General features: G+C 50.3%; 7 protein-coding genes and 2 non-coding genes across 19 annotated transcripts in view; 4 read left to right on the top strand and 5 right to left on the bottom strand.

The window, feature by feature from the left end:
* Positions 1–2859, top strand: part of S1PR2 (sphingosine-1-phosphate receptor 2) — a 7613-nt gene extending 4754 nt beyond the window's left edge. For all 4 annotated transcript variants that reach the window (XM_032396187.1, XM_032396185.1, XM_032396188.1 and 1 more), the window contains one exon: positions 300–2859. In XM_032396187.1, coding sequence (XP_032252078.1) covers positions 342–1400 — 1059 coding nt within the window. In that variant the 5' untranslated portion in view covers positions 300–341 and the 3' untranslated portion in view covers positions 1401–2859. The remainder of the gene's footprint in view (positions 1–299) is intronic.
* A 17018-nt stretch (positions 2860–19877) lies between these two features.
* On the top strand, positions 19878–64494 carry DNMT1 (DNA methyltransferase 1). 4 transcript variants are annotated; one of them, XM_032395995.1, is made up of 40 exons: positions 19878–20041; positions 27648–27684; positions 28386–28493; positions 28684–28903; positions 29519–29594; positions 31191–31266; positions 33945–33979; positions 34342–34447; positions 36952–36986; positions 38013–38097; positions 39824–39858; positions 40579–40660; positions 42535–42569; positions 42892–42937; positions 43032–43112; positions 43185–43294; positions 46572–46690; positions 46969–47061; positions 47664–47815; positions 47974–48161; positions 48265–48448; positions 50282–50379; positions 50594–50741; positions 51837–51952; positions 52134–52338; positions 52416–52549; positions 53710–53883; positions 55592–55813; positions 56858–57050; positions 57784–57868; positions 58049–58177; positions 58541–58823; positions 59144–59285; positions 60538–60704; positions 61118–61295; positions 61944–62139; positions 62422–62588; positions 62826–62942; positions 63779–63869; positions 64140–64494. In XM_032395995.1, exons 1-40 carry the CDS (start codon positions 19962–19964, stop codon positions 64172–64174), a joined length of 4863 nt encoding a protein of 1620 aa, XP_032251886.1. In that variant the 5' UTR covers positions 19878–19961; the 3' UTR covers positions 64175–64494. The 4 variants fall into 4 exon arrangements, with proteins under 4 accessions (XP_032251886.1, XP_032251887.1, XP_032251888.1 ...); XM_032395996.1 differs by having other exon boundaries at positions 19879–20041; positions 34342–34426; XM_032395997.1 differs by lacking the exon at positions 19878–20041 and adding an exon at positions 20202–20612.
* A 10372-nt stretch (positions 64495–74866) lies between these two features.
* Positions 74867–75172, bottom strand: LOC116626581 (non-histone chromosomal protein HMG-14-like). The gene has a single exon (XM_032395967.1). The coding sequence runs from the start codon at positions 75170–75172 to the stop codon at positions 74867–74869; it is 306 nt and encodes a 101-aa protein (XP_032251858.1).
* A 2479-nt stretch (positions 75173–77651) lies between these two features.
* EIF3G (eukaryotic translation initiation factor 3 subunit G) lies at positions 77652–81882 on the top strand. Its single transcript, XM_032396082.1, has 11 exons — positions 77652–77726; positions 77867–77913; positions 78406–78489; positions 78595–78683; positions 78821–78880; positions 79761–79865; positions 79959–80148; positions 80926–81033; positions 81132–81268; positions 81355–81461; positions 81752–81882. Exons 1-11 carry the CDS (start codon positions 77707–77709, stop codon positions 81765–81767), a joined length of 963 nt encoding a protein of 320 aa, XP_032251973.1. The 5' UTR covers positions 77652–77706; the 3' UTR covers positions 81768–81882.
* A 149-nt stretch (positions 81883–82031) lies between these two features.
* On the bottom strand, positions 82032–88967 carry LOC116626653 (suppressor of SWI4 1 homolog). Of its 5 annotated transcripts, none has more exons than XM_032396080.1 (13): positions 88891–88967; positions 88626–88796; positions 88018–88119; positions 87774–87824; positions 87505–87675; positions 86557–86633; positions 86272–86379; positions 86046–86169; positions 85869–85947; positions 85637–85766; positions 85394–85560; positions 85231–85311; positions 82032–83241 (listed from the first exon to the last, which is right to left on the bottom strand). In XM_032396080.1, exons 1-13 carry the CDS (start codon positions 88906–88908, stop codon positions 82157–82159), a joined length of 2364 nt encoding a protein of 787 aa, XP_032251971.1. In that variant the 5' UTR covers positions 88909–88967; the 3' UTR covers positions 82032–82156. The 5 variants fall into 5 exon arrangements, 3 of the variants coding, with proteins under 3 accessions (XP_032251971.1, XP_032251970.1, XP_032251972.1); XM_032396081.1 differs by having other exon boundaries at positions 82933–83241; positions 85175–85311; XR_004298303.1 differs by having other exon boundaries at positions 83163–83241; positions 83692–85311.
* On the bottom strand, positions 86452–86531 carry LOC116626729. Its single transcript, XR_004298313.1, has one exon. It is a non-coding gene; the product is annotated as a small nucleolar RNA U105B (small nucleolar RNA).
* On the bottom strand, positions 87889–87975 carry LOC116626727. The gene has a single exon (XR_004298311.1). It is a non-coding gene; the product is annotated as a small nucleolar RNA SNORD105 (small nucleolar RNA).
* Positions 88968–90809: 1842 nt separating the features above from the next.
* ANGPTL6 (angiopoietin like 6) lies at positions 90810–97099 on the top strand. Its single transcript, XM_032396145.1, has 6 exons — positions 90810–90995; positions 93540–94146; positions 94843–95020; positions 95577–95764; positions 95846–96116; positions 96892–97099. Exons 2-6 carry the CDS (start codon positions 93547–93549, stop codon positions 97080–97082), a joined length of 1428 nt encoding a protein of 475 aa, XP_032252036.1. The 5' UTR covers positions 90810–90995; positions 93540–93546; the 3' UTR covers positions 97083–97099.
* Positions 97100–97112: 13 nt separating this feature from the next.
* Positions 97113–101902, bottom strand: SHFL (shiftless antiviral inhibitor of ribosomal frameshifting). Its single transcript, XM_032396146.1, has 8 exons — positions 101577–101902; positions 100992–101115; positions 100746–100795; positions 99274–99312; positions 98956–99105; positions 98430–98533; positions 98151–98305; positions 97113–97580 (listed from the first exon to the last, which is right to left on the bottom strand). Exons 1-8 carry the CDS (start codon positions 101595–101597, stop codon positions 97354–97356), a joined length of 870 nt encoding a protein of 289 aa, XP_032252037.1. The 5' UTR covers positions 101598–101902; the 3' UTR covers positions 97113–97353.
* Positions 101903–114117: the final 12215 nt, after the last annotated feature.

The following is a 114117-nucleotide window of genomic DNA, read 5'->3' as shown; positions in this document are numbered from 1 at the left end:
TGTGTCCGTCATGCCGTTTGGGGGAGCTTCTGTTCTTTGGAAAGACAGTGTAGCCTAGAGGTTATAGAGGCTTTGGAGTGGTTCTCTAGCTTTGAGACTTACAGCAAGTGAGTTGACCTCTTTGGGTTTCCCTTTGGTAAAGCAGGGATGATGATACTTCTGACTTCATGTGGCCACTCAGTGAGAAGTGAGGGAGCTGGGACTCCCCACTGCCATCCAAAGTCAGAGCCCAGGGGGCAGCCACAGCACTGACCTGTCTGTCTGTCTTGTCTGTCTCTGTCTGTCTTCTCTCTCTGCAGCTCTGACAGCCCCATGGCCCTAGCCGGCCACTGAGCCCCACCATGGGCAGCCTGTACTCAGAGTACCTAAGTCCCAGCAAGGTCCGGGAACACTATAATTACACCAAGGAGACGCTGGACACTCAGGAGACGCCCTCCCGCCAGGTGGCCTTGGCCCTCATCATCATCCTCTGTTTCGCCATCGTGGTGGAGAACCTGCTGGTGCTAATCGCAGTCGCTCGCAATAGCAAGTTCCACTCGGCCATGTACCTGTTCCTGGGCAACCTGGCCGCCTCGGACCTGCTGGCAGGAGTGGCCTTCATAGCCAATACCTTGCTCTCGGGCCCGGTCACGCTGGGGCTGACACCGGTGCAGTGGTTTGCCCGAGAGGGCTCCGCCTTCATCACGCTCTCCGCCTCTGTCTTCAGCCTCCTGGCCATCGCCATCGAGCGGCACGTGGCCATTGCCAAGGTCAAGCTCTATGGCAGCGACAAGAGCTGCCGCATGCTGCTGCTGATCGCTGCCTCGTGGCTCATCTCACTTGCTCTCGGCGGCCTGCCCATCCTTGGCTGGAACTGCCTGGGCCATCTCGAGGCCTGTTCCACCGTTCTGCCGCTTTACACCAAGCACTATGTGCTCTGCGTGGTCACCATCTTCTCCGTCATCTTACTGGCCATTGTCGCTCTGTATGTCCGCATCTACTGCGTGGTCCGCTCCAGCCATGCCGACGTGGCCGGCCCCCAGACGCTGGCCCTGCTCAAGACGGTCACCATTGTGCTGGGTGTCTTCATCGTCTGCTGGCTGCCTGCCTTTAGCATCCTGCTCCTGGACTACGCCTGCCCCGTCCGGTCCTGCCCTGTCCTCTACAAGGCCCACTACTTCTTTGCCTTCGCCACCCTGAACTCACTGCTCAACCCGGTCATCTACACGTGGCGCAGCCGGGACCTGCGGCGGGAGGTACTGCGGCCGATGCAGTGCTGCCGGCGGGCGGCGGGGGTTCAAGGACGGCGGGGGGGGACCCCGGGCCATCGGCTCCTGCCTCTCCGCAGCTCCAGCTCTCTGGAGAGGGGCACGCACATGCCCACGTCGCCCACATTTCTGGAGGGCAACACAGTGGTCTGAGGGGCAAGTGGGCCACCAGGCCATGGCAGCGGGCTCTGTGGAGAGGCGCCGGGTGACCTCGGACAGAGATGGGGGTTCTGCCAAGCAAGATGCCCCCCACGCCACAGACCTGGGTGATATTGAAAATATTTCACCCCGGGCACGGCCGGCTGAGACACCGACGCGTCGGATGGCAGAGCTGCAGCAGGGTCAGAGGCTAGTGCAGTAACTGAAGTGACCCCCCCTTCAGACCTGAATCATGGGGAGGCCCCGGGGGACCGGGAAGGGGCCTAGGTGACAGCAGGCAAGCACTTGGGGAGCTCAGGGCAGGAACAATTTACAACCCGGTACAAGGGATTTCAACATTTCACGACTCTCTGACCTTCTGCCCTGTACAGAACTTCCCTCTCTGAATCCAGCCGCCCCCCCCCCCCGGCCTGTCACCTTTTCCTGGCAACCTCAGGCCACTTCCCCAGAACCACTGTCCCAAAGGGCTGGGGGCCTCCTCCCTGACTGTCCTGGGTGGCCCCGGCTGACAGTTGCAAGGCCCAAATCCACAGCTTCCCCAAATTTCACCAGCTGCCCACTTTGGCTGCTTCTTCCCTTTCCTCTGTCTCTCCACGAGATGCTGGGAAACCACGGCGGGGCGGGGGGGGGGGCGGCTGGATGCTATTCTCAGACCTCATTGGCCAATTGCACTATCTGGGACACAAAGGAGTCACCAAGGGCTGGAAAAACTGTCTGGGGGAGCTGAGGAGGGCTCTAGGCCTCCTGGTGGGAAAGGATGGAACTTGAGAAAGTTCTAGGGGAGCTGTTGGCACAGGACCCCCACTCCTAAAAACCACCCCCCCAAGCTACTTCCACGTCCAGCCCAGCCAAGGTAACCAGATCTGAGGCAGGGCAGCCTTGAGCCTGCTGTGCCTCCTTTTGAGTTGTATTGTATGGAGAAGCATGGGGGTGGGGGGGCCAAGAACAACGCTTGTGGGGTGCTCTCCCCTCACCTGCCCCAGAAGGACTTTGCTAATTCCTTGGATAGATGGAAGGGATGTTGCGGTACAAATGTATATTTATGTGTGTCTGTGTGCACGTGTGTGTGATGCGTGTGATCTCCTCTCCCCACCGTGCTTCCCCAGAATGGTTGCTATTGTCGTCTCACGTCTGTGTTGAAGCTGCCAAAGAGGGGTCCGGCCCCTGCACAGACCCCTTTGTAATTGCTGGCTCATCTCCCCGCTTGAGAGCTGGGGTACAGCTCGCCTCGGGGAAGGAAACCTCACGCCTCAAAGCGATTTCTTGTGAATGCAAAGGCGGGGGGAGGGGGCCTTGGGGGGCAAGGAGCCAGTTGGGGGCTTGTCTCCCCCCATACAGCTCCCCAGATGCCCCCCGTGCCTGAGACCCGGGCCCAGGCCAATAAACGGTTCAATCCCTTGTTTCGGTGGTTGTTGTCTTTGGAGGCTTAAGGCGCCCCGGCCGTTGCCCTAACTAGCACCCGGTGGCTGGAGGGTGGACGGGATGGGGAGGGTGGCTTCTGCCCAGGCCACTCATCCTTTGCCAGCCTTCCTATTCTGTGCCCCAACTCCGAGCCCTGCCCAAGCCAGGATTACAGTGGCTTCTGAGAAAACGGTAAATGCGGACCTTTCCCCTAGGGCATCTGTCTGGCCCTTCCCAGTGATTAATTAGACTCCAGGCCTCCCTGCTTCCCTTCAAAGAGAGCTTGGCGGTGTGGGGAGGTCCCCTACTTCATCTCATCTCACGTACGTGTTCCTCCCTGGGAGATGGTCTTGGGGGACATGGGCCCAGATAACCCTCCAGGGCTCAGTCTTCCCCAAAGGAATGGGTAACTTCCATCAAGCACTTCCCAAGACATGAATCCTCAGAAGGTGGGAGTTACTATGAACTATGGTGGAGATGTGGGTTCAGAGAAGGTAAGTGAGCCGCTCAGGGTCACACAGCTAGTTGGGGCAAGCGCCTTCTGCATATGAACTCAGGCAGGAACAATTTACAACCCAGTACAAGGGATTTCACCACTGGGCTGCCTCTGGGTCCCACCGGCTCCACCACTGGGACAGAGAGAGTATCCTCCACCCCCTCTTTGCCATGGAAAGAGTGGGGAATGTGAGCTGCCAGACCCCACCCAGAGCCAGGAGAAACCCAGATGGGACACAGCTTGGGGGGGGGTTCCTAGCTCAGCTCCAGGCTGACACTCCCTTCTGCCCAGAGGTGCAGGGCCCAGTGGCTCCTTTGAAGATAGATTTGGAGCTTTGATGGGGAACCCAGTCCCCTAAGCTAGAGCCCCACCCAGCACACCAACGCAAACACTAGAGCCAGTGTGAGAAGGAGTGGGGCAGATAGCCGCCAGAGGCTGAGAGGTCTGCACTCCCCATCAGAGTCCCCCTCCTTCAGCAGTTCACAGACAGCCTCTGTTTGGAAACCTGAGCCCCAACTGAGTGAAAGGAGCAGAAGAGGTATTATCCGCCAGGCCAGTGTCAATAGATTTGCCCCAGATACACACCTGCTTTCTCTACCGCCTCCTTCTGGGCCTCTGCTCAATGATCACCTCCTCAGAGGGGCCTGCCCTGACCATCTTCTACTAAGGCCCTCTCCTGCTTATCACCTGGGAGGATATTATAGATCCGTTTATCTGTCTCCTCCCCTCCACTAAACTGTGAGCACCTTCAAGATAGGATGGCATCTGTCTTACCACTGTGTCTCTAGCATCTTAAATAGTACTTGGCATGTTCCCACCGCAGGGCCTTTGCACCTGCTCTTCCCTCTGCCTGGACCCATCTTCCCCCACATATGCCTGTGCCTTCTCTCTGCTCCTTCTGGCCTGCAAAAAAATATCACCCTGGGTGAGGCCTCTGGCCATGTGTACATTTCCGGTCCTATCTGCTTACCTTGCTACTCTCTTACAGGCAACACATTTTGCTTTTTTATCCTGATTATTTTCTACCTCTCCCTTTGGAATGTCAGTTCTGTGACAGCATGGGTTTGTGTCTGTCATGTTCACTGCTTGGCCCCAGTGCTCAGAACAGTGGTGAGGACACAGCAGGTGCTCAATAAATGTTTGTCAAATGAATAAAAGCAAAAGCACATGCTGGTCTTTTCAGTGAGAAGTTTATTTCCTATGAAGAGAATAAAATAGAGAAAGCAACAGTTTGGGGTCCTCTGTAGACTCTCTTATTGGCACTCTGACAGGTTAAAAAAACAAAAAACAAAAAACTGAAGCACCAGAGAGGTCAAGTAATCTGACCAAGTTCCCATGGCGTGTGAGGGGAGGGGCAGGGATTTGAACCCCGGCAGTTGTTAGTTGAAAACTGTGGTCACATCTGATCCTCCTCAGCATCCTGGCCTGAGGATCTAATTTGCTGACATCTCTCAAATCTTGGAGCCTAGAACAGAACAGACCAACCCACAGAGATGCAAGATGACTTTCCCTACGGAGGCTGTTGGCCATTAGGGAGCATCAGAATCACCTGGAATAGGGGCGCCTGGGTGGCTCAGTCGTTTAGCGTCTGCCTTTGGCTCAGGTCATGATCCCAGGGTCCTGGGATCAAGCCCCGCATCGGGCTCCCTGCTTGGCGGGGAAGCCTGCTTCTCCCTCTCCCACTTCCCCCGCTTGTGTTCCCTCTCTCGCTGTGTCTCTCTCTCTGTCAAATAAATAAATAAAATCTTAAAAAAAAAAAAAGAATCACCTGGAATAACCTGATAAAATGCAGATCCTTAAGCTTATAGCAAATGAAATGTGGCTAGTGTGATGCAGGAGCTGAATTTTAATCTTAATTAATTAAAAGTACATAGCCGCATGTGGCCGTTGGCTAGAGTACTGACAGCACAATTCTAGATTCCGGGTCTGGTTCCTACAGCCTCTGAGCAACTGAACCCCCTTGGCATTATGCCATCATTTCAACACAAATTTGTAAGTGTTACCACCATTATTATTATTATTATTATGAATGACATTGTAGCTTCCGCTTATTTTTTTTTTTTTAAAGATTTATTTATTTATTTATTTGAGAGAGAGAGAATGAGAGACAGAGAGCATGAGAGGGAGGAGGGTCAGAGGGAGAAGCAGACTCCCTGCCGAGCAGGGAGCCCGATGCGGGACTCGATCCCGGGACTCCAGGATCATGACCTGAGCCGAAGGCAGTCGCTTAACCAACTGAGCCACCTAGGCGCCCCTAGCTTCCGCTTATTATTTCATGATTTTTGGAATATTTCTTTTAATTATGACATCAAGATTAGGCTCAGTTGCAGATGACAGAAAACACAGAATATTAGTAACTTAAATTAAGAGAGAGAAATTGATTTCTCTCATATAAAAGGGTTTCAGAGGAAATTGGTCCTGGATAAGGACAGATGCCCAGTAGCCAGTAGTCCAGGCTCCTATCCTATGTACCTTGATCTTCTCCCTCTCCCTCCCTCTCCCTCCCGCTCCCTCCCTCTTCGTCCCCGTCACTCTCCAACCATCCATCCATCCATCCATCGATCCACCATCCATCCACCTACCTAAATACTTCACTGTGTTTCCTAAGAACAAGGCATTCTCTTCTATAACCTTAGTAAAATTATCAAAATCAGGAATCTATAAACTTTCATCAGATTTCACCAATTGTCCTATTACCGACCTTTAGAACAGAAGAACATCCCGGATCACTTGTGGCAGTCAGTTGGCCTTTTAGTTTCCTTCAATCAGAACAGTTTCTGAACCTTTCTTTGTCTTTTGTGACCTTGACATTTTTGAAAAATATAGGTCAGTAATTTGGCAGAATGTCCTTCAAGTTGGGTTTGTCTCATGTTCAGGTTATGCGTTTTTGGCAGAAATACCACAGAAGTAATGTGTTTTTCTCAGACCCATCACTGGCAATGTTAACTTTTTTTTTTTTTAAGATTTTATTTATTCATTTGACAGAGAGAGACACAGCAAGAGAGGGAACACAAGCAGGGGGAGTGGGAGAGGGAGAAGCAGGCTTCCCGCTGAGCAGGGAGCCTGATGTGGGGCTCGATCCCAGAACCCTGGGATCATGACCTGAGCTGAAGGCAGCCGCGTAACGACTGAGCCACCCAGCGCCCCTGTCAATGTTAACTTTGATCACTTGGTGGCATTTGCCAAATTTCTCCGCTTGAAAGTTACCATTTCCTCCTTCATAATTAGTAAGTATCTTGTGGGGAGGTACTCTGAGACTCTGTAAATATCCTGTTACTTATCAAATTTTCGGTCATTTAGCATCTATTCTTGTCTGAACCAATTATTATTCACCAAATTTTTTTAAGAAAATCAGAGAATATCACATCATTTTCTTCCACTTTTTATTTTCAGAAGAAAGCGACACTTTTTTTAACTTAACCACAATATCATGATCATGCTTATCAAACGTATCAATCAGTGTTAAAAATTTCCCCATCTGTCTCTATTTTCTTTTTTAACATTTGACTTGTTTGACCCAGAATCCAAACAAGGCCCTCTTGTGGTATTTAGTTAATGAATCTCTGAGGTATTTAAATATTTTTTTATTAACTATTTTATTTATGGGCGCCTGGGTGGCTCAGTCCGTTAAGTGTCTGCCTTCGGCTCCGGTCATGATCCCGGGGTCCTGGGATCGAGCCCTGCATCGGGATCCCTGCTCAGTGGGGAGCCTGCTTCTCCCTCTGCCTCTCTCTCTCTCTGTCTCACATGAATAAATACATAAAAGCTTTTTTTTTTAAGATTTTATTTATTTATTTGACACACAGAGAGAGAGATCACAAGTAGGCAGAGCGGCAGGCAGAGGGAGAGGGAGAAGCAGGCTCCCAATTGAGCAGGGAACCTGATGTGGGACTCGATCCCCGGACCCCGGGATCATGACCTGAGCCGAAGGCAGACGCTTAACTGACTGAGCCACCCAGGTGCCCAATACATAAAATCTTTTTAAAAAGATTTTATTTATTTACTTGAGAGATAGAGAGAGAAAGCATGAAGGGAGGTGAGGGGAAGGGCAGAGTGAGAGGGAGAAGCAAACTCCCTGCTGAGCAGGGAGTGGGGCTCAATCCCAGGACCCCAGGATCATGACCTGAGCCAAAGGCAGACGCTTAACCAGCTGAGCCAACCAGGCCCCCTTCTGAAGTACTGTTTAACAAGCTTTCCTTGTGAAACCTATTTAGCCTTGTTTAATGAGGTTTAACAGTTTCCTCTCCCTTCCTCCCTCCCTTCCTTCCTTCCTTCCTTCCTCCCTTCCTTCCTTCCTTCCTTCCTTCCTTCTTTCCCTCCCTTCCTTCTTTCCTTCCTTCCACCCTTTCTTCTTTCCTTCCTCGCTCCCTCCTTCCCTTCTGTCCTAACTCATTTGTTGAAGAAACCAGGTTGTTTGTCCTGAAGCGTTTCCCATAGTTTGATATTGGTTGATGGCAGCTCTAAGGGGTCATTTAACAGGTCCTGTCAGATTCAAGATTGGTATTTTTGGCTTTAATTCTTGATACGTAGTGCTGGAAACTTCCATCAGGAGGACATGAAGTCTGGCTGTCTCTGTCTTGCTGGTAACTAAGACTGATCAGGACATTCAGATGCTGTCAGACTGATCCCACCTTTATAAATTCCCCATCCAACTATTCCTAATGATTTGGTCATCCATGGACAACCATTGACTGGATCCATTGTTTCCAAAGGATTTTTAGTCCACCTCCCCATCTCCACATCCTGGCTGTTTTTTCTCATTTGTCTACAAAGCAAATGTACTCTCCCAAAATTCAGACATCTGATGTTCACCACCTTTCCATGAATGTCTTGTGTGGAAAAGTTAAATCTGTCAAAAAAAAGGAAATGAAGTTGGGTGGATGATTCATTTTTAGTGGTGACTGTGGTGTAAGCGTTAAAGGTGCAAACTAGAAAGTCTGAAAAACCTGACCTGAGTCTCAAATCCAATAGTTGACAACCCAAGCCAACTTTGAGCGTCACCTGACAAACCTCAGCTGGCTTCTTCATCTGTAAAATGGATATATTAATAATTCCAATCTCAAATGTAAAATGGTACTGCCACTTTGGAAAACAGTTTGGTGGTTTCTTACAAAGGCAAATGTAAACTTACCATATGACTCATCAATTTGACTCCAGGTATCTACCCAGGAGAAATGAAAACCTAGTTCCACACAAAGACTTGTATGTGAATATTCACTACAGCATTTTTCTAATAGCCCCAAAGTGGAAACCACTCAAATGTCCATCAGCTGGTGAATGGAGAAACAAAATGTGGTACATCCATAAAATGGAATATGACTCAGCAATAAAAAGAGGTATATATTACATATATAACGATACACAGAATAGCGTGGATGAAACTCAAAATAATTACGCTAAGTGAAAGAAGCCACACACAAAAGATCCCATATTAGGGGCGCCTGGGTGGCTCAGTCGTTAAGCGTCTGCCTTCGGCTCAGGTCATGATCCCAGGGTCTTGGGATCCAGCCCCACATCGGGCTCCCTGCTCTGCGGGAAGCCTGCTTCTCCCTCTCCCACTGCCCCCTGCTTGTGTTCCCTCTCTCGCTGTCTCTCTCTCTGTCAAATAAATAAATAAAATCTTAAAAAAAAAAAAAGATCCCATATTATATGGTTCCATTGTCCATAAGAGGCAAATCTTTATTTTTTTTTAAAGATTTTTATTTATTCATTTGAGACACAGAGGTACAGAGAGAGAGAGAGCATGAGCAGGGGGAGAGGCAGAGGGAGAAGCAGGCTCCCCGCTGAGCCAGGAGCCTGATGTGGGGCTCGATCCCAGGACCCTGGGATCATGACCTGAGCCAAAGGCAGACGCTTAATGACTGAGCGACCCAGGCTCCCCAAGAGGCAAATCTTTAGAGACAGAAAGTAGGTTAGGTTGCCTGGGGCTAGAGGTAGGAAGAGGGATTAATTGTAAACAGGCATGAGGGCTGTTATTGGGGTGATGGAAATATTCTAAAATGTGGATTGTGATGATAGTTGAACAACTTGGTAAATGTACTAAAAACCATTGATATATACTTAATGGGTGAAAATTTTGTGGCAAGTAAATTTTACTTCAATAAGCTTATTAAAAAAGAAACCCAACTTCTCAAAATATATGTGAGTGCTCTATTTGATTCCTACCCTCAGAGATCTTATATTCTAGTAGGGGAGACAGTCCATTAAAATAAATATATAATACAATGTTAGGAAGTTTTCATCATGGAAAACAGTACCTAGGTTCCTTATAAGATAAAAAAAAAATAGAAATACCATATGATCTAACAATACCAGTTTTGGGTATATATCCAAGGGAAATGAAATCAGTATCTTGGGAAAGGCTGGGTGGCTCAGTCAGTTAAGTGTCTGACTCTTGATCTCAGCCTAGGTCTTGATCTCAGGGCTGTGAGTTCAAGCCCCACGTTGGGGTCCATGCTGGGTGTGGAGCCTACTTAAAAGAAAATCAGTATCTTGAAGAGATATCCGTGCTCCCATGTTCATTGTAGCATTATTCACAATAGACAAGATATGGAAACAACCTAAGTGTTCATCAAAGGATGAATGAATAAAGAAAATGTGAGATATATATATACATACGTTTGTATACATATATGTATTACATATATACTTATAAATTACATATATAACATAAAATGTGTAAGAGAGATGCATGCATACATAATCACAATGGAATATTATTCAGCCATAAAGAAGGGAATCCTGCCATTTGCAACAATATGGATGAACCTGGAGGACACAAAGCTAGGTGAAATAAAACAGACACAGACAAATACTGTACGATTTTGCTTATACACGGAATCTAAAAAAATGGAACTCACAGAAGCAGAAAGTGGATTGGCAATTGCCAGGGTCTGGGAAGTGGGGGAAATGGGGAGATGTTGGTCAAAGGGTACATAACTTTCAGTTATAAGATGAAAAAGTTCTGGGGTGCCTGGGTGGTGCTGTTGGTTAAGCGACCAACTCTTGGTTTCAGGTCAGGTTGTGATCTTGGGGTGTTGAGATCAAGCCCCATTTCGGGCTCCGCACCAAGTGCGGAGCCTGCTTAAGACTTTTTCTCTCTCTCCCTCTGCCCCTCCCCACCACTTGCTCTCTCTCTCTCTCTCTCTCTCAGATGAATAAATAAATAAATCTTAAAAAGTAAGATGAAGAAGTTCTGAGGATCTAATGTACAGAATGGTGAATGTAGTTAATACTGTATTGTATAGTTGGAATTCGTTAAGACAGTAGTGTTCTTACTATACACAAAAAATGATAACTGAGGTGCTGGGTGTGTTAATTAGCTGGATTGTGGTAATCATTTCACAACTTATATGTATATCAAATCTTCATGTTGTACACTTTAAATACACGCAGTTTTTAATTGCTGATCATACCTCAATAAAGCTGGGGAAAATGCTTCTGAAACTTTCACAAGTGGGGAGCTTGTGGAAAATACAGCTTCCTGGGCCCTACCAGGGCTGGCAGAATCTGATGCCAGGGCCCAGGACTCTGCATCTTTACTCTGTGCTGCTCCTGATGTGACCCATCCATGACTTACAATGTTCACAATGCTGGTTTGGGGCTGATTTCAATCTGTAAGATAGTGCCCAGAGGAAATATGGCTCAGACAAGGCCATTGCTTTGTCACTTCCATGTGGAAATCGTTCTCATCCAGGGTGATCCACACCCTCAGGGGATGTTTGGCAAAGTCTGGAGACATTTTCGGTTGCCCCACCTGAGAGTGGAGGTGGGATGGTGCTGATCATCCTGCAATGCAGAGGACAGTCTCCCATGACAAAGGATTATTGGGCCCCCAATGTCACCAGTGCCCCATGTTGAGGTATAGCATGTGCCCTTCTGGCTCCTTCCACCTGATCAGCTGGTTCAGGACTCCTAGGCCACAGTTGGGAGTGTGAGGAAACTTCTAGAGGCATCCCCAATGCCCTGATCAGAGACTGTCGGTCACATCTCTTTTCCAGGTAGTTTTAATCACTTAGTGATTGCCTTTAGAGAGGCAGTTGTGGTTAATTAGTGGTCATTTCCGGGAAGGAGGGGCTTCAGGTGAAGTCCCTTTGATTTAATGGCCCAGGGCAGGCCCACTTCTCATTCCTGCTCAGTGTAGTGAGGAAGATTTTCTTTGCAGTTCTGGAGGGGACACTGTGTGTTTTCACTTTGTGCGCCAGGAGGTGGGTGATTCCCCAGGGTCCGTCCACTGTTTTCCTTTAGGGCCTGGTGGCTACAATGGGTGGTGGCCACCAGGACTCAGGCAGGCCGAAGAAGTCTGGGGTGGACTGAGGGAGGCAAGGCAGGACTTAAGTGCCTTGAAAGGAAGGAAGGAAGGAGGCCTGAACTTGAAGTGGTTTAGAGAAGTGGGAAGAAGTACTCTGGTGATTTACATAAACGGAATCATGTGGTTGGTCCTCCTCTATGCCTGGCTTCTTTCTTTCTTTCTTTTTTCTTTTTTTAAAGATTTTATTTTATTTTATTTTGACAGAGAGAGACCCAGCGAGAGAGGGAACACAAGCAGTGGGAGTGGGAGAGGGAGAAGCAGGCTTCCTGCCGAGCAGGGAGCCCGATGCGGGGCTCCATCCCAGGACCCTGGGATCATGACCTGAGCCGAAGGCAGACGCTTAACGACTGAGCCACCCAGGCACCCCTGCCTGGCTTCTTTCACATGGCATAATGTTTTTGAGATTTGTCTGTATTTTTGCATGCAGTTATAGAGTGCTTTTTTTTAAAATTTAAATTCAATTAGCCAACATAGAGTGCTTATTCTCAATACTGAATAGCAGGGTTCTGTAAACTATAGTTTGCAGGCTAAATTCAGCTCACACCCTACTTTTGTAGGAACTATAAGCTAAGAAAGGTTTTTACAATTCTTAATTGTTTTGGGGGGGAGGAACAACATTTTGGGACATGTGAAAATAGTTTGAGATGATTCAAATTTCAGTGTCCACTAATAAAGTTTTATTGGAACATAGCTGTGCCTGCTCAGTTACATAATTATCTATGGCTGTTTTCACTCTACAACTGCACAGAATTGTTGTGACAGAGAATATGTCCCACAGGTCCTGAAATATTTATTACCTGATTCTTCCCAGAAAAAGTTTGGGACCCCTAGGTTAGTATTCCATTGAATGAATACATAATTGTTTGTTTTATTGTTGTTAGACGTTGCATGGTCTTCAGTTTTTGGCTATTGTGAACAAAGCTGCTATGAATATTTTTGTACATGTCGTCTGGTGGATAGAGGCACTCATTCCAGGAGTAGAATTACTGGGTCATAGGGCAGGGATACATTTAGCTTTAGCAGACATTGTCAAATCATTTTTCAAAATGGCCATACCATTTTGGACTTCTCCAGGAGGGTTCTGGTCTTGCTAACGCTTGCAAATTTTTTTCTTCTCTTTTCTTTTTTTTTTTTTTAAACACTTGTAAATTTCTCTTTTTTCATGTTAGCCATCCTGGGTTGTGTGTGTGTGTGTGTGTGTGTGTGTGTGTAAGCTGATATTGCACTGAGGTTTCACTTTGCATTTCCCTGATGACTAATGTTGAGCAGCTTTTCATATGAGTCTTGGCCATTTGGATATCCTCTTTTGTGAAGTACCTGTTCAACTCTTGTCCACTTAAAGAGACAGATAATTCTCTATTAACTTGAAGGCATTCAATGTGTATTGTAGATATGAGTCCTTGGTCAGTGGACTTATATCTATGGCTTGTCTTTTAGTGGTATCTTTTTTTTAAGATTTTATTTATTTATTTGACAGAGAGAGAGACAGCGAGAGAGGGAACACAAGCAGGGGGAGTGGGAGAGGGAGAAGCAGGCTTCCCGCCGAGCAGGGAGCCCGATGCGGGGCTCGATCCCAGGACCCTGGGATCATGACCAGAGCCGAAGGCAGACTCTTAACGACTGAGCCACGCAGGCGCCCCTAGTGGTATCTTTTGATGAACAAAAAACCCTCTTAATATAGCTTAACATTTTCCTTTATGATTAATGTGCTTTAGGTCTTGTTAAAGAAACAATTGCTATCCTAAAGTCACAAAGATGTTGTATATTTTAAAAGCTTTCTTGACTTTGCTTTCACCTTTAAATGTGGAAGACATCTGGAATTGAGTTTTGAATATGGTGTGAGGTAGGGATCAAGGTTTACCTTCTTCCATATAGCCATACAATAGGCCCACATCATTTATTGAAAAAACCAGGCTTTCTTTGCTGCTCTGCCAGTTGTTTTTGTTTGACATAAATAACCACATGCTCCAGCATTCCAAAAAGGCAAAAAAAATCTTCAGAAAAACTCCTCTTCCTGCCTAAAGCTCCTACCCTGCTAGTTAACATTCCTTATCTCCAGGAAGTTAACCATTTCTTGTTTCTTTCCCAAGGCTTTGTGTATAAACAAGTAAATACCCAGAATTCTCCCCCCTCCTTTTTTTCCCCCACATAAGCAGTATCGTACTATGCATTCTGTTCTACGTCTTGCTTTGTTCCCTACTAGCAATTAACAATAAGCCTCTGGGACGCCTGGGTGGCTCAGTTGGTTAAGCATCTGCCTTTGGCTCAGGTCATGATCCCAGAACCCTGGGACTGAGTACCACATGGGGCTCCTTGCTCAGCAGGGAGCCTGCTTCTCTCCCTGCATGCCACTCCCCCTGCTTGTGTGTGCACTCTCTCTCTCTCACAAATAAAATCTTTAAAAAAATAAAATAAAAATAAACCTCTAAGGTATCATTTGGAAAAATATCCTTTTGTTTTTTTTTTACTGTGAGATCTGTCACTATGTGAATAGAATACACTTTAGCTAAATCTCACTGATGGAGAACTAGGTTCTTTCCAGTCTTTTGCTACAGACAAAGCTTAGTGAATAGCTGATCCACTTCTCATTTTGCACATGTGTATGACTGAATCTTATGAGAAATTCCTGGAAGTAGAATAACTGAATAAGTGTGTGTGCATTTGTCATTTTGATGAATGTTTGTAGACTGAACGTTTAATGTTGGGAGGGGGAAGGAACAGGCAACACACCCTCACCTATGCAGGGTTCCATGAGGAGTCGTTGTCGTTGTCATCTTAAGATTTTATTTTTATTATTAGAGAGGGTGAGAGCATGAGTGGGGGGGGGGAGAGGGACAAGCAGACTCCCCTCTGAGTGGGATCCAGACACAGGGCTCAATCCCAGGACCCTGAGACCATGACCTGAGCCGAAGTCAGATACTCAACCGACTGAGCCACCCAGACATGCCCCCCCCCTTTTAAAAAGTAATCTATGCCCAACATGGGGCTTGAACTTACCCCAAGATCGAGTCAAATGCTCTACTGACTGAGCCAGCCAGGTGTCCCTCCATGAGTTTTTATTGTGTGCCAACTATATCCTGGGTACTTTGCTAGGTGTTGGGCATACGGAGGTATGACTGACCTAAACCATCATCCCAAACTATGTGATCACCAGCTGAAGTAATGGCTCTAAAAGAAAGAACTATGGTTCTAAGAGCCTACTAGACACCCGTTGGGCTGGGGGAGGTCAGGAAAGGCTCCTTGAAGGAGGTGATGGTTAAGTCAAAATAGAAAGAATGGATTAAAGATTTTTCCAAGCAGGAGAAATGGGTGTGTGAAGCAGCAGGGCTTTCCAGGCGAAGGCAAGCACAGATGCAGAAACCTTGCAACAACTACCTATGATTCTATAATAAAAAGCCCCAAAGTCTGGTGGCTCAGAACAACTCTCATGTATTACCCCTCATGGTTGCTGTGAGTTGGGAATTGAGGAGCGGCAAAGTGAGCAAGTGAGCAATTCCAGCTTGAGGTTCTCTCCTACGTTACAGTCAGGTACTGGCTAGAGCTACAGTTGTCAGAAAGCTTAGTTGGGGCTGGAAGAGCCATCTCCAAAGTGGCTCCCTCACATGGCTGGCAGCTTAGTTCCTCTTGTCCTGGGCCTCACCACAGGGCTGCTTGAGCATCCCACAACATGGCTGTTGGCTTCCCCCACAAAAACAAGGTGGCGCTGCGATGTCTTATGATCTAGCTTCAGAAGTCCCACACTTTCACTTCTACCATATTCCTTTGGCCCTGGTTCCAAGTGGGAGAGGATCCCACAAGGGGATGAATACCAAAAGGTAAAGAATGTTGGGGGCCCTCTTGGAGGCTGGCTACCACAGGCTTTCGGCAGGAAAGGGCCGGGAATGACCAGGATGTGGCTCAACTGGGGTGAGCAAAGGAGTGATGGCAACAGCTGATGTGGGTGGGGCTAAATGCATAAGGGTTGGGTTTACTCTAAGAGCACTGAGAAGCTATTCTGGCCCATTCAATGGGTTAGGGAGGAGGTGACCTGATTAGATGGATTCTAAGAAAAATCCCTCCCACTGCCATGGGATTCAATAGCTGAATATGTGGGGAGAGGCCTGAATGGCAGCCCAGGAAGGGGGTGGGGCAGGTCATCTGGGAGAGAGGTGAGGATGATCTAGGTTGGGGTGGTGTGCTTGGAGGTGCAGATCCAGGGCTGTTTGAAGGAAAAACCTGCTGGGCTTGGTAGCAAGCCTCCTGTGATCCCAAACAGAAAGCAATTTGTCTGTTCAAGGGCCCTGCAAGAAGCAAGTGGGTCTGCCTAGCGCACTCCAGACTTGTTTTTCCCAGATCCAATTTCTGGCCACTTGAGCCCAGAGAGAGAGAGAGTGCATGCACGCTTGAGAGGCCTACCCTGTTGGTCTTTCTGCCTGGCCCCTGTCTGGGGTGAGTGGCAAAGTATCCCTTTTGAAGCCTGGAGTGTTGCTGCCACCGCCTGGGGCTTTTGCTGGGCCTGGCACCAAGAGAGAGCTCAGTGGCCGTGACTAATTCCTTAGCATGTGGGGTGACTCAACTCTGGCCTTCTGACCGAGTGGCTCAAGGCACGTGGCTATCTCTCCACCAGCCCTGGTGCTTTGGGCTGCCCTGATCTTGGCTGGGCCAACACGCAGCCTCTCCTGGCTTCTGGAGTGTGGCCCTTCAGCTGAAGGCTGGAATGTGGCCTCGAAAGCAGGGAGTTCAGGCCTGATAAGTCTTTCTCTTGAGGTGTTTATGAACAATACTTTGGAGACTGAGAGGTGGAGGCAGGGTTAATGCCAGCAAGAGCTGAACCTGGTTTCTTCTGGAAGTTCCATTCATTTCTCTCAAGGATGAGCCCATTTTTAAGTGCGGGAGGGGTCTCCAGTGGTCTAACCTGTCACTCTGGAAGTGCTCAGGAGCCATCAGTATTCCTTGGGCAAATCTTTATGTCCCTGAGCCCTTGCCCCATTGCAAAACCAGCTGAATCATCCCTCAGTAAAGGGATTACAAAGAGAATCACCTGAGATGGAGCCTCCACTAAATGCAGTTGCTCTCCTGTAAGCTGAGGCCCCTGACAAAGCTGAGTCCCCTGGAAAAAATTATAGTCTATCTCCTCTCTCTCCCCTGTCCTGTGAGTACCCCGAGTCTTAAGGTGTGTTAGGGGCCCAGATACTGGCTTCTGGCCAGTCTACGGGGCCTAAGCCTCCCTTTGGTGACACGGTCTTCTATCTACCACCCCCTTTCTGCTCTTACTCTTTAATCTACTTCCCCCAGCCCTGCCCCTAGGCCTCCAGAGTGCCTGACAACTGACCAACCAGTTGGGGATCACTGTTGTGCATTCAGGCTCTGGAGCTAAAGACCCTTGGATTCGTGGTCCCTGCTGCTTACTTAGTCCATGATCTTGGGTAAGCAGCCTCTGAGCCGGACTCCTTTGTGACTAATATCCCAGGATTAAAAGAAGTCCTCTAAAGAGAATAGTATAGTACGTAAGTGCTGCTAAAAATACCACTAGCTATTAATTTTAGTCTTATTGATATTTCAGTCTTCCTGGATCCTGCCATGTATGGGTAACCTACTGCAAACAGTCTGAGGTCCACTTCTGGCCAGGCTGACCTCTCCCCACCAGCTGTTGGGGGAACCTAGTTTATGTGTGTGTGTTAACAAATTGACTTATAAAATCTGTAATACGAAAATGTAAAAGTGTACCATAATTTGTAACTCTGTTCCGGTTGTTTTTTTGTTGTTGCGGCAGATAAATTTTTTAACTCAGCCCTCTATTAATGGTTTATTTTTTTATTGTAAAAAAACCTAACATTTACCGTTTTAACTATTTTTGCGTATACAGTAGTGTTAACTGCATTCACACTGTTGTGCTGCAGATCTCTGAAACTTTTTCATCTTGTAAAACTGAATTTGTTTCCACTGAACTACTTTCCTTTTCCCCCTCTCACTAGCCCCTGGTCCCCACCATGGTTCTTTTTCTTTTCTGCAGCTCTAGTGTCTATTTTTATCTTATTTATTATTATTATTTTTTAAAGCAATCTCTCCATCCAATGTGGGGCTTGAACTCACCCAAGATCAAGAGCCATCTGCTCTACTGACTGAGCCAGCCAGGCTCTTGTTCTTTTTCTTTGAGACTTTGACTACTTTAGATACCTCAAGTAAGTGGAATTATGCAGTATTTGTCTTTTTGGGACTGGCTTACTTCACTTACTAAAATGACCTCAAGGTTCTTGCAGGTTGACACAAAGGGCAGGATTTCCTTTTTAAAGGCTGAATAATCCATTGTATAGACTACATTTTCTTTTTTTAAGATTTTTTTATTTGACAGAGAGAGACAGAGCAGGAACACAAGCAGGGGGAGTGGGAGAGGGAGAAGCAGGCTCCCCGATGAGCAGGGAGCCCAAGGTGGGGCTCAATCCCAGGACCCTGGGATCATGACCTGAGCCGAAGGCAGACGCCCAACAACTGAGCCACCCAGGCGCCCCTAGACCACATTTTCTTTACCCTTTGTCTTTCCAAGGGCATTTGGGTTGCTTCCACTTCTTGACTACTGTGAATAATGCTGCAATGAAGAAGGGTATGCAAATATCTTTTCGAGATCCTGCTTTTAATTCTTTTGAATATATACCCCGAAGTGGGATTGCTGGATCACATGGTAATTCCATTTTTATTTATTTTTATTTTTTTGTTTTTAACGATTTTATTTATTTGAGAGCGAGCAAGAGAGGAGCATGGCGAAGAGGGAGAAGCAGACTACTTGCTGAGCAGAGAGCCCGATGCAGGGCTTGATCCCAGGACCCTGGGATCATGACCTGAGCCACCCAGTTTCCGTTTTTAAATCTTTTGTTGAACCTCCATTCTTTTCCATGGTGGCTGCACTATTTTACATCCCCCCTGATAGTACACATGGATCCTAATTTCCACATTCCTGCCAGCACTTATTTGTTTTTGATTATTATATATATATAATAATTTTTTGATTATGGCCATTCTAATGGGCATGAGGTGACATATCATTGTAGTGGTTTTTTTTTTTTTTTTAAGATTTTATTTATTTATTTGACAGAGAGATAGCACAAGCAGGCAGAGCGGCAGGCAGAGGGAGAGGGAGAGGGAGAAGCAGGCTCCCTGCTCAGCAGGGAGCCTGATGCCGATGCAGGGCTCGATCCCAGGACCCTGGGATCATGACCCAAGCCGCCTAAAGGACTGAGCCACCCAGGCGCCCCATCGTTGTGGTTTTGATTTGCATTTCCCTGATTAGTGATGCTGGGTGTCTTTTCATATGCCTGTTAGCCATTTGTGTATTTTTAGGGAATGGTTTATTCAAATCTTTTGCCCATCTTTAAAATCAGGTTGTCGTCTTTGTTGAGTTGTAGCACTTTATTCAGGATATTAACATCTTATCAGATAATATGGAAGGCAATTTTTTCCCCCATTCTATAGGTTGTCTTTTCACTTTGTTGACTCCTTTACTGTGCATAAATTAAGTTTGATACAGTCCCATCTGTCTATTTTAGCTTCTATTGCCTGTGCTTTCATGTCCTATTCAATAAATTATTGCTAAATCCAATGTTGTGAAGCTGTTCCTCCCCCCCCCCCCCCCGCTTTTTCTTAGAGTTCTATCGTTTCAAGAGTACGTTTAGGTCTTTAATCTATTTTGAGTTAATTTTTATATGGTGTAAGGTAAGGATCCAACTTTACTTGTTTGCATGTGGATACCCAATTTTCCCAACACCATTTGAAGAGACTATCCTTTCTCTAAGCTCTGGTGCTTTTTTAAACACACAGGCTGTGGAAGTGGCCTGGGCCTCACCACACTGGGAGATCCTTGATGCTAGCTGCATAGTTTGTGTGTCCTCAAGATTTTCTGCGATTTTTCAGTTTTTTAAAGATGAAACGGAGGCTGGGTCCAAATGACCTATCCAAGGTCACTATAATGAGCATATATAGATGGAGTTCAAGTCCTCAGTTACAATCCCAAGAGCCCAGAAGCTGGAGCCCTGTGGGGATGCTCCTTGTTTTATGTCCAGCATGCTCCGAAGAATGAATGAATGAACCTCTCAGGCAAGGCTCCCAGCAAACAGCGGCGCTTGGACGAGCCCACAACTCCACGCGGGGGTGTGCGCCCATCTCGCGCCTGCGCGGCCCCTGTGCTCGACTTGCTCCACTCTATCTGCCTGCACATGGTATGGCCTCTCTCCCCATGGTACGTCCCGCCTTCCCCCACGTCGGGGCCGAGATGGTACAGGCCGCCTCAGCTCGCCGCCCCTCCCCGTCGGTTTCCGCGCGAAAAGCCAGGGCTGCCTCTGCCGCCGGCGCCGCCGTCTCTGCTGCAGTTTCCAAAATGCCTGCCCGCACTGCCCCGGCCCGGGTGCCCACGCTGGCCTCCCGAGCCATCTCCCTGCCCGATGATGTCCGTAGGCGGTAGGTGCTGCGGGAGTCTGTGAACTCGGGCCGGGGGATGGGGTGGGGTGGGGTGGGGAAGTGGCACGGCGTTGGGGGTGGGGGGGGTTGCTTCCCCTCTTGGTAGCCGGTGGCTGCTGCTGACAGACGGACGCGCATGCGCGGGACGGCGCGGCGGCGGTTGGCGCGGGCAGGGTGGCACTTCCGGTCGCGCGCACCCCTGGCCGTTTGGCGCCAAAATGGGCCGAGGCCCCTCACAGTTCCCTGGTGACTAGAAACTTGGGGTCACTTCTGATCTCGAAGTAGAGCGAGCTTTGGGTTCTCCTCGGGGATCCCCTGCCTGGAGGAGCCACAGGCCTGGCTCCTGCCGCCAGTCTGGTCGCGCAGGAAGTGGGCAGCCCGCGGCCTCAGGACACCCCTCGGCCCGGGCACTTCGGCCTCCACTTCCGGTGCCCGGCCTGCTTGGGGGGTCGGGCTGGTCCGGTCCCTGGGGTTATTTTGGGGGCCCCCCTTGGCACCCCCAGCAGCGCATCCCGATGGCGGCCTCCAGAGACAGACGTCGCCGCTCGGGGCCCGGGCGCGGCCGGCTCAGGTTTGCGACCCCCGTCTTCCTTGGGGGGCTTCCTTCATCTCGGACTGCTGGGGAAGTCGCATTCTGGAAGGAACTCTCACCATGCCGCGCAGGACCGGGGATCGGGCAGCATGAAGGCTGAATGGTCCTTTCCAGTAAATCTGTGCCTGTGAGCCACGGGCGTCAAGGAAGCCTTGCTAGGGAGAACTGGCTGCAGTTTCTTGTGTGTGTGTGTGTGTGTGTGTGTGTGTGGGCGCGCGCGCGCGAGTGACACAAGTGGCCGCGGGTTGTGTGTGTGCCACACAAGTGGCCGTGTGTGTGCGCGCGCTTCACACAAGTGGCCGCAGTTGCGTGTGTGCGCGTGTGTTGCACAGCGGATAGTGTCGGGACTGGCTGTAGCAATTCTGTGCAGGTGGGTCGTGGGCAAGAATACGGGGCCCCTATTTGTGAAGGGCACCAGTTTCACTCCTGAAAATCGGCACTCCTTGGAACTCTAGTCACTGGAGCCTTGACCAGGCGTGAACGCTTCAGCTGGATTTGTGAGCTGGTTTTGCCATTTCCCTATTTCCCTGTGCTTGTTTCCTTTGGTTTTGCCAGGCTAGTCTTTTGGGCTTTTGGAGTTGGGAGTGTGTGTGTGTGTGTGTGTGTGTGTGTGTGTGTGTATGTATGTATGTATGGGGGGGTGGTATTTGGGGCTCCCTACCTGAACCTTAAACAGGTTCAGACCACTTCTTAATCACAGAGGGGGTGTGTCTTGCTGAAGAATCCCTATCTGTATCCTCCCAGGATAGGACTTGAAATGGAATTACGGAAGTCCCTGGCTTGGTGATGTTAGACCCAACAGAGATGTTTGAGCCCATTCTTCTTTACTCTGATGGTGAGAACTCTCATCTCCACTGGCTTGTTTGACCTTGGGCAAGTGTCATAAACAAGCTGTAGCTGTGGACTACATTAACATGGGCTTTAAACTGACACTGGATGAAATGAGAATATGCCTAGCACATAAAGGCCCACATGTTAGCATTGTTATTGGCTAATCTAGCTTTCCTCCGTTCTGCCAGTCAGTCACTAATCGTATAAAACACTTGACATTTTCTCATTTAATCCTCAAGAGTTCTTAAGAGTGGATGCTGTAGGAGTTCGCTATGAGGAAGCAAGGATTCCTGCTGATGTCTGCTTCTTGCCAAAACCTTTCCTTCCAACTAGGGTTTTTGAACAGGCCACTGGCTTAGGGGTTTTCTTGGGCCAGTGCAAGTGTTTGGCGGCTCTTAGGTGAGTTCATCCACCATTAACCCTAGGTTCCATATTACTTTGAACTAGAATTGCCTACTGTAGGTGCACAGTTTTGGGTTTCTGATTTAGACCATGGGGCAGACATTGAAATTGTCTGCTTATGGGACTTTCAACATCTTTTCTTACATTTTGAATTTCAGTGTACAAGATACATAAACATGGCATTCAACACTCCCTTAAACTTAGATTTGTAAATAGAGGTATAACTTCTTGATCTATGAAAATTAGAGGAGTATAACTTATAACACAAGAGGTACTTAAGTCCAGTAGAATACTCTAGGAACAAAACTAGGCCTGGTCCTCATGGATTTCTGTCACTTTTGCTAACTTGTCTATATATGTCAGCTTTTTTTTAAACACGTAGTTCCATTAGATATGTAGTAATGCCAGAAATTATTTTCAGTGTTTGGGTTTTTAAGTCTTTAACTTTGTTTTTGAAGTATAATATGCCCCAAATCTAAAAATTATGCCTTTCAGGACAAGCTACATTTTTCCACTTATATTTCTTACTCTGTCCAAGCCACCATTTGTACAAAGCGATAAGTCTCTCACTGGTCTTCCTGTTGCTACTCGGGTCTTTTCTATAAGTGGAAACGGTGATCCTCTTACAAAAGTTGGATCTGATGGTTTCCTTGCCCCACACGCTGCCGGGTGCACTGGTCCTGAAGTCCAGAATCCCTGTCCACTTGCCTGATTCATCCTGCGCTCTTCTCACAAGCCATTACAAACCTTAGGTTCTCAGGGCCTGAGACCATGCAGAGTGGCCAATGTGACGCTGAGTTCTATCTACCCCTTCCCTAAGTTGACTACTATCCATTTATCCTTAAGACTGTGCTCAGAAAGACCATCCCTTTCCCCCATAACAGGAAGGGTGTTGAATTCTGCTCGAGCACCCTGCATGTTGCCTTTGCAACCCTGGAGTTGATGGTGATTTGTTTGCCTTATTTGCTGTATCTGTAGCTTGGTTAGAGTAGACTCTGAGAGGCACGCATGCCAGACTTTCCCCTTTAATGAAACCTGGATTCAAACACAGATTGTAGCAGCCTCCTTTGTACAACTCTGATTAGCCTAAGTAATTGTGACAGCTTTTTTAACTGCTAGCTGTTTTGTGATTAAACTGGGTTTCAGGTTCTTAGCTCTAGTTCCATGGCTCTAACTGGGTATTGAAGAGGGCAAAACTGACTCTTCTATTTCTCCCCTGCAGGAGTATTCTAGAGGTGCAGACTACTGGGGTTCAAATTCCTTCCTACCATAGCTGTAGGGCTAAGTTGTTTAACTTCATGGTGGTTTCTTTTTTCTTTCCTTTTTTTTTTTTTAGTTTATTTTTGAGAGAGAGCCTCGAGAGCACGCACAAGGGGGGGTGCAGGGGGGAGAAGCAGACTCCCTGCTGAACAAGGAGCCCGATGTGGATTCGATCCTAGGACCCTAGGATCATGACCTGAGCCGAAGGCAGACACTTGACTGACTGAGCCACCCAGGCGCTCCAACTCTTGGTGTTTTATCTGTAAAATGGAATGGTGTTGCCCATTCCGCTTGGGCGTTATGAAGACCAATTAAGCTGATACGTGTGAATGTGGTAGAGCAGCCCCTGCAAGAAAACCTGTGCTACTTATCACATGGTCAGCTGTATGTTTCATTTCCATTAGGGGAGCATAATTTAGAGTAGCAACATGCAGATCTGCTACTGAGGCAGGTGTTAATAGAGCAGTGTATGCCATGTAGAGATGATGTATATTCCTGCTTATCATTCCAACCTTCATCTTTGGCTTCTTGTAGAACGGTCTGGACTTGTTCCTTCTGCTGCCACCTTCGCTTTTGTGCCAGGTATCCAGTCCTACTCTTGATCAGGCATTCTTCTCTAGGATTGAGGTGGTGTTCTAGCCTCTTTCATCTCTCAGTATCTAGCTTTTTAATTCTTTTTATCCTTGGCTTCTGTGATGGTGTTTACTACCAGGGAGCCCCTCTCTTCCCTGATATTCCCCTCACTCCCCCTCAATCATTTTCTTTCATTCCTGGACCCTTATCTCTTCTAGTCCTAGGACTTGCAGCAGTTGGGCCTATCACCTGGACAGGACTAACTCCAGTTTTGATGTCTCTCAGGAGAGCCAGTTTTAATTTCTAGCTGCTGAATGGCCATCTAGTGCTACTGAGCTACTGTTCACTGAAATGTCACTCTTTACGCTCATGGCCTGTTTACTTTTTCCCTACAAAAATGTTCTGGATTTCTGATACTGCATTAGTTTTTAATTGCATCCATAACAAATTATCTTAGTGGTTTAAATAGAACCTAAATCTGTTTTAACAATTCTGTAGGTCAGAAATCTGGTATGGGTCTCGCTGGATGAAATATGGTTAGCAGGCTGCATTCCTTTCTGGAGGCTCTAGGGGAGAATGTTTCTTCACTCTTTCAAATTGTTGGCAGAATTCAGTTCCTTGTGGTTGTAAGACTGAGGTCTCTCTTCTCTTGCTGGCTCTAACCATGCCCAGCTTCTGGAGATGATGTATCCTTTGGCTCATGGCCCACTGCCTCCATATTTAAAGTCAGTAAAGCTAGTTCTCATGTTCCATCTCTCTCTCACCCTTCTTTGGTCACATCTCTTGAAATGCAGCTGGGAAGTTTTTCTGCTTTTAAGGATTTAAGTGATTAGATTGGGCCCACCTGGCTAATCCAGGATAATCTGCCCATCTCAAGGGCTATAACCTTAATCACATCTGCAGATTCTCTTTTACCAGTAAGGCAACATATTCACAGGTTCTGGGGGATTAGGGCATGGACATCTCTTTTTGGGAAGGGCTCATTATCCTGCCTACCACAGATATCCTCTCAGATAGCCCTACCCCATCTGCCGTGCAGCCAGTTACAAGAGGCAGAGTTAATGAAGTTTTGTAACTTCTCTAGCGTGGTTTCCATTCCTGCTAAATCATATTACAGACCAGCATTTCTAGTTTAGGGTGTTAAAGAGTGATTTAACATCTTGTAATCTCTTCCTGTCTAATCGACATAATGTATTTTTGCCAGATTAATTTTCCTAAAACATGGCTCTGATGTCTTGGTTACCTCCTCCCCGCGGCCCCCCTTTCCCCCCTCCCCCCGCCCCGCCATGATTCCTTCAGTGGTTTAACTATGGAACAAGATCAATCTTTTAGCCTGAAGTTATTGACCTCCCTCAGACTGGCACCCAGCCTGACTTGTGTGGGTTTCTTGGGTGTACTGAGCCAGCTCCCCACTGGACTGCTCCTGTTTTCGGCAGCTCCCCTGCTCCATTCCCACTGAGCTCTCTACTCCTCTGGGCTAGTCCTTCCTGATGCTTTTTATACCCTTGCTCTTCAGAAGCCCTCAGGTTTGAACTGTATTTGCTTTATTCCTTCAGTTATGCTTTATTTCCCTTATAGGACTGTTTGAGGGAAGCAACTAGAAATGAATCATGGGATCTTGGGCCGGATGGGAGCTAAGGTTTTATCTCGTTATAACATGGCTGTTGTTCTGAGTGCCCTGCCTGGTTCCTTCATGTCTGTTTCTAATCCTCCTGGCTCTGAATGTAAAGCAGATGTGAGGTGGTATCATCCTCAGTTTTACCGGGGAAGGGATGGACTCTTGGGAAGTGCACTGACCAGCCTCCTCCCTGTCACACTTCTGGCTCCTCAGTGCCTGCCCTGGGCTCCGACCTTCCTCTCTGGGGCCAGGCAGGTTACAGTCCATCTTCACAGGGCAAGACATTTTAGGTATTCTGAAGAGTTTATTTTGTTCCTCTCTGCCAGACTAAACAATCCCAATTCATGGAAGGGGTTGACAGAATTTGTGCCCAGATGTAGTTGTCAGCATTGTGAAAAGGGTACTTTGATGGGCTTCATAGTCAGCTGAGCATTGTCCTTAACACCTGAGGTAACCTCGGGATCAAGGGGCCGTGTTTTTGCCATGGTTTTGTAAGTAGAGTGACTGAGAAGTCCGATGTGAGGCTCCTGGAGCAGCATGTGTGTGTCTGGCTGTGCATACAGAGTTCTGCATCTATTCTCATCTGGCTCTCCCAGACTTGAGTTACTTCGAGGGTAGAATGACTTTGAAGGCATTACATGTACTCTGTGTGTGTATAATATATAGTATATACTACCACTGTGTCTGCAGTCAGAGTCTTCTATAGAAAGACCTTTCCTGACCACCCAGGTCTGAAGGTCCCTGCCTGGCGGTCCCTGCATCCCATTACCCAGCTCGTTGCCTGGAATAGGGCTTGGCGTACAATAGGTACCTACAGATGTGGGGATCAAAGCTAGAGGCAGGGCCCACATGCACTCAGAGCAGCCTCTGTGACATTAGTCCAGCAAAGCCTATTGCTTGCATTCCTGGTTTTGCTGCTCACACTTGCTCTTTGGAAAAACCAGCCTGGGAGAGCTCTGTTCTTACCCTTTTGGCTAGTGATAACGGAGTCCGTTGTCTGTATGGATGCTGGGTGCGAGGCTTCAGAGACGGTAGAGGCCCAGTCCCTGCCCAGGGCACTTCTTCTCCAGTGACCGATGCTAACCCAGCTGGTTAGACTTGTTCTCCCCGCACTGTCCACAGTTGGCACCCAGCCTAGGAACCACAGCTTGTCCACTCGTCTCCCTTTCCTCGGTGTCTTCTGCTCTTGTTCCTTGGTTCTCCCCACCCCCCCCCAAAAAAAGGCAAGACACTAATCTTTAATGATCAAATCAGGCTGTGCTTTTCCAGCCAAGCTCATGACAGTTCTGCACTCCTGAAGGATTAGGTCTAAACATTCCAAAGGAAGAGCTCTCTGGTGAGGTGCCAGCCAACAACTCTTCTCACTTCATCTGTCAACCCTGAGTGTGGGTACTCCCTGCTGCACCAGATGCCTTCACTTCCCTTTTGTTGTTGTGTTTTTTTAAGTAGGCTCCATGCCCAGCGTGAAGCGCAGTGCGGGACTTGAACACACGACCCTAAGATCAAGACCTGAGCTGAGACCGAGAGCAGGATGCTTAAGTGACTGAGCCACTCAGGCGCCCCTACTTCCCTTTCTTATGTTCCTCATTAGAATGCTGCTACCCCGCACCCTAGCCTTTGGGAATGTTAGCTGGCTGTTCCCCACTGCATCTTATGACCCTGGCCCATTCCTTCTAACACTGGCCATGCTGTGCTGTGCCCTTTCATGGGGTCTTGCCAGACCAACTGGACGAAGACCACCTGTAAGTCATTTAACAGGTGGACCCCAACTATATGGCCTGCCTCCATTTTCCTAGTTCCTTTGCAAATAATACTGTTATAGAGCTCCTCTGTTCTCTATCAGAAAAACTGCACCCTAAATGGTGGTGGGTGAGGGGGGAAGACCTCATTCAGATTGCAAATGACTTCTTAGTGACTACTACAGGCATTATAGTAGGATTTCTAGCTCAGGGGTAGGAGAAAACCACCGTGGTTTTCTTGTTTGTTTGTCTTTTCCCTAACACTCCTACATGTCAAATTTATTTCCAAAGTTCTTTAAAACTGTGGTCTTAGGGACACCGGGGTGGCTCAGTCAGTTAAGCGGCTGCCTTTGGCTCAGGTCATGATCCCAGGGTCCTGGGATTGAGTCCCGCATCAGGCTCCTTGCTCAGCGGGGAGCCTGCTTCTCCCTCTGCCTGCCACTCTCCCTGCTTGTGCACTCGCTCGCTCTCTCTCTGACAAATAAATAAAATCTTAAAACCACAGTTTTTGTTTTTTTGTTCGTTTGTTTTTTTAGTCTTAGAGTAAACAGTTGCATAATTGCCTTTCTTTCTCCTGTTTTCTTCCCACAGGCTCAAAGATTTGGAAAGAGATAGCCTAACAGAAAAGGTAATCTCCACCTTAAATTTTATTGCCAAATGTTACTATTTGACAGATACTTTGTGGCTCATAAAAAGTTTAAGTGGAATCAGCTTTTTTCCATAGGTTTTTTTTTTTTAATAAGATTTTAGAGAGTGTGCATGTGCAGGTGGGGGGGTGCAGAGGAATCTTCAAGCAGATGCCGCGCTTAGCACAGAGCCTGACATGGGGCTTGATCACACGACCGAGGAAATCATGACCTTTGCTGAAACCAAGAGTCGGACATTCAACCGACTGAACTACTCAGGCACCCCAGCTTTTTTCCATAGTTTTGAGGATAACTTAGATATTATTCTTAATGTTCTGTGTTAACGTGCTGCTAATCTCTTGGTAACTCATTGATAAGTTTCCCAGTCTAGGTTCCACACCATCAATTCTTAATTGTAACTTGTCCTGGTCACCCTTCTCAAAGGCAGTTTTTTTCTAATACACCGTTATGTGTCTCTATCCCACCTCCTAATCTTCCCATATTTCACCACCCTGGAGATGGTATGATGTGATCTTAAGGGAAACATCACAAACGTGTCTTGTGAATATTCAGTTTTTCAGGCTGAGTCAGCATTGCCTGCCATTCAGTTGGTATTTCGTGGCCAGGCAGCTTAATTTTCTGTGTATTAGTCCATTAGTGATGTGGGAGTTTGGGGACATCTAAACCTATATTCTTCCCTTAGGAATGTGTGAAGGAGAAACTGAATCTCCTGCATGAATTTCTGCAAACAGAAATAAAGAATCAGTTATGTGACTTGGAAACCAAATTACATAAAGAAGAATTATCAGAGGTAAGTCAGTTCTCAGCATCCTGGCGTCTAGAAAACGTCTCCTCCCGTGTAACCTGTGTGACCAGGGAGGCAGAATCATCCCCAGCTCTCCTTGTTACCCAGTAGTTATGAAGGACGTGCGTGTTTCCTTATTCTCTTATTGCCGCTTGTTTACATTCACTGCTACTTAAATTATCCTTTCCTGCTATAGGAGGGCTACCTGGCTAAAGTCAAATCCCTTTTAAATAAAGATTTATCCTTGGAGAATGGAGCTCATGCTTTCAGTCGGGAAGTGAATGGATGTCTAGGAAACGGCAGCCAGACAAGCGGTGAGGACCGCAGAGCGGGAATGGCAGAGGAAAACAAATCCCCCAGACCCGTTTCCAAAATCTCCATCCCCAGAAGAAGCAAGTCCGATGGAGAGACCAAGTGTAAGACCACTTATTTAATCTTGGGGGAGATTAGCTGTCTTGTGACATGGTACCAGCCTGGGAGCCATAGGTCCCCCCGGGGTAGTACCTCCTGGTTTGTTTCTTGTGAATACTTCCTAACTAGCTTAGCTGTAGATACTTCTTCAGATTTGTTCTTTGACCAAGTATAGAGTAGGAGATCCCAAAACAGCTTAAATTGATGATGTATAAGGTAAGAGGAGGTATTAATACTATTTCTAAGTTATATGCCTATATAAGCTAAATGTATAGACTCCTTTGTAGTCAAAGTAACTCTTCTGGAATTTTTAAAACACATAAGAGTGTGGGACTTGAGCGCAGGTCTAGTTCTTGGACACTTCATCTTTTGATGATATAAGAGGAGGTTGTCTCCTTCTCTGGTTCAGGCTTTGGCCCCTCAAATAAGAGCTCCAATAACATGGCTGTGCAAATTGGCAGGTGCTAATTGCTACCTTTATCAAGACTCTTGTTGGTTCGAACAAGAAGAGAAGGTACTTAATCTTCAGAACCTGATTCTCTGCACTAGCTTGGTAATGCTTAAGAACTACACTTTGTGAACTCTTTTATTCATAGTGGCTTTTTTTTTTCTTTAAACAGCTGAAGCTTCTTCTAGCCCCAGGATTACAAGGCAAACTACCAGGCAGACCACCATCCTATCTCATTTCTCAAGGGGGTCAGTATATAATGAATTGACAGCCATCTTTTCTCAGGGCAAACTGTTTTTGGTAAACAGGAATGGAATTAATAGGGTATAACTTAGCAGTTTTGAGTTCCACATTGCATAGGTTTTCATCTTGCAGTTTTCTTCATTAAACACCGATGAAGAGCATTTCTCAACACCTGTATTCTTACTCTTCTGGGAACGTTCAAATATATACAAAACTAGCCATGATAGTAAAATGAACCTCCCCCCTGCCCCCCCCGCAGGTACCCGTCACCCAGTGTCAACAGTTATCAGCTGGCCATCTTTTCATCTGTACCCCCATAAACTCTCTCCCAACTGGATTATTTTGAAACCCCTCCCAGACATGTCATTTTGTATATTTACTTTTTTTCTTTTTTTTTTAAGATTTATTTGGCAGAGAGAGTACAAGCAGGGAGAGGGAGAAGCAGACTCCCCCGCTGAGCAGGGAGCCTGATGTGGGGAGAGGGGCAGAGGGAGAAGGAGAAGCAGGCTCCTGGCTGAGTAGGGAGCCTGATGCGGGGCTCGATCCCAGGACCCTGGGATCATGACCCGAGCTGAAGGCAGACGCTTAGCCAACTGAGCCACCCAGGCGCCCCTTCAGTATATTTCTATATAATAAAATCGGTCTGTCTCTCTCTCTCTCTTTTTTTTTTTTTTTTTTAGCAATTCTAGCAAAATATGAATAAAATGTTAACATTTAGCAGTCTCTTTTAAAAAGACAAAACATGGGGCGCCTGGGTGGCTCAGTCATTAAGCGTCTGCCTTCGGCTCAGGTCATGATCCCAGGATCCTGGGATCGAGCCCCGCATCAGGCTTCCTGCTCCGCGGGAAGCCTGCTTCTCCCTCTCCCACTCCCCCTGCTTGTGTTCCCTCTCTCGCTGTGTCTCTCTCTGTCAAATGAGTAAATAAAATCTTAAAAAAAAATAAAAATAAAAAAATTAAAAGACAAAACATAACTCTAATATTTTTGTACTTTATAAAGGATAATAATTCCTTACTATCAAATACATAGCCAGTGTCTGTTTCCTTGTGTGTGGCAAATTGTGTTTACTTGATTTGTTTTAAGCCTTTCAAGTTACAGATTCCTTTCTTTTCTTGCCATTTATTTGAAGAAATTAGTTCATTTGTCCAATAGAGTTTCTAGGTCTAGCTGACTGCATCCTTGTGGTGGTTAATGTCTTCCTTGTCTTGTGTTTCTTATAAACTGGTTAGTTAAGTCTAGAAGCTTGATCAGGTTCCAGCTTTATTATTTTTTGAGACTTTTTCATAGATGGTGCCGTGTCTTTCCATCTAGAGGCATGTGAAGTCTCTTCTGTGAGGCCAGCAGCTGTTGATCAACGTCTAGATCCATGATTTCTTAGGTTTGCAAAATGGCCATATTCTAACCTGTCACTCAAACATTAAACTTGAAGCCTCTTTCAATATCCTGGCAGTGAGGGCATTTCCTTGGAGGGAATAAGGTACCCATGACCTGAATCTGTCCTAAAGAGGCGGCCTTTGGTAGGGAGGAATACAAATCCTCTCATGCCTGTTGGAGGTCCAGCGTCTGGCTGAGCTCACAGTTGGCTTTCCTGTTTCTGACAGCCCTGCCAAACGGAAACCTGAGGAAGAGCAGGAAAAAACGAAATCGGATGAGTCTCCTGAAGAAGAAAAAGACCAGGTAGGGCTGGCATTTTCAGGGTCTTCACTCTGCCTTCTTTTGGTATGTTTGCTGATAGGCCAAGTGCAAAGTCAGTACTATCTAAATGGACTTGAAGTGACCAAGGTGTTAGGACATGTCCCTGGACCTGGGCAGTATGAAGTATGTGACTTTTAGGCCTGAGGGCTCCACAGGCCCCCCTGCTACTCACAAGGCAGCCCTGTAACTTCAGTCTGTTCCCTCCTCTACCTTCCTACTTCTCTAGTGGACAAGATTGGCAATCAGATGTGACATGTTTAAAGCCTTTGCTTCTGCTCGCCTAAGCTCCCTTTCCACATCTAACTGGTCTAACAGAGCATTAGACAGTTCCTTATATGTGGTATAATCTGCTTAGACCTCTTAGGTTGGGAAACCAGTGGCTTATTGAGGGTCTTTGATACAGAAAATGTTATCTCTGATGGTACTTTCCCTTGTGACTTGAGGGCCAAACCTAGATAATACCAGGTGGTCACACATTAGTTTTCATTTTGATTTTGCCGTGGGATTAGCTATGTAAATTGAGGGGAAGTCTATAGGTTTATGTGTAGGTAGTAAATGCCTTATTGCTACTGATAGAGCAAACTACAGATACTCCTCCTTAAGACTCGGTTTCTCAACCATGCCATTATTGACTTTTGGGGCCAGATAATCCTTTGCTGCGTGTGGGGGCGTCCCAGTGGGTTGTAGAACACAGCAGCGTCCTGACTTCTACTCATTAGATGCCAGTAATAATTCCCCCCTCCCCTCTCAGTTGTGACCACCACAAGCATTATTGGTTACTGCCAGATTGGGGAGAGGGGTAAAATTGCACTGGGTGAGAAGCACCGCACTGTGGGGTCATTCAGGTGTCACTGGGCTATCCCTAGCATTGAGGTAGGCTTGACATCCTGTTGTAAGACACACTGATTCTATTTTTAAAAACTTGATGTTACTCTTCATAACCTTTATTCAGATATTTATCGTTTAGTTGGGTTACCCACTCTCAAGTGGGAAACTGAGGCACAGAGGGAACCACTTGTTCAGTGGACAAGCTTCTTCTCTCCTAGGAAAAAGCATTACAGGCAGAAGCAGGCTAGCTCTTGTAATATCAGTAGCTCTTTCCCACATGCATCTGTCTTAGAGTGGTTTCTTGCACCCTAACCTTTTGGGCCTTTTTATCTGGCTTCTCAAATGTATATTTCAGTTTCTGAGTTTGTGCAAGGCCTCGGGGCTTTGTGGATGAACACTTGTAAAAACAGTGTCTGTTCCAATAGTCCAGAGTAAGACTTCATGTACCAAACCAGTGGTATCAGATGGTATTAGTCACATAAGTCATCATACAGAGATAATCTTACTTTAGTCAACTTAGTTTTGAAAATTTACTATGTTTTAAAAGCAGGTATTATATGCATTTAGTAAAACTTTTTTTTTTTTTAAAGATTTTATTTATTTATTTGACAGAGACACAGTGAGAGAGGGAACACAAGCAGGGGGAGTGGGAGAGGAAGAAGCAGGCTTCCCGCTGAGCAGGGAGCCCGATGCAGGGCTCGATCCTAGGACCCTGGGATCATGACCTGAGCCAAAGGCAGACGCTTAACGACTGAGCCACCCAGGTGCCCCTGGTAAAACTTCTAAGTAGTGCAGAAGGATGTTTGGTGGGGTAGGATTTATCAGTTTCTTCCATGTTGTTTGAGAGAGAGAATGTATTAGTATACTAGTATAAAAATCTGTATCTGTGTTCGCTAGAGAAACAACCAATAGACTGTATATGTATATATATATATATATGTGTGTGTGTGTATATATATATATATATATATATATATGTATATATATAAAAGACTAATTTTAAGTAATTGGCTCATGGGTTTAAGGCTGGCAATTGTGAAACATGCAGGACAGGCCAACAGGCTGGAGACTCAGGGAGGAGCAGATGTAGCTCAAGTCTGAAGGTAGCTGGGAGGCAGAATTTTCTATAGATACATATACAGACTTCTTTCAGATGTGTTTCAAATGATAGAATACAGTGAGGTTCTGTGTAACTTACCCAACTTGCTCTGATGGTAATCTCTCCTATAACTAATACGACAGCAAAACCAGGAACTGACATTGGTACAATCTAGACCTTACCAGTTTTCACATATATGTGTATATACTCGCATGTGTGGATTATTGTTGTAACCTCCACCTCCAACAAGGTGCAGATCTATTTTATCATCACAATATTTTTATCCCTTTTAAATATATATAGATACCCTGGAGATGGCAAATAGTGTGAATTTAGGAAAATGGCGCGCTAGGGTATTCATCCGAAAAGAGCTGGTGTCCAGTTGAGGTTGTCATTCTTACTTGCTGATGTGAATCTCAGATTATTATTTCATTTTTTTCTAATGCTAAAGAATTCCTGACGGAAGGTGGAGGATCTTTGATTCGTTTACATAGCATCACTAGACAAGCTGGTACATGGACATGTGCTGGGCCAACTCCTGGGCCTCGCCTCTGTTTTGAGGGGGGGGGAGCATCACTACCAGACTGATGGGTGCCCAGCTCTTTCCCCCCAAACCCAGATCCTCTGCCATGTTTAACTGTATCAGATGTATTGAATACTGTCTCACCCGTGCTTTTCATTTGATCTTCTTTGAAATGAATATTCGTGTCTTCTTCCCTTGCTCTCCACACAGGAGGAGAAGAGACGGAGAGTTACATCCAGAGAACAGTAAGAATAATTAATACATCTTTTCTGTACAATGTGCAATCTTCATTACTGAAACGACTTTTCTGAAGAGTTTTAAGGAGCTTTATTGTGAGTTGCCATGGCGACCATAGATGGCTTAAGAATGCTGAATTTGGGGTCAGATTATTAACCTTCAATTCATGTAGAATTCTCATTGCAAAGAAAGAATTGAGGGCAGAACCAGATTTAAAGGTCCTATTAAATATTAAAGTAGTATGTGCCCTTTGAGGTTCTGAGATAAAGATTGCTTTCTTGGGTAGGAAGAGAAGGACCGTATGAAAACTGCTTGCAGGGGAGGAGTTTGGGAGAGTCACCCTTGGGGTGTGTGCTACTTTGCTTGACAGAGTTGCTAGACCGCTCCCTGCAGAAGAACCGGAAAGAGTAAGACCTGGAACACACATGGAAGAAGAGGAAGAAAGAGATGAAAAAGTAAAGCCTGGTCACATCCAAGTTTGTCGATTGTACTTTTTAATCTTTGAGTCCCCATTTGGTTTTAGGAAGGGGGTCACGGGGAGTGGGGAGCCTGTAGGAACAAAATGACTTTCTCTAATCAAAATGACCTTGACTTTAGCCAAAATGCTTTTCAAACTCCCTTTTTCTGTGGTTCTCTACCTGGAAGAGGGGTTATGTGGCTGTGGTGATGAGCACACCAGTGTTAGGCTTGGCAGTCAGCTGGACCTTGTGCTAGTTCATCAGTTGCAGAACTTTGGTCCATGCCCTTGCCCATCTGCCTCCCTTGCTCGTCAAGTCTTTGTGGAAATCTAATTTTCAAACACGTGTGGTGCTAAAATCCTATAGCAGCATCCAGATATAAGGTTGTGTGTGCGTGCGCACGCGTGTGTGTGTGTGTGTGTTTCCTTAAGATTTATTTTAGAGAGATGAGTTGGGGGAAGGGCAGAGGGAGAGGGAGAGAGAGCATCTCTCAGGCAGGTTCCGTGCTGAGCATGGAGCCTGATGTGGGGCTTGAACTCAGGACCCTGAGATCATGACCTGAACCAAAACTGAGTTGGACATTCAACTGACTGAGCCACCTGAGCCCCTCTTCAAGTTGTATTCTTTTTTATTTATTTGAGAGAATGTGTGAGAGAGCAGAAGCAGGAGGAGTGGCAGAAGGAGAGAGAGAAGCAGGCTCCCCTCTGAGCTGAGCAGGGAGTCTGACGTGGGGCTTGATCCCAGGACCCGAGCCGAAGGCAGACACCGAAACTACTGAGCTACCAGGCACCCCTAAGTTGTATTCTTTTTTTTTTTTTTTTAAAGATTTTATTTATTTATTTGACAGAGAGACATAGCGAGAGAGGGAACACAAGCAGGGGGAGCGAGAGAGGGAGAAGCAGGCTTCCCGCGGAGCAGGGAGCCCGATGTGGGGCTCGATCCCAGGACCCTGGGATCATGACCTGAGCCGAAGGCAGACGCTTAACGACTGAACCACCCAGGCGCCCCCCTAAGTTGTATTCTTAACTGAGGTCAGCCCAGATTCCCCCCAGGTCTTCCCCAGACCTCCAGTTTCTTTGTAAAATCAGAGTTTAAGATTCTGTGAAACAGAGATGTGCCACCTGAACCCCCTTGGGGTGGGGAGAGGAGAGGGAATGGGGGTTTGATACCGGAAGCCTTACCACTAGACAGTACTCCCTGTATGACAGACTGCTAACACTGAGCGGTCACGGGTGATGGAGCAATATCAGATCCTGTTCTGTGTCCTGTTAAGGCATCGATTAGAAGTTTCTTACAAACTTGGAGGGTTACTGCTGTTATTGGGAACCTCTTAAAGGATGGGCATGTGTTATTGCTCTAGTGGGGGAGCAGCTACGATGTATGATAATTCTTGAGCCATTTGGTCCTTAAAGCTAGCCTTTAATTGATCACCTTGCCTACCCTGATAATAGTTAAAATTAGACAGCAGTTAGTTAGCACACTCCAACTCATTTGAGCGCAGGCAGTTCTAGGGGGCTTGCTTGACCACCCTCCAAAGGAGCTTTGGGCGGGACTGAAATGCCTTGTCTGTGGTCAGACTCCCAGTATCTCTTCTTCTTCTTTTTTTTTTTTTTTAAAGATTTTATTTATTTGACAGAGAGAGCACAAGCAGAGGGAGAGAGAGGGAGAAGCAGGTTCCCTGCTGAGCAAGGAGCCTGATGTGGGACTTGATTCCAGGACCCTGGGATCATGACCCGGGCCGAAGGCAGCCACTTAACCGACTGAGCCACCCAGGCGTCCCTCCCAGTATCTCTTCTTGTAGAGAATGGTCTGTGATGTGTTTCTTCTCCACATTATCAACTCCTGTGGTCTCTTCACAAAATGTGGGGTTTGAGGCTGGGTACAACTTGATGTTTTCCAGAGAGATGTGTTTAGCTCTTTAAGCTCAGGTTCCAAACGATGTGCTGTCAGTGTTTGAGCTAGAGCACTTGTTCAGAGTGGACCATCCTGCTTCCTGCCATTATTATAGGTCCCTGGTTTTGATAGCCAGTTGTCTGTGAGGTTGTCCACACTTCCTAATGACGGGTGATAGAAGGGTTTGGGGGTAAAACACTTGGATTATAGAACTCTTAGATCCTGCGACTCCTGCCTGCTTACCCCACCAGAAATAAACTTGCTGTCTTGAAGATTGTCTTTACTCCCACCAGCTAGCTATAGGATCAGTTTAGGTTTTATTTCCACAGAACACTTACAAAAAGATCAGGGAGGGACGTCTGGGTGGCTCAGTCAGTTAAGCATCCGACTCTTGGATTGAGCTCAGGTCATGATCTCCGGGTTCTGGGATCGAGCCCCCGTGTCGGGCTCTGCACTCAGCATGGAGTCTGCTGGAGATTATCTCCCTTTCCCTCCGCTTCTCCCCTGCTTGCTTGTATGTGCGCGCGCTCTCTCTCTCTCTCTCTCAAATAAAATCTTAAAAAAAAAAAAAAATCAGGTCTAAGTGAAGGAAAATCAACTAGTTTTTTTTCTCTCCCCTCCTCCCCCAGGAAGAAAAGAGGCTCAGAAGTCAAACCAAAGAACCGTAAGTATAGTTAACATGCTTTGTACTTTCTACTGTGAACTTAATTGCTAAAATAAGTGCTCTGGTAGAGAGCTGAGTGGACAGGGCATTAGGTGTGTAAGTTATACATGTGTGGGGATGGTTCTGCTTGTGGAAGGTCAGACCACCACAGTGAAAGCAGGGCTCAGTTGACCTCAGCTGATCTTGACCCCAGGCTCTTCCTCCGTGGTGGTCATACAGCAAGCGGTTTGTCAGGTGGTGGTAAAGGGCATTGAAGGAGCGGCACTGTTCCTCACCCACAGCTGTGAAGACACTGTGTAACAGACTGTCGCTAAAGCCCAGTGGCTTAAGAGATAGCATTTATTTAGCTTACGAGTCTACATCTTGATGACTGTCAGCTGATCTTGGCCAGGTTTGGTGGGGATGATGGGGAGGATCTGCCTCTTCATGACGTGGCCAGCCTGGGTGTGCTTTTGTGGCGGTGGCCGAGTGTGAGGGCAGAGGTGAAAAGCACTTCAAGCCTCTGTTGACCTCCACCTGGCTGAAGTGAATGTTGAGACTGGGCCTTTGTCTCGGGCTGGGCAGAACATCCAAATGGAGTGGCAGGGCCCTGTGGCCAAGATACTATGTGGAGAGTGGCTTTCCATGGTTGCTGGGGCAGATTGCACATCAGACCAGCTCTTGTGAACCTCTACGGGGTGACCTCAGGGCCACTTCCACTGCAGGCATGTTCCCATCAGGTTACAGGAAATCAGTGGAGTCCTAGTGTGTGTGTGGCGGCGGGGGGGGGTTGTTTGTTTTTGTTTTAAGCTGCTGGTGTATGTCAGCAGCATCTATATGAAATATTGATGGCATTTCTAAAGATCCTAAGTTCTGAAGTAGTAAGTGCCTTCCGGGTTTCCTGCAGGGAAGACATGCCCTTCAGCTGGGAAAGGCAGTCCACGCTCTAAGTCCTGGGAGGAGACTGTAGTCCTCAATGGGGCTGCTTGCCATGGCGTCAGGCTCTCTGAGCTGATCAGGGTGTATGTATTTTGTTTTGTGTGACAGAACACCTAAACCGAAGTCTAAGGAGGAGCCAGACAGAGAAGGAAGAACTGGAGTGCAGGCTGAAATGGATGAAGAAGAGGAGAAGGTGAAGACTGAATCTTGGTTTCTTAAATGTCACTTTGCTTCTGTTCCCATGTGGTTGAGACACATGGCATGGTGCAGGGCTCTGGGTTCAAATCCCGCCCTACCTCCCCTCAGGCAACTCTGGGAAAGTTACCTAATCCCCCTCGTGGGGGTTGGTGATTATCACTGCACGTCAATGAACGTTTAGTTGTTTATCCATCACAGTGGATAGAGCCTGTGTGTGCCTTGACGAAGGTATGCGTAAGAAGCCTCCATGAGAAGGCTTGATCTGTGTCCCCTAAGACACATCAGCCATACCTGTGCTGCTTAACTGGCTTCCTGAGTTGAGTCTAGGTCTCCATCCTGCCAGCCTGTTGAGTAGTTGCAACACAGACCCCCATTTCAGCTAAGTGAAATGTCATAAACTCCAAAGCATTATACATGCAGCAGGGCTGGGCCTTCATAAACATACAGGATGGCAAGGTCATCTGCAGGGCGGTCCTGCTACCTGAGCTCCAGGGGAGGGGGTATTCACGCCGTGGGGGCTGCAGCACAGGCATCTCCAGCTCTTCAGGCAGTGTGGTTCCTTCTAAGAGAAGCTGAACTGGGATAATCCCAGGATTGTCTCTGTGGTTTTTTTTGTCTGTTGAGATCTAGACAGTGGAGACCGAGGTCACAGACTTGCTGGGTCATGAACTTCCTTACTTCCGGCCTGGTTGGCAATAGGCATCCATTCTCATTCTGTGGCATTTGACCCTTTTGGTGTCACCTCCAGCTCGCTCTGCCGTCTTCTTGTCTCTCACCTTTTCTGTCCAGATACTGGTTATCTTACTAAAGGTGCTTGCCCGGTATCCCTTTCCAGGCCCTCTAGAGAGACCTTAGTGATGGTGTCGGAGCACTCATCCCCCGCAGACAGAAACTGGCAGGAGCTTTTGCTTCATGGTAGAAAGGGATGGAGGGGTCCCACATTTGACCCTTTCTAATATTGTTAGCTTTTCTATTTTAATAAATCCACTAATAGACTTGTTACTCTATGAAAATGAGCTCAATAAATTTCAGAGGGTTTTTTTTTTTTTTTTTTGTATGTATGTAAGTTCAGAAGGTGCTAGATTGTATATAACAAGGAGTTGGTGACTGTTGGGAATTCTTTTAATTGATTTTTCCCCCCATATTGGATTGCCAAGTTTTGTCCTTGTTTTTTTTCCTGCTGTCCTGATGCCTGTCTGTATGACCTCTTCACTTCTGACCAGATGAGAGCTGGAACTGCTGGCGTTCTGGCCAACAAAAGCTAAATGGCTGTAATATTCCCTTTTACGATGAGCTTTCCTGGGACTGGGTTGGCTAATGATGGCCCCAAGCTGGCCCTCTGCTCCTTTTTATAAAGTTCTGTTGGAACACAGCCGTGCCTTTTCACTTCTGTATTGTCTCTGGTTGCTTTTATGCTATAATGACGGGGTTGAGTAGTTGCAACACAGACCGTGGGGCTTACAAAATCTGAAAATGTTTGTTTTCTGACTCTTGATAGAAACCATTTGCCAACTCCTGGTCAACTCTTGTTTGGAGGGGGTAGGGAATGGAGTTAAAAATTGGAAGTCTCATCACTAGTCTGTAGATCCGTGCGGACTTTTCCTGTTCTCCAGTTCCACAGCGCTTCGATCGTTAACTGATACTTTCAGTTTGGTCTTGCTCTTTTCTCAGAAACTAACTTTTCCCCTCTTTCTCTCTCCTCCCCTGCTTCACCCTCTTAGGATGAAAAGAGACCCAGAAGTCAACCCAAAGATCTGTAAGTGGTTGAAATGCTTGTGCCTTTGTGCTGTGCTTTGTGAAATTTTCATTATTGAAATTATTGTTCTAGAGATCTGTGATGATGTAGAGGTTTACAGGGAGCTGCTGATATTCTTGGAAGATTGGATCCTTTCGGGCAGGGTTGGATAAGAAATTAAACTGGGCCTCATCCTTACTCCTTACCCTCTGCCACTTGGGTAGCCGTCCCATCCCCTGCACAATCTCATGTGTCTCTTAGCTTCCAGCGTTTCTCATGTGGCCTGCATCGGAGGGGTCACAGGGGGCTTCTGGGGGCCTTCTCTTGGGGTTACAACTTATCGATGCTCCTTTTAGGGCCACCATCACAAGGGGCTTTCTTTATTGAATGGGAAGAAAGAATCTGTTGCCCAGATATTCTGAATATTTTGCTTTTCAATAGGGAGGCATTAATCTGTGGGGTTTTTTTGTTTTTGTTTTAAGATTTTATTAGAGAGAATGAGAGAGAGAGAGAGAGAGAGAACACGAGTGGGGGGGGAGGGCAGAGGGAGAAGCAGGCTCCCCACTAAGCAAGGAGCCCGATGCGGGGCTTGATCCCAGGACCCTGGGATCTTGATTTGAGCTGAAGGCAGACGCTTAACTGACTAAGCCACCCAGGTTCCCCATATTTGTTATTTTCGATACGAGTTGGCAATATGGTTATTCTGAGCAAATATTTGGCATATATTTATTTACCTAATAGAGCTGCCAAACGGAGACCTGAAGAGAAAGAACCTGAAAGAGTAAAACCACAAGTTTCTGAGGAAAAAGATGAGGATGAAAAGGTAAGCTCTTATTTTTCAATCCTGCTGTATTTCCTACATCCCAAAGTGATTTTTTTTTTTTTTTTTTTGAAGGTAACTTTTTATTATGGAAGCATTCACGCATACCCCAAAGTAGGCAGAATAAGGTAGCAACCCCTTGTGTTCTCATCCACCTGCAACGGCTCTCAGCTCATAGTCCAGTGTTTCAGTCCGTTCCTCCCCAATCTCCCAGCCTCCCTCGCCCCTGGATGATGCTGAACAAATCCCAGATGTATTACTGAAATACTTACAGAAGAACTACCTGTAAGAGGAAAGGACTGTTCTTAAATATCACCACAAGACCACCATTAACACAATGTCCAGGTCTAGTCTGTTCAAATTTCCCTGCCTATAAAAGACAGTGGAGACTGAATCAGGACTCAAATGAGGTCTGTACAGTGAATTTGGTTGGTATTTGTCCTGTCTCATCCAGAGCTGTGCCCCTTCCTCTTGTAGTTTATGGAGGGAACTAGCTTACCTGTACAGTTTCTGGGTTTTGGTTTTTTTGTTGTTCGCACCCCTCTTTTGTTAAGCATCTCCCTCCAGCCCTGTCTCCTACAGACTGATGGTTAGGTCTGGGGCTTATCCAGAAGCCGGTCCCCTGTTTCCCGTGGACTGCTGAGGTGTTGCCAGGTGCTTCCTGTTGCATCATACCAGAGGGCACGGTTGTCTATTTATGGTTTTAAGACTGATCACTGGGCCGAAGTGTTGTCGCCCGATCCATCCTTTATAAAGTCCCTCTCAGCTTTTCATTTAAGGTTTTTAGCAGTTATTGCTTAAGTCTGTATCACTGGGAGTTGCAAAGTGGCGATAGTCCAGTTCTCTCATTCCTTCATTTACCCAAAATAATTCTAGAAAGAAGTTTCCCCTTTCTTTATGGTGGCCCAAACAGACTAATATAATACCATAGTCTGGGTGGTTTAAACAACAGATGTTTATGTTCATAGTTCTGGAGACTCAAAGTCCAAGATGAAAGTGCCAGCAGGGTTAGTTTCTGGTGAGGCCTTTCTTCCTGGCTTGCCGATGGCTGCCTTCTCACCATGTCCTCACAGGCTCTTCCCTGTGCGAGCGTGGAGGGAGAGTGTGTGCCTGGTGTCTCTTATAAGGACACAGTCCTATTGGATTAAGGCCCACGCTTATGACTACCCTTTTAACCTCGGTCACCTCCTTTAAAAGCCTCCTCTCCAAATACAGCCACATTCTGGGTTAGGGCTTCAGCTTGAAATTTGGGGAGACTTAATTCATTTCATAGCACCCCTCATCAGTTGTTGACTTATGAGGTACTGCTTGTACAAGAAAGCTAAGCATTTTAATTTTTTTTTGAAAAAGATTTTGAGAGAGCGAGCACAAGCCGGTGGGAGGGGCAGAGGGAAAGGGAGAAGCAGACTTCCTGCTGAGCAAGGAGCCCAACATGGAGCTCGATCCCAGGACCCTGAGATCATGACCTGAGCCAAAGGTAGATGCTTAACTGACTGCCTTTGGCTCGGGCTGTGATCTCAGGGTCCTGGGATCGAGCCCCACATTGGGCTCCCTGCTCTGCGGGGAGCCTGCTTCTTCCTCCCTTGCTCCCCTTGCTTTTGCGTGCTCACTTGTGTACTCTCTGTCAAATCTTTAAAATAAAAAACAAAACAAAACGGTCTCTGTTAGGAGTCTGTTAAGGAAGGCTTTCATTATAGGAATTTTGAATATAAGACTTTATACACCGCAGATGGCTGGGGTCTCACTGGGTCCTTTGACTGCCTTCTTCCCTGCCTCTGACTAGGTTTTGTGATAACCATGTATATAAAATTCTGAAGCATTATTAAGATATAAAATACTTTTGTACTCTTCACTCCTCTTTCATTGTCTCTGTTTAGGAAGAGAAGAGACGCAAAACTACATCCAAAGAACCGTAAGAACTTATTTTTGTCTTGGTAAAAGCAGGTCACATTAAAATTCTTGTTCTAGAAAGAAAAAGAGGTTTTTAGTGAATTTAGAGCAGCCTTAGCTTAGCTTTGTATCTGATTGGGTCTGTGAGCTCAGGATCAAAACATTCCAATTCTGCGTGAGGCAGGGGCCCTCTGTGTGGTAAGGGTGGGGAGTGGACCCAGCCCCTTGCCCCTGAGGCAGCAGCTGATGCTCATCTGTGTTGGTAGATAGGGTGTAGCTTTGGTAGATTCTTACATGTTCTGATAGGATTAAAAAAACCAAACCATCTTGTGCTTTATTCTCAGAACTGAGAAAAAAATGGCTCGAAACAAAACAGTCATGTCCTCCAAGGTAAACCTATAGCTGGGGGTAAACCCGGTGCTGCGGCACCAGTGGGGTTGCCCAGGGCTGGCCCTCTGAGCACTGTTTGTGTTCATGCCCCCAGACCAATCCTCTGAGGTGTGTGCAGTGTGGACAGTACCTGGAAGATGCCGAACTAAAGTATGAACAGCATCCTCCTGACGCAGTAAGTTCCGGCTCTGCTCCCAGCCTTCCAGTCCCTGTCTCTGCTGCTGCCTAATGGTCCGATGTCTCTCAGGTGGATGAGCCACAGTTGTTGACAAGTGAGAAACTCTCCATCTTCGATGCCAATGAGTCTGGCTTTGAGAGTTATGAGGCTCTTCCCCAACACAAATTGACCTGCTTCAGGTAATGGATATGCTTCTGCTCTTTTGTAATACAGCACTTCCCTGAAGATGCTGAAATTCTTAAGATCCTAGTGAAGTTGCTTGTTTTGTTTTCGTTTGTTTTTTCCCCTTCCCCCATCCTAGTGAAGTTCTTTAGCACCTACCTGTAACATTTCTTAAGTTGCTAACACTTCATGGATAAGAACCACAAAGATAGTAGGAGTATAGTAGAATTTGCTGTGTGGTTTGTCAAAACTATATGTGTTTAATCTTCAGTCTATACATATCCTGAAGCTCATTCAAATGAGGGCCAGCCATGTGCTAGGTACTGATCTAGGTGTTAGGGATGGAGCACAGCAGGTCCCTGCTTTCATGGAGGCAGAAACAGTTATGCCTGTCAGGTAGTAACAGCTACGACAGATGTGAAAAGCATGGTGAGCAGAGAGGGGGTGGGAGAAAGAATGTTTTTGGAATGGAGGGTATGTGACTTGAGCAGAGCCCTTAGTGACATAGAGAACAAGCTAAGGGGATAGCTAGGGAAAGACGTCCCCCCGCCCTACCCCCCCCCCCCCAGGTGGAGGGAACAGCAGGTACAGAGACTCCGAGGTGGACTCCTGTTGGCTCTGGAAGACTCAGTGATGAAGCTGCTGTGGTTGGAGTTGAGGGGGCAGGGGGTCAGGGAGGGGGGGATCCTGCAGGGCTTTGCAGGCTGTGGCAATGACCCCTGAACTCTCTTTCTTTCTTTCTTTTTTTTTTTTTTAAGATTTTATTTATTTATTTGACAGAGAGAGAGATAGTGAGAGAGGGAACACAAGCAGGGGGAGTGGGAGAGGGAGAAGCAGGCCTCCCGCGGAGCAGGGAGCCCGATGCGGGGCTCGATCCCAGGACCCTGGGATCATGACCTGAGCCGAAGGCAGACGCTCAACGACTGAGCCACCCAGCGCCCCTGACCCCTGAGCTTTCTGAGTGAAGGTCTTGGCATCTGGACTGTGCCTTTGGCAAGGTTCAAACAAACCTTTGAGTACGCAGAGTCTCCATGTTCTTCAGCACCCTCTGTTCCATTCAGCTCCTTCTCGCTGGGGCTGCAGTTACTCTGAGGCTTCACTTTGTGGGAAATGGCTTGAATCCAGGACTAGCCCAGTTTCTTTCAGGCCTTGGCAGGTGCTTTTCCCCTTCCTGTGGAGAATGGTGGGGGTGGATTGCCTCCATCACACCTGTTAGCCTCAGGTCGGCATCACTTCCATGACACCCCTGCCCCATAGCAGGTTAGGGGTTCTCTTGCCCTCAGACAAGATCCCCAGTAGGTTTCTTCTGCAGCACATTTCATGCTTCCTGTGGTCGGTGGTTGGCTGTATCTTCCTCTCCAACATGATCAGGATCCTGATCTGTGTCAGGATGCTGTCCACCTACCAGTGATCCTCAAGGCCTGGCCCTCAACTCTGCCGGTGAAACATGCTGTGTTGATACAGCTGATGCTCATGTCTCCCTGTTGTGTCTCTCAGGACCAAGGCTCAGGAGAGGATCAGGAGCTGGAGCCAGGGCTGCTGTAGTCAGGAATGTCAGAGCTTGGGGTCTCTTGGCTCCCTCCTTGAGAGGGATCTGTTGTAGACTCCTTCCTGTACGGTGGGGTGGTGGCACTAAACACACACTTCCCAGGGATAATGTGCTTCTTAGCCTCGGGCCATTGGAGCCAGACTGCCTGAGTTATTTAGGGACTCTGCCGACCTCTGGTACTTGGGCTGAAAGTGGCAAGCGGAAACAAGTCCAGGGCAGGGTCCATACTATGAACTAGTGAGTCCTGCCCCTGCCTGGAACTTAGAACTTCTCCCTGATATCACGCCTACCAAGAGGGCTTATGGACAGCTTGTCGGGCTGGGCACTATTTCTTCCTCTTCTGTAGGTCCACAGTATCCTGTTTTCCCTTGGTAAGTGTCCATGTAGCCCACTGGGCTTAAGTCCTGGGGGCAGAGTATGTATGACCCATGTCTATCATGACTGGCACATAGTAGGGGAGTTTAACTCAAGGTATTCATGTTTTCATTAAGTTCTGTGAGATTTCAGGATGAGGATTTCTGGCTTCTAAGGGCCTAGGCTATGGGATCATGGTGGAGGGTGGTGTTCTCGAGAGCTGCAGATTTTGTGTGGCCTGCCTGGGCCTTGGAGGGATGAGATGGTACCTCTGGTGCAGAAAGTAGTCTTTGAGGCTGGCCTGAGCAGAAAGGACCCCCCCCCCCCACACACACACACACTCTCTCTGATTTCATGTTCTTCTGAAGTTTGGCATTTGGGTGGTAGGACTGTGGATGCCTTCAAGCTTGAGATTTAACCCTCCGAATGAGGCAGAAGTCTGTCCTTCCCATATCTTTGTACTACTTTCTTTTTTTTTTTTTTCTTTAAAGATTTTATTTATTTATTAGAGAGAGACACAGCGAGAGAGGGAACACAAGCAGGGGGAGTGGGAGAGGGAGAAGCAGGTTTCCCGCGGAGCACGGAGCCCGATGCGGGGCTCGATCCCAGGACCCCAGGATGATGACCTGAGCCGAAGGCAGACACTTAATGACTGAGCCACCCAGGCGCCCCCCTTTTTTTTTTTTAAGATTTTATTTGACAGAGAGAGACACAGTGAGAGAGGGAACACAAGCAGGGGGAGTGGGAGAGGGAGAGGCAGACGCCCAACACTGAGCCACCCAGGCACCCCTCTTTGTACTACTTTCATGTTATTATATAGTATGCTTTATTACGCCTTTTTTTTTTTTTTTTGAGGTGAAACTCCTGTAACACGTAACCATGTATGAAATAGCGTGAATAGGTAAATGCAGAGAGACAGAGTGGGGAGTTGCCAGGGGCAGGGACAGAATAGGCAGCAGTGTCTGCTTACCAGAGGGGTTTTTCTCGGGCAGTGAAAACGTTTTGGAGCTAGATGGAGGCGATGGTTGCACGACTCTGGGTGGAATAGGTCTGAGAAGCCAGTGTTTCTCCGTTGGCGATATGCCGAGGGAAGAGGTAGTGACTGCTCCCTTATGAGGTTTCCTGTCCTCCTGCTGTAAGACTCACCACTCTCCTGGTGTCACCCTTGTAGACATGTAGATCTGCAGACACCAAGGTCCTCTTGATGCACAGGTGGGAGAGTCGGGTAGAACTGTTGGGGTGGGGACACTGTGCTGATCTAGTGTTCTGGCAACCGGAAAGGTAGGAGTCTAGGACTTGCACCTGGGCCTGTCACCTCGTGTCTGAACGGAACTCTGCACCGCTCCTGCCTCCAGCGGTCGGCTGGTAACGGCTCTCTGTTGCCTGTCTAGCGTGTACTGTAAGCGTGGTCACCTGTGCCCGATCGACACCGGCCTCATTGAGAAGAACGTTGAACTCTTCTTCTCCGGTTATGCAAAGCCAATATATGATGATGACCCATCTCTTGAAGGTAAGTGGGACGCTCCAGGTTCTGTGTGGGGCAGAGATCTTAAAAACAAAGCTCACCTCCAAAGCAGTACGCAGCTGCAACTACTCTTCTTCGGGTTGGGACTTAAGACGTGCTGTGTTCAGCTGTCAGCACACTCGCTGGCTCTGTGGGCTGCCCGCTTTGGCTGATGAGAGCAGTCAGCTCGGGGGCACTCAGTGCCACTGACCCTTCTGGGGTTTGATGGGAGTCCTAGCTCTTAGTTCATTTCTTTTCAGGAAACTTTCTTTTTCTTCTCTTAGGTGGTGTTAATGGCAAAAATCTTGGCCCTATAAACGAATGGTGGATCACTGGCTTTGATGGAGGTGAAAAGGCGCTCATTGGCTTCAGCACTTGTAAGTATGTGGCCAGTCGGGGACTGTGATGGGATCTGAAGGGGACCTTCGTTCCTGTCCTCCCTGGGGCTTGGTTGGGCTCTGGTGGGATGCCTCAGGCTCACATGAACAGCACGTGACTAACTTGTGACTGTGTGGGAACTAGGTCGGGTTCCAATAGGATGACTTTTCTAGGAGTTACAGCTGGCTCTGGAACTGACCCTCCAGTTAGAAGAGAGAGCAGGTCCTATTGTTATAGCTCAAACCCAGACTGAATTCCAAAAAGAAAGATGAGCCAAAATAAGGCCACTTGGCCAGTCTCCTATTCTCTAGCTGTCTCTAAGATATTATTTAAGGAATCTCTACACCCAACGTGGGGCTTGAACTCATAACCCTGAGATCGAGTTGTATGCTCTACTGAGTGAGCCAGCCAGGCACCCCCGTTCTCTAGCTGTCTTAGACCACTTCTGAACGAGTTCACTCTGAATGTACTTCGCATTTTGTTGACTTTTGCGTATGGAACGACTTAGACTATTCCATAGTCTTCATAGACTCATCCCTGCCCTTTGGCCATCATAGTTGCCATTAGATTCAAACCACTTCTTAAAATTTGTTTACTTCAGCTTTTGCCGAATATATTCTGATGGATCCCAACCCAGAGTATGCACCACTGTTTAGCGTGATGCAGGAGAAGATCTACATAAGTAAGATCGTGGTTGAGTTCCTGCAGAGCAACCCAGACTCAACCTATGAAGACTTGATCAATAAGATTGAGGTGAGAGGTTCAGGGTCTTTGTAACCTGGGATTCATGCCTATTTACATGCTGCATAGATGTTGCTAGAAAACTCACATCTCAATGAGAAACCATTTTTCAGTTTTATTAGAACAGTTTTGCTTAAGCCTAAGAGAAACTTCTGATGTTTTTCTTAAAGACCACTGTTCCTCCTTCTGTGCTCAACCTGAATCGATTCACAGAGGATTCTCTCCTTCGACATGCCCAGTTTGTGGTAGAACAAGTAGAAAGTTATGATGAGGCTGGGGACAGTGATGAGCAGCCCATCTTTCTGACCCCTTGCATGAGAGACCTGATCAAGTTGGCTGGGGTCACCCTAGGAAAAAGGTAAGGATGCAGCGGGAATAAAACCGAAGACATGAGACCAGAGAAGGTAGTGTCATGGGCGCTCCTCCCCAGCCCACTGACACGATGGAAACTTCTGTCCCAGGCGAGCTGAAAGACGTCGGACCATCGGGCATTCTGCCAAAGAGAAGGACAAAGGCCCCACTAAAGCCACCACTACCAAGCTGGTCTACCAGATCTTTGACACTTTCTTCGCAGAGCAAATCGAGAAAGATGACAAAGAAGACAAGGAGAATGCCTTTAAACGCCGGCGGTGTGGCGTCTGTGAGGTAATCTCACTTGGGCTGGGCTCCCTGTGTAATCTGAAGAACTTCTTTCTTCTGGCTTGAGACTCTCCCTGCTCAAATGTCACCCCGAAAACAAAGTTACCTGGGGGGGATTGCATGCCTCATGGGACAGACAGATTGACCGGACAGCTGTGCAAAGAGGTGTGCTTGGGCACTTGGCTGTTAATGCTGCTGTCATAAAGAGGCTGGCCTCCCGGGTGGCGTTGCTCTGTCCCGATCGCACTGTGTCTCGCAGCCTGGGTGAGTGCAGAGGAAGGCGTTACCCCACAGAGGTGCTGCTGCCGCTTCTGACGGGGAGGACATCCTCCCCGGAGCCTTCTTGTCTCCTAGTGTAACTTTCCCAGGAAAGTGGGGACTATCCAAAATAGATTTGAGGCCTTTTAAAAGCCCTCTCTTCCTCTGAATTCTTATATTTACTTCAGTCAGGATTCGGGGATTAATTTCTCCAGTCACCTAGAGCGGAGATGTTTTGGTATCTACTACAGGCATACCTTGTCCTACTGTACGTCACGGGTACTGCATTTTGGGGTTTTTTGTGTGTAATTTTGGTTTTGGGGGGGTTTGGTTTCTTAAAAATCGAAGTTCTATGGCAACCCTGCGTTGAGCAAGTCTATTGGTGCCATTTTTCCAACAGCATTTTCTCACTCTGAGTCTGTCACATTTTGGTAATTCTTGCAGTATTTCAAACTTATTCATCATATGTGTGGTGATCTGTGACCAGTGACTGTAGTTTGCTGAAAGTTCAGATGATGGTTAGCATATATTTAGCAATAAATAATTTTTAAAGAATATCCTTTTTTTTTTTAAGACCTAAAGCTATTTATTTATTTTTTTTTTTTAAAGATTTTATTTATTTATTTAAGACACAGAATGAGAGAGAGCACATGAGAGGGGAGAGGGTCAGAGGGAGAAGCAGACTCCCTGCCGAGCAGGGAGCCCGATGCAGGACTCGATCCTGGGACTCCAGGATCATGACCTGAGCCGAAGGCAGTCGCTTAACTAACTGAGCCACCCAGGCGCCCAAGACCTAAAGCTATTTAATAACACATTTAATAGACTATAGTGTAGTGTAAACATAACTTTTCATCTGCACTGGGAAACCAGAAACTTCATTCGGCCCATGTTACTGTGGTGGCCTGGAACTGAGGTCCGCCTGTATTTGACTTATTTTGGACAAAAACTCAAATGCGAAAATACCACAGCTGCCTTTAGAACCTGTGTTCACACTGCCTGCTGGACTGTGTTTTTCTTTTGTTTCATTAACAGGAATTCACATGTTCTCAACATTCTTTTGGTTTTATTTTTTTCATTTAACACATGTATATGCAGTTTTCAGAGCTTCTTAAATACACACAACTGGTATTTGCACCTCTTATGTGTTGGTGCAGTTAGATCTAGTTGACTCACTTTGATTATTTAATAGTGTTTCATTGTATGAATATCCCAGCTTATCCCTCTGTTTTAATGCTGTGGCAGTGTCCTTGAATGAGGTTTCTTGTGACCGTCTCTACGTAGAAGCAGAATTGCTGGGTGCGCTTTATAGGTTTAACTTTGGTCTAGAAAACTCCGAAGTGGTGGTGCTGGCTTATCCTTTGAGCTTTGCGAGCTCTCATTTCTCTGCACTCGTCCCAACACATGCCCTGCTTTTTAAATTTGCTAACCTGGAGGGTGTGAATGGGATCTTGTTCTGAACTTACTTCTCATACTTCACCTAATGAGGCTAAATACAATTTTTTTTAAATTGTGTAATTCACCGAAAAAATGGTTACCAATGGTTACTAATGGCCATTTCATTCGCTTCTTAAAACTTTTTAGGTTTGTCAACAGCCCGAATGTGGACAATGTAAAGCCTGTAAAGATATGGTTAAGTTTGGTGGTAGCGGACGGAGCAAACAGGCTTGCCAAGAGAGGAGGTAGGTTTGGCTGACGCCGTTCTTGTAGCAGAGGACAATGCCAGCTGGTGGCAGATGAGCTTTGCACAGGACAGGTGGGCTGAGCTATCCAGAGCAGGCAGCCTTCCCTTGTCTAGCGTTGTCACCGGCCTGTCCCCGTTACCTGACTAAAACATCCCCAGTAGGTTTTACTTTATTATGAAAGGGGATTTGCTTATAACAAGTGACTTTATAGATGCCCCAACATGGCCATGAAGGAGGCAGATGACGATGAAGAAGTCGATGACAATATTCCGGAGATGCCATCACCCAAAAAAATGCATCAGGGGAAGAAAAAGAAACAGAACAAGAATCGGATCTCTTGGGTTGGAGACGCTGTTAAGGTAATTCTGGAGAAGCTTCTCTTCTTATTGTCGCACCTCTGAGGAAAGAGTTGTCCCCTCTGTATAACTGCCAAACCGCTTCAGCAGCCTGAGCCCTGGAGCGGAGACACCTGCTCGTTTGCCTATGAGAAGAGCAGGGCCCATGGGAGAGGCCAAGGCTCTTGGCCATGCACCAGGAATGTTTTTTGTTGTTGTTGTTTGTTTGTTTTTGTTGTGTGCCCAAAGATCCGAACATTCCAAAGTGGGCATTTGACACTGTCCTGGGAGTGTCAGGCTGGTTCTCCTTCAAAGCTTGTTTCAAAGAGAGCCATCACTGCCCCCTCTCTGGCCTGGGCGTGGGGGTTTTTGCGACACTAGCAGATTGCCTCCCTGTCGTTCTGTGATTGTCTATTGTCTATCTAAGGCACAGCTTTTACCAAAGCTGGAGAGCTTTCCTTTCCTTTAGCACTGCTTCCTTGATGTCTGTAAGCCGAAGATCCGCTCTGTAGCGTGAGGCCTACCCCTGCCAGATGCTGCTGTAGGCCTGGACGTGGCTCAGCCTCTGTGCTGTGGTGCTGATCCTCTAGGACAGGAGAATAGGCACATGGACTGTCCAGCGGGTGCAGGGCTGGAGGGAGGTTGGGGCCTTGGGGGCTTCCCGAGGAGGCAGCCTCTGAGCTGAGACTCAGAAGGTTGGCGAGGAACCAGCCTCACAAAGATGTGGGGGAGACACAGGGCAGAGGCCCTTAGGGGGAAACTAGCTTTCCTGGTGGGAGAAGTAGGTCCTCGTGGCTGACAGGAGTTGGGGCTGGGATGTGGCCTTAGGACCTTGGTGCGAGGAGTTGGGACTGGTGCTAGTTAAAATCAAATGCTGGAATCTGCTTTGCTGCTGACGCTGAAGGGCAGGGCTGACGAGGAGGGAATGTGAGTGCTCTTCATGCAGATTTCCAGCTAAGGGAGGTAGATGTTTTCTGTAGTAGCCAGGTTGGTAGAGGCTCATGATTTAACAAAATTATTAGGAATTAGGCTTTTATGCAAAGTAATAGGAACAGGTAGGTCAAGCAGAGACTGGACCTTCAAACCCATCCTCACCTGAAATGAAGCTCTTGTTTTCAGACTGATGGGAAGAAGAATTACTTTAAGAAGGTTTGCATCGACTCAGAAACCCTGGAAGTGGGGGACTGTGTCTCTGTTATTCCAGATGACTCCTCAAAACCGCTATATTTAGCAAGGTTTGTATCTTTTCCTTTGCTTGACTTCAGCACACATTCTCTTAGACAACTAGGAGATGCTTATGTACGGAGAGCAGCAGCGGCTCTTTGCTAGGCTAATTGCAAAAAGAAAACACAAGTTGCCCTAAGTAGATTCGGTCCAGATTTGCCAGTCAGGTGAGTGACTTTCTTCGGACTCCAGGGTCACTGCGCTGTGGGAGGACAGCAGCAATGGGCAGATGTTTCATGCCCACTGGTTCTGCGCCGGGACAGACACAGTCCTCGGAGCCACGTCGGACCCCTTGGAGCTGTTCCTGGTGGATGAATGTGAGGACATGCAGCTTTCGTACATCCACAGCAAGGTGAAAGTCGTCTATAAAGCTCCGTCGGAGAACTGGGCCTTGGAGGTGAGTGCCCAGCGCCCCTCGCGTGCACTGCCCTCCCTGCGTGGGGTCATGGCTGACACCGGTCCTTGTGCACACAGGGAGGCATGGATCCCGAGGCTCTGATAACGGAGGATGACGGAAAGACCTACTTCTACCAGCTGTGGTATGATCAAGACTACGCGAGATTTGAGTCCCCTCCGAAAACCCAGCCAACGGAGGAGAACAAGTACAAGTGAGTGCGGGCCGGCCACTGACTCTCATGTGCTGCTGTCTGGCGGGGTTTTTCTCCCCCGCTCATCAAACACCAGCCCGACTTGGTCACAGTTGCTTTAAGTGTATGGATGGCCCGGGCGCGGAGTTCCCTTCGTAAGCAGCTCTCCCATCCGGCAGCAGAATGTGTGTTTTGTGTGCTTCTCGGCGTTCGTGCTACAGACCTTGTGTGTTTCTTTGTGTTTCTTAGAGGTTTTCTTTCATAAGTGCTACCTCTGATGCTGCTTTATTCTAACTGGTGAGTGACTGCTCTTAGGGAGGCTTTATAAAATTTTCTCTAGGTGTTCAGTGCCCCGTGCCTTCCTTTGTAACCTCTGTACCTCGCCGTTTGGACTCAGCGTGGCACTGGCGCCCCTCCCGCGGCAGCGAGGCTGATGGGGTGAAGGCTGGGAGGCTGCCTTACGCGCTTCTGGGGTTTCTCCCGTCGGCCTGCTGCTGCCTTTTGACTTGATCTCCAGTGAAGGTCATGTCTAGCTCTCCTTTATGGGCTTATTGATGAGAAATAATGGATTTTACCAGCTAGCTTTTCAGCCTATAGAGAGAATGGTAGGAGACTCCTTCAACATGGAGTTCTGACTGAGCCACTCTGCATTTTTGCTTGTGGTGTATTCGTTACCGTATTCTACATTCTGTTTGTCTTAGGGCTTTTGTTTTGTTTTGTCTTAGGGTTTTTATTATTTTTTTTAATTTTTTTTTTTAAAGATTTTATTTATCTGACAGAGAGAGACAGTGAGAGAGGGAACACAAGCAGGGGGAGTGGGAGAGGGAGAAGCAGGCTTCCCGCTGAGCAGGGAGCCCGATGCGGGGCTCGATCCCAGGACCCTGGGATCATGCCCTGAGCCGAAGGCAGACGCTTAACGACTGAGCCACCCAGGCGCCCCATCTTAGGGTTTTTATATCAAATACTCGAAAGTGGAGTTGACTTGTCATTTTCTTGTGTTATATCTTTGGTCCCAAGTAAGTGTTTTCCAAAGTGTAAACTACAGGAAAGCTGCTTCCTTCAAGTATCTACAAATATTTTCTGTTGGTCATCAGAGTCTTTGGATTAGGCCACTGGTGGTTGTTGCTGCAGCCGCTACCAACCAGCTCAGGGCCTTTTGTTTTTGTCCTTCACTCCTGCAGGTTCTGTGTAAGCTGTGCCCGTCTGGCTGAAATGAGGCAAAAAGAAATTCCCAGGGTCCTGGAACAGCTTGAGGACCTGGACACCCGGGTTCTCTACAGCTCGGCCACCAAGAACGGCATCCAGTATCGAGTGGGTGATGGCGTGTACCTCCTCCCTGAGGCCTTCACGTTCAAGTGAGTGCCCGCTCTGCCCAGGTCAGGGCCATAAGCTCTGGACCAGTACAGGGTTGGCTTTGTGATGTCCCCCACCCTGGACCCCGAGGACTAGCTGCTGCCTGAACTGTCACCGTAGTACCTGGTGATCATCGACGGCCAGCTCTCCCGTGTAGAGTGCGGCTAGTTCACTGCAGAGTGAAGCTGTAAGCCTGAAGGCAGTCCAAGGATGCACCGGCTAAGGGGGCGCTAGTACCCGTGGTGGGGCCCTGCCCAGCCGTGAGGCTTTGAGGCGGAGACCATCTCCTCTCAGTCCCTGACTGTTCCACGGGAGGACGGTGTCGCCTGCCCGGCTCTTAGGATGATGTGAGTTGAACGGAAAGCACTTAGCCCAGTGCCTGGCCTAGAGTAAAGATTGAATGAACGGGAGTTGCAATCCCATTTACCAAGAAGTATCGAGACTTTGCATATCAGAGGGTTGGGGCTCTTCGGGGACAAATAAAGCCGAGGAATTTCCACACTTGATCCAGTCTTTGTTCTAAGAACTAGCGTGGGGTTGCGTTTATAACCAACACTTTCCGAACTTCTCCGTTTTCCGACTTGCAGTAGCGTTTTCCTAAAGTCCCAGTTGGAACCCAGTCCCCACCCTCCGTTCAGTTACTGTGAATGACAGAACAGAGGGCAGGGGACTTCCGGCCTCGGGCAGTTGTGCATGTAGCCCCCTTTAGCCCCGCTGTCCTTGGTGCGTTGGAGAGGGTGCCCAAGGTGCTGTGTGCCCAGGTGCTCGCTGCACAACACAAGCGTCCACGCCGTGCTCAGGGGCCCCTCTGGAACCTGTCAGACTAAGGGGGTGTGGTGGGAAAGACGGCAGCTGCCCTCCTCAGGACAGCCTTGAAAGTGTGCAGCCAAATCAGATGACCAGCGGTACCTCAGTAGGCAGGCCAAATTCGGCTTGCCCAGACCACGAGTCTCCACCCCGTGCCTTTTGCAGCATCCCCTCCAGGTCAGCGCCTGTCAGGAGAGCACAGGTTGTGCCTTGGGAACAAGCCCACAAATGGGGAGGTTTCCTTCTTGCCTTTACTGTGTGTCCATCGTGGTTCAACAGGGCACCTGACGGGTCGGGTCACTCGGGACTGAGCTGATGGAACCACTGCCTTTTCGGAGCTGCCAGTCTGAGCCAAGGGAAAGCGTCCTGGAGGCTCTCCTGGCAATTTCGTGTTCCCGCCTGGAAGTGCTTGCGTGTCCTTTCCCACACTCATTGAGCAGAATGAGTCACATGCCAGGAAGTGCAGTCCTGCCATGTGGCCGGGAGCTGGGCAGAGTCAAGCAGGGTCAGCCAGCAGTGCACAGATGGAGAAGGCTCGTTTATTTTTTTAAAGATTTTATTTGAGAGCCCACACGAGTGGGTGGGGGGGTGGGGGGGCGGAGAGGGAGAAGCAGACTCCCCGCTGAGCAGGAAACCTGATGTGGGGTTCAGTGCCAGGACCCCGGGATCATGACCTGAGCTGAAGGCAGATGCTTAACCCACTGAGCCACCCAGGTGCCCTGAGAATGCTCATTTTAAACTATGGGTGAGACTTCGTATTTCTCTGTAAATCTTGGGGCACTTAGCTGCATTAGTTTATAAGGTGTTCGAATTCAGTCGTAGTTACTGGCTGGTAAGGAAGGCTGAGGTAATTGCTTTTTATGGTTTCATGTTCAGTTATGCGTAATGCTTGCTCCTCTGCAGCATCAAGCTGTCCAGCCCCGTGAAACGCCCACGGAAGGAGCCTGTGGACGAAGATTTATATCCAGAACACTACCGGAAATACTCTGATTACATCAAAGGCAGTAACCTGGATGCCCCTGAGCCATATCGAATTGGCCGAATAAAAGAAATCTTCTGTATCAAGAAGAGCAATGGCAGGCCCAACGAGACTGACATCAAGATCAGAATCAACAAGTTCTACAGGTCGGGGAAGCCCTCTGCTCTTCCGGGAGGCCGCACTCTTCTAGAAGTCTGAAATGGGGTTGTAACAGTGATATTTTAAGACTTCGGTAGAGATAGCTGTTTTTCTAAGTGTTTCTCGTTATCTGGTGGGTGCTGACAGTGACTTAATTATATTTCATAGCCTTGCTTTAGACCTTTGTTTTATTTTACTTTTTTTATTTTTTTAAAGATTTTATTTATTTGAGAGAACGAGTGAGCAGGGGCAGAGGGAGAGGGAGAAGCAGACTCCCCACCAAGCAGGGAGCCCAATGTGGGGTTCAGTCCCAGGACCCTGGGATCATGACCTGAGCCGAAGGCAGCTGCTTAACCAACTGAGCCACCCAGGCGCCCCTAGACTTTTGTTTTAAAGCGACAGAGTTCTCTCCCCCAGAGAAATCCTTACACAGAAGTCAAGCGTGTGACAAAGTCAGGTGGAATGTCCTGGGCTCTGCCATCTATTTAGGATTGTCTGAGTTTTGCCCCCTCTCCCCGACCCTTCCCATTCTCTCCTCCTGTTCTTCCCAGGTGTCCTTTCCTGTTTCTGGGGTTCCCCTCTGTCTGTCCTTTTCCCAAGTTCTTGGCTTCAATCAGTCTGCTTCTGGGATCCTAGTAACTCCTAGTGGTTAGGAGCTAACCGGAAAATAATCAGAAATGGGTGTAAGGTTGTTTCACTTAAATAATGTATATCAAAGACTTTTTAAAGTCTTTGTAATAATCATTTGTATTAGCAGAAAAGAAATGGGAAGTCTGGCTAGTATAGGCAAGAGAAGGAAGCTCTAGATGCTTAACGGGCAACAGGCAGCTGTCCTGTGTGGTGAAGGAGACAGCAAATCCCACGCTGAGTTCATGGCAAGGAGTCACTCTGTTGGTCGTGTCAGTGAAGGGGGATAGAAATCAAGTTGACCTAATGGGGTTGTAGTCTTTACCCATTGGTTTTCTGAGCACCCCCAGAAATGTGGTGCCGTTTAATTCTTTTGTTAGTTAACAGCAAAAGAGAATTGCTAACCAAGACGCTTCCATTTTCAGGCCAGAGAACACCCACAAGTCTACCCCAGCAAGTTACCATTCAGACATCAACCTGCTTTACTGGAGCGATGAGGAGGTGGTGGTGGACTTCAAGGCCGTGCAGGGCCGCTGTACTGTGGAGTATGGGGAGGACCTGCCTGGGTGCCTCCAGGACTTCTCTGCGGGGGGGCCAGACCGCTTCTACTTCCTTGAGGTGGTACCCTGCACTTACCGGAGGGAGGGGCTTCAGGTCAAAGTTCCAGCCTCCAAGAAAGTAGTGGAAATACCCAGAGTATGAATCTGCGGTATTCCAAGTTCTTATGGAACTTAACACTTTCTTAAGCCAGAAGTAACATTTGAGAGTCCTTATGCACCTACATTTTATTTGGAGACTACTAGGAGGCCTCTGCTAGCCCTATTAATGCCTTAATGTGAGTTACGGAAAGGTGCCCCTATCCCTGGCGGACTCAGCCCTGCCTCTCAGTCCCTTTGCCCAGAGTCTGTGGCCAGGTGAGGTCTATACGGCTGAGCACTGGTGACTGAGAAAGGATCTGGGAGTCTGTCAATTAAGTTAATAGCTTTTAAATTGTTTGAGCGTGGCTCTTCCTGTGTTAGGTCATCTGAAGTTGATACACGCCTGTGTTTCCCTCGTGTTGCACTGTGGATGGCCCAATTATCACTTTGTCTATTTTTAGAATGAGTAGTCCAGGTACTTAGAATAGCAGGAATTCCAGAGTTGGCCACAAAATAATTGTATCATAGAACTCCCCCATCCCCTCCCCGTTTCCAACATAATAAAATCGAAGTATTCTTATTGATGGCTAATTGCTTATGGCCATAATTAGGGAGAAATTAAGTGGATCTTTATCAGATTAACTTAAATTGTCTTTGTTAGAAAAGGGACCAGTGTGTTTCCCTGCCAGACTGTTGTGGTTTTTCCTTCTTAGGCCTATAATGCCAAGAACAAAAGCTTTGAAGATCCTCCAAACCATGCCCGTAGCCCTGGAAACAAAGGGAAAGGGAAGGGTAAAGGTATGTCATTATTCCGCACGGTTCTCTTCAAGTCTGTCTTACATAATTTGGGGACTGATGAATCATTTGGTATGAAAACACAGCTTCTGGTGTTACATCATTCTCTGCTGTGAATTCAAAATGAGGGTTTAAGGAGAACAGGTTAGGGCTCTGACCTAACTTGTGGCCTGTCTCTTCCAGGGAAGGGCAGGGCAAAGTCTCAAACGTGTGAGCCGAGTGAACCAGAGACAGAAATTAAACTGCCTAAGCTGCGGACCTTGGATGTGTTTTCTGGCTGTGGGGGGTTGTCGGAAGGATTCCACCAAGCAGGTAAATACCATGAGGGTTTCTCTGCATAACTAGTAAAACTGGGGGCGCCTGGGTGGCTCAGTCGTTAAGCATCTGCCTTCGGCTCAGGTCATGATCCCAGGGTCCTGGGATCGAGCCCCACATCGGGCTCCCTGCTCTGCGGGAAGCCTGCTTCTCCCTCTCCCACTCCCCCTGCTTGTGTTCCGTCTCTTGCTGTGTCTCTCTCTGTCAAATAAATAAAATCTTAAAAAAAAAAGAAAAAAAGGCTAGTATAACTGGATCAGGCAGGTTCTACCTGGAAGACGTTTCTGGCTCCGGTCACAGTTCTGCCTCGAGTGTGATTCAAGGGGGTTCTTGGCACACATTTGTCCTTGTATGTCCCAGGCATCTCGGAAACACTGTGGGCCATCGAGATGTGGGACCCTGCGGCCCAGGCATTTCGGCTGAACAATCCTGGGTCCACGGTGTTCACGGAGGACTGCAACGTGCTGCTGAAGCTGGTCATGGCCGGGGAGGCGACCAACTCCCGGGGTCAAAAGCTGCCTCAGAAGGGAGATGTGGAGATGCTGTGCGGTGGGCCGCCTTGCCAAGGGTTCAGTGGCATGAACCGCTTCAACTCTCGTACCTACTCCAAGTTCAAGAACTCCCTGGTGGTTTCCTTTCTCAGGTAAACGGAGTAGAAGCCCCGCGCCCAGGGCTGCCTGAGGGTGGCTAGACAGCCCGCCCTGGCCCCGCGACGGCACGTGTGCTGGTGGCGCAGGGTCGCTGGGTTAGCTGGTGTGTCTGCTGGAGGCCGTGCGTGCAGGTGAGGCGCCCAGCCTTTGCCTCCAGGGAGTTCACAGCTGGCTTTTGGCAGAGAGACTCGGAGAGTCAGCGAGTGTAGCTTCCCAACGAGCAAACTTGGAGCATTCGGGTGTAGCCTCTGGTAGAGTAGGTCTTCGTTTGGTGCGTGCGGATGACCCTCGTAGTCTCTGCCACCTCCCACAGCTACTGTGACTACTACCGGCCCCGCTACTTCCTGTTGGAGAACGTCCGGAATTTCGTTTCCTTCAAGCGCTCCATGGTCCTGAAGCTCACCCTCCGCTGCCTCGTCCGCATGGGCTATCAGTGCACCTTCGGCGTGTTGCAGGTGGGCAGACGGGTGTGGGCAGGGAGGGGCTCGGTGGTCCCTGGACTGCGGCAGATGGTTTCTAACTGAAAATAGAGTTGAACGGGACAGGCCTGTACTACAGTGACACGTGCCAGTGAGCGTGGGGGAGGTGGCAGCTGGGGCCTGCACCCGCCTCTGCAAAGCTTGCAGCATCCAGGTCTGGGAGCACAGACCCGGTGCGCCAGTAAGTCCGCCTACCTCTTACGGTTTTGAGAGTCGCATCCTCTGGTGCCTGAGGAGGGCCGTGTGTTTCCACCCCCTTTCTCTTAAGAGGGAAGGCTGGTGGTCAACTGCGGAGCTCTAGGTAGCAGATAGATCCCCATGGGGGGTAGGTGAAGACAGAAGTGCAGAAGGATGGGGCGCCTGGGTGGCTCAGTCGTTGGGCGTCTGCCTTCAGCTCAGGTCATGATCCCAGGGTCCTGGGATCGAGCCCTGTATCGAGCCCCGCATTGGGCTCCCTGCTCGGCAGGAAGCCTGCTTCTCCCTCTCCCACTCCCCCTGCTTGTGTTCCTGCTTTTGCTATCTCTCTCTCTGTCAAGTAAATAAATAATATTTAAAAAAAAAAAGTGCAGAAGGATGCACAGACTAAACCGTTACCGGTTAGCAAAAATATCTCTCGGGTGAATGTACCCACGTAGAAACCTCAGGAGAAGGTGGAAGATCGTACTCCAGGGAGCGACTGGTAGCTCTGTCTGCACGGACAGAGACTTTGGGTGATCAGCGGGAACTAGGCTTGATCTGCAAAGCAGCTAGTCTGTGTATACCTGCTCAGTAACTAATGGCATAACGAAAGCTGAAGCAATGCTCAAAAATGGGAAGAAAGTCTTGCTGGAAGGTAGTGAGGTCGTGTCTGCGTGAGCGAGGTGTTGGGCTGCCACCCACCCCCCCCAACCCCCCCAGGTCCAGCCTCCGTGGGTCTTGGGCTCACCCATCAAACCTTGTTGGCAGCGCTTGTGACCACTTGCTGCTGGGTAGGCGGCAGGGCTCCTTGGCTCTCTGCCCGGTCTCCTCCCCGAGCGCTGAGATCACAGGATCCCGCGTAGAGCTCTCGAAAGAGCTGGCTGGAATTGCCAGCATGGTTTACTCCCACCTTCTCCAGGGACTAGTGGCCATCGTGTGGGATCCTTTGTCTTTCATCTGGTCCCACTTCTGTTAGGAGTAAACCTGCTGAGTTAATTAGGGGCTAGCTGGAGGTGCCCGCCTGACTGTGCGTGCCTGGCGCGCTCCACAGGCTGGTCAGTACGGCGTGGCCCAGACGCGGAGGCGGGCCATCATCCTGGCCGCAGCCCCCGGAGAGAAGCTTCCCCTGTTCCCGGAGCCACTGCACGTGTTCGCGCCGCGGGCCTGCCAGCTGAGTGTTGTGGTGGACGACAAGAAGTTCGTCAGCAACATCACCAGGTGGGAGCCCCCCCTTGCCCCGCTGTGTTCCCTGGGAGGTTTGGTGTTGGTGGGCCTCTCGAGAGGCCAGAGCTGAGGAGAACGTGTTAGAGCAGGCAGCGTGGCGCGGGCCTGCCGCACAAGCGCTTTACCTCCTCTGGTCGTGCTCTGACCTCTAGGTGAGGGCTGCACGCAGGGCAACCGCTGGACCCGGTCGTGGCCGTGAGCAGAGCCCGTAGCGCAGCTTGTCTTCTTTGTACACAGGGTCTAAGAAGGATGCCGCCCTCATGACCTTGGGTGGCCCTTTGACTTCTGAGCTAGGTTGTCCTCCCTGGAGGGGGCCGTGCCAGCCGTCAGGATGTGGCCCCTGCAACATGAGGGACAGTCGTGGCCTGGGTCCCCAGAGTTGTCAGCAGTCTGCTGTGCTCTTGCAGGTTAAGCTCGGGCCCGTTCCGAACCATCACCGTGCGGGACACCATGTCTGACCTCCCTGAGGTCCGGAATGGAGCTTCGGCACTGGAGATCTTGTACAATGGGGAGCCTCAGTCCTGGTTCCAGAGGCAGCTCCGGGGCTCACAGTACCAGCCCATCCTCAGGGACCACATCTGTAAGGTAACAGTGCCTTCGAGCAGGGCCAGCCCGGTCGGACCAGTGGCCTCATGAGAATGGAACATGTGGTTGGAGCCCAGCCAGGGCTCGGGGCGGGAGGCAGGATCTGAGCCTGGCCCCTTCCAGCTCAGCCTAAATCAGCATCCTCTCAGCTGGCTCCCGCCCTCACCTCCTTGCCTCCTGCTTTTCTTGCCACTACCATTCATGCCCCCTGCAGCAGCACACGTCACAGAGCGTCCGAGCTGCTGCTCTTCCTGAGCAGGTGTCTAGCCACTGCCCCTCTGACCGACCTCGTCTCTTCTGCCCATGTTCTGTGTGTTCTCCCAGATACACCAAACCCAGCTCTTCCTCTAGCTGGTTCTCTGATCCTGCTGGGCTCTGCTCACCTGTCACCACCTCAGAGAAGCCCTCTCGGCTTGCCCTTCACCCACTCTCCCACATGCTATTCCATGTCTTTGCTCTGCTACCTTCATGGCACGTGCAGTCCCCAGGTTGTCGATTTGGGCTACTGTTTTGTCTCCCACAATGGGATACAAACCCCTTGGGGGTTCCTGTTTCTGGTGCCGAGAATGGTGGTGCCCAGCCTACCATGGGTGCTTAAATGCTCCCTGATTGAAGTGACGGACAGTGGGCCCTGCTGTGCATTTTCAGGACATGAGTGCATTGGTGGCCGCCCGCATGCGGCACATCCCTCTGGCCCCCGGCTCAGACTGGCGCGACCTGCCGAATATCGAGGTGCGACTCTCTGATGGCACCATGGCCAGGAAGCTGCGCTACACGTACCATGATAAGAAGAACGGCTGCAGCAGCACTGGGGCCCTCCGCGGGGTCTGCTCCTGTGTGGAAGGTGGGGACCCTGCCGGTGCCCTGGGTGGGGCTTCCCTTGGGTTTACCTTGAACCACCCGCCCCAGCCCCCTCATCTTCTGATCGCCCGCAGCAGTACGGGGGGCTGCCGCTCACGGACCTGAGGCCCCGGGCAAGGCACAGACATGCCGAACCCGGATGGCCCTGCTGTAAATAGATGCTGAGCGCATGAAGTCGTAAAAGCTTTGTCTGCGGCTGGGGACTGTTGGCTGCTCTGTCCCTCCCGTTCCATAACCACGGTCTCATCGCAGCCCTCTCTTCTAGCGGGCAAAGCCTGTGACTCTGCGGCCAGACAGTTCAACACGCTCATCCCCTGGTGCTTGCCCCACACCGGAAACAGGCACAACCACTGGGCCGGCCTCTACGGACGGCTGGAGTGGGATGGCTTCTTCAGCACCACCGTCACCAACCCTGAGCCCATGGGCAAGCAGGTAGGTCTGAGGGCTGGGGTCGTGCCTGGGAGGGGACAGAGGCGTGGGCTCAGCAGGTGGGGCCGGCCCATGAGAGGCTAGCACGCCTCACCACCTCCTGCCTCTGTGTTGGCGGAGACCGACTCAGCCATCGAGGCCTAGGCTGGAGTTTCCTGTGGGGCAGCTTCCTTCCTCCTGCCCCAAAGGGCAGGTGGGCCCAGTTTCGTTCCCCTTCCCCACCTCCCCTTTCGCCCCCAGGGCCGCGTCCTGCACCCTGAGCAGCACCGCGTCGTGAGTGTGCGGGAGTGCGCCCGCTCCCAGGGCTTCCCGGACACCTACCGGCTGTTTGGCAACATCCTAGATAAGCACCGACAGGTCAGTGGGGAGTGGGGCCCGGCCTGCTTTTCCTCTGTCCTCGAGGAGGGGCCGAACGGGGTCTGACACAGAGTGGCCCTGATGGGAAAGGGGCCGCTCTGTCTGACCAGGGAGAAGCAGGACTCACGGTCACTTCTGAGGGGACGCTGAGCACCCGGAGTTTGTTGGCCGATCGGCCTCAGTATCCCCAGGAAGGAGGGACCCTGTCCCTAGGGCCCAGGGTGCTCACAAGTCAGGCTGTCGTTAAGCACATCGGTTGCTGTTTACAGCTCTGAGGCAGGTTTAGCCCAAAGGAAAGTTCCAGGGCACTGAATTTCAGTGAAGGAGTAGAGTAAATGTGCATCGGTGAAAACTCACAGTTGCTAAGGGTGGGAATGAACCCACAATCCCTTGGGTGTTGAGTTGGCTCTTTCTTAAATGTATTTCCGACTGGGGCGGGGGGGATGTATTTCCGTCTAAGTAATGCCTGCACATGGCTCACAAAGCCAACAGTGCCTGGGCTTATAGCAGAAACGTCCAGCCTCCCCCCGCCCCGAAGTCCTGTTCTCTAGAAACAACCCCTCTTAGCCGGAAGTGAAGCATGGTGACATCCACGTCTGGATCTGAGCTTTTCTAAAGCCCTTTAAAGGCCGTTCTTCTGTGGGTGGGTCTTGACACGGGGTTTGGGGTGTGAAGATGGGCTGGTTGGAGGGTCCCAGAGCCATCTTGGTGGCAGGGCTTTGCAGGCCCATGTGAGCAGGAGACCTGGGCCTTTGTGCCCTCATCATCGTTCTGAGAGGAGGCTGGTGCTGACCCAGCCGTACCACACCAGACATCTCCCTCCTCCCCTCCTGCAGGTGGGGAACGCTGTGCCGCCGCCCCTGGCCAAAGCCATCGGCTTGGAGATCAAGCGCTGTATGTTGGCCAAAGCTCGAGAGAGTGCCTCAGGTACGGCGGGGCAGTGGGCGTGCGGTTGGCTCCGGGCCCTCTCCTCAGACGCTGGCCAGGGCGGCCGGGGAATCTCTGGGGAACACCTGGGAGCAGTCTCTCTGAATGTTCATCCCGAGCTGCTGCAGGTGCTTGTTTGGTGGGCCAGTAACATCGCCACCTGGCTGTTAACACGGCCCTTGATTTTAGCCTGTTTGTTACGCTCGTCTGTTGCTTAGTGAAACGTCGTATGTGTGCTCTGCGGTGACTTTACCTTTTATTTCTCTTTAGTGAAAATCAAGGAGGAGGAAACTACTAAGGACTAGTTTTGCCCTCCCGTCGCCTTGTTTCTGGCACCAGGGATCCCCACCATGCACTGATGTTGTATTTTTAACATGTCAATCTGTCGGTTCAAATGTGTCGTTCACGGTGTTTGTGGCCTTGGCTGACATGAAGCTGTTCTGTGAGGTTTGCTTATCAACTAATGACTTAGTGATCAAACTGTGCAGTACTTTGTGCATTCTGGATTTTAAAAGTTTTTTATTATGCGTTATATCAAATCTACCACTGTATGAGTGGAAATTAAGACTTTATGTAGTTTTTATATGTTGTAATATTTCTTCAAATAAATCTCTCCTATAAATCACCCTGGCTGGTGGCTTGTGATTTCTGAGGGGCTTCCAGCTGACTCTCAGCTGGGTCTGGATGAGCGTGGGCTCCTCGGAGGTGTCGGTCTGAAGTTAGATCACTCGAAGTGTGCCATGTACATGCTTGGGGTGGGGGTTAACTTGCGACAGGTCTGTCCAAGGAGACGCAAGTGGAATTCGTTAGTGCGGCTTCCAGGAAAACCTTTTAAAGGAGCAGTCTTCGTTGGCCTTCCCCAGTGTAGCCCTTCTTTGCTCTAGAATGGACTGGGATGCCTGGTGGTACAGCAGCCATCTTGTGACCATGAGGGTAGAAGCCCTGTGTAGTGGATGGTGGAGAAAGAGAGGAGTCGCTCGGAGCCGTGGCCTGGTACCCACAGACAAACGAGATCTTTTAGGTAGGCTTCCTGGGCGTTCAGCCTAATTCAGTCCCACTGAATTCTAAGACAAACCTTTTCTTTGGTTTGTCTTTGGTAAAGGACTTGCTGTAAAATGCCAACAAAGCAGAAGGAGACAAAGAAGTGTTAGTCACCGGCAGCCATGACAGAGGACCCCTGGTGGGCTGAGGAACACCCGTCCTGCCACCTGTACCGGGAAACGACGCCCTTGGTGGTCGTCGGCTGTTGCTTTCCCCTCAGGGAGTCACAGGTGTCTTAGTCATAAGAGTGGAGGGCTAAACCTAGTTCAAACGTAAAACTTAAAACTACCTTCCTACCAAGGGGCTAGATGTTTCCCTCCCGTCTCAAAGAGCACCGCACTGAGCACTGCTGTACACGGGTTTCCGTCTCCTTCAGGGGAATGCTTGGGGGCTCCTGGATCATTGTAAATGTTTTCTGTTTCTACTTCAGAACATTGACCGCCCAACCCCGTTAGGGGTCTTAACGCTGCTCCCACCAACAGTATAACTTTCCTTTAGTGTACCCTGGCTTTTGCTGTTTTAATCCTCATCAATGGCCTAGAGAGACCCTTGTGAGCATTTTAAGGAGCGATTGAACATCTTCAGGTGTCCGATGGCCCCTGGAAGTTGTTCCTTGTCCCTGATGCTGCGGGACTTGGTCCTTGCTGGTTGCTGTTTGGGCATTAGATTTTCCCCCTTGCTTGTTACTTGGATCTTGAGTCGTCCTATCTTTGCCATATAGGACTCTTATTTTTAGGGGTTAGATTTACATTAGTCTGCTTTTCTGTTATTCAGAGCCTAAGTGTAAAGGTCCTCCCTACCCCCCAGATCCAAAACTAGCGCTTTCTTCCGTATTTCTATGACCCCTCCTTTTTAACATTGCTTCTGTAAGGATGAAAATAAACACCTCAACTTATTTATTGACCAGGTAACCAATGTACATGGGGAACACAACAGCTTGATGTGGTGCCTGGTAAAGTTCTCCCATAAGATTTTATTTCCCAGTTATACCTTCTGTTTGCCCCCCGTCCTTTTTTTTTTTAAGCTAAAAATTCATTTAGAAAGTGTATTGTGAAGGGGCGCCTGGATGGCTCTGTTGGTTAAGCATCTGACTCTTGATTCTGGCTCAGGTCATGATCTCAGGGTCCTGGGATTAAGCCCCCCCTTCTGGCTCTGCACTCAGTGGGGAGTCTTTCAAGATTCTCTCTCCCTCTGCCCCCCTCTTAAAAAAAAGTCTATTGTGAGTAGAGTGAGAAGTATGTTAAATCTTTTTTTTTTTTAAGATTTTATTTATTTATTTAATTTTGAGAGAGAGCGAGAGACAGCGTGAGAGGGAACACAAGCAGGGGGAGTGGGAGAGGGAGAAGCAGGCTTCCAGCCAGGCAGGGAACCTGATGCGGGGCTCGATCCCAGGACCCTGGGATCATGACCTGAGCCGAAGGCAGTCACTTAACCAACAGAGCCACCCAGGCGCCCCAGAAGTATGTTAAATCTTTTCCCCATTTCTAAACCCCTTGACCAAGACAACAGAATCCTTACCTCCTGAAGACCTCCTCTGCCCGAGTACAGCATGTGTATTTGATTTTTCCCCGCTACAAAGAGTGGCATTGATTAAAACTACACCTCAAAAGCTATCCTACCTGCGAATGTCTTGCTGGGCCCCTGGTTTGGTTCTGTTTTGTTTCTGTCAAGGTCTGATAGGAAACCAGTCCTGAACATACAGCTTGTATTTTGATAAATGAACCCACATCCCTTTTTTTTTTTTTAAGATTTTATTTGTCAGAGCGCGCACAAGCAGGGGGAGTGGCAGACAGAGGGAGAAGCAGGCTCCTCGCTGAGCAGGGAGCCCGATGCGGGGCTTGATCTGAGGACCCTGGGATCATGACCTGAGCTGAAGGCAGACGCTTAACCGACTGAGCCACCCAGGCGTCCCAAATGAACCCACATCCTTAAGCTGTAGAACGTCTCCATCACTCCAGAATCCCCTTGTGTCCCTCCCCACCTCCTCACCCCCCTTCCCCTGCCATCAGGCAACCCCTGGTCCAATTGGGTCTCCGTGGAGGACTTAGAGCTATTCAGTTCAGTGTGGGCTCTTGCATCTGGTTCCTTTCACTCAGTGTGATGTTTTGGGGATTCATCTAGAATGCCAATGTCTGTCACCAGTTTGTCCCTACTTATTACTAAGTAGAAGGAATGCCTTTATTTTAAACTGTTAGGGTGCCTGGCTGGCTCAGTCAGTGGAGTGTGCAACTCTCGATCTTGGGGTTGTGAGTTTGAGCCCCATGTTGGGTGTAGAGATTACTTAAAAATAGCTTAGTAGGGGCGCCTGGGTGGCTCAGTCGTTAAGCGTCTGCCTTCAGCTCAGGTCATGATCCCGGGATCCCGGGATCGAGCCCCGCATCGGGCTCCCTGCCTCCGCGGGAAGCCTGCTTCTCCCTCTCCCACTCCCTCTGCTTGTGTTCCCTCTCTCGCTGTGTCTCTCTCTGTCAAATAAATAAATAAAATCTTAAAAAAAAAAAAAAATAGCTTAGTAAACAGTTTACTTAAAAACTTTATTTTTTATTTTTTTACTCTTCTGTATTTGAAAATTACTGTCCCTCAATGGGCAGTTGGTCAAATGGTGGTAAGTACATTTGTTCGTATGTCTGAATCCACATCCACGGTACCTTTCTAGTAGTAGAATGGCTGGGTCAAACTTTAAATTTGGCATATCTTCTAAAAACCTAGTGGGTATTTTCATAGTGATTGCATTAAACTTACAACTTCAGGGGAAAATTGATCTAATGACAACCCTGCCTTTCTAAGAATAGGGTCTGCCCTGGTTACAGATATTTTTGTCCCTCAACATTTCAGTCTTCATATAGATACTGCAGGTTTTTTTTTTTTTTTTTAAGATTTTATTTGAGAGAGAGAGTGTGAGAGTGCAGTAGGAGGGGCAGAGGGGGAGGGAGAGGAAGAGGGAAAGAATCCCAAGCCTGCTCTGTGCTGAGTGCGGAGCCGGAGATGGGGCTCGATCCCAGGACCCCAGATCATGACCTGAGCCGAAATCAAGAGCCGGGCACTTAACCAACTGAGCCACCCAGCCTCCCTGATACTGCAGATTTCTTAACTTGATTCCTAGGTATTTAATCCTTCCATCACCAACGTAAATGGGATTTCTTTTTTGGGTTTCACTGGGGGGTGGGGAAGGGAAGGATGTTACTTTCTAAGCAGTGGCCCTTTGCCTCTACAGAAAGATTGACTTGTATTGATGATTGACTTTGTGTACTATGTGGTTTTGTTGTTCTTTGTTTTTTGTTTTGTTTTTTAACCTAGCCAACCTGCTGAATTCCCTTATTTTTGTGATACCTCGCTACCAAGAACAATTCGAAGATTCACTCTAGCGTGAGGAGTAGAAACTGTTTTGTGCTGTGGCTCGAGCATGGGGTCTGAGCTGGGCAGTGGCCTGTTCCTCGGGGGTGGCCCAGGTGAGTGGCTGCCTGTCGGGTACATCTGCCTCTGTGTACCCCAAGAGCACCGGTCTGAGCCAGGCTGTGGACCAAGGGGGCGCTCCCTGGTGCTAAGGGAGGGGACATGGCTTCCAGCAGCTCCTGCCTCTCTGGCTCCCTAACAGGGCATCTTCTTCCATCAGAGTTCAACTCAGCCTTTTCCCGGGAAGAAAAACCTACTGGAGTTGGAGAATTGACAAGAACAGTGATTGTAGTAGATCTAATCGATGAAATCCACGGATGGCTCAAAGCCTCGTTACCATTTGAGGTGACTGTTAAACACGATGCTGTACTTTGAAATAATTAAAAGGGGGGAAACCAGGTCTTTCTGGCAAGAACTATTTAATGAGAAGGAGGTGGTGCCCGCTGATGAGAAAGCTCTGTCTCCAACAGAATGGCAGTTAGTAAATCAGGTGAAAGAATAGATTTCGATGATCATTTTGTAACCCCTAATCTAATTTACTCAGTCAAGAATCATGGCTGGGTTTGGGGGTTTTCTTAGGTTTTTGTTTGTTTGCTTGTTTTTTATAAAGCATTAAACCATTTTAAGTGTATAATTCAATGCCATTCAATTGCATTCACATCGTTGTGCCACTCTCACTGCACTTTCCAGAACATTTTTATCCCAAACAGAGTCATTAAACACTAACTCCTGGGGCGCCTGGGTGGCTCAGTCATTAAGCGTCTGCCTTCGGCTCAGGTCATGGTCCCAGGGTCCTGGGATCGAGCCCGCGTTGGGCTCCCTGCTCGGCGGGAGGCCTGCTTCTCCCTCTCCCTCTCTCCCTGCTGTGTTCCCTCTCTAGCTGTCTCTCTCTGTCAAATAAATAAATAAAATCTTTAAAAAATTTAATAAAAATAAACCCTAACTCCTTATCCTCCCTCCCCGCCTCCTTTCTGTCTGAGTTTGCCTACTCTGGGCACCTCCTACAAGTGGAATCATATATTCGGCCTTTTGTATCTGGCTTCTTTCACTGAGCATGTTTTTTTTTTTTTTAAGATTTTATTAAATCCTAAATTTAATTAAATGTTAAATTTATTTTATTAGAGCGGGGGGAGGGGCAGAAGGAGAAGGAGAGAGAGAATCTCAAGCAGACTCCCCGCTGAGCCAGGAGCCCGACTCGGGGCTCGATTCCAGGACCCTGAAATCATGACCTGAGCTGAAATCAAGAGCCGGACCTTTAACCAGCTGAGCCGCCCAGGCGCCCCTCACTTAGCGTGTTTTTGACGTTCATCCATGTTGTGGCAGGTGTCAGAACTTCATTATCTTTTAGGCTGAGTAACATTCCATTGTCGACACACCACATGTTCATCTGTCTGTCAGGGAACCCGTGGGTTCTTTCCAGCAGCTCTTGTGAGCGATGCTACCGTAAGCCCTGGTGTAGGAGTCAGCCGAGTCCCTTCTCTGAGCTATTTTGAGTACATACCTAGGAGTGGAATTGCTGGGCCATCAGGCAATTCCTATGTTTCACTGTTTGAGAAAGTCTCAAACTCTTTTCCACAATGGCTGCACCCATGTACATTCCCAGCAGCAAAGCACAAGGGTTCCGGGTGCTCCACATCCTTACCAACACTTATTTTTCTGTTTATTAATTAAACAGCCATCCTAATGGGTGTGAAGTGGTAGCTCATTGTCTGCTTCAGGTGTGGGTATGTCCATGTGTTTTTAATTTCTTGATCGTGCTAAAATACATATAAATTACCATTTTAACCATTTTTCAGTGTCCGGTTCCGTAGCATTAAACACATTTCCACTGTCGTGCAGCCGTCCCCACCGTCCGTCTCCAGAACTTTCTCATCTTCCCATACTGAACCTCTGCCCCATGAAACACCGACTCCCCACCCCTTCCCCCACCCCGGCGTCCTACATTTGCTTCCTGTCTCCGTGAATTTGACTCTAGGGAGCTCCTATGAGTGGAATCATGCAATATTTGTCCTTTTGTCACTGGCTTAGTTCACTGAGCACAGTGTCCTTAAGGTTCGTCCGTGTCTTAGCAGGTGTCAGAACGTCCTTCCTTTTTAAGGCCGAATAATAGTCCATTGGATGGATGGACCACAGTTTGTGTACCCATTCTTCTGTCAGCAGACACTGGGGTTGCTTCAACTTTTTTGCCAATGTGATCCATGCTACTTTGAGCATGAGTACAAATATCTGTGTGTCCCTGCTTCAATTCCTTTGAAGACGTACCCGGAAGTGGGTTTGCTGGATCACGTGGTAATTCTGTGTGGAGTTGTTTTTTTTTTTTTTTTTTTAAGGACCTGCCCTACTGTTTCCCACAGCAGCAGGTTATTTAATGGCCTAAACATTCAAGGCCCAGCTATAATCCTTTTGTGTGCCTCCCAGATCCCCATCTGCTACTTCTCCAGACATAACCATATGAGAGCGTTGTTTGCCGTGTCTTCTTCCTGTCCAAGTTTTTCCATTGCTCCCACGTCCCCGAGTCCATAAACCTAGCATTCTCTAGGTCTTTAAAAATATTGGGTAAGTGCTATCTCACTGCACATATCTATCTGCAACCTGCTTTTCTCTCTCAAGCATGTTTGGAGTTTTCGAAGAAAGACAAGCTATAGAAAAAGTACAATCATCCCAGAACGCTGGCATCATCTGTCGGCTTTGTCCACATTCACACGCAGTCATCTGTGACTAGGAATAGAAAACTTAGGTAGACAGTGTCCTACAACCACTGACCAGGCACTGACTCTTCCAGACCCGGTGCTTAGTCTGCGCATGTGGCGACATGACAAACCAACACTGCCCCTTCCTGCCTCGAGACCAAAGCAGGCAGACAAAATCCACAACGAACAAGGTGATTTTAAAGAGTGAGAAATGCTATGAAGAGAATTGAGATGGAGGGGCTGAACCTTGCTTTGTTCCGCTCCAGGTTTCATTAAAGGGTGTATCGATCGGGGCGCCTGGGTGGCTCAGTCGTTAAGCGTCTGCCTTTGGCTCAGGTCATGATCCCAGGGGTCCTGGGATCGAGCCCCACATCGGGCTCCCTGCTCCACGGGGAGCCTGCTTCTCCCTCTCCCACTCCCCCTGCTTGTGTTCCTTCTCTCACTTTGTCTCTCTCTGTCAAATAAATAAATAAAATCTTTAAAAAAAAAAAAAAAGGGTGTATCGATCTTATATGAGTGCAGCTGGATTACTTTTCACACGTGTACCTGCCTGTGTCGCCCACTAGCCAGACGGACACGTAGGAAATTCCCATCACCCTGGAAGGATGCCTGGCACCCCTCCACCCTCAGAGATCAGCTCAGGTCTGATTTCTGTTAGTATCGGTTGGTCTTGCCTGTTTGAGAATTTCCCACAAACGGCATCTCATGGGATCAATTCTTTTGTGTCTGGGATACGCATCCATGTCACTGTGTGTTAGATTGCTCCTTTTGTGCTATATTGTTCTCCACTGTAGAGATGGACCACAGTTTATCTTTGGCTATCCATTCATCTGTTGGTGGACTTTTGAGTTGTGGCATGAGCTGAATTGTGTGCCCCTCAAATTCATGTTTAAGCTCTAACCCCAAGGACCTCGGAAGGTGAGTGTATTTGGAGATCGGACCTTTATAAAAATAACTGGGTTAAAATAAGGTCATGAAGGTGGACCCTAATCCAATATGACTTGTGTCCTTATAAGGACCACGTGAAGACACAGGGACAAGATGGCCGTCTACAAAGCCAAGGAGCGAGGCCTCAGAAGGAACCAGTCTGCTCAGCACCTTGATCTCGGACTTCCAGCCTACGGGCCTGTGAGAAAATTCATTCCTGTGGCTTGAGTCCCCCATCTGCAGTACTGTTAACGGCAGCCCTAGCACGCTAAGCCAAGTTGTTTCCGGTTTGGGGCCACTGTGAATAAAGTTGCTACGAACATTTGTGTCCATATTCTAACACGTGGCTTGTGGTGGACAGGAAAACTTGTTTCTTCTGGAAAATACCAAGAAGTAGAATTCTACATCGTGAGGTCTCGCGAATGGCCCTGGAGCTGCCAGAGTTTCTGGGGGGACAGCGTACGGTGCATGTCCTCACGGCCTTCCTCATGTGCTTGGCTAAGCTGGTTTGGCTCTTGTCCTGGCTGGTGTCCTGTAGAAATTCCAGAGGTGGGAAGAATGTTGGTGCTACAAAGAAGAGCTGGAGGAGAGGGACTCGGAGGCTTTTTTTGTTTTTTGTTTTTTGTTTTCCATCCACCCTTGGACTCCAGGTTCTCCCCACGTCCCTATGCTCCCTCGAGGCCTCTGATTTTTCCTTGGGAAATACCTGACTTTTTGTAAAAGTGATATATGCCTGATGTTTAAGAAAAAGTATTCCATACAGAAAAACGCCAAAAAGGAAGTAAAGATGAAGCCAAATGGAAATGCCCAGAAAAATCCATCTTTAGAAGTTAACGTCTTTCTATGCATCCACAAACGTGCAGTTCCTCTCCAGGGGTGGTGCTCACACAGATGGGGCAACATTTAGCTAATTCCTTGTTCAGGATGGTTGCACTGTTACCAGTTTTCCAATCCCTTAAGCCGCACTGTGCTGGACACTTTTTACAGACAATTTAATACACCTGGACATGAATTTCCTTAGGCCAGTCCTAGAAGAGGGAATGCGAGGTAGTGGACATGCAAAACACACTAAAATACATTTATATGTTACATCTCACACATATTACACACTACAGATTTATATATAAAGCATAATTGGGGCGCCTGGGTGGCTCAGTTGGTTAAGTGTCTGCCTTTGGCTCAGGTCATGATCCCACGGTACTAGAATCGAGCCCCACATCGGGCTCCCTGCTCAATGGGGAGTCTGCTTCTCCCTCTGCCTGCCTCTCCCACTGCTTGTGCTCACTCTCTCTGACAAATAAATAAATAAAATCTTCTAAAAAAATAAATTGCATAAAATTACATGTATGTGTATACTTATATTTAAACCCAAATAATGTATACCCATGGTAAAAAATTTTAAATATAGTAGAAAAGTCCCAAAACAAGCTTTCCTCCCCGATGTCTTCCTCTTGAAGCATCCCTCAGAAAGTCTGATTTTTTTTTAAAGATTTTATTTATTTATTTGAGAGAGAGAGAGTGCAAGCAGGGGAGAGGGGCAGAGGGAGAAGGAGAAGCAGATTCCCCACTGAGCAGGGAGCCTGATGTGGGGCTCAATCCCAGGACCCCGGGATCACGACCAGAGCCGAAGGCAGGCGCTCAACCTATTGAGCCACCCAGATGCCCCCAGTCTGATATTTCTTTTCAGAAAATAGTTTGCATATATCTACATATGTGCTTTTTTTTTCTTAATTGAGTTTTTATTGGTTGTTTTGAGGATCAGTACAGACATTTCAATTTGTACACAATTCTTAATGTATGTACCGAAAATCTAAAAAAACCATGTAGTTGTGATTCTTTTCTAAAAGTTATTCCAGTGACCTTCCAGCTTAAAATTTGGAGGCAAATTTTCCTTAACAGTATATCAAGTACCAAGATCTTCAAATGCTGATACACTGTTACATTGTTAAGTCCCATTAATTCACAATTTAATATCTATACACTACATACTCAAATTCTCAATCTTGCACAGCACATTAACAGAGTTACTAGGAAAACTGGACTACCATGACCAAGATGTTACAGAGAGCACAAGAATTCTGACCGGGAGAGCCAAGATCTAGGAGTGGTTTTCTTTAGGAAACAATTCTACCAAAAACAACATGGGAATAGAAGTAATTTAAAATATTCAAGACATAGTAAATGCACAACTGACTCCAAATTGCCATTTAGTATGCTTGGTATTATAGGATATAAAAACTACCCCATCTATGGAATGTTGAGCTGACACCCAAGACAATCAAAGCCTCCCACATTCAATATCCCACTCTTTCCTGGTTGTACCAAAAAATAAACAACCAGCAAATGATTTCACCTCTTAAAAAAAAGCATTTACAGGGCGCCTGAGTGGCTCAGTCGTTAAGCGTCTGCCTTTGGCTCAGGTCATGATCCCAGGGTCCTGGGATCGAGCCCTGCATCGGGCTCCCTGCTCGGCGGGAAGCCTGCTTCTCCCTCTCCCATTCCCCCTGCTTGTGTTCCCTCTCTCGCTGTGTCTCTGTCAAATATATAAATAAAATCTTAAAAAAAAAAAAAAAAGCATTTACACTTAAAAAATGGGATGAGGTGGGATTCCCTCCTTCTTAAAAATGTTTCTAGAGCTACTAAAAAACTTGCATTTACAAAATAGTTGATACAAATATTCCTCTGGGGGCGCCTGGGTGGCTCAGTCGTTGGGCGTCTGCCTTCGGCTCAGGTCATGATCCCAGAGTCTTGGAATCGAGCCCCGCATCGGGCTCCCTGCTCCGCGGGAGGCCTGCTTCTCCCTCTCCCACTCCCTCTGCTTCTGTTCCCTCTCTCGCTGTGTCTCTGTCAAATAAATAAATAAAATCTTTAAAATATATATATATATATATATATTCCTCTGGATTGTACAAGAAGGGCGACAGGGACACTAAGACATGGTTTATGGTATTAATCAGACTTGGCTTCTTTCTCTCCTGCTTCATTGGAGGCTGGACTCTCCTCATTTTTAGTTTCTCTGTTTTCTGCAGGTAAGTCTTCTTTCATTTCTTGGTGAGCCACTTCAGCCTGTTTTCCCTTGCTCCCCCTTTTCCCCTTTGTTTGCACTTTTTTGTCTGAAGATTTATCCTTCCCTGCCACCTTGTTTGGCTTCGTTTCCACTTTTGCAGGAGCGGGTTTAGCTGACAACCTCGCCGACCTCCTCTTGCGCTCCTCCTTCGCCGCCCCCTCGGCGGAGCTGACCTTCCTCTTGGGCATCGTGGCGGCGAGGCGGGCATGTGCCAGGGGCCTGCGGGCAGCGGCGCACCGAGAGCCTTCGCGAAGCTGGGCTGCCTGGCCGCTGCCGCTCCTCCCGCCGCCCGAGCTGCTGCGACCCGCCGCGGGGGGCCTATATGTGTTATTTTTTAAAAAGATTTTATTCATGCTTGTGCTCTCCCTCTGTCAAATAAATAAATCAAAAAAAATTTTTTTTTAAAGATTTTACTTATTTTTGCGAGAGAGAGAACAAGCGGGGGCGGGGGGCGCAGAGGTAGAGAGAGAAGCAGGCTCTTTGCTAAGCAGGGAACCCGATGCGGGACTCGATCCCAGAATCCTGGGATCATGACCTGAGCTGAAGGCAGACGCTTAACCGACTGAGCCACCCAGGCGCCCAATAAATAAAATCTTAAAAAAAAAAAATATTGTAATAACTTTGTATGGTGGCAGGTGGTGACTACACTTCTTGTGAACACCACATGATGTATAGAATTGTCGAATCACTATGTTGTACACCTGAAACTGATATATCATATGTCTATGCCACCCTAAAACAAAATTCTTATGTTATTTTAAGTTTTAGTGAATGTTGAATTTCCACCCAAAAAGTCTGCATAATTTCATGCATTAATGTGTGTTCAAGCGTCTCTTTCTCTACATCTTTGCTACCATTGGGTAATATCAAATTTTTAAAGTTTTGCCCATCTGCTACGTTACTAAGATTTTGCATTTCTTGGAGTAAATTCGAGTAAATTTGCCCAAATGTTTATTGGCCCTTTGTACAAACTTTATACTTTTGTTCTTATTGCCAAAACACTTTCCTTTGCTCACTTTCCCAGCCTCCTTTCTCATCTGCTAATTCATTTTTTTAAAAGATTTTTGGGTGCCTGGGTGGCTCAGTTGGTTGAGCGACTGCCTTCGGCTCAGGTCATGATCCTGGAGTCCCTGGATCGAGTCCCGCATCGGGCTCCCTGCTCCGCAGGGAGCCTGCTTCTCCCTCTGACCCTCCCCCCTCTCATGTGCTCTCTCTCTCTCTCTCTCATTCTGTCTCAAATAAATAAATAAAATCTTTAAAAAAAAAAAAAAAGATTTTTATTTATTTATTTATTTATTTAACAGAGATAGAGAGAGAGCGTAAGTAGGCAGAGCGGCAGATAGAGGGAGAGGGAGAAGGAGGCTCCCCGCCGAGCAGGGAGCCCGATGCGGGGCTCGATCCCAGGACCCTGGGAGCATGACCCGAGCCGAAGGCAGTTGTTTAACCGACTGAGCCACCCAGACGCCCCTGCTAATTCATTTCTTACCACTATACCCTCTACAGGCTTCCAGAACAATCTTTCTCACAAGAAAATATGGTCACAACGGGTCACCATTCAAAACATGTCTGTGACCTCACCCGTACTCACAGCCTACAGGACAAAGAACCTACACTCCTTAGTCTGGTTTAAAAAGTCTCCTTTATGATCTAGTTCCCACTTTGCCCCAAATGCCCATTAATGGAGCACTTAGTATGGGCAGACCTCCCCGTGGGTGCTGGGCACCCAAGAGGCGAACAAAGCGGGGAAATGTCTGCTTTCTGCAGATGACCTTCTATGTGGGGTTTCTCAAGCTTTTTACATTATTGCCCCTCTAAAGGAGAAAAGTGGGATTAGCTTCCGATTTAATTTAATTCCAACCTGATTACATTTAATTTCTCCCTAACGATAGAAATTAAATACTTAGGAATAAGATTTTGTCTAGGAGTGCTGATTTTGGAGGGCCACAAGTCTTTGTAATATCCAAGGTGTTTTGCCACCCAAGAATTCATTTTTGGCCCCGTTGGGAGCCATGTGGTTCCCCCTGAGAATATACTCTAAACGGAGAGCTGGACAATAAACAAGTAAGCGGAAAAGAGCATATCAGAGGGCCAAGAATATTACAAAGCAAAGGAAGGAGGGAGGCTGAGGGGTCACTTGACATCTTGATCATTTGAATCAGGAAAACACTCCCAGGAGCGCCTGGGTGGCTCAGTCGGTTAAGCGCCTGTCTTGGGCTCAGCTCATGATTCCAGGGAGCCCCGGATAGGGCTCCCTGCTCAGCGGGGAGCCTGTTCCTCCCTATCCCTCTGCCTGCCGCTCCCCCTGCTTGTGCTCTCTCTCTCTCTCTCTGTGTCAAATAAATAAATAAAATCTTCAAAAAGATTAAAAAAAAAAAAAAAGGAAAACTCTTCCCAGACTAGGAGGACCAACCTTGATTTCTTCAGCTGCAAAACGAAAATGATAATTTCCTCCTCACAGCGTCTGACATACAGCAAGCTCTCAATAAGTGAGCTTTACTGTTATTAGTACATTTTAATTTTTCTAAAAGGTAAACGGAATACGGCTCTGCTCAGCCTGAGTACCAGCGCCCCGCAGCTCCCACAGCCGGCACCTCCACCTCCGTCCGCAGGGGGCGCTGTGGGCGCTGCTGCCGGGCTGCTCTAGGCGGCGGCACAGGAAGTCTCTCCTCCCCCCACTTCCGGTCTCGGGCCCGGGCTCGTGCTGCGTGGAGAAGGCTTGGGAATGCCGACTGGAGATTTTGAGTGAGTCGGGGGTCGCGGAGCGAACTCTGGGAGGCGGTTTGGGGGTCCTGGGGGGGGTATCATGGGGCCTGGGTGCGTCGAGGCGGCGGGGGCTTGGCCTCGCTGACCGAGGCTTCCCCTCTGCAAACTTGTCTTTGCAGTTCGAAGCCCAGCTGGGCCGACCAGGTGGAGGAGGAGGGCGAGGACGGTGAGTATACCGGGTCGTCCCAGGTCACCGCGGCCAGTCCCCAGGCCGGTCACTGCCGCCTGCTCCAACCTGGCACGGCCGTCCGATCCCGCATCCCCCTTCACGGCCACCCTCTGCCTGGCGCCATCCTCCGTGCGCGCCAGCCTGTCGCCAGTTCCAGATCTCCGCTGGCCAGTCCCTCCTCGCCCCATGCCACCGCCCAGTCCTCACAGCTGCTCCGGGGAGGAAGTTGTAACAGCCTGCCTCCCGCCTTTATACTGGCGCCGGGTGTCTTTATGGGCTGCCCATCGCTTTCATCCTTGCCACTGCTCGAGCTTACTGCAGCCCCGCGTCCTGGCACGGCTGTCCCAGGGCACTTCTTCGCCAGTCCCCAGCCCTTGGTCCCGCCTCCCTCGGCCGCTGGTGTGGGCATCATCCCAAAGGTCCCTTCATTTTAGCTTGGGAGCTCCCGCTCCTGCAGCTCACCCCTCCTCCCCCCACTCTCTCTCGTAGACAAATGTGTCACCAGCGAGCTCCTCAAGGGGATCCCTCTGGCCACTGGCGACACCAGCCCAGAACCTGAGTTATTGCCGGGAGGTGAGTGACGACCTCTGCTCCGTTCGGGGCTGCCTCTCCCCGGCGGCACTCCCGCCTGGTCCCCATTACCCAGGGCTCAGTTCCGTCACCTCTTCTCTCCTCCAGCTCCACTGCCGCCTCCCAAGGAGGTCATCAATGGAAACATCAAGACAGTGACAGAGTACAAGATAGATGAGGATGGCAAGAAGTTCAAGGTGAGGCTGGGGGAGGAGGTGGGTGTCCTTGTGCTTGGGGGCACTTGGGCTGGGAGGGGATGGCATGTGGGTTGGGTTGGTTGGCCCCAGGAGCCTTGAGATACCGGAAGGCCCAGCCTCTCCCCTCCCATCCACAGATTGTCCGCACCTTCAGAATTGAGACGCGGAAGGCCTCAAAGGCTGTCGCAAGGAGAAAGGTGAGATCCTTCTCCGCTTGTCTTGGGGGCTCTCTCAGGGCTGACTCAGAGGACTTAGGAATCCTTTTTTTCTGATACCTTTATTTTTAGAAGCGGGGTTTAAGTCTTTGTCCCTGTTGTGTTGGGAGCACAGCTTAGGTTGAAGGGTTTTTGTGCTCTGTTGGGGATCCTGAAAGGTCCAGGGTGCAGAAGCTGGGTGGGCTTAGATTCTTAACTCCTTTCAGCTTGTTTACCTGGAGGAACAGAGCCAAGCCCTCCTCCCCTCAGGTGGTCATAGCAGCTGCCATTTAACTGGGCTGTGCTTAGGAAGAAGCGATAGCCGTAAATGCATTTGGCAGTTTTCTGTGCACTTCCTCTGTGCCAGACCCCAGTGCCAAGTGCTTTGCAGGAAGTGTTCTCTCATCTGACCCCCCTAGCTATCCTGGGAGATGGGGAGCATTTGTGGTCCCCATTTTATAGGGGAGGAAGCTGAGGCCTAGGTTGTTTAACTAGCTCAAGGCCCTCACGGTCTGGGTGACCCCTGTGCACCCCTGGGCATCACTTCCTTGTGGGAGCTGGCCCAGCTACTTTCATGGGTCCCCCAGGAATTTTTAACTGTGGGGCTATTTCCCCCTGGGCCTTCGTTCTCTCTTTTGGAACTTGGGGCCGAGAGCCATCTCCGCCTCCTAAGCCAGCATGAAGCTAGGAGTTGACACATGCTAGGAGTGGGACCCACCAGGGAACAGGAACTGTCATTGTCACTGCTATGGGGGGCTTTTCGGGAGGGTGAAGAATATGGTTCAAGGCCCAGGCACCCTGAAGGGGGCTACTGTAGGTCTGGGGTGCCAGTGGAGGGGGTCCCACTTGCCCTTACCTGTCCCCCATCCCGCCCTGAGCCCAGAACTGGAAGAAGTTTGGGAACTCAGAGTTTGACCCACCAGGGCCCAACGTGGCCACCACCACGGTCAGCGACGATGTGTCCATGACGTTCATCACTAGCAAAGAGGTGAGTGGGGCAACAGGGCAGGCCCGGTGGCCATGATGGTGGTGGCCAGGGTGTGGCAACCTCGCTCTGAGCTTCCGCTGACCGCCCACCCAGGATCTGAACTGCCAGGAAGAGGAGGACCCGATGAACAAGCTCAAGGGCCAGAAGATCGTGTCCTGCCGCATCTGCAAGGGCGACCACTGGACCACCCGCTGCCCCTACAAGGACACGCTGGGGCCCATGCAGAAGGAGTTGGCTGAGCAGCTGGGCCTGTCCACTGGCGAGAAGGAGAAGCTGCCCGGAGGTGCCCGGGCCTGGGATGCGGCTTGGCAGGCCGTGGGGTGGGGAGGGTTGTGTGCACCTCTGGGAGAGACCTTGGTGTTCGCCTGCTGTGACTGGAGCTGTCCCCGTCGGGAAGTCGTCATCTCTCACGTCGGCACCAGCCCTGCAAGGCTGTGGCTGTGGCCTGGTTTGTGTGAGAGCGTGAGACCGGCCGGGCTGGTGCTCTGACTGCCGGGAACGTCGCCCATCGTTCCTTGCTGGGGGCTGGCGGACCGTTCCTCTGCAAGTCTGTGTGTCTACACCGCGTGCACGCGAGACTTGCTGGCTGTGGTTCTGCTGCAGACTCTGTGACCAGACTTGAGCGTGTCGTGTCGTGTCTGCCACGGATGTGCCCATGGCCCTGTGGGGGGGGGGTATGTGTGCGCATGCGTGCAGACTCAACGCGTGGCCGCAGTCCACGTCCTTTGGTGTGATTTGCGGATAGGGGTTGAGTCTGGACAGTTCTACACTTGTGACTTGGCGCGCAGCACACCTGTCACCTGTCCCTGCCGTGTTCCTGCGTGTCGGGAAGCTGAGCGTTCTTCTAGACCTCAGCCCCGTGTCCCCTTGGATTGCACCAACCCCTGTGGGTTCTTCCTCTGACTTCCGGGATGTGACCCTTATGTCCCTGCGGCCTGTGGCTTGGTAGCTGGGGCCTGCGCTGGCTCAGGGCCGGAGCTGCCAGCATCCCGGGGGGGCAGGGGGGTCTGTTCCTCGTCTGTGCCGGGGCGAGGCCTGACCCAAGTGCTTTGGCTTCCAGAGCTGGAGCCCGTGCAGGCCGCGCAGAACAAGACGGGGAAGTACGTGCCGCCGAGCCTGCGCGACGGGGCCAGCCGCCGCGGGGAGTCCATGCAGCCGAACCGCAGAGGTGAGCGGCGGGCGGGCGCTCCTCGGTCCCGTGCTCAGCCTCCCCTCGGGGCCTGGTTAGTGCCGTTCTCTACAAGTTGCTGCTCCTCGCCTGTCTAGCCGACGACAATGCCACTATCCGTGTCACCAACCTGTCCGAGGACACTCGTGAGACTGACCTGCAGGAGCTCTTCCGGCCCTTTGGCTCCATCTCTCGCATCTACTTGGCAAAGGACAAGACCACTGGCCAGTCCAAGGTGGGCTGGGGTCGTGGGGGTCGAGGAAGGGGTCACCTGTCCTGGTTGTGCCCTGAGGGCCCCTGACTCCACCCCCCCTCCCCCAGGGCTTTGCCTTCATCAGCTTCCACCGCCGTGAGGATGCCGCACGAGCCATTGCTGGGGTGTCCGGCTTTGGATACGACCACCTCATCCTCAACGTCGAGTGGGCCAAGTAAGACCTCTGCCGCCCCCCTGCTGCCCCCACCTTTCACAGCCAACACTCGGGTTGACTGTGGGCCCCATGTGGGTTTAATAGTCCCCAAGCCTGTTCTGAGGTACAGGTTATTTACTGTTTTTTTCTTCTCGAGGAGGGGCTCACTGCTCATCTGGCTCTCTGTGCCCTGCCTGCCCGCCCCCCCCATCGCAGAGGCCCCAGTTTATGTGGCACGGGGTCTCGGAATTCCCTTCGGGGCCTGGGCCCTCACACTTGGCTGTCCTCACCACCTGTCTGTCTCTCTCTAGGCCATCAACCAACTAAGCCAGTTGTCACCTTTGCTGCAGCTGCTCGGCCCCGGCCCCAGACCTCATGGCCATGGAAGGTAGTCCCCGAGAGCAGGGGGCTCTCGGCAATAAAAAGGCTCCAGTTGTTACAGGCTGTCTCGTTTATTCACACGTCACCTGCTCTGTGGCTCGCGGGGCCAGCCCTCCCCAGGATCAGTGCTGTAGGCAGAAATTCCTGCCACTATGGCCTGGGCACTCGCAGGTCCCCCAGCGGGTCTTTCTCTAGGGGAAGAAGCGGTGGTTCGGGGCCTGTTGCTGGCCCAGGGCCAGGGGTCTCCCGGGCGCTCAGCCCCCATTCTGCGGCTGGTCTCAGCGCCTTGTGAGGAGGTGATGGCTCAAACTAGGTCAGGTCGTGGTCTCAGGGGACTAGGGCTCCAAGGTTTGGGGAGTGGCTGTGACATTGAGGGGCAGGACTTGGCCAGAGCTCCCAGTGCCCTCCAGGGTGCGGCTCCCCCTGCAGCCGAGGCAGCTCTGGTGGCAGCAGCCCAGGCTGGGTGCCACAGCCATGTAGAGCAGTGGGTGGATGCAGATGGCCACAGGCATGAGGCCCCGCGTGACCTGGTGGCTCACGTAGGTCCTCCGGTCCAGTGCCGCCGTGGCCTCGGTCTCGTTGGCAAAGCCCGGGCAGCGGGCCCTCCAGCGCTGCCGGGCGTCCACGTTGAGCACCTGTGTGATGTGGTAGGGCACGTAGGAACTGGCGTAGAGGGCCAGGCCACTGGCCACCAGCCCTGCCACGCGCAGCTTCTCGGCCGCCGTCATGCCGTGGCTGCGCAGCACGGCCCGCCCGAGGGCACCGTAGGCCACCAGGGTGAGCAGCAGGGGCAGGCCGCAGCCCACGGCTGCCAGCACCAAGCTGTAGGCTCTGTAGGCCTCGAGGTGGCCGTCATCCGCTGTCCCCAGGCACCTGGTGCAGGCCTGAGGCCTGGCCGCGGTGCAGCCGTCTTCCTCCGGCGGCCGCGTCAGGCGGGAGAAGCTGAGCGTCGGCGCGGCCAGCAGGGCTGCGAGGGCCCAGCCGGCGGCGCTGATGGCCCAGGCGTGCTTGGGCCGCAAGCTGCTGCGGGTGAAGAAGGGGTGGACGATGCCCAGGTAGCGGTTTAGGCTGATGCAGGTGAGGAAGAGGACGCTGCCCAGTAGGTTGCAGGTGAAGAGGAAGCGCTCCAGGCGGCAGGCCAGCTCCCCGTACTGCCAGTTCTTGGGCGGGTAGAAGTAGGCGGCCAGCGGGAGCAGCGTCAGGGCATGGAGCAGGTCACTGAGGGCCAACTGGGCCGAGAAGACCACAGCGGGGTGCCACGGGCGCTGCTCCCGCGTGCCAAAGCGGTAGAGGGCCAGGCCGTTGCTGGCCACAGCCACGAGGAACTCCGCCACCAGCAGGGGCCACAGAAAGCCTTCCTGGAAGCCACTGAGGATGCGGTCAACGGCTGCCGAGAAGTTGGTTGGGCAGGATAGAGCACCTGTGGGCAGACGGGGTCACCAAGTGAGCGCTGTCCCTCGTCACGGCTCTGGCCGCCCGCAGAGCCTCTGCCCTGTGCCTGGTCACAGAAGCCCTCTGGGGGCACCCTTGCTCTGTCCCTGGCATGCCTGGGAGCCGGCACCTGCCACACTTTTTACAGAGGAAATTGGCCCAGGAAGGTCAGAAGCCGAGTCCTTTCATGTAATGGTGACTAAGCGTGCTCTGGGCCCTGAACCCTCAGGATGTGGGGTCCCTGCCTTCACAGAGCACATGTGAGCCAGCAGTGGTAACCCGGAACCACCAGGCGGGGGGTGGGGGGTGGGGGGGGGGGGCTGGGGGGGGGGCCCCAACCCCTCCGCGGCCCTCCTCCAAGACTGGATGGATCAGTGAGTCTCACTGCCACCGACTTCAGAATCTGGCACAGCCTCCCGGTTCCTGACCTCATCCTTACCTGTTCTCCCCACAGCCTCCCGGAGGGTGCCTGTGGACACCTGAGTCAGGTCACCTTCCTCCGCTCAGCGTCGTGGCTCCCTCCTCACTGGCAGGAAAAGGCAGTGCTCGCTTCTCCCACTGAGGGGCCCCAGGAGCGACCGCTCCCTCTCACCTGCTTGCGCTCACCTCGTGCTCTCAGTGACTCACTCCCAACAGTCCTTCCCACCCTGGCTTTCTGGCTCTTCCTTAAGGCACATTCCACCTCAGGGCCTTTGCATGGATTCTCTCTGCCGGAGTCACCAGCCCCCACTCATCTCCTGGTCTCTAGCCCCGAGAGGCCCATTCCAACCCCTCTAACATCGCGACTGCACCCTGTTGCCCCCAATTTCTGCAAAGCCTATACTTCCATCTGACCGCTGTTAAGGAAAACGCCGAGGAGAACGTCTGAGGGCAGGGAGTGCCCTGCTGCTGGCTTCCCAGGGCCCAGAACAAGGCCTGGGACTCAGCAGTGCGGAGGAGAGCAGAGAGCCGGAATGGATTCCCTTCCATGTACCAACTCCGCCTCAACTGCGGGTAAACAGCCTGGTCTGGTCTGGGCAGCAGGCTCCGGGCAAGATGCATGCGCCCCTCCCCCACCCCAGGCTGCTTGCCCAGCCACACTTCTGCCTCGCGGTCTCATCTCTGCTCTGGGAGGAAGTCCCTGTCCAGACGTGATTCACTCACTCCCCTCCACCTCCTAGGAGCCAGCCGCCCCCACCCTCAGTCCTGGGCTGAGCTGCAGGGGCCAGGCCCCGGGACCTCTGGCTCAACCGACCCAGCAGTGTCTGCTCCTCACCTGAGGTGGTGGCGGCCATGGCCCTCATGCCCTGCCTCTGGGTCCACTGCCCACGCGGTGCTAGTCCCCAGTCCCCGAGTTGCCGGCGCGGTGGCTGGCTGGCCCCTTCCTTCCCCGCAGCTCCACCCTCCTCCCCCGCAGCTCCACCCTCCTCCCCTCAGCACCAGCAGCTCTGCCCACAGCCAGTACCAGTCCTGCTTCCACCACTTCCTCTTCACACCCTGCCCTCCAGAGCAGACCAGTTACAGGCTTGCAAGTAAACCTGGGGTGTGCTGGGGGCCGTGGGGGGTGGCGTGGAGGGGCCCCGCACGCCCACTGCTCAGCACGGGGGAAATGGACGCAGGTTTGGGGCAGAACCCCGTCCAATTCCCAGAGACTCCCAGCCCCGAGCCTCTCTGGGCTTTATACACACAACTCCAGATCTGCCCATTGCAAATGCAGACTCAGACTTATAGGAAATCAGTCATTTACCACAGTGGGAGGTTGGGGAAACGGCTCCTTTATGAAAGGAAACCCAGGGTTGCACCTGGAGGTCCAGGCAGAGTCTTGTGGGCCCCAATTTGGGGCATCCATCTGGTGCTCCGGCCTGGCCTCACACCGCTTTCTTAGGTGGCCGTGCTTGGCCTCGCCTGCGGTCCCAGGGTGCTCCTCTGCGTCCCAGCTTGGCCTGGCCCCGCTGGGGCCTGCCCTTGGCCTTTGGAGGCCTATAGTCGGTGCCTTGACCTGGCCTCCGCTCCCTTCCTTGCTGCTTCTTGCCTGGGGGCCCAGCAGGCCGTCTTCGTTTGGCTGCCTTCGGGAACATGTCTGTGGAGAGAGACGGTGTCCAGGCCACCAGGGCACAGGGACAAGCCCAAGGCGTCCAGCTGCACCAACCCCCGCCACATACCCTCATCGGGCTCCTCTCCCACTGCCTGGCGGAAATATTCGGCTTCGTCCTCCTCTTCCTCCTGCTGGCCAGCCCCCTCTGTCTCTGGGGAGACACCGGGGTCCTCAGCATCGCTATCCCCATCGGCCCCTGCCCGCGCCCGCTTCATGCCTGCCAGGCTCTTCTTCCTGGAAAGGGGTGGCAGTGAGGGTGGGAGCCCGCACCCGGGACCCTGCCCCGCCAGCACAGCCCACTCCCACACACTTGTGGGCCTCCCGCTGCTCCCGCTTGCGCTCGACATCCTGGGCCTGCCGGGCCTGCCTCTGGGCCTTGAGCTGCAGCTTCTCCTCCTTGGCTGCCAGGATGGCCCGCAGCTCCTCCTCTGTCTTGTGCACTGAGCAGAAGAGAGAGGTCACCACGATCCAAGTGTGTTCCTATGACCCACCTCTGAGGGCCTCTGACTCCCAGCCCCATGGCTCGCCAGCCCCGTTCTCACCGAAACTGTGGAACAGCACGTTCCCCTCCCCCACACCCTCCTGGATTTTGATGAGCTGCAGCGTCAGCCGAGGCCCAATCTGGAGAGACAAGGGGAAGAGTCAGTTCTTCATCACGGCTGGGGGCTGCCAGAGGAAGTCACCTCTGCCACTGGGCCTGCCCTGGGGCTGGGCCTCACCTCAGTGAGCCGCACGGCGCTCTGCTGGGCCCGCATGTTGCCGCGGCCCGCCACAGCCTGGGGCAGCTCTGTAATGTTGTGCTCGCCATCCGGCTCCGCCTCGCTCTCCGACAGCCCAGCGCCCCTGTGCAGAGGACACACCAAGGTCAGCAGGGGATCGCAGGCTCCTGGAACAGCTCTGGGGTCCCCAGGACTGCAGTGAGCTCCCGCCCAGTGCCCTCCTCACGTGGCCAACAGCTCGCTGATGTCCTGCAGACGGCTCATGTTGGGGAACTTCTCCTGTAGAAGCTTCTTCATCCCACGACTTGCGCCCACAGGAACGACTCTGATGCTACTGCAGGAGCCAGGGTGTGAGAAGGGGCATTAGGAGTCGAGACTGGAGGTCAGCTCTACCCGCCTACCCTTCCCACAGTGCGTCAGAGCGTTTACTTTGAGACTGAGCAATCACAGAGCCTCAGCTGGAGCACCGTCATCAGCCGCACGTGAAAGCCCGCCCCGGCCCAGTACTCACTAATGACGGAAATCTAGCTCCTGGGAGTCGGGATTGTAATTGATGAGAAGGCAGCGCTTGATGGTGTTTAGGTTCACCTGGAGGGGAGAGGCGGGGGGCGCTGAACCACGTGAACCACCCACAGGATTCCGTGTGTGCTGAAGCCACACCAAGCCCAGGCCATGGCCATGCTCCAGAAATCTCCCAGCCAAGGGGTGTGGGGTGCTCCTAGCTGTGCTAGCAGCTGTGGGGCCTGATGGACTGGCTGGGATGCTGGCTTGAAATCCTGGTTCTGAGGCCCACGTAAAGCTATCCACACCAGACTCCCGGATGATCTAACAGCCTCATTTGAGACCTGCTGCTGCCAGGGATTAGGAGCTGGGGCTCTGGAACTAGACAAGTTAAAAAATCCAGTCCTGGGGCAACTGGGAGGCTCAGTCAGTTAAGCGTCTGCCTTTGGCTCAGGTAATGATCTCAGGGTCCTGGGATCGAGTCCCCACATTGGGCTCCTGGCTCAGCGGGGAGTCTGCTTCTCCCTCTTCCTCTGCCCTTCCCCCTGCTCCTACTCTCTCAAATAAATAAATAAATAAATATTAAAAAAAAAAGGCATTTCACCCTACCCCCTGTATCTAACCTCAGACTAGACTTCACCTCTGTTGGCCTGTTTATCTGTAAAATGGACTCCCAACACCTACCACGCTGCTTAGACCAACACTCAATGCACACTCCAGAAATAAAGGACCATCAGCATCATTTTCCATCTTCCAGAGAATAAGGCAGCTCGTAAGGGAGCCCCTTACCCCAGTGTCACAGAACACATGAGCGAGATTGGCCCTCAGGGGCTGGAGCGCTCAGCCTCAGTGCTGGGAGGTGAAGACCGAGCAAACAACCCAGGGGCCTATGTGTGGTACCTACTGTCCTGTGTGCCCCATCCCCCCGTTATCTGCCACCACACCAGGCTCAGCTCACCTTGTGCACATTGATGGAGGGGAACAGGTTCTGGAACATGGTGGCCATGAGCTTCACGTGCATGCCATGGGGCCCGAAACTGTTGAGCACCAGGAGGGGCGGGTGGGCAAACTGCTGCTCGTGCATGCGGTGTCGGCGCAAGGAGGAGACGACATCACGCACTAAGGTGTACTGCAGGACAGGGTGACGAGTGTGTGCTACACGTGGTTGGCACCACCCCCCACCCATCCTCCACCCCACATGGCCCTCCTACCACCTCCAATCCTTACCTTGTTGATCCGGAAGGTCAAGGTGGGGCCTCCTGGGAGGCGCATCAGCTTCTACAGAAAAAAAGGATTGGTGAGAGTCGAGGCGGGCATCCAGCTAGGGAGCAGGGAGTGAGAACCTCTGCTCCATCTCTTCAGAGCGTTTACTTTGAAGCCAGAATCATGGCAACTCAGAGGCGTATGGGTTCATCATGAGAGTTGGCGGAGCAGAGGGCAGAGGAGAGGAGGGCTGTGGGTATTAACTCACAAAGTATATGTTGGTCTCGGTTTTACTCAAGATCAGGAAGTGTGTGACCCCAAGGGGCCCAGCCACTGCCACACAATCCTTCAGAGTGTTTTTCTTTCGTATCTGAGAATTGCAAAAACAAAATGGAAGCATCATAAATATCTCTTCTTGAGCAAAGACTATAACCTAAGCTGTTATGCCCTTTCCTGCATTTAATTTTCCCGAGAAAGAGAAGAGAGGGGAGTGGAAGGCGCCTGACCTCTAGAACTAATCAGACTTGAATTTGTCCCTTGTTTACTGTGCATCGCCCAATCTGCGGAAGAGCCAACTGGGCCCTGCGACGTTAACTTTCTCCCTTCAGGCCTCTGAGAGAGGCCACGTTTCCACCCTAGCTTTGCTAACCCGAGTCCCTTAACCACCAGCCTTAGGCATCCAGCCAAGCCCCCAGCTGACTGCGTTCATCCACGAGCCCTCGCTGCTGCTCCACAAATCCCTGAGAGGCAGGGACGATGCTCCCCATAAAGGTCCCTTTCTCCAGCCGAGCGACGCGCGGGTCCGCGGTTGAAGCCACCTCCGCAGCCGCGAAGACGGGGCCCATGGCTAATGGAGGCGGGCTGGGTGGTGCAGACCTGCAGGCGGGTGGCGGTCAGGGGCTCCATGACCCGACGCAGGTCCAGGCTGAGCTGCCGGACGCCGCGACCCGCGCGACCCCGCGCGAACACGAACGAGTGCGGCTGCGCGGCGTAGGCCTCGAGGTTGCGGAGCTGCGCCTGGGCGCGCGCACGCTTCTGGTGCCGGGACTGCGGGGGCGAAAGGCGAGCGGTCAACGCCACGGCCGCCGTGGGGACCCCATGAGCCCCGCCCGCCCCCTCCCCCCGGGCCGCCGCGCCTCACCCGCCCAGACTGCCCCATGCCGCCGACTGCTCCAGCAGGACCCTTCTGCCTTGCGCTTCCGTCGCCGCGCCGCTTACTTCCGGCGCCGGCGAGGTGACCACGTGAGGCGGCACGCGCGGTGACGTCACCAGATGGGCATGCGCACCAGGTAGCGGCAGGCAGGAATCCACGGAGGGGTTGCTATGGAGATACCTGGTGCTTGTTTCTACGGAAACCGGGCGGGACTAGCGTCTCAGGGAGGCAGCTCGGGCTTCGGAGAAATGAACCGTGGGTTCGAATCCTACCTCGGCCCATTTACCCCAGCTGAGCGAATTTGAGAGCCACTTTATCCACCCCAAGGCTCCCACAAGTATCCTAAAGTGAGGATGGTAATCATTTCTCTGACCCGCGAATTAAAAAAGATGATGTATGCACAATGCTTGGCATACCAGCACCAGGCACTTGGGGAACAACCAGAGAAATGGGTAGAGCGTGGCAGTTAGGTATGTGGGCCCCCAGCTCCTGAGGGCCAGCTGTCTTCCCCGGAGGCCCTGTCTGCGGCTGAGAGATGGAAAGTCCACATCACCTTCTGGAAACTTAGGGCAAGGCGGGCGCTTTGTGAATAACTCACCTCCTCCCGGTTTCCGCTCAAAGCCCCAGTCTTGGCCTCAGGCTTCTGGCTTCTTCCCCAGAACCTTGGGGTGGGGGAAAGGGACGCCCCCAACGTCTCTTTCCCTGTCCCATTGGTTTCCTTCCCCCATATGCTTCCCCTCCCTCAGCTGTCTCCCCTCCCCCATTTGCTTCCCCTGTCCTGGTTCTCCTCCCCAATTCTTTCCCCTCTTCCCCCCTCCGTCTTTCCCTCCCCATCCCTGTCTTCTTCCTATCTCTGTTTCCCTCTGCCCCAGCTTTGTCTCTGCCATCAATTGTCTCTCATCGCCTTCAAGTTTTGATCTCTCCTGCCTCTGTCTCTATCCCCATTTCTCTCTTCTCATCCCTTTTCCTGACTCCCCCTGTCTCTGTCCATCTCCCCCATGACTCTCCCCTCCTCTGTGTCTTGGACTCTCTCCCCCTTCTGTCAGTCCCTCTCTATGACTTATGAGGTTTCTTCTCTGCTGCCAATGGAGGAAGCTGGAGGGGGCTGCGGGTGGGGGGCCAAGGGGCCCAGTGTCGGGGGGGGGGGGACCAAGCCCAGGCCTGGAGCCCAGCCTGGCAGCCTCTCTCAGATCTGGGACGACCATTTCCTCTTTCAGCCCGGGAGTCCACTCGGGTTACGGTAGGAACTGGGCGAAGGAGACTGCTCCCTGAGAGTGTGTCTGCAGGTCGGTGAGGCCTTTGTGCAGGTGGGAGACCCTAGTCCAGGCTCTGGGGGCCTCTGCATGAGTCTCTTTGTACCTCTGAGAAATGACTGCATGGTTACTTCCGCCTGTTTTTGTCCCTGCATGATCTGGCCTGAGGATGTGACGCTGTGTGTTGGAGACCAATGGGAACATGTGCACTGTGGTGGGCAGGTGGGCGGGTGCCAGGGGCTCACTGTACACCCAGTTAGCACCTCTGTGCTTGCCAGTGGGAGACCCCGTGTGCCTGGGTGTGTATGTGTCTGACACGCAGAACAGATGTACTCCACCCACAGGGTATTTTCCTTTAAGTCTCGGTCGTGTGTGTGTGTGTGTAGCCATATTTTGAACACACAGTTGCTGCGGGAATCTGTGCTGTTTCCAGTTGTGTCTTTATATGTGCCGGTGCCAGGCAAATCCGCAGACACACACACAGACTAGTCTCCCGGGGCCTGCAGCCTCCCACGCTCTGTGCTCTGCTGTGGGGGGAACGTCCGGAGCGCTGACCTGTGTTATCAGGCTCTGGTGGCCTGGGCGGGGGGATCTGGCAATTCTGGCTCAGTTCTCATGCGGGAAATGCTAAATATTTACAGTTGGAGCTCCTGGACTCAGCACACAGCTCTAGTCCCAGGCTCTGGGGGGACAGGGGTGGTTACCAAGCCTCCTCCCTCCTGCTCCCCCACCGGCCTCTCCCCATACTCACTCAGAGGCTTCTGCTGGACCTTCGGCTCCTCCTGGGACTTCTTGTGCCTGCTTCGTGCCTTGCCAGACTCAGGGTCTTGGTCCTGAGAGGTGAGAGGGCAGGAGGGCAGGAGGGCAGGGGGAGGCTGATTTTGTCTGTTTGGAGACCTGGGCTTCCCCAGGTTGAGATCCTGGAAGGCAGGGGATGTTGCACATATACAATCTGCCTCCCAGGGGTGTGGTCCATCCCTGTTGTGGGGGGCCTGGTGTCTTCAAGGAGGGGGCAAGGAGAGCTCCTGCTTGGTGTGCGAGTATGAGAGTGCTCATGCCTTTCTCCAGCTCAGACTCCTCTGGGGTTCCCACCTCATTCAGGGTAAAACCCAGGTCCTCTTGAGGCCCACGAAGCCCTGCCCATTTTGTCCCATTCCCTCCTCGCCCTCACCTCCTTCTGCTCTCCCCCTTGCTCACTCTGTTCCAGTCTTACAGGCCTCCCTGGTGTTCCTTGGGCACATCAAGCAAGGTCCTAGCTCAGGGTCTTCGCATTTGCTGTTCCCTCTGCCTGGAATGCTCTTACCCTTCTCTCTTTGTTCAGGTCTTTGCTCAAGTGTCATCTTCTTAGTAAGTCCTGACCCGTCTGTGTAAAATGGTCCCTCATCCCAGGACTCCCACCCCCTTCCTTACTTGAGTGTTCTCCTAAACACTTATCACCCTCTGAACTACCCACCGTCTGCTTTCCCCACCTGAACGTTGGCTCCATGAGGGCAGGGATTTTTTTTGTCTGTGTTGGTCATGGCCGTGTCCCCATTGCCTGGAACAGCTCTCGGCCCACAACAGGCACTAAATAAAGGAGTGCTTGCTGAATGTGTGAACAAGGCAATGTGCGTGACAAGGAAGACCCCGGGGCACCCCTGTGTGGCCACCCAGGATGTCTGGCTTTGGACATAGTGGAACTTGGGGCATATGGGGGTGATGTGTGGACACGTGAGACATGTTCTGAGTGTGGGCAAGTGCATGTGAGAGGCATGTATGTCTTGGACTGAGAGGCTGCAGGTGGGCGAACCCCAAGAATGAAGGCAATGGGGGCCAGGGGTAGGTGGCCTCAGTACATGCCCTCAAGTGAAGATACTTGTAGGAGCTCACCTATGTGAGCTGAGAACACTTGGGAGGGTGCAGCCGACCTGGGGCGTGTAGGTGTTGAGGGGCGTGTGAGTGGCACCAGGCACTGAACAAAACCCAGACTCAGCCTCTGAGAGCTGATGTTTCGGTGGAGGAATTCAGATAATAAACAATGGCAAACAAATGAGGCAATTTCAGAGTGACAGATGCTAAAATGAAAAAGTTGGGACTGTGATAGGGAGGAGGAGGAGCAACACTAAATGGGGTTGTCAGGGAGGGCTTCTGAAGAGGGGACATGTGAGCTAAGACGTGAATAAGGAGAGAGGGGGAACCATGTTAAAATTCTGGGAAGAATGTCCTAGGGTGAGGAAACAGCAAGTGCAAAGGCCCTGAGGCAGGACTGTCCCTGGTGTGTTTGAGGAGCAGCAAGGAGGTCAGTGTGCCTGGGACAGAGTGAGTGAGTGAGCGGTGAGTGGGAGGGAGAAGAGGGCAGGGAGGGGACGGGAAGAGGGTGCAGGGCTTGTGGGGCACAGGAAGACTTGGGGTTTTGCTCTGAGTGAGCTGGGGGCCATGAGGGGTTCTAGGAAAGGGAGAGACATGGCTTGACTCTGGCAGCTGTGGGATAAACAGACCAGAGGTTGATGACGGACAACTGGAGGCCTGGGGGGCAGCTGCTGTAAGGAAATACAGATAGTGTCTTGAGCTGGGATCATGTTGGAGGATGATGACTGTGGGGGATGTGGAGAAATTCAGGGTCTAAACAGAAGGGCTGACAGGCCTGGCTAGTAGGTTGGATCTGCTGTGAAAAAAGAGAGACAGGGATGATTCTGGGGTTTTGGTCTGAGGACGTGGGAGATGGGGTGTCTGCTACTAGACTGAGTTAGTGAGACTTACCTCTCATCCCACCTCACTTCTTCCCACCCATTCTCCCTCTGCTTCTGCTCCAGCCTCCCAGAAGTACCTTTAATACACCAGGAACCGTCTAGCCTCAGGGCCTTTGCATTTGCTGTTCCCCCTGGCAGGGATGCTCTTCATCCTCAGACATCCTCATGACTTCCTCCCTCACCTTCTTCAGGTGTTTGTTCAAATGTCACCTCCTCCACGACGTCTTCCCTCCTTTCAAATTGCGGGGACCTAGGTCCCCACACCTCTCCGCTGTTTTACTGCTATCTCAGCACCGTCTAATACACTCTATTAACCCCTGTAGTTTATTTACTTTTATTTTGCCCATCAGGGCAGGAATTTTTGTGTTTTGTTCCCTACTGTATTCCCTAGAACTGAGGCTGGCACACAGCAAGCACTCGGTGAACGTTTGTTGAATGAATGCACGACATGCTGTCCCGCAGGGCGCCTGGGACTCAATGGACAGGCCAGGGTGGGATCCCATTTGGGCACTTCCAGATTGGGGGGCGGGGGGGTTCGGGGGGGAGACGAGCCTGTGTGGACCTGGAGCAACGCAGGTTCGGCCCAGCCTGAGAGCTGGGGGCCCAGGCTAGGCTCCCGGGGCTCCCCTCCTTCCCGTTCGTCCCCTGCCTGCAGGTCGGCCATGTCGGCGCCTCCGCTGCGCACGCTGCAGCTGCTGCTCCTGCTGGGTGCCACGTGGGCGCGGGCGGGCGGCCCGCGCTGCACCTACACCTTCGTGCTGCCCCAGCAGAAGTTCACGGGCGCCGTGTGCTGGAGCGGGCCGTCTGCCGCGCGCCCGGCCGCGGAGGCCGTGAACGCCAGCGAGGTGGCGGCGCTGCGCATGCGCGTGGGCCGCCACGAGGAGCTGCTGCGCGAACTTCAGCGGCTGGCGGCGGCCGACGGCGCGGTGGCGGGAGAGGTGCGCGCACTGCGCAAAGAGAGCCGCGGCCTGAGCGCGCGCCTGGGCCAGTTGCGCGCGCAGCTGCAGCACGAGGCGGGTCCGGGGGCGGGTCCGGGGGCGGGTCCGGGGGCGGGGCCAGTCCCGGGGGCGGAGCCCGCTGCGCTGCTGGCGCTGCTTGGGGAGCGCGTGCTCAACGTGTCAGCGGAGGCGCAGCGCGCCGCCGCCCGCTTCCACCAGCTGGATGTCAAGTTCCGGGAGCTGGCGCAGCTGGTCACCCAGCAGAGTGGCCTCATCGCCCGCCTGGAGCGCCTGTGCCCGGGGGGCACGGGCGGACAGCAGCAGGTAACCTCTAAGCTCGCCGGGAATCGTAGTCACTTCCTGTGTGCAGCATTTGTAAGACGGGGCTCCTGCGACCCCACGCGCGGCCTCTGATCCGCAGTTTTGAAAACCGAAAAGCTCCAAAACCCAGATTCCTACCTCTCCTCCCACAGCTCATTTGGGTCAGAACGCGACTGGTGGCTACCTAAAATCTTCACTTATCCGCTTAATATAAATATTCGCAGAGCCTGTAATCAAGCATATTATTATGTGAAGACCAAAGAGCCATGTTATGGAGGTGTTATGCGATATAAATATCTGCCCTGTGTTACTCTTTCTAACTGCTGCCATATTATCCTTAGTTCTGGAACATGGCTGGCCCTAATTTTGAATAAGATTGTTGCTCTGTGACAACCCACACCTTAGAGGGCTGTTGGGAAGATTCTAACACTCATTGTTGGAGGTACTCTCATTATCCCTACTTTACAGAAAAGGAGTGTCAGAGGCACAGATCAGTTCAGCTGTGAACACCAGAGTGGGAATTTAGGCCCAGTTCTGCTCTTGACAGCTAGAGTTAGGCTTTGGGGAGTATCAGTTCTAGGGCTGGGACATGCCCCTGCCTGATCTCCCACCCATCTGGGTGTTGGGAAGAGTTGGGGGCCCAGCGTCTTTTCAGCTGAAGGCTAGTGCAATCACATCTGAGTCTCTTGGTCACCCCAGATCCTGCCACCACCCCTGGTGCCTGTGGTTCCTGTCAGTCTGGTGGGTGGCATTAGTAACACCAGCAGGAGGCTAGATCCAGCTCCAGAGCCCCAGAGAGACCAGACTCTGAGAGAGCAGGGGCCCCTGGCCTCTCCCATGCCTGCAGGGCACCCTGCTGTCCCCACCAAGCCAACAGGTAAGATGAGGGCAGGGCTGTTGAGGGTGTGAGGAGCTAGGGGATTCCCAGGGCAGTGTGGATAGAGGGAAATAGGAGCCAGGATTTTAATGGCAGATTTCTCTCATGGTAAGGAGACAGGGGGAAATGATGCTTTTATCCTGGTGATAGAACAAGGAGCTATGGCTCTCATTCTGATAAAGACCAGAATTCTTCCTGGGGTATGAAAACGGGAAAGGAGGTACTTTTCCTTTGATGAGGGGACAGGGAATTTAGGACTGCTTATTGGTGAGCATTTAAGCTAGTTCAGAGTATCACGTTCAGGATTTCTATTCTGGTGAGATTGTAGAGCCCGGACTTAAGTACCCCAGGCTCCATATTTGCTGTAGTGAGAAAAGAATGAACTAGAATCTTAACTTAGGGAAGGAAATGGATATTGGGGCTCTTATTTTGGTCAGGGAATGGGAGAGGCAGGACTGCTATTCTGGTGAGGGGATGAGATGAGAATCAGGACTCTTCTCCCAGTAAGGGGTTGGTTGGTCCAGGCTGTGCCTTCCCCCTATCTCTGTACCCACAGGTCCGTGGCAGGATTGTGCAGAGGCCCACCAGGCGGGCCATAGGCAGAGCGGCGTGTATGAGCTGCGACTGGGCCGGCACGTAAGGTCAGTGTGGTGTGAGCAACAGCTGGAGGGTGGAGGCTGGACTGTGATCCAAAGGCGGCAAGATGGCTCTGTCAACTTCTTCACCACCTGGCAGCACTACAAGGTGGGCGTGGATGGGTAGGGGCAAGGCTGGGCAGAGGGTGGGGGACCTGCTTCTGACCTTCTGACTTCCCTGTCCTGCCAGGTGGGCTTCGGGCAGCCTGATGGGGAATACTGGCTGGGCCTGGAACCTGTGCATCAGCTGACCAGCCGTGGGGACCACGAGTTACTGGTGCTCCTGGAGGACTGGGGAGGGCGTGGGGCACGTGCCCGTTATGATAGTTTCTCCTTGGAGCCTGAGAGCGACCACTATCGCCTTCGGCTTGGCCAGTACCATGGAGATGCTGGAGACTCTCTTTCCTGGCACAATGACAAGCCTTTCAGCACCGTGGATAGGGACCGAGACTCCTATTCTGGTAAGGAGAGCTCTTATTCTGGTGGGGAGTGGGGATGGGAGGTGGAACTCCTAGGGAGGGATGGAAAAGAATGAAAAGGAGTGGGGTGAAACTTCCCTCTGGTGAGGATCAGGGTCAACAAGAGAAGAGAGGAGAGGACTTTTATTCTGGTGAGGGGATGGAGAGCCTAGATTCCTTCTTTGGTGAGGCAAATTCCTTCCTAGTAAGAGTCAAGATTCCTGGGGCGCCTGGGTGGCTCAGTTGGTTAAGCGACTGCCTTTGGCTCGGGTCATGATCCTGGAGTCCCTGGATCTGAGTCCCGCATCAGGCTCCCTGCTTGGCAGGGAGTCTGCTTCTCCCTCTGACCCTGCCCCCTCTCATGTGCTTTTTCTCTCTCAAATAAATAAAATCTTAAAAAAAAAAAAAAAAAAAAAGAGTCAAGATTCCTGTTCGGGTAAAAGGCAGGGTGTGAGAACTAGGAGTTTTTTTTTAAAAAGGAAGGAGGTAACATTCTCTCCCCCCCCCCCCCCCCATAAAGGTAGAGCTCCTGGTTTTCAGAAAGGGTGGAAAAGGTGTAACTTGTACTTTGGTAGGGCGATAGGGAAGGAATTAAAGCTATTACTCTAAAAAAGAAAATGGGGCCAGGGTTCTTACTCTGGGGAGGAGAGAGAGGATCGAGGTTATATTCAGTAAGAGTGAGAAGGGCCAGGGGATGCCTGACAAAAGCCTTGCACTAGTGAGGCAGTGGTAGAGGCTTTTATTTTGGTGACAGGATATGGGTTTTCTCGCCCCTCAGGTAACTGTGCCTTGTACCAGCGGGGAGGCTGGTGGTACCACGCCTGTGCCCACTCGAACCTCAACGGCGTGTGGCACCGCGGGGGCCATTACCGCAGCCGCTACCAAGACGGCGTCTACTGGGCCGAGTTTCGTGGCGGGGCTTACTCTCTCAAGAAGGCCGCCATGCTGATCCGGCCCCTGAAGCTGTGACCATCCGTCCATCTGTCCCCCAGGTCCCAGGGGACATTTGTCAGCAGGAGCCCAAGTTGTCCTGGCCACACTTGCTTTGTGACTTAGCGGGGGCCACATCCCACAGTCTGTCCTGTTGTCCCCCTGAAAACGGGACCCAGGAGTCCCCCTGCTGGCATCTCAGACCCAAATGGCTCCAGAAGGGCGTTTAGATCGCAGTTTGAGCTCATATTTTATAACAACACAAAATCTCCACAGAGTGTGTCTGGTTTGCATCTGCCCCTGTGAGGGGTCACTCCCTGTGCCCACCCTCCTCCTCCTCCTCCTCTTCCTCCAGTTCCTCCTTTAGGTCCTCCAGGATGAGGTTGTCCAGGTCTTCCACGAGGCCCCCCTGGCTCAGGCAGGTGGCCACAGTGGAGCCACTGCTGATGTGGGGGTTGCTGGGGTGCAGGACTTTGGGCAGGTGGTTCTGCTTTCGGCTCTTGGGGTGTGCGCAGGACGTCCCAGGCATGTGGGGCTCTGGGGAGGGAGAGGTTCTGAGGCCACGGAGCTTGAGGCCACCTAAGACTCTGGGGGCAAAGGGGCTGCAGCCACGGGGTGTTCTGGAGAGGGGAGGGGCCTGGGCCAGAACTACAGGAAACTCAGAGGTGAAAAGTCACAGGTGTTGAAGCCATGACAGACCCAGGGACATGGGCATCGCCTGAGACTATAGGACATATAACAGGAACCGAGAAGAGACCACGGGGCAGAGGCCGAGGCCATGGAACATTGGGGTGAAACCACCGAGCCTCAGGGGCAAGACCACAGAATGTGGCTGATGGATATTAGGTGGATATTAGGAGGGGCAGGGTCTTGGGTGGCCTGGTGTTGGTGGCCACGGAGACTGGGGGCGGCCATGGAAGATGCGAAAGGAGGGGCTGATGCCATGGGATGAGCTAAGTGGCTCTGGGGACCGAGGCCTTAGGCACGTGGGAGAAGCAGGCAGGGACCTTGGTACGTAAGGCCCCAGAGGCGGATGTCCCAGGAGTCAAGGTCAAGTAGACTGCCCTGAGTTGGGGGGAGGTCATGGGGGACATGCCAGGCCCTCACCTCGCCGGTTGTAGCAATCGGCAGCCGAGCAGGAGTGGGTGTGGGTGCTGCGGCGGTCGGTGTCCCGGTCCCAGCGTGGAGGGAGGATCCGTGTTGGATACACGGGGAAGCCGCACCCGTAGCAGGGGGATGAGGACCCCATCTGTGCCCAGCCCCTGGGGGGCGGGCAGGGCCGTGAGGGTCCAAAGGTAAGGCCTGGGCCAGGGTGGGGCCAGGGCAGGACAGGGCTGGGGTGGGGTGGGGCAGGGCAGAGGGTGGGGTGGGGGTCAGCACCCTCACCGGAAGTTGTGCCGACACCTCGGGCAGTGGAACTCAGCCACACCCCACATCTTGTCACATGGCACCGGCTCGTAGCGCTTTCGGCATTTCCTGCACCGGGACACCTGGGTGTGTAGAGTGGGGAGCAGGCTTGCTGTCAGAGGGGCGCCCCAGGAGCTCGAACAGTGGCCGCAGTGGGAATAGGTACCCCACGGAAATTGGCAAACACTACAAATCTGGGGTTCTCCCGCCACCTCCCTGCACTAGCTGGGCTACTAAGCATTTACCAGAAGCACACCACTGATTAGGGGGTTCCAAGTCCAGACCTGGGATTGTGGTTTTGGGGTCAGGTTTGATTTCTGGGGCAGCTGTCAAACTGTGGAGTCAGAGGTCGGGCTCTGGGGATAAGGGTGGAGCTGGAGGGGCAGATGGATGGAGATGGAGATGGAGACTGAGCTCTGAGACTGCAGGTCAGGGGCTGGGCTCTCGGGGGTCGATATTCTTAGGTCAGAGGTGCGGACACTGAAGGGGGGGGTCAGGTTATCACCTCTTTCCTCTGGGGTACGCGCCGCCACCAGACATGGTCACAGGAGGAACAGGCAAACTGCCGATCCACGGCGGGAATGAGGTCTTCCTGGGCGCGTTGGAACATGCGGAGGTTGGCTTCTGTCAGTGGCAGGAGGGAGGTCGCCACATCCTGCATGATGGGGACAAGAGGGTGGTCACGCCTCCTCCGCGAACATAAACACGTCAGCCCTCTTCCCTCTACATATATGTCTCCTCTCCTCATCCATGGATGCCCTCCACTCTCCCCCATGGATGTCCTCCTCACTCCACCTGCCCCTATCCCATACCTTGGACTCACCTGGATGTCCTGGTCCTGCTTCATATCCTCTGGTGGGTCCTGGGTGGAGACATCAGGGGCAGAAACTGGGGATGCCGCTCAGACCTCTTTTTACCATTATTTGCTGGGGTGGGGCTCCTGGACGGGGAGGCAGGGTCCTGGCCCCATATGAGTAGGGAGTCCCTAACTCAGGAGCAACTTATAGAGGGCAAGGTGCATGGCCCCAGTTATCCTCACAGTCGTCTTGAGGGGGGGCACACCTATTATCCCCACTGCTCAGATAAACTGAGGCTCTGAGCAGGGAGAGGGGTTGCCTGAGATCACCCTGGGTGAGCATGACCGAAAAGGCCTGGACCCCATGCTTCCCTTCCTGCTGGTAAATGCCACACACTTGGTGGCATTGTGACGGGTCGCCTCTTTGAGTCCATGCTGCTTTAGGCTAAGTGCTTGGGCTCTGGATTCAGATAGATGCAGGTTCCAATCCAAACCACTCCCCCTGCATCCCGAATGAGGAGGATCTCAGAGCGGCGCCACGGTTGAAATCCCAGCTGCCACCTGCTTTCTCTATGAACCTGGCAGGTGACTTCGTCACTCTCCATCTCAGTTCCCTTGTCTGTAAAATGGACATGATAAATAACAGGATCTGTCTCAATGGATCAGTATGGGGATGAAATTCAAGGAAACCCTACTGCAGGGGGAGTGCTCACTTTCCTGTTATTATTTTTTTCTTTATTTTAAGTAGGCTCCACACTCGATGTGGGGCTTGAACTCATGACCCTGAGAAAGAGTCGCATGCTCCCCCCCCAACTAAGCCAGCTAGGCGCCCCTCCCATTATATTTATCATACCCTTTACATGTGTAAACGTAAAGAATACAATACATACCTTATATTCTTTAACAACTATGGGAGGGTGCTTTCAGGCAGGTGAAATCCATAGTGCGCTGGCCACCAAAGTCATTTAAGGGGTAAAGTACCCATGTCATACCTGTGCCTCAAAGCCTTTCATTCATTCATTCATCACATGGGCTCCCTGCCCCTCTCTCCTCCCCCATTTCCTGTTTATCCTAGCCTGTTTGCTGTTCCTTTGCTCACTCTGTTCCCTCTTCCAGGAAGACCCTTCCCAACCCTCTCCTCCCCCCACCCCCCACTTCCCTGGATTACTTCTCCTCAGCCTTAAAGAGCTGGCACCACCCCTTCCAGGAAGGCTTCCCTGACCTCCCGGGGTCCTCTATAAGGAAACTAATCCTGATTTGTTTCACTGCCTAGTTTCATGTCTCTCTCTCCCACTTAATATCACCCACAAGTAACCAGCAGTGCCTACAGTTTGCAGTCTCCCTGGTCGTACACATGACTGAAAGGTGAGTAAGTCAATGTGGATCATGAAGTGGGGACTGGTGGTGCACAGAAGGGGCTCATCATGGATCCGCCAGGTCCCTTTTGTCCCCCCTCCCCAGCTACCCCATCCTTTGACGGGGGGAGGGGGGCAGTTTACCTGGGCATCCAGGTCATTACTCAGTTCCTGTCCATCTTGCTGCTTTACCCCTGGTGGCAAGAGTTAAGTGTAAGTAAAAGGTCCTTGAAGGATCTTGTGGGAGTTTCAGGGTTCCCCAGAGCCCCTGTATAGACCCTCCTCAGGAGATGATCTCAGCGTCTCTTCCTACCCTTAACGCAGACCACACCTCCTCTGCGCGCTCCCCGCTCCCAACCCCTACCCGGGCCCGGACCCCAGCCGGCTCACCGTACACGATGGAGCGCCCCACTCCCGTGTGGTCGCTGCCAAATTTCCTCATCAGAGTCCCCGCCTTCTTGGAGGATACCTTCCCATGAAACTTCTCCCGGAGGCGCCGGACGCTTTTCTCCAGCTTGGGTGGGCAAAGGGGGGTTCCGATCGAGTAAGGAGGGGAGCGATTGCCCCTCCTCCATCTCCAGGCATCCTTCTCCCATCCTGAACTTGACCCTTGGTTTTGGCCTCCCCCTCCACCCCCATCCCTCTACGGCATTTCCTGGAAAAAGCCAAAGTCCCCACAGGGTATTGGGGGAGGGAGCGGACTGGGGCGAGCGTCCCAGGCTAAGGGAGGAGGCCGGCCAGGTAACCCCTGGCCTCTGACCCTTGACCCTGCAGCCCCCGCTTTTCCTCGAGGAGGCCGCATCTCATTCTAGGGGATGTGGCGGTCATTCTCCTTCCGGGGGGGGCCGAGTGCCAGCCAGGGGGAAGGTCTGGGCTTCGGATGGAGTCCCCAGAAACTGCGAAGCCCCTCCGCGCCCCCGGCCCCTCCCCGGCGCCTCTCGCGAGCCCCCCGGCCCAGCCGTAGCCATCTCCTACCTCCACACCTTCTTGAGACATGGTGGCGGCGGCGCAGGTTCCCGCGAGGGTCCGCACTGCGCGCTCGGAGCCCCCTTACCTGGGCGCGCCCGCGGGTCCAGCAGCCGCGCAGGGCAGGGGGCGGGGCCTCCGGGCGGCCCCGCCCTTCCTTCCCGGCCCCCTCTTTCGCTTTCGATTGCCGGGGGTGACGGGTGGACGGGGCGCTCTGGCTCCGCCCGGGCTCCGCCTCTTGCTCTTGCGCCCCAGACCCGGGCGGGCGCCAGGGGTCTGCACCCTGCTGCGGAACGCGCGGACCTCGGGCGGTGGAGGCGGCGCGGCCTCTGCAGTCGGTCACATGTCCCCACGCTGCGCGGGGTCCGCGTCTTCACGTCCCTCGTGGGGGCGGGGCCGCATCGGAAGGCCGCCGCGAATCTCCGTGTCCCTCTCAGCTCGCGCTCCCCCACTTCATCGCTCTCCCTCCTCCGCTCCCTCAGGAATCGGGCACAAATTAGGACCTGGGCCCCCTGCTCGCTCTGAGTCTCTTACGCGGCTGCGTCTCCTTTCCCAACCTCAGTTTACTCCTCTGTAAAATGGGGACGATACAGTGGCTACATCTTGGTTATGTGTGTCTGCCAGGATTCGAGACCTGGGGTAGAGCGCGTACTAGCACCTGGCATATGGTAGGCTAACTAGTCACTGGGCCAACCTACTGCGTGCCACAGCCAAAGGAGCAGGTAGTTGGGCGAAGGGGAAGATGCTTGTTAAAAATAGAAGTTACTGGTCCTTAGCAGTCTGGCAGCAGCATGTAGTCTAGGGGTTTCTGGGAATCTGCACTGTAAATCGGAAGGTTGAGAATCCTCTTGGCTAGCACAATTTTTTTATTTTTTCTAAAGTAGGCTCCACACCCAAGGTGGGGCTTGAACTCGTGACCCTGAGATCCAGAGTCACATGTTCCACCCACTGAGCCAGCCAGGGGCCCCTATTACATAAAGATATTCTTTAACAAACACACCAAAAAATGGAGATTAAAAAATATAGGTGTTCTAATGTTTTCTACTTGACCTCCAGAACTTTGTCTGTGGGTCTTTGCACCCCGTCTGGAGCCTATTAGTGAATATAAACAGTTCACAGTTCTTTGTGACTGAATGTGGAATTTCAAGCAGGGAGGGGTGCATGCAGGTGGCATACAGTACCTGGGATTTTATCCTGAAGGAAGTGGGGAGGTGTGGAGGGGCTCTCTTGTTATACATATGTACAGTATATATAATATATGGTATATAATTACTACTTACCCAGTGGAGAGGGAGGGGTGGGTGGCAAGCAGACAGGAAACAGGTGGGAGACCCATCCACCTCCAACATGAACAAGATCTTTCAGATTTTTTTTGAGAGAGAGAGAGAGAGAGAGAGCGGGGGGAGGGGCGGGGGGCTAGTGGTGAGCAGAGGGAGAGGGAGAGAGAGAATCTTAAGCAAGTTCCCCGCCCAGCATGAGCCCGATGCAGGGCTCGATCTCACAATCCCGAGATCATGTCCTGAGAGGAAACCAAGAGTTGGACGCTTAACTGACTGAGCCACCCAGGCGCCCCCAGATCTGCTAGATTCTCATAATAATGGCCATCATATCGAGCTCTTACTCTGCACCAGGCACCGTTCCAGGCATGGAGCATCAAACTGTCTCGTATAGTTTTTGTGCATCAGGAATTTAGAAATGGTTTTGCTGGACTTTCTGGCTCAGGGTTTCTCATAAATATTGTAGTCAAGATGTTGGCCAGGGCTGCAGTCACCTGAATGTTTGACTGGGGCTGGAGGGTCCATTCGACATGGCTGGCTGGCAGGTGCTGGTTGTCGGTGGGACGGCCCAATTCCTCCCTCCTTGGGCTGCTTGAGTATACCCCCAACTTGGCAGCTGGCCTCCCCAGGGCAGGGGATCCAACAAGAGAAGAAAAGCCAGGTGGGAGTTGCATCTTCTATGACCTAATGTTGGAAGCCACACGGCATCACTTCTACTGCCACCTTTCGTATGTTAAAATCGAGTCACTAGATCCGGCTAGTGTTCTGGAGAGGGGAAGCAAGACCCCTCCTTCTGCTGCCTGCCATCCTCCCATCTCCTGCTGGAGCCTCGCATTGGCTGCACCAGAAGGCAGGGAGAGCAAGGGAGCCAGCCATGCTGTTAGCCTCTCAGGGCAGTTGATTTGGAAGGACAAACAGAAGATATAACCAGAGTATTGAATTTTGGCAATTGTGGATGGACAGAGAAACAAACATTTCCAGCGATCACATGGGGGCGCTGCCTACCCACCAGCAGTTTTCTGAGCTCTGTGGCCATCTTGGCTTGTTTGTGCGGTGGTAGGAGCATTACTGCATTTATCTTCTGTCTTTATAGAAAGGTGTGGATAGAGAGAAAATGGATGTGCTGATAACAGTGATAAGAAGTAGCCCCTGGGCATCAGCGTGGTTCAGTCAGTTAAGCATCCCACTCTTGACTTGGGCTCAGTTCCTGATCTCAGGGTCCTGAGATCGAGCCCCAAGGCGGGCTCTGCGCCCAGAGGGAAGTCTGCTTGATATTCTCTCTCTCCTTCTCCCTCTGCCCCTCCCCTCAGTCTCTCTCTTTCTCTCTCTCAAATAAATAAATAAATCTTAAAAAGAAAAAAGAAGTGTAGCCTCTGACATGTTGGTATAATTGAGTCAAAGACTGAGCCCTTACTGATCCATCCATGTGATGTAGTTTTGGAATGTTGGTGAGGTTTGGTGGGGTGAGGTCTGGAGCCGATGGCCAAAAAGAATTCATGAGACATCTTTGGTGCAAAATGGTGGTTTTATTAAACATAGGGACGGGACCTGTGGGCAGAAAGAGCGGCACTGGGGTCATGAGGAGTGGCCCATTGCATACTTTCAAGTTGGGAGGGGGTAGGGATATAGCGTAAGTGTCTAAGCAATTTTGGAAGCAAGGTTTCCAGGACCTTGAGGGGGCTAGCTTCTTGTTGGGAAAAGGTCATTTATTACCGTCTAATAAAACCTTAGTCATGAAACCCTTCAGATGTATATCGGTGGGCCATATACTTGGGGGATGACTGCCAGCATGTATCTTGGGGGGTTTAGAGATAAATGAAGCTTCCAAAGGAATTTTTATATTTTAAAGTAGGCTTACAGGATGGGGGGGGAGGGGGGCCGGGCTAGGATTGCCTTTTGCCCTTAGCAAAGTGTCAACATCGAAGCAGTTGAGTTCCTAGAGGAATGTCACTTTGCCTGTTTCAGGGACTTGTTAATGGGTTGTAGGTAGTAAGGAAATTTAATTATTTTTCTTCTGCCTTTGTTTCCCACATTGTATTTATGATATATACCAAAAAAGAGTCATTGAGGGGTCCATGACCTGACCTGGGCAGGTTGGTCAGGGAGGACTTCCTGGAGGAGGTGCCCCTTGAGCTGAAATCCTAACACTGTGAAACACTGTGCCAAGTGTTTGAAACTATGTATCTCATATGATCTTCATAGCACCTCCACGAAGGGGATGAGATTATTACAAATGGGAAAACAGGTTCAGGAACTTACTCTAGGTCTCTTTGAAGGGTGAATAATAGTTTCCTAGTTGAAGAGGCACAGACTGTGCACATGAGGTGGGAAGCAGTTCGGTCCATTACAGGAAGCTAAAGGCCACTGGGGTTGGGGGCAAGTGGAGGGAAGGGAAGCTCATGTCAAAAGAAACAAATCTTTCAGCTGGATCCTTTGAGGCTTAAGCTGGGTGACCAGTTTAATTATGGAGGCAATGGACACAAGTGGAGCATGTGGGTGCTTTTCATAATCTAGTCAATTTCCCCTCAATTTAACCACATGAAGAAACTTGGGAATGCCCAGAGTTGGAGGTATGGGGAAACAGGAAATCTCCAAATTGTTAGCAAGGGCATCTCTTTGTAGAACCTTTGGGGAGGGCAACTTGGCAAAACCTACTAAGGCAATATGCATGCTGTTTTAACCATTTCTTTCATGTTCTGTATTCTGATGCTTTGACATCTTGGTGGGACGGCCCCTCCCTGGGCACACACACCCACCATTTGTGTGTGTTTCTGCATGCGATCTCCACACTACCTTTACTTTCCGCATTGCATATTTCTCTAACAATTGAATTTTTTGTTGCAACAAGCACCCATCACTTTTGTAAGCAGGACCAAACAATACACAATAAGATAAATCCAATTACTTTAAAAAATTGCATGTATGAAATCCTGGAAATACATCTTGGACAATGACATCTAAGACATGAAAAGTAGTTCGGGATTTCATACTTGGCGTAGTCCTTAGTAAATGGGATGTTCTTTACAGCACAGAAATCTATTGTTTGAGTTTTGCGAAATGAGCTTCAAACACGTTTCCAGGAATGCATTATGTGCAAAGGTTGGGTAACATGTTTGGGTCTCTGCTCAAATGAATTCAGTAAGTGGAAAAATTACAGTGGCTAAAATACCTGGAGTGTATCCAGGGCTCGCTGGGTGCCCGGCTCTCTGTGCGGTGTCCTCAGGGCTATGGGTCATTCATTCATTCCTCCACCTTCTGGCTTCTGTGTCACTGTGTCTTTTTCAGATGATGAATCTGAGTTTCAGAGTGATTAAGCGAAGTATGCAGGATACCCAGCTTATAAGCAACATAGTCAGGACTTGAATGCGGGCCTGCTGATCACAACACTTCTTCAAGCTAGAATGGAGGACAGGAAGTATACAGGTCAAGGGAGTACACTTCGGAACCCTTCTGGGTTTGAGTCAATTGCTAACTCTTTTTTTTTTTTTTGAAAGATTTTATTTATTTATTTGACACAGAGAGACACAGCGAGAGAGGGAACACAAGCAGGGGGAGTGGGAGAGGGAGAAGCAGGCTTCCCGCGGAGCAGGGAGCCTGATATGGGGCTCGATCCCAGGACCCTGAGATCATGACCTGAGTGGAAACCAGAGGCTTAACCCACTGAGCCACCCAGGCACCCCTCACTGGTTTGTTTGTTTGTTTCTTTCTTTCTAGATTTTATTTATTTATTTGTCAGAGAGAGAAAGAGAGCACAACCAGGGGGAGCGGCAGACAGAGGGAGAAGCAGGCTCCCCACCGAGCAGGGAGCCCGATGTGGAGCTCCATCCCAGGACCCTGGGATCATGACCTGAGCTGAAGACAGACGCTTAAACAAATGAGCCACCCAGGCGTCCCCACTGGTTTCTTTTTGCCTTGTTAATGTACGACTAGGAAATATAAAATTTCATATGCAGTTTGTCTTATAATTTTATGGGATTGTGCTGACTTAGAGGATACAAAGCAAATAGTAACCTTCCAAGGAGCATGTAGCTATTTTTAGTATTATATCACCTTGGTTTATGTCGCTTTTCCTAACATATGGCCCTGTGGGAAGACAGTCTTCTGTTCCAGTCCTGGGCATGGTGGCCCTGTCTGTGTTCTGGCAGCAGAAATATGCTGTTAATCATTGACCCCATGTTCCATAAAACTCACAGGCAAAGTATCGGGAAAGTGCATATGAGGTGCGTGCACCAGATCCTGAGCTCTGGGCCATCCCAGGTGACCTCATCTCTTTATGTTTTGCATTCTGAAATTTCAAAAACAGTGGATGGCTCTCTGCCCCAGAACAGGACACTGCCCTTTCTTTTTCTGATTACAAAAGTATAGTGTGCTTGTACTAAAAAAAAAAAAAAAAAGTTAAACATTAAGAAATGTTTGATTTAGAAAGAGGAAGTCTGTCTACACAAGAAAACAAAACCTTAAGTTATGGTTTTGTCTGTGACCACTGGCGTATCCACAAACATAGGGGAAAGGGGACAGGGGACATGCAAGCAAACTGTGGATAGTTCTGGTTCCTGGGGAGGGGAAGCGGGTGGGGGCTTGAGATGGGGGGCATCACGTTTTGTTTTCTATATGTCTGCTTTTTTGGGGAATCTGTTTGCTAGGGTGTCTTCATGTATCATTCAAAATAATAATAATACTCAAAGGGATAGCAACTCCTCATTGCCCTTGTGCCTGGGATAACCCCCATTAAATATGATGGGTATTTTTTTCAGATCTTTGTCCTTTGCTTATTCTATTCTATTCTATTATTTATTTTTTAAGTAGGCTTTGCGCCCAGCATGGAGCCCAATGCAGAGCTTCAACTCACAACCGGAGATCAACCCAGGTGCCCTTTGAGATCTTTGTCCTTTGAACTACCTCTTTTTTTTTTTTTTAAAGATTTTTATTTATTTATTTATTTGAGAGAGAGTGAGAGCGAGAGCGAGAGAGAGAGCATGGACACAGGTGGGGTGAGGGGCAGAGAGAGACGCGGACTCCCCACTGAACAGGGAGCCCTACCCGGGACTTGATTCTAGGACCCCGGGATCACGACCTGAGCTGAAGGCAGACACCCAACCAACTGAGCCACCCAGGTGTCCCTCCCTCCCCCCCCCTTTTTTTTAAGTTTTTATTTAAATTCCAGTTAGTTAGGGGCGCCTGGGTGGCTCAGTCTGTTAAGCATCTTCCTTTAGCTCAGGTCACAATACTGGGGTCCTGGGATGGAACCCCACATGGGGCTCCCTCCTCAGCGGGGAGTCTACTTCTCCCTCTCCCTCTGCCTCTCTCTCTCTCAAATAAATAAATAAAATCTTTTTTTTTTTAAGATTTTATTTATTTGACAGCGAGAGACACAGCGAGAGAGGAAATACAAGCAAGGGAAGTGGGAGAGGGAGAAGCAGGCTTCCCGCAGAGCAGGCAGCCCGATGCGGGGCTCGATCCCAGGACTCTGAGATCATGACCTGAGCCGAAGGCAGATGCTTAACAACTGAGCCACCCAGGCGCCCCAATAAATAAAATCTTAAAAAAAATTTTGTTTGGCAAGAAAACTTAAAAAATAAAATAAAATAAAAGCTCCTTCCCCAAGGGCAGAGACTATATCTAAAAAAATAAAAATAAAAATTCCAGTTAGTTAACATACAGGGTCATATTAGTTTCAGGTACAGAATATAGTGATTCAACACCTCCATACAACACCCAGTGGTCATCACAACAAATAACTACTTTTTAAAAAAAATTTTTTAAATCTTTTTTAAGATTTTATTTATTTGGCAGAGAGAGATGAGAGAGAGAGAGAGAGAGCACAAGATGAGGGAGAGGGAGAAGCAGGCTCTCCATGGAGCAAGGAGCCCGACGTGGGGCTCGATCCCAGGACTCTGGGATCATGACCTGAGCCGAAGGCAGATGCTTAACTGACTGAGCCACCCAGGTGTCCCTACTTTTTTTTTTTTTTAAGATTTTATTTATTTATTTGTCACAGAGAGAGCGCACAAGCAGGGGCAGCGGCAGGCAGAGGGAGAGGGAGAAGCAGACTCCCCGCTGAGCAAGGAGCCCAAAGTGGAGCTTGATCCCAGGACCTTGGGAACATGACCTGAGCCGAAGGCAGATGCTTAACTGACTGAGCCACCCAGGCATCCCGAGAACTACTTATTTTTCTATCTGACTTCACGATGGTGACATTCAAAGAAAAACAGGAACTTGAAGTACATGTCCAGATTTCTGACCAAACAGGGTTTGGGATCAAAAGAGGAACTTTGTTACCAGGGACTCCAGGAAGATATGCACACTTCAGTGCCTCTGTCCTCTCACTTACAAAATGGGAAGAAAAGAGTCCCCATCTCAAAGAGTTGCTGGGAGAAGAAAAGGCATTGATGGGTGTGCAATGCTTAGACAAGAGCCTGCCCGCAACAGGTGTTCAGTATTTTTTTTGACTCTTGTTACATGATGCAGTCTCAGACCAGAGTCCAAGAACTCTCTCGTCCACTTACCCATGGGGGACCCTGAACCCATGGCTGAACCTACTGAAGCCCTTTGTTTGTTCATCCAAGAAATGGGAACATAGCATTTGTGCCTATTGTAGGGTTAAAAGAGAGAATGAGACACACCGGAGATACCCACTCTGCCTTCAAAGGGTCTCTAGGGGCTTCAAGAAACAACCGTAATGTTCCATATGTACATCCAGGCCGGCGGAGGCGGGAACGTCTGGCTGGTGTTCCAGAAGGAGGTGGTATGTGGGATGCAAGAAGCTACAGGCATGGAATTGGGTGGGAGAAGGAGGAAGCGCTGAATTAGGAGTTCTCAAACTTCCCGGAGCAGCAGAGCCTCACTTGTTAAAAGGCAACTTTCCAGGGCCCACTCCGGATCTATTGGAGATGCTCCCGCACTTCATGGGGTCTTGTCTATTCAACAGATGCTGACTGCCAGGTTTTGCTCTGGTGGTGAGGAAACCCGACAAAAATCTCTGCCCTGAAGGAGCCGTAGGCTTGTATCTTTTGCCCCTTGGGGGAGTTTTCAGCCATTACTTCTTCAAACATTTTTTTCCGCACTACAGTTCTTTCTCCTCTTTTTCTGAGACTCTGATGATGGGAATATTGGACCTTTTCATATTATCCCACAGCTCTGTTGTTGAGATTAGATAATTTCTCTTGCTCTCACCTCAAGTTCATTGCCTCTTTCCTTTTCGATCTCCATTGTGTTACTTAGCCCATCCAGTGAATTATCAATTTTGGTTATTGTATTTTTCAGTTCCAAAACTTCCATGTGGTTCTTCTTTTTTTTTTTTTTTTTAAGATTTTATTTAGTTATTTGAGAGAGTGTGTGAAAGAGAGCATGAGCAGGAGGTGGGGGGCAGAGGGAGAGGGAGAAGCAGAGCTGAGCAGGAAGCCTGACACTGGGCTCAGATCCCGGAACCCCAGGATCACGACCTGAGCCGAAGGTAGGTGCTTAACTGACTGAGCCACCCAGGTGCCCCATGTATGGTTCTTTTTCTAAACAACTCTATTTCTCTATTGAGGCTTTCTCTGTTTCCATTAGTTCAAGAGTGTTTGCTCTTACTTCTTGGGCATAGTTATAATACCTACTTTAAAGTATTTGATAATTCTGGGGCATCTGGTTAGCTCAGTTGGTTGGGAGTCTGCCTTTGGCTTGGGTCATGATCTTGGGATCCTGGGATTGAGCCCCGCATCGGGCTCTCCACTCAGTGGGGAGTCTGCTTCTCCCTCCCACTCTACCTCTATGCTCTCTCTCTCAAATAAATAAATAAATAATAAAATCTTTAAAAAAAAGTATTTGATAATTCTAACATTCACATTATGTTACAGTTCGTGTATGATGATTTTCTTTTTCTTTGTGAGTGGTTGGGAATGTCCTACTTCATATGTTGACTAATTTTGGGTTGTATTCTTGAAAATTTGAATATTCTATATAACACAATGTTAAATTACGATATGCTGCGTTTTGTTTATTATTTTTTATTATTTTATTTTATTTTTAAAAAGGTTTTTCTTGGGGCGCCTGGGTGGCTCAGTCGTTAAGCATCTGCCTTCAGCTCAGGTCATTGCCCCAGGGTCCTGGGATCTAGCCCCACATCAGACTCCCTGCTCTGTGGGAAGCCTGCTTCTCCCTCTCCCACTCCCCCTGCTTGTGTTCCCTCTCTTGCTGTGTCTCTCTCTGTCAAATAAATAAAATCTTAAAAAAAAAAAAAGTTTTTCTTTATTTATTTGAGAGAGAGAATGAGTGAGAGCACGAGCTAGGGGAGGGGCAGAGAAGCGGACTCCCTGCAGAGCAGGGAGCCCCATAGAGGGCTCGATCCCAGGACCCTGAGATCATGACCTGAGCCAAAGGCAGCCTTGCTCAACTGACTGAACCACCCAGGCACCCTGGATTTTGCTCGAATCCTATGGAGAATGTTGCTGTTTTGTTTTGGCAGGCAGCCAGGCAATTAACTCAGGTTCAGGTTGCAAGTTGCGACCCACTTTCTCCAGGATATGATTCCAATATCAGTTCAGTTTTCCAAGACTTTGCAGTGCTATTTGGATCTATCCTGGGTGTACCACCCACTCTCTATGACCCATAGATCCTCCTTTCCTGCTCTTCAGACCAGTTTTTTGTTTTTGTTTTTTTTTAAAGAGTTCTTTTTGTCTTCACCTAGTGAGTAGTTCTGAGTTTTGGGCTGCCTTTAAGTCTAGGCTGGGAAATACCAGAGGAAAAATAATGACAAAGTCATTGCTGGTTTGGTGACAATTTGAGTTACGGTTTCCTTCCTCAACCAGATTGCTACCATTTACTTAAAAAAAAAAAAAAAAGAAGACGACTTGGGGCCCCTGGGTGGCTCAGTTGGTTAAGCGCCTGACTCTTGATTTTGCCTCAGGTCATGCATGATGTCAGGGTTGTGAGATGGAGCCTCATGTCTGGCTCCACGCTAGGCAGGAGTCTGCTTGAGATTCTCTCTCTCCCTCACCCTCTGCCCCTCCCCACTTCTCTAAAATAAATAAATAAATCCTAATTTAAAAATAGATTTCATTTTTTTAAGGATTTTTATTTATTGATTTTGAGAGAGAGACAGCATGAGCAGAGGGGAGGAGCAGAGAGAGGAGCAGAGGGGAGGAGCAGAGAGAGAAGCAGGCTCCCCGCTGAGCAAGAAGCCCGATGCAGGACTCGATCCCAGGACCCTGGGATCATAACCTGAGACAAAGACAGACATTTAACCAGATGAGCCACCCAGGAGCCCAGATTTCATTTTTTTTTAGAGCATTTATAGGTTTACAGAAAAACTGGGCCTCTTAGAGGCTTCCCATATCCCCTGCCCCTACTCCACTTTCTCCTATTATCAACATCTTGCATTTTTATGGTACATTTGTTATAATTGATGAACCAATATGGATGCATTATTTTTAAGTAAAGTAAATTAAGTATTATTAAGTAAAGTTCAATTAGGGTTCATTCATTATTTGTGTTGTACAGTTCTGTGGGTTTTTCCAAATGCATGATGTCATGTATCCACCCCTACAGGATCATGCAGATTAGTTTCACTGTCCTCAAAATCCCCTGTGCCCCACCTAGGTGTTCCTCTTCCTCTACCCTCACCAACCCCTGGCAACTGATCTTTTCACTGTCTCTATAGTTTAGTCTTTTCCAGAAGGTCACCTAGTTAGAATTACACAGTATATAACCTTTTCATGTGACTTCTTCCACTTGGCAATATATATTTGTTTCCTCCCTGTCTTTTTGGATCTTGTTAGCTCATTTCTTTTTATTGCTGTACAATATTCCATTGTATGGATGTCCCACAGTTTGTTTTTCAATTCGCCTATTGAAAGACACCTTGATTGCTGCCAGTTTTTAGAAATTAGAAATAGGGGTGCCTGGGTGGCTCAGTTGGTTAAGCAGCTTTTGATTTTGGCTCAGGTGTTGATCTCAGGGTGGTGAGATCGACCCCAGCTCTTCATTGGGCTCCACAGTCTGTAGGGAGCCTGCTTCTCTCCTTCTGCCTCCCCCGCCCCCGGCTGGTGCTCTCTCTCTCTAAAATAAATAAATACATCTTTTGTTTTTTTTTAAGATTTTATTTATTTGACAGAAAGAGACACAGCGAGAGAGGGAACACAAGCAGGGGGATTGGGAGAGGGAGAAGCAGGCTTCCCGCAGAGCAGGGAGCCCGATGCGGGGCTCGATCCCAGGACCCTGGGATCATGACCCGAGCCAAAGGCAGATGCTTAACGACTGAGCCACCCAGGCACCCAAATAAATACATCTTTTTAAAAAAAAGAATAAAACTGCTATAAACATTTGTGTGCAGTTGGACATAATTTTTCAACTTACTTGCATAAATACTCAGTGCGATTGCTAGATTGTATGGTAAGACTATGTTTAGCTCTGTAGGAAACTGCCAAACTGTCTTCCAAAGTGGTTATATCATCTTGAATTCCCAATTCCCAATGAATGAGAGTTTCTATCGTGCCACAGCCTTGCCAGAATTTGATACTGTCTCTGTGTGTGTTTTTTTTAAGATTTTATTTATTTAATTGAGAGAGAGAGAGAGAGAGAATGCAAGCAGGGAGGAGGGGCAGAGGGCGAGGGACAAGCAGCCCTCCCAGCCCCCGCTGAGCAGGGAGCCCGATGCGGGGCTCGATCCCAGGACCCCGGGATCATGACCTGAGCGGGAGGCAGACGCTTAACGACTGAGCCACCCAGGCGCCCCCCCCATAAAATCTTTTTAAAAGATCTTTGATCATTTTCAAATCTGGTTGTTTTTTCATTGGATTTTAAGAATTCTTTGATTCTTTGTATATTTTGGATACAAGTCTTTTATCGGATTTGTGTTTTGCAAATATTTTCTCCCATTTGTGGCTTGTCTTTATATTCTCTTAATCCATTTACTTTTCAGACTCCTCAGATAGGTGCTCTGTGCATTTCTGGGAGACACAGGATGGAATGTGCTTATTCTATCTTGATGAGAACCAGAACCTCTGGGTGGGAATATTTTATTTTTAAAAATATTTTATTTATTTATTTGACCCAGGTGCCCCAAGGCAGGAATATTTTATTTTATTAAAAAAATTTTTTTAAAAGATTTCATTTATTTATTTGACAGAGACACAGCGAGAGAGGGAACACAAGCAGGGGAGTGTGAGAGGGAGAAGCAGGCTTCCTGCGGAGCAGAGAGCCTGATGTGGGACTCGATCCCAAGACCCCGGGATCATGACCTGAGCTGAAGGCAGACGCCCAACGACTAAGCCACCCAGGCGCCCCGGCAGGAA

Source organism: Phoca vitulina, unplaced genomic scaffold (assembly GCF_004348235.1).
Source record: "Phoca vitulina isolate PV1807 unplaced genomic scaffold, GSC_HSeal_1.0 scaffold89, whole genome shotgun sequence".
NCBI classification, from domain to species: domain Eukaryota; kingdom Metazoa; phylum Chordata; class Mammalia; order Carnivora; family Phocidae; genus Phoca; species Phoca vitulina.
The sequence above is the reverse complement of the archived record's forward strand: the minus strand, read 5'-3'. Positions and strand labels throughout refer to the sequence as shown.

Bases quoted from the DNA above. Each gene is read 5' to 3' on its own strand.
- DNMT1 (XM_032395995.1), top strand. From the start codon at position 19,962: ATGCCTGCCCGCACTGCCCCGGCCCGGGTGCCCACGCTGGCCTCCCGA. The intron at 43,113-43,184 runs GTAAGTTCCGGC...GATGTCTCTCAG, and splicing joins AACAGCATCCTCCTGACGCA to GTGGATGAGCCACAGTTGTT. The intron at 58,824-59,143 runs GTAAACGGAGTA...CACCTCCCACAG, and splicing joins CTGGTGGTTTCCTTTCTCAG to CTACTGTGACTACTACCGGC.
- LOC116626581 (XM_032395967.1), bottom strand. From the start codon at position 75,172: ATGCCCAAGAGGAAGGTCAGCTCCGCCGAGGGGGCGGCGAAGGAGGAG.
- EIF3G (XM_032396082.1), top strand. From the start codon at position 77,707: ATGCCGACTGGAGATTTTGA. The intron at 78,881-79,760 runs GTGAGATCCTTC...CCCTGAGCCCAG, and splicing joins AGGCTGTCGCAAGGAGAAAG to AACTGGAAGAAGTTTGGGAA. The intron at 79,866-79,958 runs GTGAGTGGGGCA...CCGCCCACCCAG, and splicing joins CGTTCATCACTAGCAAAGAG to GATCTGAACTGCCAGGAAGA.
- LOC116626653 (XM_032396080.1), bottom strand. The intron at 87,676-87,773 runs GTAAGGATTGGA...CCTGTCCTGCAG, and splicing joins TGACCTTCCGGATCAACAAG to TACACCTTAGTGCGTGATGT. The intron at 85,312-85,393 runs GTATGTGGCGGG...CTCTCTCCACAG, and splicing joins GGGAGAGGAGCCCGATGAGG to ACATGTTCCCGAAGGCAGCC.
- ANGPTL6 (XM_032396145.1), top strand. From the start codon at position 93,547: ATGTCGGCGCCTCCGCTGCGCACGCTGCAGCTGCTGCTCCTGCTGGGT. The intron at 95,765-95,845 runs GTGGGCGTGGAT...CTGTCCTGCCAG, and splicing joins CCACCTGGCAGCACTACAAG to GTGGGCTTCGGGCAGCCTGA. The intron at 96,117-96,891 runs GTAAGGAGAGCT...CTCGCCCCTCAG, and splicing joins GGACCGAGACTCCTATTCTG to GTAACTGTGCCTTGTACCAG.
- SHFL (XM_032396146.1), bottom strand. From the start codon at position 101,597: ATGTCTCAAGAAGGTGTGGAG. The intron at 100,796-100,991 runs GTGAGCCGGCTG...TCTTGCCACCAG, and splicing joins GGGGCGCTCCATCGTGTACG to GGGTAAAGCAGCAAGATGGA. The intron at 99,106-99,273 runs GTGAGTCCAAGG...CCCATCATGCAG, and splicing joins AGCAGGACCAGGACATCCAG to GATGTGGCGACCTCCCTCCT.